Genomic DNA, 144,179 nt, shown 5'->3' with positions numbered 1-144,179 from the left:
GAACAAGTTATGGAATTCTTTAAAACATTAACACCAAATTTTGTAACTCCATAAAAACTTTGAATCAAATTTTTTTAAAAAAAAAAACTTTCATATCCATAACTTATGGAAGTTTCAAAAACCCTTAAGATCACAACTTTAAAAAAACTTTTGAGCTCCAAAATTTTATGACAAAATATGTAACTCCTTAAAACATTTAGATCAAACTTTTAAAACTAATAAAATAATCATATCATTTTATCTTTTACTAAATTTGACCTAATTCAACTCATATAACAAATGATTCAAATTTTACAAATAATTCGTTTTTCACAAAACAAGTAATTATCTTAAAATTTGACAAACGTCATGTTTTTTTTTCCTTTTTTTTCAACTTGAAAATAAAACATTTGCATCAATATAACAGAAAACAACCCATGGCTCTGATACCACTGTTGGGTTTTGAGCATTCTAACACTCCTATGGTGTACATGCAACCCTATAAAGCTTGGATCTGTCTTTTCTCTATTATACATGCAAATATTAACTATTCCAAGGTTTCATCCTAACTAGCATATTATGAAGCACCTATACTACAAAGTTCTAGTTAGATGCCATACCTTTTGATGTAGCTTGATGTCTTCAAGCTTTAAGAGCTTAGCCCCAATAGTGTGGAAGCCTCAAATGGAATCACAAATCACCAAAACACCTTGGAAGAACTTGAGAGAATATGTATGCACACTAAAATCGGCCCACTCTTATTTTCACACACTTGTGCCAATTTTGTGAGCCAAGGACCCCTTTATATATTATGGAGGATTAGGGTTACATCCATGTAAACTCTAATACCCATGACCTTTCATTTACATAGGATCCATGGGTTAAAAGCTCCATGGACCATCCATGAAAGCTTAGCCCAACCTACATGAACTTGGCCCATTCCATATATATAAGAGTCCATATTTAATTAGTTCTTTTTGATCACTTAATTAATTCTAAATTAATTCTTGATCAATACTAATTAAATAATATGATTCCATATTAATATATTAGAACTTATAATATATTAATATAAATCATAAATATAGTATTCTCAAAAGACTATCCATATAAATTGTGCCGGTGAAGTGCAACCCAAATAGACCATGCCGGGTCGGGTCAAGTACATACCAAATATATTTATGGACTTAGACATTAATCCAACAATATCTTCCACTGGTAGAGTTTTCGTACAATAACAGTTATCATGCCAGTATCGAGCGAACCCCATTCGAAATGTTATATATTCGAAGGTGCAGAACCCCGGTTTGTTGGGATGAGGTTAGACACCGGGTCATGGGGAGCACGGAGGTAGTGCTCAAGACGACCGGAGTGATTCAGCAAGTGCGCGACCGTCTGCAAATTGCGCAGAGTCGTCAGAAAAGTTACACTGACCATCGGCGTTTAGACCTGGAATTTCAGGTGGGGGATTTTGTACTATTGAAAGTGTCACCCTGGAAGGGGATCATCAGGTTTTGGAAGAGGGGAAAGCTAGGGCCCCGATATATTGGACTGTTCCAGATTGTTGACCGGGTAGGTAAGGTAGCCTACCGCTTGGAGTTGCCGGCAGAGCTTAGTTAGATTCACAACACATTCCATGTGTCGCAGCTTTGGAAGTGTGTCACCGATGAGGCTGCGATTGTCTCGTTGGATGACATTCAGGTGGATGAGAGCTTGAATTACATAGAGAATCCTATTGCAATTCTGGATAGGAAGACCAAGGTTCTTCGGAAAAAGGAAGTAAGGTTAGTAAACGTGCAATGGCAGCATCGAAAGGGATCCGAATGGACTTGGGAGCCAGAGGAGGAAATGAGAGGGTACTATCCGGAATTGTTCGTTTCAGTAGACTTCGAGGACGAAGTCTAGTTCAAGTGGGGGAGACTTGTAACATCTATTTCGAGGATTAGCTGGAGTTTACCATTTAAGGGGAATTTTATGCATGGACTCGGCGAATTGGGAGTCCAAATTGTCGAGTAGGGTCATGACATCTTGGACGCAGGTCAGAACTGACTCGGCGAGTCGGAAGGCCCGACTCGGCGAGTCAGAGCTGTTTAGAGAAAACCCTAATTTCGGGGTTTGCACCCTAAATAAACGTCATTATCCGCCCCAGTAGCCTCCCATAGCACCATAGAAGAACATTCACAGCCGCAAACCCTCTAGTGTGTGAAGTAAGAACAATTGGGAGCCTATCTTTGAGATTTTGGGGAGGATTCCAAGTTTAAAGAGGAAGTATCAAGGCAGAAGTGTTAGATCAAGCATCTATTTCGTGTTGGGCATCTGTCTGAGGTATTAATCTGCTACCTTAAGCTTTAATTTCTTTTTGGAGGTTACGGCCAACCTTGAGGAGATGGAAGCAAACTTAGATCTGGACCTATCACAATGATATGATTCCAGATCTGGACATCCTTAGGTCCCAAATATCATAAAGTTGCACCTTTTATTAAGCTTATTCCCTCTCCATGCATGAAAACCTTGTTTGAAGGTTAGTCTTGGTGTTATGGCCATGTGAGGCCTTGCATGCACGTAAAGTTTGCAACTTTACGTGTTATCTACACTAGTAGAGGATAGATCTGAAGTTTGGGACCTTGAGTCCCACTGGAAAAGGCTGTAAACATAATAGACTAAGAGGACTCGGCGAGTCGTGCAAGAGACTCGGCGAGTAGAGAGGGTTTCCTCGTTCACGACCAAGGGTGTCCGGTTGGGAGTTTACGATCGTAAACATCAAGGAAATCGACGAGTCGCTCGGGTAACTCGGTCAGTCGATGAGTTAAGTAGGAAACCCGACGAGTGACTGATTGTACTCGACAAGTCAAGGTCAATATGGACTGTTGACCTTTACTATAGACCTTGACTTTGACCAGGGTTGACCCTGGGGGTATTTATGGGTTTAGGCTGAGTTATTTACTCAGTGATTATAGACAGTTTGAGAGGAGCAGCGTGGGATATATCTGACTTCAGATTGCCAGTTCAGCCTTTGAGAGGTGAGTCTTCTCACCATACCCATGGGTCTAAGGCACCAAGGCTGGCCCATTATGTGATTATGATATATGTGTTAGTATTTATGTGTTTTGGTATGTCATGTGAATGTGTGTTTTGCGTGGAAGACCTCGGGGGGAGCCCGTGGCATTGGATGTAAGACCATGCGGGGTAGCCCATGGATGTCCTAGGTAAAGACCATGTGGGGTAGCCCATGACATTGGATGTAAGACCATGTAGGGTAGCCCATGTCCGTCCTAGGTAAAAGACCATGTGGGGTAGCCCATGGCATTCTTATAGGTTTTATGTATGCATGTATTAAGTGATATGTGTGTAGCTTGTTGGTGATTTTATCACCAAATATATTTTAGTGTAATGGACTTAACAAGTGTTTCAAGAATAATGTTTTAGTTATAATACAAGTTAGGAGGTGCGGGAGTGCACACTTGTATTTACTAAACATTGTTAGTACTGAACTCTAATCTACTGTGACAAGGTCTAATTTGTCATTATTGAAAGATGAAAAATGTTTTGATTTATCCGTTGTTGGATAAATCAGGGATAACGGCGCTCATATGAAACACACAGAAAACGCAAAACGCTTTTTCTTCATCTTCTTCAAAATTGATTCTGATTTTATGCCTAAAATCTGAATTGCTACATCAGGAATTATCCCAGTTTGGATTTCGTTATACCCAAGGCATATAGGGTCAAAATATCAAACAAGGAATGTGTTTACACGATTCCTGTTTGTTATCCAGATTTCCAGAACCCTAATTCGATTTCCCCAACATAGCTTTCATTAGCTAATAGGATATGTGTATGTGTAATGTGTGTGGTATGCTCTGGGGAACTCACTAAGCATTTCGCTTACAGGTTGTTGATTTGTTTCGGGTACATCTGAGCCCAAGGGCAAGGGAAAGGCTTGATGGCGTGGCGTGCACTCTCTCTCAGGCGATTTTATGGGACACTATGATATTTGAAAATAAAGTTGTAATGAATATGGATTGAACAATTGTTTTGGAATTTCTTGATTTATGGAAATGTGTTTTGTTAATTAAAAATGAAAAAAATCTTTGAAAAATTGGGTCGTTACAACCATCTAGGTTTATTGACACAAGGTCTCAACCCAACCATCCGGGTTTGTTGGTCCACCGCACGGAGCAGTGCCTCAACCCAGCCATCCGGGTTTTTTGGCATCCAACCTCAACCCTACCAACTGAATATGTCGACATATGCAAATAACAATTAATCATATATGGGTCCTACATCAAGTACATAACACAACAAATGGGCTGGCCTTGGTGCCTTCGACCCATAGGCATTGTGAGGAAACTCACCTCACTGTCTGAAAGATAGTTGAACTGATCGTTGCTCCAGATATTGACTCTACTGGTCACCTATCCAATAAAACAGTGACCAAACCTCAATCTACTACTCAAATTACACTATTTGACCTAAATTCAAACTTGGTCAATGGTCAAAGTCAACAGTCAATGGTCAAAGGTCAAAATCTTTTTCAAAAATCCCACAGCCTATCGTCACATCGTGACCTAATGACACAAAATAGTAGAGATGCTCCAATCTCATGTCGTGAGCCATGAATGCTCACATTGTGAGAACCGCTCTAAACAACTAGATGCATTAAGCTCTTAATCTATTTTGGACAAACGCCCAAAACTTCCAGAATGTCTTATCTACTCCAAAACATCATAAAAATCGTGGCTTTTTGGACATTGGAGAAATGGCATCAAAACTCATGCAAGATTCTTAAAACTCAACCACACTTCAGATCTAGCACTTATTTTATCAAAGGGACGTTGGAGATCCATAACGTTGGAAACTTTATGGATTCCAAGCACCATAACACTAAATACATGAAACAAAATGTATAAAAAGACTAGATCTAAGCTCATAAACCCATAAAGTTATGATTTTGAAAACTCACAATGGTGCAGAAGGTGTGGAAAAGAATGATGGAGAGGCATGAGTACTGAGATGATGGTTACATGGTGTTCATCTTCTTCTCCTTTTTCTTCTTCGTCTTTGCTAGAAATAACCATAAAGAGCTCAAAACCCAACTATGGAGTGCTAAGGTTTCAAAGGGGAGTGTTAAGAGGTGATGAAGGTTGAGGCTAGGAAAACCCTACCCCTTACTTCCTTTAACTACGTAACAAAACCCCCAAAATTAATTTTTACCTCTCAGATAGGCCTCACATCGTGATCCATATGTTCTTACGTTGTGAGCACCCAAGATGATACGCGTTTTGAACGTTCACCTCACAACGTGACAAACATCCATCACGTCGTGAGTCAGGTGAAACTCCAAAATTTAACTTAATGAAATGATTATCTGGATTGGGTATTACAATTCTCCCCCACTTGGATCATACTTCGTCCTCGAAGTCCATTGCTGCGAATGACTCTGGATAATGATCACGCATCTCCGCCTTAGGTTCCCAAGTCCACTCGAAACCCTTCCGATGCTGCCACTGGACCTTGATCAAAGGTACCGCCTTATTGTGCAAGGCCTTCATCTTCCTGTCCAAAATAACAACATGCCTCTCCACATAATTCAGACGCTTATCGACCTGAATTTCGTCCGAAGGAACCACTGTTGAATCATCAGCTACACACTTCCGTAGATGAGAAACATGGAAGGTGTTGTGAATTTGACTAAGCTCCACAGGCAGATCTAGTCGATCGGCTTCCCGGCCTACCCTAGCCACTACTTGAAACGACCCAATAAATCGGGGCCCTAGCTTACCCCACTTGTCGAAGCGTATTACACCCTTCTAGGGTGATACCTTTAGTAATACTGTATCGCCGACCTAGGATTCTAACTCAGATCGATGCATGTTGGCATAACTCTTCTTCCGACTCTAAGCTGTCTGTAACCTTTGCCGGATTTGCTGAATAAGCTCTGTCTGAAGGACTAACTCGGTCTTCCCCATAACCCTATAACCGGCCCCCACCCCCCCCCCCCCCAACATATTGGTGTACGATACTTCCTCCCGTAAAGAAGCTCAAAAGGCGACGCACCAATGCTAGAGTGATATTTGTTATTGTACGAAAACTCAGCCATGGGAAGGTAGGAGTCCCAACTCCCATCGATATTTATAACACATGAACTCAACTTATCCTCAAGCGTCTGGATGGTCCGCTCGCTCTGGCCATCAATCTACGAATGTTACATGGTGCTAAAGTGCAATCTCATACCCAATTCCTCATGGAACCTCTGCCAAAATCTCGAATTAAACCAAACATCCCAGTCAGATATGATGGAGTCTGGAACACCATGCGGAGCGACAATCTCGTGCATATATACATCGGCTAATTTCTCGGCCGAGGAACTCTCTCGAATATCCAAGAAGTAGGCACTCTTGGTCAGACGATCCACAATGACCCATATCACATCAAATCCCTTAGTTATTCTGGGTAACTTGGTGATAAAATCCATGATGATATGTTCCCTTTTCCACATGGGAACCTCTAAAGGCCGTAACTTGTCATGTGGCCTCTGCTGCTGGGCCTTGACCATCTGACAGGTCAAGCACCTTTCAACATACTACGCTATCTCTCTCTTCATATACGACCACCAATAACTAAGTCTCAAATTCCGATACATTTTTATGGCTCCGGGGTGTATCAAAAATTTGAACTTATGTGCCTCCTCCATCATGGTCTACCTGATTCCATCAAAATCTGGAACCCCAAACCGACCACATCGGGTCAGAAGTTCGTGACTGTCAGTATATAACCTGTCAATCTCACCTATGATCTTATCCTGCTTCTAATTTTCCCGCTTAACTCCCTTGTCCTGAGCCTCCCTGATCAAATCTAGAAGCGACGAATCGATAGAAATCCTCATACATAAGCCCCCAACAGAAGTACCAGCCAACTTGCAGCTCAAAGCATCAGTGACCACATTCGCTTTCCCCGGGTGATAAAGAATCTCTCAGTCAAAATCCTTGACCACGGCAAGCCATCTACATTGCCTCATATACATATTTGGTTGATGCATGAGATATTTCAAACTCTTGTGGTCCATATAGATGGTACATCAGACCCCATATAGATGATTGATAATGTCTATTATTTTATACTATGTTTTTATGTTATTTAGAACTAAAATATACTTAATATGGTTTGAAATGATCAACTATAGTTAAAATGGGAGCTGGAATGCAAAAAGTGGAGAGAGGAGCTAAAAAGAGGCAAAAAGGATGTTGTTGGACAACTTGACCCCTTGTCAGTCTTTTGGTGATATCTATTGACTCGTAACTCCGGTTGATGATGTAACATCCATAAAATTCGAATCAATTTAAAACTTTTTAAATCATATAAAGCCATTCAGTTATTACAATTTGTTTTCAAAATAGCTCAATATCAGAGTTTCCTAGAAACAAAAGTCATAAAAGGTGAGGAGCTGTACGATCCAGCCTTCGCCTTGCCGCGATCCCTTGATGTACCTGAAATTATAAACTGAAACTGTAAGCCCGAAAGCTTAGTGAGTTACCCCCAAAATACCGATACACATACAATCCAATAACACAGGAACAGGTAACAGCATGTAACGGGTCCACAACTTTACAGACTGGAATACCCCTGGGCCCACAGTATGAGTCTGGATTGCCTACTGGGCCCACAGCTCACATCTGGATTGCCACCGAGCCCACAGTACGAGTCTGGATTGCCTACCGGGCCCACAACTCGTATCTGGAATGCTACCGAGCCCACAGTACGAGTCTGGATTGCCTACCGGGCCCACAGCTAGTATCTGGAATGCTCCTAGGGTTTGTTGGTCACCGCACGAAGCAGTACATCCTCAACCCATCCCACATAACGTATCAACATATAACATAACTACTGAGCATGCAGATAATCGTATAACAACACAAGTAGTCCTACCGATCTACCTAACTGGCATAATCACTAGCATGCAACACTAACCCATACTCAACATCTAACACTGCTAGGATAACAAATCCAATGGGCCGGCCTTGGTGCCTTAGACCCCTTAGTATAGTGAGGATAACTCACCTCGCAAGTAGCTCGGAAGATAGAGTCAAACTCCTCCAAAAGTAACTCCTACTCTCACACCTATATTCACCAATGTCCTTTGCTATAAATATCCAATTTACCAAAATACCCTCAGAAGTCAACTGGTCAACCCTTAGACAAAGTCAAAGTCAACTGCCAAGGTCAACAGTCCATGTTGACCTCAACTCATCGAGTACCCTCAGCTACTCGCCGAGTTCCTTGCATAACTTGCCAACTCGCCGTGTCACTAGACTAACACGCCGAGCCCAAGGCAATCTTCATCGGACTCGCCGAGTTGTTCATCCAACCCGTCGAGTTCACGACCATCTTCATATGACTCGCCGAGTCTACCATGCGACTCGTCGAGTCCCTTCAGTCCTTCATCCATACAGATGCTTTTTAAGCCATGCTAAGGCTCCACACTGCAGATCCAACTTCCCAAGGCATGCTTATCACGTAAAGTTTCAAACTTTACGTGCATTCAAGGCTCTAATGACTCAAAATGCCAAAACCAAGCTTGAAATGGGGTTTTACAGTTAAGGAGGGGTTCATACTTTCCAATCCTGATAGCTTTATGGACTTACAAATCAAAGAGAGTTCAGATCTGAAGTTACAACTTCATATCTGAGCTCATACCCAAGAATAGCTTCATAACCAAGCCAAGAAGCCCTAAACTTCATCCAAATAGATCTAGAAAGGAATGAGGCCAAGATTATGAATTGATACCTCAAATGAACCTAGCTGAGATATACTTCAGACCCACAAAATTTCTTGCGTCCAACTTCTTGATCTTCAAGCTTCTTGCATCAAGGTCTTCTTTCCAAGCTTGAAATTTACACTAATATGGAGCACACACACGAATTAGGATTTCTGGACTCTCAAGAGGCTGTAAAGTAACTAAGGGAGGCCAATGATCCCTTAAATAGGGTTCTAAACCCCGAAAATTAGGGTTTCACTCTCCAGCTCCAACTCGTCGAGTCACTCTTCCGACTCGGCAAGTTGGTCACTTAAACACGTGGCCCAAACCCGCTGCTACTCGACGATTCAGGCAACCAACTCGTCGAGTAGATCTTGAATTCATGAGAATTTATAACCATAAATTGGTATTCGAGAATCGAGGTGTTACAATTCTCCCCCACTTAAACTAGACTTCGTCCTCGAAGTCGGTTGCGGTGAACATCCTCGGATAGTGCTCCCACAACTCTGCCTCCGGCTCCCACGCCCACTCGGACCCTCTTTGGTGCTCCCACTGTACCCTTACCAAAGGTACCTCCTTGTCCTGCAGAACCTTCACCCCTCTCTCCAGAATGGCCACAGGCCTCTCCATATAATCCAGGCGCTCACCGACCTGGATGACATCCAACAATACTACCGCCTCCTGATCCATGATGCACTTTCGCAAGTGCGAATCGTGAAAGGTGATGTGAATCCCAATCGAACCTTTTCATAAGGTCTATCCTTCATGCCACCTTGCCAACTTGACAAAATCCTGATGATCCAAAGTATCAGAAACCCAACTTTCCCTTTTTCCTGGAGCGAACCCTTTTTGCTGACATGATAATGCATCCTTCAGCTCTCAGAATATCATACATAATCAGTCCACTAATGAATACGAACACTCATTCCTGGCTCAATCAGCCTCGGGCTAGAATACCAGGCGAGCCTACAACGGCTCCAAACATCCCTAGGATGGAATACCCTCGTATCCCTCACGTGTTTGGCCCAATCAACCCTCGGGTTGGAATACCAAACATATCAAATCCAGTCCATCATAGGGTCCGGCCATCCTCAGGATGGAATACCCTAGATTGGAATACCTCCATTAACATAACTCGGGTCTACTAATAACCGGAGATCCAAGGATCTATCCTTGCGTCTCATCCACCATCCTCAGATTCGTCACAACCGAGTGCAACTCCCCCGAATCTTCATCAATACATCCAATCCGAACGCGCTCCTACAACAGACATAACCAACACAATATCTATGCCCACAGCCTATGAATGGAATACCCTTACGTGGTCCTCAGCATAGGTATGGATTTCCTCTGAGCCCACAGCATGAGTCTGGTATGCCGTCCCTGGCCCTCAGCTCATGACTGGAATGCTCCCGATGACCGATCGACACTACTGTCGTCACTTCAGTTGCCCAACACTCCGACCCTGCAGATATCCACTTTCCTCCGCCACTTGAAGGGCCTAATTGACACTCCTCTAATCAATGAACAACATAACGATACAAAAACTACTACCATACATGAATCCCAAGACACATCACAATAACTCAAACCATCATTAATACACCTACCACTATCGGCCAACCAGTACGACACTCATATCTAACCCATATCACCCCCTTCGGGTTAGAATACCAACATGTCTAATCAATTCAACTATCGAGTCGAAATTCTCAGGGTTTGTTGGCCTACGACTTACAGTCGGCCCGCACCGGGTATCTTGGCCTACTGCATAGAGCAGGACCGCGTCAATCCTATCCAATTGCCATAGACGATCATGAGAAGGATCTAACCCGGTTCCTAGAACCTGAACGACAGGATATTCTAATCCCAAACCTTCCCAAAACTGACGAATAACCATTCGGATCCACTCTCAGTCCCTAACTGGAGTATTACCCGATCCAAGAAGTTGAAACCTCGGAGACACTCCGAACTGATAAGATTACCAAGATCCTTTGAACTCCGTCCGACCACTAATAACAACTTCCGATCACCCAAAATACACCGGAGTCCTCAGCCCACCCTAGCAGCATGTTCAATACTTGGAACAGACCTATTGATTGCTCTAGCATAGCAGTCTACTCAATATCCGAACATAGATCTACAAACATATACATAGTCTTCAGCATGACTGGACCGCCCTACCAGGCCTTCAATATATCTGGACCACTCTCAGAACCTTTAGCATGTCTGGACCGCCTCTCTGGGCCTTCAGCCTGTCTGGACTGTTCTCCGAGCCTTCGGTCTGACTGGTACGCCGCACGGCCTTCAGTCTATCCGGACCGCTCTAACTGTTGAGCATCTCCCTGGACCACCCCTCTTGATCCTCTCTCCTATGCATCCTGTTCTCACCCACTTGGGGCTTCGAACTCCTGATCTACTCTGTGGACTATATCCCAGCCTAACCCTAGGCCTCATGTCAATCGTCCACCCTCTCAGAAATCTGTGGTCTGTTCCCTGACCCGCGTGTCTACCACATATGCTAAATAACCCGCACTCCCGTGCTGAATGTATTTCCGAGCCCTGGCAGCTAACAAAACCCCCAATCTATCAATCCAAAAACCCTCAGAGTCGAGCGCACCCTCGACCGGACTAGAATTCCAACATGTTTCCCCCAATTATGCTATCAAGCACGAAGAAGACGTGTTCCTTATGTTGGGGAGTTTTGCCGAACCCCTATTCAACACAACTCTCAAACCAAGCAGCCATTATGGCCTCCATCCTCATTGTCGGGTTGTGAAACTTATCCCTGTTTCAAAACCTCTCCCACTTCCGTATCTCGGGGTAACACTCCCCCACTTAGATTTGACTAAGCCTTCATAATACATGAAAATTGGAGGATTCCCAATCCTTCTCACTTCCAAACGATCGATCCGATGACAACCAACTCTTTCCCACTAGTGCTCCATTACTAGTTAGTCCCAATTGATCGCACACTTCTAAGAACCAGATGAACACTTCCTGAATCCCCGTGAAACCGACAACCACTAATGCTTGAATGACCCCACACTCACGTCCTGAAGGCCACAAGATAGATTATCTAACTAATACCTCGGCAATGAGCCACTTCCCTTGGCGCTTTAGTATGTCAATCACTAGCGGTTGCTAACCACTGAATCCTGACAATGCTGAATAGCCCTTCTGTGGGACCCTATCCGCATGCCTCCCACATAATACCCCTTTTCCAAAGGTGTTCCAAACAAGCTTCCCGCTCTCGGGCTCTAGAAATCATTCTCCTCAGGGTTCGCACCCTGACTCACTTACCAGCTCAAACGCCCACAGCTGAACGGCAGGAACTGAAACAACCTCTGCCCTAAACCGGGCTACACACTACTCCCAAGACATAGTATACAATCCCAAAAGTGCAATAGATCGCAAAATCAATCCTTTCCGTCCAATACAAGAGATCCAAGGCAAACCGGACCTCACAAATACTTATGCCATGTCGACCGTTATGCGCTCACCGACGTTGAAATAATGTTGCATATTCCGGCAACCAACTGACCCCGAGCTGGAATACAACCTGATCATGGGGTCACAAGTCTACTCACTCCTTCGAGCTTGAAAAACTGAGAGGGCACAATCCTTTTTCTACAAAACGACAATCCAATCCCTCAATAAACCATTCCCCTTCCAGCTGCAAAACTCCAGCTGAACATAATCATCATTCCCTTCTGGAGTTCCCGCGACTCATATTCCGGCCTCGAGCAAACCCCCGAGCCTCAAATATAGAAACCCACGTGCTAGCATCTCCCGCTCAACCCATGGGAATATAACGGGTACAGATCATCATCCTGATCCCAAATAACTGTACCCCTCTGCTCATCAGAATATGTACCGGTGACAAGTCCCGGTACCGGAAATCTTGGCCAGCTCTTCTCCCTACCGTCGATATAGCTGCTAAAGCTGCCACGACAACCGTCTCTGCAATGGGTGTGTAATGCTTGACGAAATAATCAACCATGGCGGTCTTGAAAGACCCAATCATCTCCAGAATTTATCCCCGAACGATCTCGATCACCTCCTCCCGGATGATCTCCTTGACACGATCCTCTGACAATATTGGCCTATCCTGGCTTCCAGTTCTCGATCCTGATCCGAATCCGGTCTCAAAACGTCTCGAATAATCCATACCAAAACTGGGAACCAACTTCCAACTAAACCTCAGGGGTTGTGACTTCCTTGCTATGCGTATAGGTCCTGTGCTTTCAGTAGTACGGGCCCATACTACCTTCCACACCTACCCATATTTGTCTCAAGTATCACCACAACACCCTAACAATATACATAGACATAGCGAGCGCTTAATCGTCACTCCTAGAGGAAATCGAAATATCTCATAACTGGCCTCCCGGCCTCTCACTACCCACCCATCCACCAACTGCCACACGACCCTCCATTGGTGCCATTTAACTATTGCATGAATACAATCACATACCGCATGGCTTAAACAATCTTAGACTAAATGATTTAATCCCACAACGGTTGGACTCAGACAAGAGCTGTGCAGCATGACCAAATCCCTTACCCTTAATACCATTTAACCCATGTAGCATGTGACTTGGAGTATTCACCCAATAGTTAGTTCGCTTGCGAAAGAGTCATACAACAATCAATGAGGTACTCTACATAAGATAAGGCATCAAAGATCAGGAAATTCTATCATATGGTTCCTGAGGATCCCTATCTTATCACTAGCATGCTGTTCTAACATATCACAATATCAAATAACCGTATGGTATTTTGGGGTCTACTTACTGGCTCCGGCTGATCGTACACTTCGCATCCTCTTTTACTTATTCTGAAAGCCATTTAAAATCATTTTGAAAATCTTTCCTTGATTTGAGACTGGATTCGCACGAGTGTTCCTCCAATTCACTCAAACCAAGGCTCTGATACCAACTTGTAACATCCATAAAATTCAAATCAATTTAAAACTTTTTAAATCATATAAAGCCATTCAGTTATTACAATTTGTTTTCAAAATAGCTCAATATCAGAGTTTCCCAAAAACAAAGTCATAAAAAGTGAGGAGCTGTACGATCACGCCTTCGCCTTGCCGCGATCCCCTCATGTACCTGAAACAATAAACTGAAACTGTGAGCCCGAAAGCTTAGTGAGTTACCCCCAAAATACCGATACACATACAATCCAATAACACATGAACAAGTAACATCATGTAACGGGTCCACAACTTTACAGACTGGAATACCCTTGGGCCCACAGTGTGAGTCTGGATTGCCTACCGGGCCTACAACTCACATCTGGATTGCCACCGAGCCTACAATACGAGTCTGGATTGCCTACTGGGCCCACAACTCGTATCTGGAATGCTCCCGAGCCCACAGTATGAGTCTGGATTGCCTACCGGGCCCACAGCTCGTATCTGGAATGCTCCTAGGGTTTGTTGGTCACCACACAAAGCAGTACATCCTCAACCCATCCCACATAACATATCAACATACAACATAACTACTGATCATGCAGATAATCGTATAACAACACAGGTAGTCCTACTGATCTACCTAACTGGCATAATCACTAGCATGCAACACTAACCCATACTCAACATCTAACACTGCTAGGATAACAAATCCAATGGGCCGGCCTTGGTGCCTTAGACCCCTTAGTATAGTGAGGATAACTCACCTCGCAAGTAGCTCGAAAGATAGAGTCAAACTCCTCCAAAAGTAACTCCAACTCTCACACCTATATTCACCAATGTCCTTTGCTATAAATATCCAATTTACCAAAATATCCTCAGAAGTCAACTGGTCAACCCTTAGACAAAGTCAAAGTCAACTGCCAAGGTCAACAGTCCATGTTGACCTCAACTCATCGAGTACCCTCAGCTACTCGCCGAGTTCCTTGCATAACTTGCCAACTCGCCGTGTCACTAGACTGACACGCCAAGCCCAAGGCAATCTTCATCGGACTCGCCGAGTTGTTCATCCAACCCGTCGAGTTCATGACCATTTTCATTTGACTCGTCGAGTCTACCATGCGACTCGCCGAGTCCCTTCAGTCCTTCATCCATACAAATGCTTTTTAAGCCATGCTAAGGCTCCACACTGCAGATCCAACTTCCCAAGGCATTCTTATCACGTAAAGTTGCAAACTTTACGTGCATGCAAGGCTCTAATGACTCAAAATGACAAAACCATGCTTGAAATGCTGTTTTATAGTTAAGGAGGGGTTCATACTTGCCAATGCTGATAGCTTTATGGACTTACAAATCAAAGAGAGTTCAGATATGAAGTTACAACTTCAGATCTGAGCTCATACCCAAGAATAGCTTCATAACCAAGCCAAGAATCCCCAAACTTCATCTAAATAGATCTAGAAAGGAATGAGGCCAAGATCATGAATTTATACCTCAAATGAAGCTAGCTGAGATAGACTTCAGACCCACAAACGTTCTTGCGTCCAACTTCTTGATCTTCAAGCTTCTTGCATCAAGGTCTTCTTTCCAAGCTTGAAATTTACACTAATATGGAGCACACACACGAATTAGGATTTCTGGACTCTCAAGAGGCTGCAAAGGAACTAAGGGAGGCCAATGATCCCTTAAATAGGGTGCCAAACCCCGAAAATTAGGGTTTCATACTCCAGCTCCAACTCGTCGAGTCACTCTTCCGACTCGGCGAGTTGGTCACTTAAACACATGGCCCAAACCCGTTGCTACTCGACGAGTCACGCAACCAACTCGTCGAGTAGATCTTGAATTCATGAGAATTTATAACCATAAATTGGTATTCGAGAATAGGGGCGTTACAGATGAGATTTAAAATGATCTGAAACTAAAAAAAATTTCGGACGAATTTTGTTTTCTGAGAAAATGTTGATTCCCAATTACCACGATGTGGTCACACCACCACGATGAGGTCAATCAAAACTTCGCAATCGTTGAGACTGACTTGGAGAATACAGGATATACATAAGGACCACGGCATGGTGTCATTACCATGTCATGGTGATCAGATTTTTGGGATATATTTCGAGCATCTGGACAATTTATAATGGGCATTTACGACTTTTATTGATCCTTGGTTGAAAAGAAACCTCAGAGAAGCTGTTTTGAGGGTCTAGAAGGTGGTCAGAAGGCCGTTAAGCTCACAGGAGCAAAGATCTGAAGGATTAGGGAGCGGATTCATAATATAGTGTGACATCCCCATTTTCACGGCCAGAAAAGACCGATTTTGTTTATGCTTTATAAAAATCATAGTACTTCATTTAATAAAAATGTTGCGGAATTTGTTCCCAGTAAAACATGATAAATATGTTATCAAAGCATTTCCGAAGAAATGTATTTTTATTCATTTTTAAAACATTTGGGATGTCATCGTCAATACAGAAACATAAGCATAAACAGAACTTACATTTATTTACACTAGTGATCTACATCACTTTTAAATCTCTCAGTGTAATGTAACTTCATATCGACACCTGTGATAGAAATAAGCTGGAGTGGGTCAGGTTGGGAAACCTGGTGAGTACATAGGGTTTTCAACCCACAATAATATAATTATTATGTTTAAACATCAAACAATCAACCCAATTACCCATCCCCATTATCTTCTTTACTGTTAAGGATCTACCCTAAGAATAAACTATTCCTCGTTCATTCATTCCTAAGGATCATCCTAAGGAATCGGCATGAAGTCCATCGTCACCGGGGTTTAGGCACTAAGTCTGCATAGTCGCCAGGATTTATACAACAGACACTAAGTCTGCATAGTCGCCAGGGTTTAGGCACTAAGTCTGCATGATCGCCAGGGTTTAGAGTACACCGGGTGAACACATCGTTCACAACACCTATAGGTTGCGAGCCTGCTAGTGTTCCACTGGACTGTCTAGAATAGTCCGTGGTTGTCATCCATACTCTGCTAGATGACGGGGACATCATTTGGGAAAAAGGCTTCTCACATTGTCCACCTCTCACCCTTACCTCATGGTCTATATCACCTCTCAACTCATCATCCAACTCATATTACATTTACCCATGTTTTAACCAACATATTATGTAGATATAAATACATATACAGTTTAAATCATATCAAACTTGTATAAAATCGTTCCTCCAGCATAGATAGCAAGTATACAGATAATATGCACACATAGCACATAATTTATATAAAATACTTCATATCTATGTGTAAGATGAAAGAAACTATGTACTCACTTGTTAAGGTGGTGATTCTGAACTCAGACAACGCTTCGTTATCTCAAAACAATTTTCCCTTGACAAAACCTAGTATCAATACCACTAGGGTTTAGTCTAACGTTAACCGCGACTAATTAATAGCCTAGCTATTATTACTATTATATAAGCGTTAAACAACACTCTTATATAACTCATAATAATAGCCCAAATAATTATTTTAAGGTCCTAATAATGTTACTATAATTATTTAAAAGCTATATTAAAAATTGCATAGGCGTAGCTCACTTACAGCGGGTTTTATAGAAAACCAGGCTTCGCTTGGAGCAGCGTTTCCGAACCATAAGACCCTTTTTTCTCGGGACTGCGGGAGCCTCGGGGCTTCCTTTGGGTGCTAGGGGGTTTACCTAGGGTTTAGGGGGGGGGGGGGGTTAGAACCCTTAGAGAGAGAAAGAAATTCGAGAGAGAAAAGATTTTTGGTGTGAGAAGTCGGAGCACCTCGCAGCCTATTTATAGGCGCATGATCTCGGACTTACGCTGGGCGTTTGGACTCAGCTACGCTGGGCGTAGCTCGGATAAGGTTGTCAGCTTCGCACCATCTGGCTCGCACATTGGATGGATAAGAACCGAAGTACGTTGGGCGTACTCGGCCTTGGACGCTGGGCGTAATTGCGAGGCTACGTGGCGTGATCCGAAGCAAGGTCTGATCAGCGATGGATGGTCCAGATGTTGCCACGTCATCACAGTTTCGCAAATTCAAGCGCAATCTTTAAAAAATTCGCAACTCTCGCATACGAGCTCCATTGTTGACGTTGTTTATATCCACGCGTAGGCGGGAACGTACTCTACAATTTTCGTTTAGACTCCGTCGGCTAATTTTGACTTTATTTTAAAAGTTATATTATTAACAGGCCGGGACAGGATTGGTCCGCTAAAATCTCATAACTTCTTCATCCGACGTCCGTTTTCGTCTGTCTTTTTATCGTTACGCTGCTATTAACGAGATCTTCGATTCTCGTTTAGGTTGTGTCGGTTAAAAACCGCTCGATCTAATATTCAAACTTCGGGTTGTACACCGCTAAGCCGAAACTTCGAAAAATCATAACTTCCTCATACGAAGTCAGATTTGGGCGTTATTTTTATGGATGCTCTCGGTTTAACATATTCTACGGCTTTCGTTTAGATCGCCAAGGCTAAAAGTCATTCTATCGTAAATTCACTATTTACGCTTCCCGGCGCCGTGTCGGTTTTGCCGTAAAACTTCGACGGGCCATCACTTCTTCGTTATAACTCGGATTTTGGCGCTCTTTATATGTACAGAACCCTTGTAACATATACTAGCACTTGGTTAAGATTTTCCCTTCTAAATAATCTTCCATCAAAAACTCATTTTTGATGCTCATTGTCTCTAAATTGACTAGCCTGGATCTACGGGCGTTACAATTATCTCCCCCTTAGGATGATTATGTCCCGGAATCATCAACGAAACAGGGTTGTATAATGACTCCTTACGTTATATCTTCATCCTAGGTAATAACCGTAACTTCTATGTTGCTTTGAACGAGTATTTAACTATTGGACTCCTTGACTACATGCAGTGCTCGATCTTGCACCTGCTCTGCTAGACTCCAAATTATGGCCTTCAAGTCACAATCTTGATCCTTACTGGAGACTCCTTCTTCTTCTTAAGATAAGTTCGTTTATTACTACAATGGATTGATGTGTCATATTCTAATGACCTATCATCATAGGTTGCAACGCTTAGACTCAGGTCTCTTAGAGTTAAATTCCAGAACAGACTATACCTTCCTTCATGTTCTAATGTGATATAATCACATCTTAAAAGGTAGCATTCCTAGCTACAAGCAACTATCGCAATACCTCTACTGATCGCTTTGATTGTCTTTCACTTCAAGTTTCTAGCTTAATTCAGATGCTACATCGGACTTGGTTTTTTGAACCATTTAACATACTCGTCTTAGTCGGACTCAATTTGATATGATCGCTAGGGTCGGAATAACAACAATCTTCTTAGTAATTACCGAAACAATGGTAACGACATACTTGAATAAAATGGTATCAATTACTAGCTTCTTGGTAACCTTGTGACTTTCCCTGATCCAAGCGTGAGTCATGTGCTTCCGGTAGTATAGGCCTATACTACCATTCACACCTACTCATACTCGTCCCAAGTATTCTCTCGTAGTTTTCCAAGTTACCATACAAGAAGATCACATAACAATTTAACACACCGGATAACAAAACGAAGGTTTTATATTATTCCTTGAAATGATTACATAGGTGTTCAAGTTTACCCTAAACTATGCCTCTAGTAGGCTACATCATACGATACTATGGCTACTGCATAACTCGATCTTCGGATACGAACTCCTCATCCTCGATTTCTCGCGTCGTTTTCTGCCTCGTCGAGGATCATGTGGAATGCCCTTGGCCTTGGTGGCGTTTCTGGCCTTGCTGCCTCGTTTTTCTTCGGGCAGTCTTTAGAAACATGCCCTTCTTTGTTACATTTGTAGCACACCCTCTTGTTGGATGTACACTTGCTAGCGTAATGCCCTATCTTTCCACATTTGTACCAAGTCACCTCCTCGCTACATTTCCCGAAGTGTTTCTTTTTACACTTCTCGCACCACTTAGCTTCACCTCCTCCTCCTCCTTCAGTATTTGAGAATTTCCTTTCTTTGTTGGATTTTGAAGATCCTTCGTACTTCCTTTTCTTGCCAACTTCAACTCTCTCCAGACCTTTTTCCCTAATCTGGGTCTCAATATTCTTGGCTGCTCTAACGATTGTTTTCAAGGTAGTTGCCATTTTGACTGTTGGGCCAAAGTCTGTGGGCAATCCGTTAGCAAACCTATCGATCTTGGAGAGTTCAGTAGGCACCAAGTAGGGGAATAGCTTCATCCTCTCGGTGAATGCGGTGGCATACTCATCCACACTCATCTTTCCTTTCTTCAGGCTCCGAAATTCGTTGTTTAGGTCTATCAGATCTATCTCTGAGCAGTATTGCATTTTCAACTGCTCCACGAATGCTTCCCAAGACATTCGCATGGCTTCTCCTCGTGGCATTGTATCTGCCAACAACTTCCACCAACTTAACACTCCAGTATTTAGTTGTCTGACTGCAAAGACGGTCTTTTGCTTGTCGCTACAGTCACAGCTCTCAAACACCATCTCCATTTCGGAGATCCAGTCCATAATCTCAACCGGCTTCGGGCTTCCAGAAAGACTTGGTGGCTTGGCACACAAGAAATTCTTATACGTCCGCCCATCCTTGTCGTTTCCCCTCTCCGGGTAATTCCTTTGTTCTCCTTGAGTCCCAACTTGACTCACATGGCGTCTATAGTTCCCTTCCTCCGATTGCTCGGGACTTAGCTCGGGTTGCTCAACGGGCATGGTAGGTTCGTCCCAATTCAACATCTGCCTCATTTCTTCCCTTTGTTCCGCTAACATAGCCCGAATCATGGCTTGTACTCCAGCCATGGTGATTGGCTCGGGTGCAACTTCTACTACAACAGGTATTTGTTGAATCACTGGGGGTTGATTCCTATTCTCATTCGCATTCCCAGCTCCACTACGGGTTCTTGCCATCTTGATCTATACACTGAATAAGGTGAATTTAGATCCTTATTTAGGATAGACGTTTAAATCATCCTTATCTCTGAAATGTTTACATGCTAGTTCTAATATCATAGTCGTATGTTTAGAATCCTAAACACATAAGGTTTCCAGATCCGGTCGGCAACAGACCATAGATCCGAACAAATAACAGCATATACGGCATAAATAATTTAGAACATAAAGCATGTTAGGCATTTTCCTAAATAAGCTAGTGCTTGTGTCTATTCAGGTGTATTACCTAAATTTATTAGACACACTCCTCACGATCATCACTTAGCATTCTAAGTTTAAGTCTAGAAATAAATCCATATTCCTAGTTCGCTTAAACTAATGCTCTGATACCAACTGTGACATCCCCATTTTCACGGCCAGAAAAGACCGATTTTGTTTATGCTTTATAAAAACCAGAGTACTTCTTTTAATAAAAATGTTGCAGAATTTGTTCCCAGTAAAACATGATAAATACGTTATCAAAGTATTTCCGAAGAAATGTATTTTTATTCATTTTTAAAACATTTGGGATATCATCGTCAATACAGAAACATAAGCATAAATATAACTTACATTCATTTACACTAGTGATCTACATCTCTTTTAAATCTCTCAGTGTAATGTAACTTCATATCGACACCTGTGATAGAAATAAGCTGGAGTGGGTCAGGTTGGGAAACCTGGTGAGTACATAGGGTTTTCAACCCACAATAATATAATTATTATGTTTAAACATCAAACAATCAACCCAATTACCCATCCCCATTATCTTCTTTACTCTTAAGGATCTACCCTAAGAATCAACTATTCCTCGTTCATTCATTCCTAAGGATCATCCTAAGGAATCGGCACGAAGTCCATCGTCACCGGGGTTTAGGCACTAAGTCTACGTAGTCGCCAAGATTTATACAACATGCACTAAGTCTGCATAGTCGCCAGGGTTTAGGCACTAAGTCTGCATGATCGCCAGGGTTTAGGCACTAAGTCTGCATGATCGCCAGGGTTTAGAGTACACCGGGTGAACACATCGTTCACAACACCTACAGGTTGCGAGCCAGCTAGTGTTCCACTGGACTGTCTAGAATAGTTCGTGGTTGTCATCCATACTCTGCTAGATGACGGGGACATCATTTGGGAAAAAGGCTTCTTACATCGTCCACCTCTCACCCTTACCTCATGGTCTATATCACCTCTCAACTCATCATCCAACTCATATTTCATCTACCCATGTTTTACCCAACATATTATGTAGATATAAATACATATACAGTTTAAATCATATCAAACTTGTATAAAATCGTTCCTCCAGAATAGATAGCAAGTATACAGATAATATGCACACATAGCACGTAATTTATATAAAATACTTCATATCTATGTGTAACATGAAAGAAACAATGCACTCACTTGTTAAGGTGGTGATTCTGAACTCAGACAACGCTTCGTTATCTCAAAACCATTTTCCCTTGACAAAACCTAGTATCAATACCACTAGGGTTTAGTCTAACGTTAACCGCGACTAATTAATAGCCTAGCTATTATTACTATTATATAAGCGTTAAACAACACTCTTATATAACTCATAATAATAGCCCAAATAATTATTTTAAGGTCCTAATAATGTTACTATAATTATTTAAAAGCTATATTAAAAATTGCATAGACGTAGCTCACTTACAACGGGTTTTATAGAAAACCAGGCTTCGCTTGGAGCAGCGTTTCCGAACCAAAAGACCCTTTTTTCTCGGGACTCCGGGAGCCTCGGGGCTTCCTTTGGGTGCTAGGGGGTTTACCTAGGGTTTAGGGGGGGGGGGGGGTTAGAACCCTTAGAGAGAGAAAGAAATTAGAGGGAGAAAAGATTTTTGGTGTGAGAAGTCGGAGCACCTCGCAGCCTATTTATAGGCGCCTGATCTCGGACTTACGCTGGGCGTTTGGACTCAGCTACGCTGGGCGTAGCTCGGATAAGGTTGCCAGCTTCGCACCATCTGGCTCGCACATCGGATGGATAAGAACCGAAGTACGTTGGGCGTACTCGGCCTTGGACGTTGGGCGTAATTGCAAGGCTACGTGGCGTGATCCGAAGCGAGGCCTGATCAGCGATGGATGGTCCAGATGTTGCCACGTCATCACAGTTTCGCAAATTCAAGCGCAATCTTTAAAAAATTTGCAACTCTCGCATACAAACTCCATTTTTGACGTTCTTTATATCCACGCGTAGGCGGGAACGTACTCTACAATTTTTGTTTAGACTCCGTTGGCTAATTTTGAATTTATTTTAAAATTTATATTATTAACAGGCCGGGACAGGATTGGTCCGCTAAAATCTCATAACTTCTTCACCCGACGTCCGTTTTCGTCTGTCTTTTTATCGTTACGCTGCTATTAACGAGATGTTCGATTCTCGTTTAGGTTGTGTCGGTTAAAAACCACTCGATCTAATATTCAAACTTCGGGTTGTACACCGCTAAGCCGAAACTTCGAAAAATCATAACTTCCTCATACGCAGTCAGATTTGGGCGTTCTTTTTATGGACGTTCTCGGTTTAACATATTCTACGGCTTTCGTTTAGATCGCTAAGGCTAAAAGTCGTTCTATCGTAAATTCACTATTTACGCTTCCCGGCGCCGTGCCGGTTTTGTTGTAAAACTTCGACGGGCCATCACTTCTTCGTTATAACTCGGATTTCGGCGTTCTTTATATGTACGGAACCCTTGTAACATATAATACCACTTGGTTAAGATTATTCCTTCTAAATAATCTTCTATCAAAAAATCATTTTTGATGCTCATTGTCTCTAAATTGACTAGCCCGGATCTACGGGCGTTACACATAGATCATGTAGTTTGTTGTCGTGACCATGATTAGCTTTCCATTGTGATTCCATTATGTGTTTACTTTCTGATTTGGGTGTTAAAACCTTTTACTTTGTGTTTATGATTGAATGAATCTTTGAGTTTATGGTTTAATTTCTATTTGGATTGTTTATTCTTATTTAATTTATTTTGTCAAGTTTGATTGAAAGATCCATATGTGTTAAACATTGTTACTTTGTTCCCTATTTCTGGATTAATAGAGTTTGGATGACCATATGACTGTGTTAATTTGATTCGTAGTTGTCTAGTGACCATTGGTGATTATGACTAGAGTTGGACCAAAACCTTGGGTTAGGAAAGAAAGTGGTGAACTTTAATGTGTGTGCATGAGTAGATGACCATTCTATCCATGATTTAACTCCTATGATCATTAGGGTTAAATAAGATCAAATCTTTCCTAATACGAACTAAATACTAATTTGCATGATTGTTTGTTCACTTGATCAATGAATTAATAGTTGTGTTGAAATCAAATGATTAGTAGCATGACCATGATGCTAGTCATATTAGGAATCAGTGAATAATGAATAAATATCGATTGTATCAGTAGTTAGCCATTATTTTGAGATGTAATTTATCTAGACCAAAGTACCTAAAGAAATATTTCTTCTAGTCAGTTTATCGATATTTGATGTTAAGTGTTATTTGAGTTTTAATAAAACCCTTCTTATTGCTTTTGTGTGTTTTGTGTAAACCTATAATCAAACATTCTAAAATTAATTCACCAGTATTCCCCTTGTATTCGACACCTGGTCTTACCACAACTATACTATTTCACGACTAGGTATATTGCCTAGTGTGTTTAATAGTCTGGTAGAGATAGAATCAATTTTATAAATTTAAAACTTGAGAAATTAAATTTTACACATAAAAACACGCATCAAGTTTTTGGCGCCGTTGCCGGGGATCGAACCCAGGTCACCCGTGTGACAAGCGGGAATACTTACCAATATACTTTCCCACGTCGTGGATGAGGATCAACACACTTTTTGAAAATGGTTCTTTGGTTTATTTTGATTTGACACATTTCCATTCATGCAAGAAGAGCCCAGAAGTATTGTTTCCAACCATTATACGAGATGTCCAAGTGTTCCAGCACATTCAGAAGCGACATTCTAGTTTCTAGTCTTCCAACAATTTTTGGAGCAACTTTTAGCAGCCCCATTCGATCTTGTCACTCCTACCCCAAGGGATTATGTTCCAATTCTCTCTTTTTAATTTTATGTTCTTTAATTGTTTTAGCATGCAATGGGGACATTGCATCAAATAAGTGTGGGGTAGGGGTCGAATATAGGAATACAAGCTTACTGATAAAATTTTGAAAAATGACTAGGATTTAAAAATTATTAGAAATATTTGAAACAATAATCTAAAATTGAATCTAGTGAAAAAATTGTTGTGTTGAGATCTAGGTTGCTAGCGTTGTGTGGGACAATCTGATGCGGATTTCAATGTTTATTTGAGCCAATATATGTTATAGTGTATTTGTGGCTTCCCTATCCTAGTGAAATAATGAAACAAAAACACGACCTTTCTTAGTTTCGGGGTCGCAATATGTTTAGCATCGTGTACCAGAAATGTATCCAAGAGATCTTATGTAGTCATTGCACATTAGACTAATATCTCTAACCAATAAAGGGTTGAAGTTAAGTTCCCTTGCTTAAGCATATGTTTTTTTTAAGATTTATAGTTTTTTAGTGAAAAAAAGTGAGAAAAGAAGAAAAATAGTAAAAAAACAACAGTTGAAAAGAAGAAAAAAGTTGTAAAAGGTTGAGAGAATAGGAGTCTACAAAGCTATGAAGATCAAGAAATATCATGAAGAAAAGCTCCAAATTATTAAAGACTCAAGAATAAGGAAAATTTTGTCAAGTTATTTATAGTATTTTTATTTTCTAGGTTATTTTTCCATATGTACGCTTGGGGGTTTAACCAAAAATATCTTGAGGTTAAGAAACTTTTATTGTGATGGATTCGGAGGGATGCATAAAATGAGTGTTGTTCAAAAGAAGTGGGCAACTGTTTATGAAGATTCTGAATATTTAGGATTGGAGAGGTTCTTAGGAAAAAATAAACACAAATACATGCATTACGGTCTTGGAGTAATGGAGAGCCTCAAAATGGATTTTCTTGTGCGATGTTGGTAGCTAAAATCTTGATATGATAATAATAAAATCAGTTTTGCTTGGGGCAAGCAAAAGGCTAGTGTGGGGTAGTTTGATAACGTCTATTTTATGCATATATTTATGACGTTTTCTTATTATTTTATACTATGTTTTTATGTTACTTAGAACTAAAAGATACTTAATATTCTTTGAAATGTTCAACTATTGTTAAAATGGGAGCTGGAATGCAAAAGGAGGAGAAAGGAGCTAAAAAGACGCAAAAAGGATGTTCTTGGACAGCTTGACCCCTTGTCAGTGTTTTGATCATATCTCATTACTCGTAACTCTATTTGACGAGATTCAAAATGAGATGAAAGCTAGACAAAATTTTGGATGAATTCCATGTTCTGAAAATGTTGATTCCCAATTACCACGACGTGGTAAATCAAAACTTCGAGATCATTGAGACTGACTTGGAGAATACGGGATATACATGAGGACCAGGACGTAGTGTCATTACCAAGTCGTGTTTATCAGATTTTCCAGAATCTATATATTTCGAGCATCTAGACAATTTTTAGTGGGGATTTATGACTTTTATTGATCCTTGGTCGACAAGAAACCTTAAAGAAGCTGTTTTGAGGGTCTAGAAGGCGGTCGGAAGGCTGTTAAGCTGACAGGAGCGAAGATGTAAAGGATTAGGGAGCGGATTCATATCGGAGATCATCTGGTTTGTTGTTGTGACCATGATTATCATTCCACTGTTATTCCATTATGTTTTTACTTTCTGATTTGGGTGTTAAAACCTTTTACTTTGTGTTTATGATTGAATAAATCATTGAGTTTATGGTTTAATTACTATTTGGATTGTTTATTCTTATTTAATTTATTTTGTCAAGTTTTATTGAAAGATCCATATGTGTTAAAGATTGTTACTTTGTTCCCTATTACTAAATTAATAGAGTTTAGATGACCATCTGACTGTGTTAATTTGAATCATAGTATTCCTGTGACCATTGGATATTATGACTAGAGTTGGACCAAAACCTAGAGTTAGGAAAGAAAGTGGTGAACTTTAATGTGTGTGCATGAGTAGACCATTCTATGCATGATTCAATTCCTATGATCATTAGGGTTAAATAAGATCAAATCTTGCTTAATACGAACTCAATACTGATTTGCATGATTGTTTGTTCACTTGATCAATGTATTAATAGTTGTGTTGAAATCAAAAGATTAGTAGCATGACCATGATACTAGTCATGTTAGGAATCGGTGAATAATGAACAAATATCCATTATATTAGTAGTTAGCCATTATTTTGAGATGTGATTTATCTAGAACAAAGTACCTTAAGAAATTTGTTTTCCAGTCAGTTTATCGACATTTGATGTTAAGTGTTATTTGAGTTTTAATAAAACCCTTATTATTGCTTTTGTGTGTTTTGTGTAAACCTATAATCAAATATTCTAAAATTAATTCACCACCGTTCCCCTTGTGTTCGACACCTGGTCTTACCACAACTATATTATTACACGACAAGGTACACTACATAGTTTGTTTAATAGTCCGGTTGAGATAAAATCAGTTTTATAAATTTAAAACTTGAGCAATTAAAGTATACACATCAAAACACACATCAATGATGTCGCCAAATCTTGAGGGCAAACACCACTGTCCCCAACTCCAGATCATGCGTTGTGTATCGAACCTCATGTGTCTTTAGCTTCCTAGAAGCATACACAATAACCTTCCCTCTGTACATGAGTACTACCCCTAAACTGGTGATAGAAGAGTTACAATATACAACAAAATCCTCTACTCCTTCCGAAAGGGTTAACACCAGGGCCTTACATAATTTCTGTCTCAGCGTCTCGAACGCAGCCTGCTGCTCAGGCCCCCAACGAAAAGCCACACCTTTCCTCGTCAAATGAGTGAAGGGTATAGCAACCTTGGAGAAATCATGAATAAAGCTCTGATAGTAACCTTCTAAAACCAGAAAACTCTTGATCTTCGAAGGAGACTTCGGGACCCCAAATATGGTTTTCAGCTACAAAGACTTACCACAACCATCAACTATGGTATTACGACGACAAATTCCACCATTATTCACTATTCCCATGCTATCTGTATCTTTCACATAATCCAACGAGAACATATATTCAACAATAGAAACATATGTTCAATATGAAAAAAGTATTTAACTACTAATATCAAGGATGGAAACATGGTTAAATAACTTAGGATTTTACATGAAGACGAGTTTCCAATTCGTTTAGGTGTCGCCAAAACTTTTAAACATAACATATCATGGTTGAGTATCAAAAACTCAGAAACGCAACTAGCTTTCCAACATATATTTAACATTACAACACTCCCCTATTATGTTTATTACCAGCTGAATGTTTTTGACATGTACTCATGTGCGAGCTAAGTAGAGACTTTGGCTTTAAGGATTCAGGATATTTTGATAGCCACTATTATGTTGTGGTAGCTTATATTATGTATTGATATTTAAATTGATGACCTTTCTCTGAAACCTCTTTTATAACTATAACGTCCCAAAATTTCATACCAAAAATTTCCTTTAAAAAACATAAGTAAAACAAACATTTTCCATAAAGGTGAAATACCAAATTATTTTAACCAAAAAATACCATAATCATGTGAAAAACCAAGTATCTGAGTATCAAACGTAGCAAAAGTCCAAAATCATAAACATAGGAGATGTGCATGCGTTCACAGTCAAGCTGGAGCCTTCCCACCGCCAAAAGAACAACCTAAAAAACATTTAATCCATAACTGTAAGCATAAACCTTATAGAGTTCCCGAAAATATTACAAAACGCCATAGTAATAACTATACATAACAATATTGGGCTGATTTGACTTACGATCTCCCCAGTCTTATCATCATCCCACCCGAACCGATTTGACTCACAGCCTCTCTGGTCTTGTTATCATCCCAATAGGGTCTATTTAACTCACAAACTTTCCGATCTTGTCTTTAACCTAACATAGTACATAAACATTCAAGAAACAAACAAGACCCTACTAGTCTAGCTGAGCTTACAATCATGCCATAGTATTATACAGGCATCTAACACATGGAGGATCTAATCATGACATAAGTAATGCAATAAGATAACTCACCTGAATGAAAGAGCTAAAATCCCAAAAAATCAGAGTCATACAATATCACCTAAACACACTACCTAAACCAAAAAGATGCAAACCTCAATCTATAGCCTAAGGCTATCAAGTTTGACTAAAAGTCAAGCTGGTCAAAAAGTCAGTGGTCAACAGTCAACTGGTCAAAGTTAACAGTCAATTTTATAGGTTTTATAGATTATATTAAAACATGTGGTGGAAAAACTTAACCATTAAGTTCACATGCAACCTATTTTGATCTAAGTTTTCTTTATTGATAGAAACAATCTATGAACATCAAGAACCCTAAGGAAACCCTATTATAATCGACACACTACTAGAAAACAGGCCTTTAAGGACACGCGATTTATGACACGCACTGATTTATGATATGCAAAAGCGGGTATTGTAAAAAAACGTCATCTCTAATAAAATTTCAAGGATTTACGTCACGCATTTTTGCGTGACCTAGAATTAGGTGTCGTTTTATAATTTTTTCAGGTAAACGCACGCCTCCTTTAGTAGCTACGAGCGGGAGATGGAAATCCTAAAAATAGAAATTCCCGCCTTCCTTTTTCCCCTATTTTTGTTTCCCTCTTTTCCCTAAGCCCTAAGAATGATTCTCTACCCCCCCCCCCCTCAAACATCATCGGTGAATCCACCAACATCACCCCTCACTTCAGTTTCTAAACCCATGATCGGTTGATTATCTTCCGACTTCCATCTCCTCCGCATTCACGGTTATCTCTACAACTGAATCACCATAAAACCCTTAAATTCTATATTAATGGAAGATGAAGTAGTCATCAATTCTTCATCGATCGAAGCATACTTCAGTTGCTTGGATCTTCGTTTTGGCGTAAAATATCTCAGAATCGGTTGTTGGGATCTTTCTCATCCTCTGGTTTCGTTCTCTTTTGTTCATGGAATATAACTTTTTATACTCCCTCTTCCCACAATCTCCTAAATCTCTCGCACACTATCTCAAGATATCCATTAGTTCTTTTGCATTGTGCTTTTAAAAACCCTTCTCCTGGACTCCATCTTACGCACCATGCCCTAAAAACTTATGACATGCTTCATGAAGAAATCTGTCGGTATCACTCTGAGAACCATGGTCATCACTCCCTACCATGACCATTTACGCGGATGGTCTGGCGAGTCCAGGCACGGAGTCATCAGAGCAGGCAACTAAGTATGATGCCTTCAAATGTTCTTGAACAGGATAGGTCCGTACCAATCACGAGCATTAGTCTGATAATAAAAAAGCCGAAGGTTCTATGACAAATAATCAACTTGATAATATGAGTGTTTTCTGTGTTGGTTTTTTGTTATCAAGCAAACGGTTCTATGACAAATAATCTGTTTTTTTCGCTTCTTCTGATTTGTTTATGGTAATGTTTGATGGTGGTTGCAGGGTTAGTAATAGTGAACTAGAAACATGTAATGAATTAATATATATGATTATGCTAGAGTTCACATAAGGTTGAATAGAGATGCCAACTTAGTTTATTAAAGGTAAAAGCTTTCATGCACACTAACTATTTGATAAAATTCCCTACTGACTATCAAGCATGCTAAACACATTTTTATTGTTCTTTTCATTAACAACAAAACATCTCACCATGATTAGACTAAGAACAAAACTAAATGACTACACACTACTTACAATTTTTAATTTTCAACTTATGGGATAACACATAAAGATTGCATTTGTATCTACCTGCCCCCATCCAAATTCAAAATTAAGTCATATGTTGGGCAAGTTCAACTCTCTTTTTGATTTGTAATCGATGGTTCAACATGAGGAACTTTTCTTGTAGTGGTTGTTCTACTTGTTAGAGAGTTTGTGCTTCACCAACCAGTAAAGAAAACAGTTGCAGGTCTTGAACATCTGATTCACGTGTTTTCATGTCCGGAATAATATAATCTGATTCCTTGTTGTGTTTTCTTTCACCATTAGCTTTATCCTTTTTGTTGGTTTATAGTTATAATCTGCCTTTTCCCAAGAAGGAAATATACATTCATGTAATACCGAGTTCATTTAATCCAAGGTCATAGTCACTTCCTAATTTATTAGATGCATCAATTCGGAAGATATTGAAGGTAAAGTTCCTAACCAGTGAAATTTGTATCTCTATTAGATTATATATTTGTCATTACTTAACCAGTGAAATTTGTATCTCTATTATATTAAAGAGTCATACCTTGGAAGTTAGAAGTAAATCATCTTAATTACTTTAGGTGGTAAATTTTTAATTCTTTATGCTTTGCTTTGGTTATTTAATCTTAAAAACACGATGTCACAAAATAAATGTAGCAACTGGTAGGTTCCATTTAAAAATGGTGAAATTTGTTGGTCATAGTCAGATAAAAAGATTATATGTTATAGTACATGAGTTTTTTGATGCGTGTTCTTTTATTCTTTCAGGTCCACTTACTAACAAGGAACAAAAACCCAATTTTATGTTGTTCTTTCAAGATCCACACAGGTAAAGATCCCATACATTGTTTAGATCCATCTCAGAAGTGGGTTACCTCGATCTATGTTTTTTTTTCATTTTTTTTATTTTTCTGTTTTGTTTATAAGGTTATTTCATAGCATAGTAGTAGACGATATAGGTTAGTTGAATAGAAGATGGTATGGGTTGGACGAAAAAGCAGTAAGTGGTATGGGTCAAAAGGACATGCTCTCTTAATAAGGTCTTTTCATTTTTTATTTTCTTTTTTTGTGTTTTGAAGATTAAATGAATGTTTGATGGCCGGGAGATGTTAAGCTTGTTTTTGTTTGTTCTTAATATAAAATAAATCTCACTAATTCTTCTTTATTGACAAACTGCCTTTATGGGCTGCATAGTAGATAGAAAATGGGAGACGGTTGATATTGATTTTGGATATGTCGGTGGTCTTGCTGAAGTATTGATCTTTATGCTGGAAAGGTAAAAAACTCTTTTTTTAATCGATTAATGAAGAAAAGATGAATACACAAATACATAATTGGTTTTTTTGTAGGATTCATGTTAGCTTTTACTTTTATGTTACCGGAAGTAGAAGTAGTTTCGGTGAGTGGTTATTCTTTCCTTTTCTCCATTTATTTTGATTTATCCTTTACTCGACTATAGGTGATTGTTCTTGATTTTTGAATGGATTTAAAGGGTAAGGTGGGGGTTTTTTAGTCAAAGTTTGTAACATCCCCCTCTGGCACGTATCACAATATTGTCCGATTTGGGTTCCCGACGCGAAAACTTCCCAGGGGGTCACCCATCCCTGAATTGCTCTCACCCGGTCATGCTTAACTGCAGAGTTCTTATGGGATCTGCTGCCCTCATGGATTTAAAACGCGTTGTGACAAGGAAGGTATCCACACCCCTTTTAGGAAATGTTTCGTTCTCCTTCCCAGCCGATGTGGGATCAGGTGCAGCTAACCAACCCGCCTTCACCCCCCATTATAGGTTTCGACGTCCCCGTTGAACGCATCGACCCACACCCCTGCTCTGATACCATTTGTAACTTCACCCTCTGGCGCTACGACATCCCCATTTTCTCAGCCAGAAAAGACCAATTTCGTTTATGCTTTTTAAAATAAAATCAAAGTAATCTTTCAAAAGGTGTTGCGGAATTTGTCCCCAAAACAAAATATGATAAAAATTTATCAAAGCATTTCTTAAAGAAATGTATTTTTCATTTCATTACAAAACTTGGGATATCCACATCGATACAGACCAAAAGCATAAACAATACAATATAGGCCTTACAACAGTTATTTACATCTACTGGCCTATAATCCAAAATCCCTCGTCATCGTCCAACTATGCTCATGTTACACTACATGTAATATAGAAAACTGAGTGGGTCAGGCTTGGGAGCCTGATGAGCATATAGGGTTTTCAACCCACAATAAATAAATTTATTAGTTTTCATCAACCAACAATAAATTTATTAATATCATCAACCAACAATAAATTTATTAATTTCATCAATCAACACTAACCTTGATTACCCGTTCCCGTTATCCTCACGTTATGTCCTTAAACATCTAATAAAAGGGACTTAGCTTAAGGATCATCATCAGCGTAACATCACTACTTAAGGGATAATTCTGCAGTTTCTTAAGGTTCCACCCTAAGAATCATCTATCATTCACTCATTCATTCCAAAGGATTATCCTAAGGAATAGGCAAAAAGTCCACCGTTTCCAATAGCACAGCTGCCAATGTTCTCTATTAGGCACAGCTGCCAATATTATCCTTTAGGCGCAACTGCCAGGATTATGTTGTATCTATTAGGCGCAATTGCCGATATTATCCTTTAGGCACAACTGCCAGGATTATATTGTATCTATTAGGCACAACCGCCAATATTATCCATTAGGCACAACTGCCAGGACATTTAGATTACAACTGGTGAACACTTAAATCAAAATACCTGGTGAACACTTCGTTTAAAAATACCTGATGAACACATAGTTCAAAAACACCTAATGAATACATAGTTCAAAATCACCTAATGAACACATAGTTCAAAAACACCTACAGGTTACGAGCCTGTTAATGTTCCCCTGGACTGTCTAGAAAAGTCTGTGGTCAACATATACATTCTACGAGATGACTGGAACATCGTCAACATTGAGACCTCTCATCATTTTATTTCATCATACATCAACTATTTCATCTACCCATGTTATACCCAACATATTTGTAGATAATTTTTTTACATATATACAGTTTAAATCATTCTAAACATGTATAAAACATTCATCCAACATCCATCTCAAATAAACAAACAACATATATACACATAACACGTATTTTATATAAAATACTTCATATCTATGTGTAAGATGAAAGTGACTATACACTCACATGATAAGATGGTGATTGGACAACACTTCGTCCCTTAAAACAATCTTTTTCGATGAAACCGAGATGTTTTCTTAAAAACTGGGCTTTACGCGGGCAGAGTTTCGACTCGAATAATTTATTTTCTCGGGGTCTTCTGGGCGCTCCGGGCTTGCTTCGGGTGTTAGGGTGATTCTCTATGCTTCGGGGGGTGTTAGGATAGTTTGAGAGAGAGTAAAGGGTGTAAAAGTGTGAAATTTGTAAACAAAATCTGGAGAGTCTCGCTTTCTATTTATAGTGACGGAAGCCTCGCCTTACGCTAGGCGTAACTCTTCGATACACTGGGCGTACTGCCTTGCGAGACTCTACGTTGGGCGTAGACCGAGTACGTTGGGCGTAGGAAGGAATCACTTCGGATGCGTCAAGGCTACGAACATGTGTGCACCATGCGAAGGAGTAGACGACGTGGACAATCCGAGGCCTAGCTTCCGAGTACGTGGGGCGTCGTCCGAGTACGCTGGGCGTACGCCTTCGGACCAACCTCGAAGTTTGTGATTGAAACTTTAAAAATTCATATCTTTCGCATACAGACTCCGTTTTTGACGTTCTTTATATCCACGCATATGTGAGATTATACTCTACAACTTTCGTTTAGACTTCGTCGGCTAATTTTGATTTATTTTTAAATTTATATTTTTAACAGGCCGGGACAGGAAAAGTCCGTTAAAAATTCATAACTTCTTCATCCGACGTCCGTTTTCGTCTGTCTTTTTACTGTTAACCTACTATCGACAAGATATTTGATTATCGTTTAGGTTGTGTCGGCTAAAAATCACTCGATCTATAATTCGACTTCTAGGCTGCATACTGCAATGCCAAAGCTTAAAAAATTCATAACTTCCTCATACGAAGTCATATTTGGACATTCTTTTTATGCACGCTCTCAGTTTAATGTGTATCACGACTTTCATTTAGATCGCTAAGGCTAAAAAGCAATTTATCGTAAACTCACTTTTTACGTCACACAGCGTCGTGCCGGTTCTGTCGCGAAACTTCGACAGGTCATAACTTCCTCGTTATAACTCGGATTTCGATATTTTTTATATCTCCATAATCCTTGTTACGACCACTAAAACTTTTTTCATAGATATCGGGATTATCTAACATTTATTTTCGACGCTTATTTTTATCCTTAACTTATTAAATCATAATAATTAAGCATAAAGCACATAATAGTCAAATAATACATTTTTATTACTACAAAACAAGTTAGAAAGGTTGACTAGAGTATTACATCATCATTAATGCTTAGCCCAGAAACACGGGCGTTACAATTCTTTCCCCCTTAGAATGATTTCATCCCCGGAATCATACATCAGCAAACAAATGCAAATAGCGACTCATCATGTCACTCTCCGTTTTCCCAGGTGAGATTTGGCCCATTCGTATGTTTCCATCGCACAAGCACTGAATCTATCATTTTGCGTCGTAACTTCTTAGTCTTACAGTAAACGTTTGCCTCTGGTTCTTCAATTAGCCTCTTGCTTTTATCCAGACTTAACTCAGAAATTGGAATTATGTCGGGAACTTCTCCCGTGAACTTTCTCAAATAACACACGTGGAAAGTGTTATGAATACCATCTAGTTCTTTTGGTAGTTCTAGCTTGTAAGCTTGGTTCCTAATCCTCTGAAGAACTTTAAACGGTCCAATAAACCTTGGACTCAACTTTCCCCGAACCACGTAACATACTCATCTTAGTCGGACTCGATTCGATATGACCTCTAGGGTCGGAATATCAATCATCTTCTTAGTCATTACCGAAACGATGGTAACGACACACTTGAATAAAACCGAAATCAATTACTAGCTTCTTGGTAACCGTGTGCCTTTTCTATGATCCAGGTGTGAGTCATGTGCTTCCAGTAGTATAGGCCTCTACTACTATTCACACCTACTCATACTCGTCCCAAGTATTGTCTCGTAGTTTTCCACGTCACCATTCAAAAATTTCACATAATCATTTGACACAACAGGTAACAAAACGAAGGTTTATATTATTTCTTGAAACGATTACAAAGATGTTCTAGTTTAACCTATACTATGCCTCGTATAGGCTACACTACCAGATTCTATCTGCATGGCTGCGTTATATCTTGATTTTGGAACATATAGTCCTTACTCCTGATCCCTTGCATCCTCTCCTGCTTCATTAAGGATCATCGGGAATGCTTTTTCCTTTGGTTTCGGAGGTACGTTTAGCTTTCTAGCTCCTTTCCTCTTTGGGCAATCTTGCTTGTAGTTCCCTTCTTCATTACATCCATAACACACCCTTTTATTGAATGTACATTCATTGGCGTAATGCCCATACTTTCCACATTTGAAACAAGTCACTTTCGCGCCACATTTTCCTACGTGTTTCTTCTTGCACTTATCGCACCATCTTGCTTCACCTCCACCCTCAAATTTCCTCGAAACAAACTTCGAGAACTTGCTCTTCTTGTTGGAACCTGAAGTTCCTTCAAACTTTCTCTTTTCGCCAACTTCAACCTTGCTGGCTCTTCCTTTAATCATATCTTCAACAGACTTGGCAGCCCTGATAGCTGCCTCTAGAGTAAGTGTCTGACGCACTGGCACCGCATACTCTCATGGAAGTCCCTTTGTGTACCTGTCGATTTTTGTCAGATCGTCTAGGACAATACACAAAGCAAACTCCATTTTATCTGTGAAGTTATTAGTGTATTCATTGATGGACATGCTTCCCTTCTTTAATGTCAGAAATTGGTTCTCTAGCTCAAGCAGATTTTGGGCCGAGCAGTACTTGCGCTTGAAATGCACCAAGAACTCTGCCCAAGTCAGTTGCAGTGGCTCATTAGGGCTTAGGGTCTTCCCCAGAGTGTTCCACCAGCGAACAGCGCCACCTATGAACTGAAGCACTGCAAATGTGGTTTGTAACTTGCCTTGGCAACCACATGTCATGAAGGCTAATTCCATTTCTGAGATCCAATCCATTACTCCGACGGGATCTTCCTTTCTAATGAAAGTTGACGGCTTGCAAGTTATAAAGTCTTTGTACTTGCATCCATTACTCTCGACTCCGTCCTCTTGGTTATTCCTCCTAACCACAGGCGGTTCAGCTTGACCAACAGATCTACTATAATTTCCTTCTTCTGACTGGCCGTCATTTAGTTCAGGTCGTTCAACAGGCATTGAAGGTTCACTCCTGTTGTTCAGCAATAGTTGTCTCATTTCTTCCCTTTGTTCAACCATCATAGCCTGAATCATGGCTTGTACTTCAGCCATTGTGATTAGTTCTGGTGCGGCTTCTACTATAGGCACCTGCTCAATCACTTGGGGTTGAGGTTGCTGATTCCTATTCACATTTCCAACTCCACTTCGGGTTCTTGCCATTATGATCTATACACCAAATTAGGCGAATTTAGATCATTATTCACGATAGATATTTAAATTCTCCTTATCACTCCGAAATGTTATATGCTAGTTCTAATATCGTAGTCATACGCTTAGAATCCTGAACACATAAGTTTTCCAGATCCGGTCGGCAACAGACCATAGATCCGAACAAATAATATCATATATGGCAAACATATAGCATTTAGCACATAAAATCATTTTAGGCATCATTCCTAAAATATACTAGTGCTCGTGTCTAAAAATATGGTAGACACTCATCTCACGATCATCACATAGCATTCTAAGTTTAAGTCTAGAAATCCTACAAATTCCTAGTTCGCTTAAATTAATGCTCTGATACCAACTGTGACATCCCTATTTTTTCAGCCAGAAAAGACCGATTTTATTTATGCTTTTTAAAATAAAATCGGAGTAATCTTTCAAAAGGTGTTGCGGAATTTGTCCCAAAAACAAAATATGATAAAAATTTATCAAAGCATTTCTTAAAGAAATGTATTTTTTATTTCATTACAAAACTCGGGATGTCCACGTCGATACAGACCAAAAGCATAAACAATACAATATAGGCCTTACAACAGTTATTTACATCTACTGGCCTATAATCCAAATCCATCGTCATCGTCCAACTATGCTCATGTTCCACTACCTGTAATATAGAAAACTGAGTGGGTCAGGCTTGGAGCCTGGTGAGCATATAGGGTTTTCAACCCACAATAAATAAATTTATTAGTTTTCATCAACCAACAATAAATTTATTAATTTCATCAACCAACAATAAATTTATTAATTTCATCAATCAACACTAACCCTGATTACGCATTCCCGTTATCCTCACTTTATGTCCCTAAACATCTAATAAAAGGGACATAGTTTAAGGATCATCATCAGGGTAACATCACTACTTAAGGGATACTTCTGCAGTTTCTTAAGGTTCCACCCTAAGAATCCTCTATCATTCACTTATTTATTCTAAAGGATTATCCTAAGGAATAGGCAAAAAGTCCATCGTTGTCCATAGCACAGCTGCCAATGTTCTCTATTAGGCACAGCTGCCAATATTATCCTTTAGGCGCAGCTGCCAGGATTATGTTGTATATATTAGGCGCAATTGCCGATATTATCCTTTAGGCACAGCTGCCAGGATTATGTTGTATCTATTAGGCACAACTCTTCGGTACACTGGGCTACTGCCTTCGGTACATCGGGCGTACTGCCTTGCGAAACTCTACGTTGGGCGTAGACCGAGTACGCTAGGCGTAGGAAGGGATCACTTCGGACGCGTTAAGGGTACGGACACGTGTGCACCATGCGAAGGAGTAGGCGACGTGGACAATCCGAAGTCTAGCTTCCGAGTACACGGGGCGTCGTCCGAGTACGTTGAGCGTACGCCTTCGGACCAGCCTCGGAGTTTGTGTCTGAAACTTCAAAAATTAATATCTTTCGCATACGGAATCTGTTTATGACGTTCTTTATATCCACGCGTAGGTGAGATTATACTCTACAACTTTTGTTTAGACTTTGTCGGCTAATTTTGACTTTATTTTTAAAGTTATATTTTTAATAGGCCGGGACAGGAAAAATTCGTTAAAAATTCATAACTTCTTCATCCGACGTCCGGTTTCATCTGTCTTTTTCCGTTAAAATACTATCAACAAGATCTTCGATTCTTGTTTAGGTTGTGTCGGAAAAAAATCGCTCGATCTAAAATTCGAGTTCCGGGCTACATACTGCAATGCCAAATCTTAGAAAATTCATAACTTCCTCATACGAAGTCAGATTTGGACATTCTTTTTATGTATGCTCTCGGTTTAACGTGTACTACGACTTTATTTAGATCGCTAAGGCTAAAAAGCACTTTATTGTAAACTCACTTTTTACGTCACATAGCGTCACGCCGGTTTTGTCGCGAAACTTCGATATGTCATAACTTCCTCGTTATAACTCGGATTTCGATATTCTTTATATCTCTGGAATCCTTGTTACGACCACTACAACTTTCTTTATAGATATCAGGTTTATCTAATATTTATTTTTGATGCTTACTTTTATCCTTAACTTATTAAATCATAATAATTAAGCATGAAGCACATAATACTCAAATAATACATTTTTATTACTTCAAAACAAGTTACAAAGGTTGACCTAGACTATTACATCATCATTAATGCTTAGCCCGGAAACACGGGCGTTGCAGGCACGTATCTCAATATAGTCCGCTTTGGGTTCCCGGCGCGAAAACTTCCTAGGGGGTAAAGGCATGCAGGTTAGCTGCACCTGATCCCACATCGGATGGGAAGGAGAACGAAACATTTCCTAAAAGGGGTGTGGATACCTTCCTTGTCACAACACGTTTTAAAGCCGTGAGGGCAGCAGATCCTATCAGAACTCTGCAGTTAAGCGTGCCCGGGCGAAAGCAATTCAGGGATGGGTGACCCCCTAGGAAGTTTTTGCGCTGGGAACCCAAAGCGGACAATATCTTGATACGTGCCGGAGGGGGATGTTACAAATGATATCAGAGTTGGGGCATGGGTCGATGTTTTCGACGGGGACGTCGAACCCTATAGTGGGGCATGAAGGTGGGTTGCACCTGATCCCAGATCGGCTTGGAAGGAAAACGAAACATTTCCTTATAAGGGGTGTGGAGAAACATTTCCTTATGAGGGGTATGTGTACCTTCCTTGTCACAACGCATTTTAAAGCCGTGAGGGTAGCAAATCCCATAAGAACTCTACAGTTAAACGTGCCCAGGTGATAGCAATCCAGGGATGGGTGACCCCCTGGGAAGTTTTCGTGTTATGATCCCAAAGCGGACAATATTGTGATGCGTGCCAGAGGGGGATGTTACAAAGTTGGTTGGTTTTTTCTTCTTTCTAACAATTTACAAATGAGTGGGAAATTTGGTGAAATGGAAATGTAAGTTATGGTGTAAAATTTAACAGGGAGGATTTCTTATTTACAACCATTAACATATGTTTTAATTTTCTATGGAGATTAATCCATGATGCCTGAGGGTATGATGTGGCTTGATCTTATACTATAAAAGTCATGGTGATAATTATATCCGTTCTTGGAGTTCATTCAAGTTCTTTTTCATGTGGTTATCATTTGTAAGTGTTTTATACATCATGTAGTTTTCATTCGTAAGGATTTAAACTGTAGTTATTTGTGAAATAAGTATTTTAGGTTAAATGATGGATTTTAGTAATTTGTTTCTGTTTGGTTTGATAAACATATTAATGTAGAAATTTTGGAAAAATATTGATGAACCCTTCACAAAAAAGAAATAAATTTATCATTTGTAAGGATTTTAACAGTTTTTATGTTTATTCATTGGGAGATTGGGTAAAGCTCTATAAATTATGGAAATCTTTTGTATACTTTGCAATTTTTGAAAAAAATTCAAGTTAATGGTTGCATGATTCAAATTTACAGGTCTTGTTGATGTGCATAGTGTCAAGCAAAGTAACTTGGATGCTGTGAAGATGGTCAACAAGTTCTTGTAGTTCAACTATTATTTGTTGATGACTTTCATCTCTTTGACATTTGATGTATTACATTTGTCTACAATGTGACAACCCGATATTTCGAGTCAATGTAATGTTCAAAAAGTCAAATTTTATAAGCTATTTTTGATGTAATAAAATAGCGTAAAAAATAAAGTGTTCTAAAGTCTCAATTGGGATACATAAAGTGTTAGATATTGTGTCAAGGTTTTCAGAAATATAAAGAACACTCAAATCCGAGTTATAACAAAGAAGTTATGACCAATCGAAAATCCGCGACACAACCGGTAAAACACTGTTAAGCGTAAAAAGTGAAATTTCAATAAAATACTTTTAAGCCTTAGGTATCTAAACGAAAGTCGTAGATTATGTTAAGCCATGAGCATACATAAAAAGAACGCCTAAATCTGACTTCGTATGAGGAAGTTGTGATTTTTCTAAGTTTCGGAACGGCAGTAGACAGCTAAAAACTCGAAATAAAGATCGAGCGATTTTTAGCCGACACAACCTAAACGAGAATTGAAGGTCTCGACAATAGTAGTACAATGGTAAAAAGACAGACGAAAACGGACATCGGATGAAGAAGTTATGGATTTTTAACGGAATTATCCTGTCCCGACCTATTAAATAATATATTATTAAAAATAAAGTCAAAATTAGCCGATGAAGTCTAAACGAGAGTTGTAGAGTATATTCTCAACTTCGCGTTCATATAAGAAACATAAAAAACGGAGCTCGTACGCGAAAGTTACGGATTTTACAAGTTTGGGGCACAACTTCCCAGACTGGTCCGAAGGGAACGCCCTGCTCCCTAAGGGAACGCCCCGCGTTCACACTCGCAGACCTGTCCCTTCGCCATCCCATCCGAGGTTCGTAAGCGATGACGTATTTCAGCTTCGGAACGCGCTGCATTCAGGGGAACGCCTTGCGTACCCAGTAGGAACGCCCCGCGTTCGCACCAGGTCCAGCCCCTATATAAAGGGTGCGAGGGTTACGGATCTTAGGGGCAAGTTTACTACATTCTCTCCCAAATTTCGCACTTATAACCTCTCGAGGCTATCCCGACATACCAGTTTCATATCCAAGCCCTGAAGGAAGTTCTACGCTCCCGAGAGTCTCGAAAATTCCCGAGAATCCCGAGAGATCAGCTTTTCTAGTCGAAGTTCTACTCGATTTTTAGTCTCAACTTCTTCAAACCACCACTTCAACCAGGTGAGTTCATACCCCTACATTTTCACGTCTTTTTCATGTTTTAGGGGGGAATACAAGTGAAACACGAGAAAAACATATGTTCAAATACGCATCGTTTCGAATAAGTTTAGTTACATTCTGTTTATAAATGTTAAACAACATTAATACCCACGTTACACTTTACATGCAAAGTTGGTATTACGTCAAGTATTTATCACCAAATGGAACACATTTTTTAAAAACTATAATAGGTATAGTTTACGAAATATTCATGACAACTTTACATAAACACGATAAAAAGAAAATACTTTTATTTACAAGTAATGTGGACTTTTCATTCCGTAAATCTTTTGATACTAAGTTTTGTGAGACATCCGGCTTCACCGTACTCTCAAGTACGCATTTCAAGTCCTGTATTATAAACCATAATCTCTTGTCGGGAGAGCGTGATACTTGTGTATAGATCTATACAGGATTGACAATCCCGCACCTAAACTGTTAGCTACAGCTAGACCAGCAGGTATGGGGTGACAACCGTCATAACACTGCAACGCCTGAAGAACGTTGTTACAGGCAGTCTGGGTCAATAGCATGGTTATAAATCTCACATGGAATATCGAAACGTTTTGATTTACGAGACTCTTAAATGCATTCAGTGTTACATTATATATGTATAAATCCACTTTCACCATTTTAGCATAAAAGATACTATTACATTCCAGCCTTTGGTACTTTTTCAAACTATCACACATACATAGAAAATATTGGATTTTCTGGAAAACACGTTCAATCATTTTACCGAAAGACATACAAATTTTAGTACAAAAATGCTTATAAACTCACCAACTTAATTGTTGACACTTTTTTAAAACTACTTGTATTTCTCAGGGAATCAGTAATACAGGTAACAATCAGCTTTTGGAGAAGGAACGCTAAGGCGTCTGTAATCAAAACATTTTAAATCATCATATTTGTAATATTCTTTTGAAACATGTATTACATGCAACGATGTAACTTTTATTATATTTATGATAGTTGGGCTACTTACTTTACAAATATTCAACTGTTATGATACTACGTGAAGTCATCCACCCTCGAATGTTTCCTCCATTCTGGTTTGGGGGTGTGACATACAATTGGAACAATTATTTGTATGACATTAAATTTTGTGCAATGGATTGTATTTTCTGTATATGATATTTTATTTTCTATTATGAGACATTAAATGCAAATTTAATTTGAAAATTAGTAAATCTATAAATAATATATTTTTAAACATTTAAAATTACGATATGCAAAAACGTGTCATCATTATTTATGAAATGACCTTCCTTGATAGGGGCTTTAATGATACACATTGCGTGTCATAAATGCGTGTCGTAAATGTGCATCGTAAGCTTACGACACGCAAATGTGTGTCGTCTTCCTTTATGACATGGCTTTCCTTGACACTTGTTTGCATGTCATCTGTACCCTTTTATGACACGCAATGCGTGTCATTAAAGGGTGTTTTTCTAGTAGTGAAAATTACAAGGGATTAGGGTTTACATACCTTTTAATTATTATTGAAAATAATCAACAAAATCCATCTTCAAAAAGATTTTAAAAAACAAGCACCAAAAATCTAATGTCTCTGATAGTTTATACCCAAAACCTAGCAAATAAGAAGACTTGTGGAGAGAGGAAAGATAATATGATTTTCGGCTATGCCTTTGGTATGTTTGGTGGCTAAAAATAAGGAGCCAAGGAGCTCTATTTATAGCAGATACAAGGCGCCTTGGAAACCCTAATCTGAATATAATACTATTATTTCAAATTTGGTAATAATCCAAGTACTTAATTAACATTAAGTATTAATGTAAAATCCTTAAAAGACTCCTAAAACCCGCCCATAACCCATGGAAGGTTCTGGAACCTCTCTTGTTTAACTATTGAATAATTACAGCTTAAGTCATGCACTTTTAATTAATCCAATTAATCCCAAAATTAATTCTAATTAATATCTGATTAATTAAATAATAATCTTTCTAACTAATATATTAATTTCATAATATATTAATAAATTATTTCTTGTTATTTATTAATCATATAATAAACGAATAAATAAACCTCTCTCTCCGATAGTCATTCTAGATTATTACTAGTTTTGAGGCAACCCAAAAGGTTTTTTCTTTTAATTCAAGTATATACCAATTTATTTCTTGGCTTAGACACCTAATCCAACAGTCTCCCACTTCGACAAGTCTATAACTACAATTGCAAGCATAACTTCTAAATCTACTAGCAAAGTGTGCTTTCCAAAGCAACTGCCAGACTCTGATCTGATTAGACATCGGCCCTAAGATAAGTGATCAAATATTCCTCCATTCTTCAAGATATCGTATGGACAAGATACATGGATTATAATCAATTTTTTTTGCCAAAATTCTGTGTTCTCGATTTCCTGATTTGTGATGACCTCATTAGACTACTAATCGTACACATCAGTTTAGTCCTGGATGGGCCTAGCACTATAATGTCAACACCAAATCACCGAGGGGCCCAAATATATCTCTTTCCCCGTTACGGAAAAAGGAACGAATGAACTTTGACTTATATGCTTGTATCTTTTACTCACCAAATCATGCTTGACGCTATGTTTTATAACATCATGTTACTGATGTGTTTATGTAACACCAATGCACAACCGACTTGTAAATTACAACTCATAAATCTCCGTTTTAAGAATAAAATATATTATCATCTCATAATTACTCGTGATATAATCCTTGAAGTAATTCTCTGAGTGTGGGTTTATCCAATACTCAAACTCTCATTTTCTAAGTACTCATGAACATTGTAGCAAATCTTATTGCAATGTCTAACTCCTATAGACAATCTACAATTCAATTCATGATAGTTTTGATCTATTACTTACTTCCAAAAGTATGAGCGACTGTGGAGTTTTGAATAATCAAATCATTCAGGAAGTAAAACATGTAATGCGAAACACAAGAATAAACAATTGAAAAAGGTATTAACCATACTTATAAATAGTCTCTACTATTTAATCACCAAAATCAATTACATTTACTTTGTTACAACTTTCTAACTACCAACTAATTACTAAAACTAATATCATCTCTTAAGCCTATGCTCCTAGCAGGCTGGTTACGCTTAACCCTACTCAGAGCCTTTGTGAAAGGGTCTGCAGGATTATCTTTTGAGGATACTCTTTTCACCAGGAGATGACCTTCTTAAACCCTATTTTTGATGTAATGGTACTTTCTGTCGATATGCTTGGATGTACCATGATCCTTTGGTTCTTTGGTTAAAGCAATCGCGACTTTATTATCACAAAAAAGTTCCAATGGCTCTTGAATGATCGGGACTACTCCGAGATCACCGATGAAGTTCTTCAACCAAACCGCTTCCTTTGATGCCTAAAACGATGTGATGTACTTTGATTCACAAGTAGAATCATCCACCATTTCCTGTTTGGAGCTCTTCCATGTAACTGCTCCACCGTTTAACATAAGACCCAACCCGACTATGAAAAAAAGTGGTCTTGATCTGTCTGAAAGTTGACGTCACTATATCCAGTCACTCTCAATGTATCATTGCCACTAAGGACTAGAAACATTTCATTTGTCCTTCGCAAATACTTAAGAATGTTTTTTACTGCAGTCCAATGAGCTCTGCTAGGATTTCCCTGAAAGCGACTGACTATGCTCAAAGCATAAGACACATCCGGGCGAGTACATGTCATAGCATACGTGATCAAACCTACGTCCGAAGCATATCAGGCTCGAATCATGTCAACTATCTCTTCATACTAGGGCTTTGAGTCTTACTCAACTTGGCATTACATTGAATAGGCAGTTCCCCTTTCTTGGAATTTTTTATACTAAAATGTTTTAGTACCTTTTCCAATTATGTAATCTGACTAAGACCAATAAGTCTTTTCCTTCTATCCCTTAGAGTCCTTATCCAAAAAATATTGGATGCTTCCCCTAGATCCTTAATGGCAAAAGACTTTTCAAGCCAATATTTCACTTGTTGCAAGGTCGGAATGGAGTTTCCCATAAGGAGTATGTCATCAACATACAATATTAGGAAAGTTAATATACTCCCACTAGCTTTGACATACATACAGGACTCATCCTCGCTCCTAGAGAAACCAAATTCTTTGACTTTCTCATGGAAGCAAAGATTCCAACTGCGAGATGCTTGTTTCAATCCATAAATGGATTTCTCAAGCTTACACACCCTATTAGGAAACTTTGCATGTACACAACCCTCTGGCTGGCTCATGTAAACATCCTGAGCCAACTTCCCATTGAGGAAAGCAGTTTTGACATCCATCTGCCATAGTTCATATCATGAAAGGTAGATATGGCAAGCATTATCATGATAGACTTTATCTTGGCCACTGGTGACAAGGTCTCATCATAGTCAACACCGAAGATTTAAGTAAAGCCCTTTGTAACCAGTCGTGCTTTTAATGTGTGTACCTTCCCATCCATGTGAGTCATCTTCTTGAAGATCCATTTTCAACCTACTGTCTTTCAACCAAGTTCATGATCAACCAAATTCCAAACTTAGTTGTCATAGATGGATGGAATCTCGCTGTCTATTGCCTCTTTCCATTTGACAGCCTCAGGGCTTGCCAGCACTTCCTTGTAGTTAGCTGACTCTTCCAAATTTACCACTGTACCATCACTGATAAACGTGTCACCATCTGACGTTATATGGAAACCTTAGAACGTAGGTGGCATGCTAACCCTACTGGATCAGCGAAGAGGTAATGAATTATCAGTGGGCTCAATAGGAGTCTCATTCTCTATTTGAGAGCTAGTATCTTCTATGGTTCCTTCATTGGTTGACTCCTGAATTTCTTCAAGATCAATTCCACTCCCATTATCCTCTTTGAATATGAGCTCTCTCACGAAAAACTCCTCTTCGAGCTACAAATTCCATGTTCTCACTAGATCTATAGAACAAGTATCCAAAAGACTTATGTGGGTAACCAATGAAAATACACCTCTCACTTCTAGGTTCTAGATGGTCATGAGTCTCTCGTCTACCGAAAGCTTCACATCCCCAAACCTTGATGTGAGATAGCGAGGGAACTTTCCATATCCACATCTCGTGATGTGTTTTTGTTGGGTTTTAGTTCAAAAATAGTTTCATAAACTTGAAAAATATGGCAACGGAAGACTTTAATTTTTTGAAATAACATAAACATTTTATACCCACCAAGGATCTTCTTGCAAGTTATAGAAATATTAAAACACCAACCAAAGAAAAGGTGGAGAAATAACAACCTTTGTATTTCTTTGGGTCCTCTCGGGAGGCTTGGAAGTTGATGAAGAATGTGGAACCTTTGAGACACCAACAATGACTCAACTTGATGTAGATGCTAGTCCAAAACTCTTAAACCCTTAAGCTTTAAGTTCATAACCAATATGAACTTAAAGAGGGCTTGAAGATGCAAGTGTACTTCAAGTTTTCTAACCAAAACTAGAGAGAAAGGGAGAGGGAAGAAAGGATTCGGATTTTGCATCAAGGAATGAATGAGAAAATAATCCAAGTGCAAGCTCTCTTATTTATATGCATAAAGTGAAGTTATTAACCATTACTCCTTAGCACTTTAAGCAAACTTGTCCCCATTGTCATAAGCATGTCTGCCATGCCTATAAAGCATGATTAGACAAGTCATACTTCTTCTTTTTATGCATATCTCGAAAATTGCAAAAAGAAGAAGAAAGAAAGTCAAACTTTTATGAACTCTTTGATAAAATATAAACCTTGTATTTTAGGAAAAAGACAAAAGGATTCAACTAGTCCAAAAGTTTGTATATGACTTATAAATCATACCATATGAAGTATATTAAGTTACTTGCTAATGGAATTTATTATTTCCATGAAATAAATAATTTCCAATTTAATTATAAGAGTTTTAAATATTTATTAAAATCAATTTCTAATAAATAATCAATTGTATCAAGTTGTTGTTAGTGTGACCCATTAGTATCATATATTATTTAGTAATATCACTTTAATATGACTCTTAAGCATACTAGGCCTTTCAATCTCCCACTTGCGCAAGACTCATATTAGACTGATATAGACAGTGGTGAACATCTAGCAACATTTCACTACCCTTAAGACCATACGACTGTATTTGCCATTCTATCAACGCAAAATTCCCAAAAAGCTCAAAGCTACAATTGGTGTATAAGGTAACTTTATCAGTTATCCCTTTGCTACAGACATCAAGTTGAACATGAGATTCGGATCACGATCAATCTCATTAGTTGTTCAACTTTTGGTAAGGCGCCTTAGATGTTTAACTCTCAACACATAAGAGGAACAAATCCCATCTTGACTACATAAGCCTCTTGCATAGTTTGCACCATACCTAAAAATGGCTTCTTATAACTGCCCAGTTAAGGAACAACATTTGACCATTAACAAAGAATAGTACTCCCTACACTTAAGTCCCACTATGTATCTCAGGTGCTAAGGATACAAAGATAGTACCTTTTAATCAAGTATTATTCATGATAGCGATCCATGAGATGATCTTGATGCGGGTAAGTTCAACACTAGTTCTTTGAAAAGTACCTATGAAACTTAGTTACAACCACTTTCCTACTTTCATCTAGTGAGAGTCAACCAATCCAATTCATATTAGTCTTAATTTATAATTGCTCCCACAATTATAACCGACTATGAACTTTTAGAATAATAACATTATTCATGGATTAAACATGTTAATATAGAACACAACAAGTATTAATGTGATGACTATATCCTAATATATCATAACATTATCTAATAGTTGTTGTTATAATGTTCCAATATCCAAATATTAAATCCAAATCAAAAACCCATTTCTAGAATAATAAAGTCTTATAGCTGAAGTGTGACCATTCATACTTAGCTCAAAAGAATGACCTTATTAATGGACCTGTCAAAAATTAATTTGTGTGAATTCTGTGAATACTATCATCTCCATACTTAACTTTAATCTAGGTATAGTTAAATATCTTGTAGAATATGATTGGTGTTCTTTCGTGACATAGAGTCTCTTAGCTTGATTAAGTATACTCTCAAAGTCACAAAGATTTCTATGTGATCCTCGAATGGCAGAAATCAACATAGTTTTTCAATTATCTCATTCATCCAATCATATTTGAATTTAACTTCTAAATTAGTGTATTCTTATTTTGTATTAGATTGTGTCATTATGTTTTGCTTAGACCTCATTCCAACAAAACTTACTCTTCATTCCATAATGAAGTCAAATTCCAATTATAATTCATAATTATTTATATATGTTTAGAAATTAACATCATATGTAGCTCTTTCATAAAGATCATTTCTAAACCGATTGTCTCATATATATTATCTTAGTTCTTCTAAAGTACTCTTATAATGTTTTCGTAGTCATCCAGTGACTAAACCATGTATTCAATTAGTATCCTATGACATGCTTACAACATGATCAAATACCATGGCCTATGCATAATATGGCGTAAATGATGAATTCATTTTCCAAACAAATAGAATATAAATCATTTCATTTAGTTCAAACCTATGAGCTATGTACTTTTGAGGCTAGCTCAAAATGGTGCCATATGAAAATGCCAAGTATTCTCCAAAAGAATCTTGTGTCTTGATCCCTTTCAAGATATTGCCAATATATGTATAAGGACATGAAACTTTTAACATTCATTTTATCTATCACTTATAGATTTTACATTCCAAGAATGTATCTTCTCCTTCCTAAGTCTTTCATTTTAGAAACACTTTCCGAGTCAAGGTGAAAACGACCCTGCTCAGTCAGAATGTGATTTCAAATGATTAAGTATGTCCCATTCATACAAGATTAGGAATTTCACTATGCTCCCACTAGTTCTTAGTAAACACACATGTTCTATTCATTTTGATATAAAAACATACCTTGTGGTTTTACATAAAATGATGATTGTAACATTGAGATGTTTGCTTTATATCCCCAAGTGGATCTTAAGCTCTACACATTTTGTTAGGATAACTTGGATTAAGAAAACCCCTAGGCTAATCTATATAGATATCTTCTAGTAGATATCCCCCAAGTGGATCTTAAGCTCTACACATTTTGTTAGGATAACTTGGATTAAGAAAACCCCTAGGCTAATCTATATAGATATCTTCTAGTAGATATCTATTAAGAAAAGCGGTCTTTCTTGAAATCTATTTACTATATCTCATATTAAGAATATGAATTTATAGCAAATAATATCCTTGTTGATCTAATCATAGCTACATGTGAAAAAGGTTTGATCACAGTCAATGTCATGAGTATGATGAGGACCATAGTCAATGACATGAGTACGAGAAAATCCTTTTACTACAAGTCTTGCTTTAAATGTGTATGGTTATCCATGTAATTTATTCTTTCTAGAGGAATTATTTACTCCTTCTAGCCTTGCTATAGGGATAAATTTAATCAAGCCCATACATGATTCTCATACATGGGTTATATCTCATATTCATGACTCTAAGTCATTTATCAGATTCGAGATCTGACATAGCATCTTGGTATTTGATGGATTTTCCAGAAATCATCAATAAAAGCTCATCAATGAGAGATTACACATTTCTCAAGTCATAGATGATTTCTACCATTAATGCGAACAATTTGTGTTTTTGGATAGCTATTATTCAGGTTGAACAATCCTTGTTAAAACTAGTACCAACTATTACTACATAAGGTTATGGCTCTTGAGTCGCTTCAAGTTCCATGTACCTCCCATTTGCTTTGTGATTAAAAGTTTGCTTTCTATTAACTTAGCTTTCACAAGAATATGATGACTTATTCTTGGCGGGTTTGCATATAATATTCTAAGCCGCATTTAGAGTATTATACAAATATGTGTTTAGTATATTTTGGGTTTAGAAGCTTTAGTCCAACATCGACTTCAAATCCACAAAACATTAAGTAAGATGAGGATGAAGCCTTTCCACATTAAATCTTATAAATTGTTTAATGTACTTGTTAGTTGGTATTTGTATTCAAGATACAATTAATAGTGATTGAAGTATTATCCCAAAAATATTAAAGGAGGGTGTTTCTACCGATTAGAAAGTAAATCATACCAAGTAAGATTTAATTCATCCTTTATTATCATTAAAGCCTTAGATGGTTCTTACTGGTTTGTATCTCAACCTTTTGAAACCCTTCAACAAAGATTTTACAATTATTTTTTACTACGTAAAATATAATTAAAACTACTATAGTTGTTAATAAAGTTGATTTGGTATCTTATGCTTAAGCTCAGACATTCATTAGAAAGGAAGTCATACACTAAAGTATATAGTTCCTTAATTATTTTCTCTAAACTTTAGTGAAAATATCATTAGGAATCCTTTACATATAAATAAGGTTCACATATGTCAAATAAACTACATTATTTGCCTTCAAAGATCCCATTCTTGAAGTTGGAATATGTGAATGACATTTATATAATAAGGATAACAATGTCAAAGATGAGTTTGACTTAAAACAAGTTTAAGTCAAAATTACTTGCATATAGAACTTAATTTTATTTATGAAATGTTGATATTTACTTCACAACTCTATTAAGAGATCTAGTCTCATAAATAGAAGTTAATCATTTCAGAATATAAATATTATCGTTATGAAAAATGATTAAGTAAATGATCAAATCTTTGAATAAAATAACTGAGACATAAATTTAGACATGATAAATTAAAACACACTTTGTTCCAAAACAAATATTGTATTACATTACAATTAATTTATGTTCTAAGCATAAATAATAAACTAAACTCCGAGAGTGTAGTTCCAGCTTGATTGTGCTCAGCTTGGTTACTCTTCAATAAATATTTGCGAACTATTTATAAATATTAGATTAACATTTAAGTACCAAGTACCTAAGTGTTATATGAAAAGTATGAGTTCTATCTAGTAGATACAAGAAGTACTAGTCTCTTCCAGACTTTCTTTCCAAATAAGAGGAGTAAATCCTCTTCCAGTGTCCAGTTTCTTCACAAAAGAAATAAGATCCATCTATGTGGGCTTTAGTAGATTTCTTGGGCTTAAAGGTGTTCAGTCCATAAAACATGGGCCTCTTAGATCACACTACGTGACTCTTTAGCCTTGTATTATTATTCCAATGTTTAAACTAGCTTTAAATAAAATATCACTGTATTTATTGGAATATTGCTCGACCAGTTATATCATCAGATACATGTTTAAATTATCCAATACTTCCAAGAAGTCATGAATAACTATTCCTTGCTTGATGTTAGAAGCATCTTAAGCATCACGGTGATGCCTTTACTAGGTATCATGTTCAGGCTCATTTCTCAAAGCAAATAGTTTAGGACTAGGACCTTTAAGTGTATACAGTTTCATATCTCTCACGGGATTGTATTTTAAGACATGAACCCATTCATTAAAGTTGTATCTATTGAATGTTATTGTTTTATTTAGTCATTAAAGAAAATGACAATTCATGATAATGAGAATGGATTATTTAACAACAAAAATTTCAAAAAAAAATTCATTTAGTATTTTTAATATTTAATCTTTAATAATTAATACCCTTTTAGTTTCCAAAAACATTAATTATCAAAGTCTAGGATCCAAGTTGCAAAACAAATAAATGGTTAGGTATCCTTTATCCCATCCATTTGAATTCAACCTGTTAGATATCGATTATCAATTATATCTTGCTATATAATTCCAAGATTTATGGGATCTCTAATAACAAATTTAATTAGACATGTTTGATCCCATCTATGCCTCCGAACTCTCCTGCTTAGGTATCCTTTATCACAAAAGATTTGTGATCAAATCGTCCAATTTGAAAAACTTGTGTAATCGGCCTATAACTTGGTTATAGAAATCGTGAATACACCTCGGCTATCAAAAGATGACACGAAGCGGTTTGGTATCCTTTATCCCACTAGTGCACACAAGAGACGTGCGAGTGTTCTCTAAAAGGATTGCATAGATTTGAGGTTTGTAAAAAGGGTCTTTATATGTTTTATAATTCTAGTTTAAAAACATATGATATCAAGGTTATTACATGCATATAATAAACCATGGTATCAATTTTCAAAAGAAAATCACTTTTAAAGGTTCTATATAAAAAGCTAGTTTTTATATAATTTGACGCAATTCAATTTTAATAACCGGTATTAAATTTGAATGCATATGAACCTTTTATTTCTTTAATAAAAATTCATTTTATTACTTACATATTTTGAGTTTGTATAAGTTATAAAAATCACCATTTTAAAACATATAATGGAGTATTTCAAAATTTGCTGTTATTAACGATTTTTTAAAACCGGGTTTTATAATAACTTGTTACATCTTATGTCCAATTTTGAAAACCCAAATTCCATGTGATGTTTATTTTGTCCAAAATTATTTTAACATGTGAAAAACTAATTTTATCAACCACACAAAACAATTGCATAAAATAAACAACACAAACATGCATAGAAAGATATGTGCATAAACATAACCAACTAATGACATTTTGTGAGCCAACACGAAAGATGTCAAGTCCATTCCTAAAGGGACATTTAAGGGGACCAAAAATCTTCCTGCAATGTTGTTGAAGAAACTCCCACTTGAGTAAACACCCATTGCTTGCAAAAGATTTGAAAGGCTTCTTTAAAGGAAAAAACTGCAGCTTTCATGACACTTGTCAGAAAGTGTCATCTTTCTGTTCAGCACCTTTTCAGCACATGTGTAGCATTCATGACACTTTTCAGAAAGTGTCATGCTCTTCCCAACACATGTTGAACTCGAAAATTTTCCTTTTGTCTTCAAAAATAGTTTAAACTTCATTTCTTGTTTCCAAAAACTAATCTATTACTTTACAAAAATAAACAAGAAAACTGATATATTTAATTTATTACATGTCATATGAATAAATAAATTATTGAAACAATTTTATAACAAAAATAACCAACACAACAACATAACAACACAATGGTCTTTGGCTAATTTATGCACATCATATACATCAATATACACATCAAACAACCTTTGTTTTTCTAAGACAACTTTAAATGACAAAAGATGCATGAAACTTTTGCCACATAAAATAACAAAAAAAGTTGTCATAGAAAATATGTATGAACTTATTTTTTATACAAAAACAAGTTATCCATATTTTCTAAAAACTAAGATTTCCAAAAATCAAAAATCTAACTAAACTTGCAAGATGGCTCCAATACCAATTGTTGGATTTTAGTTCAAAAATAGTTTCATAAACTTTAAAACTATGGCAACGGAAGACTTTAATTTTTGAAATAACATAAACATTTTATACCCACCAAGGATCTTCTTGCAAGTTATAGAAAGATTAAAACACAACCAAAGAAGAGGTGGAGAAATAATAACCTTTGTAGTTCTTTGGGTCCTCTCGGGAGACTTGGAAGTTGATGAAGAATATAGAACCTTTGAGACACCAACAATGACTCAACTTGATGTAAATGCTAGTCCAAAACTCTTAAACCCTTAAGCTTTAAGTTCATAACCAATATGAACTTAAAGAGGGCTTGAAGATGCAAGTGTACTTCAAGTTTTCCAACCAAAACTAGAGAGAAAGGGAGAGGGAAAAGAGGATTCGGATTTTGCATCAAAGAATGAAAGAGCAAATAATCCAAGTGCAGGCTCTCTTATTTATATGTATAAAGTGAAGTTATTAACCATTAGTCCTTAGCACTTTAAGCAAACTTGTCCCCATTCATAAGCATGTCTTCCATTCCTATAAAGCATGATTAGACAAGTCATACACTTCTTCTTTTTATGCATATCTCGAAAATTGCATAAAGAAGAAGAAAGAAAGCCAAACTTTTATAAACTTTTTTATAAAATATAAATCTTGTCTTTTAGGAAAAAGACAAAAGTATTCAACTAGTCCAAAAGTTTGTACATGACTTATAAAGCATACCATATGATGTATATTAAGTTACTTGCTAATGGAATTTATTATTTCCATGAAAAAAATAATTTCCAATTTAATTATAACAGTTTTATTGAATATTTATTAAAATCAATTTCTAATAAATAATAAATTGTATAAAGTTGTTGTTAGTATGACCCATTAGTATCATATGTTATTTAGTAATTTCACTTTAATATGAATCTTGAGCATACTAGGCCTTTCAGTTTTGACAACTTTCTTAGTAGGGACAAGATTAAGGATATGGGCGTTTTTCGCTAAGGTATAACCCCAGAAAGAAATAAGAAGGGAAGCTCGACTCATGATGGAATGAACCATGTCTAACAAGGTTCAATTATGCCACTCAACCACACTATTAAGTTGTGGTGTTCTAGGAGGAGTCAATTGTGAAACTATTCCACATTCCTTTAGATAGTCGTGGAACTCGATACTAAGATACTCTTCAACTTTATCTAATCAGAACATCTTTATCTTCGTTCCTAATTGATTCTCAGCCTCGTGTTTAAACTCTTTGACCTTTTCAAATGTTTCTGATTTATGTTTGATTAAGTAGATATACCCATATCTGCTATAATCATCCGTAAACGTCACGTAGAATCAATTAGCATCCCTTGTGGTAGATCTGAAGGGTCCACACACATCTGTGTGTATGAGATCCAACAAACCTTCATCTCTTTCACAAGACCTAGTGAAAGGTGATTTTGTCATCTTACCCAAAAGACAAGACTCACATTCATCATCTGACATTAAGTCAAATGATTTCAACAATCCATATTTTTGGAGTTGGGCGATTCACTTCTTGTTAATGTGTCGAAGATGACAATGCCACAAGCACGCTTTGTCTACATCATTAGACGAATCAATATGAAATACACTATTGCCTAAGCTATCAACACAAATCACAGTTTCATGTACACCATTACAAGGAAAAGCTTTTAACATAAAAACGCCATTTTTATAAAATAAAATCATACCGTTCACATCATCAAATGAATATCGGAAACCTTGTCTGAACAACGCATGAAAAGAAATAATGTTTAGCGTCATTTATGAAGAATATCAACAATTAATCAAATCTATTCTAACATCATCACCGAGCACAAGACCATAAGTTCCAATATTGGTAACAGGTGAAGATCGCCTATTCCCCATGATCAAAATAATTCTTACATGCTCCACCTCCTCACTTTCTCTCAGCCCCTGTAAATAAGAACAAATATGAAAACCACATCATGTATAAAGGACCCAAGAACGAGTAAGTTGTGAGTTATTGACTTGAATAGTTTATATACCTTCAGATGATGGCTTGACCTTGCCATCCTTGATGTCTTGTAAGTATTTATGGCAGCTTCTTTTCAAATGGCCCTTTTCTATAACATATCATAAAAAACAGCTATATGTTATCAACAACCCTGGGGACTATCAGCAGTCCTTGTGGGAAACAGCACGCCCTATGGGTTATCAGCAACCCTGGAGAGTATCCACAATCTCAGTCACACTTAAAAAAACATTACACCAAAATAATAGTTAGACTCAGTTGGTAAATATAAATACAACTATTCTACCACACATGTAAGAATGAGTGAGGAGACTCACCTGATACTGATGACAAATAAATCTCACACCCAAACTACCGGAGCTAGACTCCGCCTAATAACACAATAATTAACCCTAATTAATAATTAAGGTCCATTAATCAATTCGCGAATCCAAAACCCACAGCTAAACCTCTTAAGGGAAAAAAGACCATTTTGCCCCTCCCATGGTCCAAAACCCTAAATCTTGACCAAAGGTCAAAAGTCAGCAAAAGCCAGCTGCCCAACGCATATGATGGGCGTACTCTATTTCTACGCGGGGCGTACTCGAAAGACTAGGCGGAATCAGGGTCGGACCTGGCTACACTGGGCGTAGCTAGTGGTACGTGGGGAGTACACCGTCTGACTCCAAAACCCACACCAAAAATGCTCTTAATTGTTAACACAAGCATCCAAACCCAAATCTCACCTTCTTAGAACGTCTTAATCCATAAAGTCTAAAACTTTAAGCCTTTGCATGGCTGAAAAGGGCTTAAACATTAAAACTCTAACTTAATCCACACTCAACACCACCAAACTCTTGCATGGCTAGAAAGGGACCATCAAGTAATCATTTTTATGAATCTACAAGACCTAACATGCATGAGAGGACAACAAATATGCTCTGGAGTGCCCCATACTCATAAAGGTCCAGAATTTGGGACAAAAAGCTCATAAAACTCATCTATGGAGATGAAAAAGGGAACACATCAAGGTATAGACTTTATACCTTCAAAAGATGCACAAGCAGGAGTAGTTTTTGGATCTATAAGCTTGCAAGTAACACCTCCTTCTTTAATATCCTTCTTCTTCAACAAATAAGCACCAAAAATCAATAATAAGCTCAAAACTCTCACAAACAAGGCTTATAATAAACATTAGGGTTTTTGAGGGAAGGTGGCTGGCAAGGAATGTCCAAGGGAGGCATAAGGTGATGAGAAGTATGTCATCCACATACAACATCAGAAAGCTAACTATACCCCCACTAGCTTTGACATATACACATGAGTCATCCTCACTTCTCAAAAATCCAAACTCTTTGAAGTTCTCATCGAAACAAAGATTCCATCTGTGAGATGCTTGTTTCAATCCATAAATGGATTTCTCAAGCTTAAACACTCTATTAGGGTACTTTGCATTGACAAAACCCTCTGGCTGACTCATGTAAACATCTTCAGCCAACTTCCCATTAAGGAAAGCGGTTTTGACATTCATTTTCCATATTTCATAATCATGAAATGCATCTATGGCTAGCATAACCCTTATAGATTTAATCTTCACTACTGGTGAGAAGGTCTCATCATAGTCAGCACCATGAGTTTGAGTAAAGCCCTTCGCAACTAGTCGCGCCTTATATGTGTGTACTTTCCCATCCATGTCGGTCTTCTTCTTGAAGATCCATTTGCATCCGACCGTCTTATGACCTGGTACATTGCCAACCAAGCTCCAAACTTGATTGTAATACATGGACTAAATCTCGCTGTCCATCGCCTCTTTCCATTTTTTAGACTCGGGGCCTGCCATGGCTTCCTTGTAGTTATTAGGCTCATCCAAATTTACCAGTGTACTATCACCGATAAACGTATCACCAACTGTAGTAATATGGAAACCATAAAACTCAGGTGCCATTCTAACTCTACTGGAACGTCTCAGAGGTAAGGACTTGTCAATTGGTTCAACAGGAGTTTCCTCCTCGGGTTGAGTGCTAGTGTCTGAGGTTCCTTCATCACTTAACTCTTGAAGCTCTTCAAGGTTAATTTGCCTCCCACTGTCCTCTTGGCATATGAGTTCTCTTTCATAGAAAATCCATCTGCTCGCAACGAAGACAACATTGTCACTCGGTCTATAGAAGAGATATACAAATGACTTATGTGGGTAGCCGATGAAAATACAACGCTCACTGTGAGGTTCGAGCTTGTCGTGAGTCTCTCGTCTTACGAAAGCATCGCAACCCCAAACCTTGAGATGTGCTAATGACGGAACCTTCCTTGTCCACATCTCATGAGGTGTTTTGGCAACCTTCTTAGTAGGGACTAGATTAAGGATATGGGCGGCAGTCTCTAAGGCATACCCCCAGAATGAGATAGGTAATGAAGCTCGAATCATCATGGAACGATCCATGTCCAACAAGGTCGTTTGCGCCTCTTAGCCACACCATTAAGCTGTGGTGTCCTAGGTGGCGTCAATTGTGAAATAATTCCACATTCCTTAAGATAGTCGTTGAACTCGATACTAAGATAGTCACCACCTCGATCGGATTGGAGCATCTTTATCTTCCTGCCCAGCTGATTCTCCACTTCTTGTTTAAACTCTTTGAACTTTTCAAAGGTTTCTGACTTATGCTTGATTAAGTAGATATAGCCATATCTGCTGTAATCATCAGTAAAAGTCACATAGAAGCGGTTAGCATCCCTTGTGGCGGATCTGAAGGGTCCACACACATCGGTGTGTATGAGATCCAACAGACCCTCACCCCTTTCACAAATACCAGTGAAGGGTGACTTGGTCATCTTTCCAAGAAAACAAGATTTGCAAGTGTCATCCGAATTTAAGTCGAATGACTCCAAGACTCCATCCTTTTGGAGTTGGGCTATGCGCTTCTTGTTGACATGTCCAAGACGAAAATGCCACAAGGATGCCTTGTCCAAACCATTGGACGAATCGATGTGTAATACATTATTTCCTAAGTTGTCTACAACCATCACAGTTTCATATATACCATTACAAGTCAATGCTTTAAAATAAAATATATACCATTATAAAAAGCATTAATAGAACCAATTTCATTATCAAATGAAAATCTAAAACCTTGTTTATACAAACCATGAAAGCAAATAATGTTTTTTGCCATATCGGACGAGTAGCAACAATTATTCAAATCTAATTCTAACCCACTACTAAGCAATAAAGATTAAACTCCAATCTTGGTGACAGGCGACACTTTCCTATTCCCCATGATTAAGTTCATCTTCCCGTTCTCCACATCCCTAGTTCTTTTTAGTCCCTGCAAATCAGAACAAATGTGAAAACCACAACCTGTATCAAGGACCCAAGAATCAGCATGTGATGCGTTATTAGACAGAATAGTGTAAATACCTACACGGGTGGGCTTTATCTTCCCATCCTCGATGTCTTGCAAGTATTTGGGGCACCTTTGCTTCCAGTGCCCTTTGTCATGACAGTAGAAGCACTCTGCTTCCTTTTGGTTGGAAGAGGGAGTAGCAGAACCACATTTGGTCCCACTAGAAGAGGATCCATCATGGGACTTTCCCTTGTGGATCTTAGAAGGAGCCTTCCTCTTCTTCCCTTTCCCATGTCCAATTGCCAGGACTGGGGTAGCAGCTATAGAGTAGGAACAACAGATTTGCCTATCAAACTACTTTCATCAGTTTTCAATAGGCCTTGAAGCTTGCTTAGAGTAACCTCATCCTTGTTCATATGATAAGTCATACGAAACTGATCATAACAAGGAGGGAAAGAGTGTAGGATAATATCAATGGCCAACTCTTCATCAAAATTGACATTCAACTTCAGCAAGCAGTCCACAAACCTTTGCATCTTTTGCAAGTTGGCCGCGATGGACTCTCCATCCTTCATTTTTGTTGTAATCATGGAGGCAATGATTTCATACCTTTCTTGTCGAGCACTTTGATGGTACCTTTCCATCAAGTCTTGGTGCATCTCGAAAGCGTAGTAATCCTCATAGGACTTCTGAAGTTCAGTTGTCATAGTGGCTAACATGATACATGACACCTTGGTGGCGTCTTTCTCATGAGTCCTATATTCAACAACTTCTTCAGGAGTAGCAGTTTCTTCATCAATCTCCTTAAGCTCTTTATCGAGGACATATTCCTTGTCCTCGTAACGAGTGACCATCCTAATGTTCCGAATCCAATCATTGAAATTCGAACCATCAAAGATGACCCTCCCACACAAGTTCATGAAGGAGAAAGAGCCAGAAGGGTTTGAGCCAGAAGCGGTGTTGGAAGACATCTGAAAAAGAAAGACAAAGTTTAGATTAGATATGAATCCTTAATATAACACCCAAATGAAATATTAAGGCTAGGACCCAACACAATATTTTACAATTCGGAAGAGGGATGTCGTAATCCAATTGAAAAATATTTGAAGGTAGGTAAATGACGATTTACAAATTTCCACCATGAAAAACGAAATTAATTATTAAGTTTTAAATGAATTGAAATTCCTAGATTCCTTTGAGATTAATTTAACTTTTCAATGGCATGTTTAAATCTCGATTATGCCCTTCAAGTTTGTGACTGGGATACCGACGATTAGAAACAATGTGTGAATAACCATGCAAATGTGCTTGGTACACTCAATGTGATTTATCACCTAATCAATGTGCCGGTTAACTATACACGCTCCATTGATCCATGACAAACATTAAGCTACCCTTTGACACCCTTACTAGTCCATGTTAATGTGCCGGTTAACCACACACGCTCCACTAACGACTTGGCAAGGTGCAAAGTGCAATTTCATGGAATAACATCATTTTCACATTTTTCCTAAAGTAACTAAGATTGGGAATTTTATAAAAAAACATTTAGTTACTTTATAATTATCATTATACTTTTTAATGAGAATTAATGTCCTATCCTACCCGTTCGGCTAACGACCCTCTACCAGTCAAGGAAGTGGTGGGTGAGAGTGGACACCCATTCAATCGCCATTTTATAGGCAATTTCCTTATACCCCCTTATAGACCGACTTTGTGAATGAGGCCTACTAACGGTAAGACTGACTTGTCTTATATATATATGTATATATATATATATATATATATATATATATATATATATATAAGTATAAACTTTTAATATTATAATAGTATAAGGGTTGAATTTTAAACTTTTAAAATTCTAAGGTTTGGAATTAAATGTTTCATAAGTGAGATTTTACAAATTCAAAAACTTGAGGGCAAGTTTTGTAACTCTTCAAAACTTTTGGTTTCCATAACTTATGAGTTTAATGTTTAATGAATGAGACTATTCATGTTCCATAACTTGAGGGCGAGTTATGAAACTCTTCAAAAACATTTAGATCAAGTTTAACTAATAAAATTATCATATAATTTACCATTGACCTAATTAACTCATAAGGCAAGATAATATCAAATCAAAAATTTACAAACAATTATCCTATCATATAAACTAACAATAATCTTGAAATTTTGACAATTATCTTTTTAATTGGATGAGGATAATGACTACCATATCAGAAAAAAATAGCTTTTATGATACAAAACAGTTTGTGGTAATGATCCTAATCCAATTTATGCCAAAAAAAACCAGAAAATCTGCCACCAGACAGTGCAACTCGTCGAGTCAGCTAATAAACTCGTCGAGTTCCTTCTTGGACTCGTCGAGTTCATTCTGGCAGAAACAGTTTTTCATTTTGCTTCAACTTTGAACAATCAACCATGCATCAATATAACAGAAAACTACCCTGGGCTTTGATACCACTGATGGGTTTTGAGCACTATAACATCCCTATGGTGCACATACAACCCTAATGCTTTGGATCTAAGTTTTCTCTAGTTATACATGCAAATTTTATTTTTCCAAAGCATAAAGCCTATCTAGCATACAACTTGATATATGAATCATAAAAACTAGTTAAATGATTACCTCTTTATGTAGCTTGTGTTACTTGGCCTTTAATAGCTTAGCACCTCAAGTGTGATGTCTCAAATGCTTCATAAAATACCACCAACAATTGGAGAACTTGAGAGAGAGGTTAGGAACACCCTAAAATCGGCTATACTCTTGCTATATCACTTGTGCATCTGATTTTGGGTCTAAGGGGTTACATATATAGTGTTAGAATTCCAAGAGTCACATGTAACCCTAATTCTTACACTTAGGCTTATGATCCATAACTCATATGGACTAACTCTTCATGGACTCTCACATAAACTTAGCCCATCATGGATCAATAGCCCAAACCATATGTATAACTAATTTACATAATCAGTTCCCGTTAATTTAATTAGTCTCTTTTGATCACTAAATTAATTCCAAATTAATTCTTGATCAATACTAATTAAATAATATGATTTCTCAATTAATATATTATACTTATAATATATTAGTAAGTCATAAATAACCTCTTTCTCAAATATCCATCTTATCAGATTGTTCTGGTGAATGCAACCCAAATGGACCATGCTACTCTCGAGTCAAGTACATACCAATTATAGTTATGGGCTTAGACACCAAATCCAACACATACATGCATATCAATATGTAACGCCCGTAGATCTGGGCTAGTCACTTGTGCATCCAATTTCTGACAAAATATTATTTAGAATAAATAATCTTAACCAAGTTGTAGAATACGTCTCAAGGGTTCCGTACATATAAAGAACGTTGAAATCCGAGTTATAACGAAGAAGTTATGGTCCGTCGAAGTTTTACGGCAAAATCGGCACGACACCGGGAGATGTAAATAGTGAATTTACGATGGAGGACTTTTTAGCTTTAGAAATCTAAACAAAAGTTATAGTATACGTTAAATCGAGAACATACAAAAAACGAACGCCCAAATCTGACTTCGTATGAGGAAGTTATGAATTTTCTAAGATTTGGCTTAGCAGTGCACAGCCCGAAACTCGAATTTTAGATCGAGCGCTTTTTGGCCTACGCTACCTAAATGATAATTGAAGATCTCATTAATAGGAACTCAACGGTAAAAAGACAGACGAAAATAGAGTCCGTATGTAGAAGTTATGAATTTTACGCAGACATTTAACAGTATAATCTCATCGTACTGTTAAATTTAAGATTGGTCGAGAATTAGCCGACGGAGTCAAAATGAAACTTGTAGATCTTATTTTTACCTACGCGTGGATATAAAGAACGTCAAAAACGGAGGTCGTATGTGAAAGTCGGAAGTGTGATGTGCGAAAATGGGTGATGTGGCACAATCTTAGCCATTGCTTTCTCCCCAAGTCTTGCCACTAGATGGTGACATGTGGCACCAAGTCAGCCATTTTCACCCTATAAATAGAACCTCTCCCACCCTCATTTTCTTTACACCTTTCCCATTCATTCTTCTCTTTACTCTCTCTCTAGAACCTCTCTCTAGCCCCGAAACCCTCCGAAAAGCCTAGGGAACCTCCCTAGCACGAGGCAGAAGCCCCGGAGTGCTCGACGGCTTCGAGAAGAAGAGCTTTTCGGCTCGGGAACGCTGCTCGAAGGAAAGCCCGGTTTTTTTATAAAACCCGCTGGTAGTGAGCTACACCTACGCTATTTTTAATATAGCTTTTATTTAATTATAGTAACGTTATTAGGAACTCATAATAAGTACTTGGGCTATTATTATGGGTTATATAAGTATTTTTTAACGCTTATATAATAGTAATAATAGCTAGACTATTAATTAGTCTTGTTGAATAATATACTAAACTCTAGTGGTAATAATACTAGGTTGCGTCGAAGGAAATTATTTTTAAGAAGCGAAGCGCTGTCTGAGTTCGGAATCACCACCTTTTCAAGTGAGTGCATGGTCCCTTTCATCTTACACATAGATATGAAGTATTTAATATAAATTACATGCTATGTGTGCATATTGTCTGAATACTTGCTGTCTATGCTGGGTGAAATATTTTTATACACGTTTTAAATGATTTAAATTGTATATGTATTTTATATCTACAAAACGTGTTGGGTAAAACATGGGTAGATGTAATAGTTGCTGTGTGACCAAATAAAATAATGAGGGGTCTCGATATAGATGTTATTGATCATCCAGTCATCTAGCGGAGTATAGATGACGACCACGGACTATTCTAGACAGTCCAGTGGAACGCTAGCAGGCTCGCAACCTGTAGGTGTTTATTTGAACTGTGTGCTCACCAGCAGTACTCCATCCCCCACATGGTTGCCTTATTTGACATGAATTGTTGAGGAACCCCCGAAGCATGTGTTGTCACCCCGATGAAAGTCCCTTAGACTAGGTCCCTTGTGTTAGATGTTTTAGGGACGTAAAGTGAGGATAACTGGAACGGGTAATTGGGGTTGTTTGGTTTGATAAATTTAATAAACTTATTTATTGTGGGTTGAAAACCCTATGTACTCACCAGGTTTCCCAATCTGACCCACTCAGTTTATTTATATCACAGGTGTTGATATGAAGTCACATTACACTGAGAGATTAAGGAGATATAAATCACCAGTGATAATGAATGTAAGTTCTGTTTATGCTTATGTTTCTGTATTGACGATGACATCCCAAATGTTTTAAAATGAATAAAAATACTTTTCTTCGGAAATTCTTTGATAACGTATTTATCATGTTTTACTGGGAACAAATTCCGCAACATTTTTATTAAAAGAGGTACTCTGATTTTTATAAAGCATAAACAAAATCGGTCTTTTCTAGTCGTGAAAATGGGGATGTCACACAATAAGTGTCACAAAGGTCACTACCATTCTAGAACATAATCCAATGGGCCGACATTGTTGCTTTCGACCCACAAATACAGTGAGAAAACTCACCACAATCAAAAGATGCACAAATCACACTCTCTGGCTGCTGTTACCACAGTTCCTCACACTAAACGTGGTCAAACCAACGCTAATCACTATTTAGGGTAATAAATGAAAGCCCAAAACATAAATCCTATCGTAAAGGGTAAAAGACCCTTTTACCCTTCCTACTCTAGGCCCAACAAGCCATGGCCTAATGCCCATTAATGGCCTAAAAGACCTAAGGCCCAAGAATGGCCCAAAAGACCTAAGGCCCAATAATAGCCCAAAAGACCTAGGGCCCAAAAGGCATTCTAGTGAGTACGCCCAATGTACCTCCTTGTAACGCCTATCATAGAGGTTCTCAAAGCAAAGGGAACAGGATTGCAACGCGTTAAGCTGAGCGTACGCCTATGCGCCCCTGATTGCCATAAATCCATTAAGCACTTAATGCCTTAAGTCCAAACTTCCAAATCATCGATTCAGTTCTTAGGAAACGTCTTAAATGATAAAGTCATCAACTTGATGCCTTTGCATGGATCAAAGAGGCCCAACATGCATTTCTAACACTCTGACTTCATATTAAGACCATGAACTTGTGCATGGTTGAGCTTAACCCATCAAGATGTCATTTTTATGATTCTACAACTACATAAATACCAAGAAATGACCAACATAAGTTCTGGATTAACTTCTACTCACACGAACCAAACCAAGGGTCCAAATGTATACCAAACATAATCCAAAATATAGATCTAATCTAAGGATTCATTAAGTTTGAAGCTTTATACCTCTGGAAGCTTGCAAAGGTGAAGAGAGTTCTGGATCTTCAAGCTCCAAGCAAACTAATCCTCCTCCAATGAGCTCTTCTTCTTCAAGAGGCACCCAACACACACCACAACACACACAATGCTCAATATCCACTAAATATCGGGTAGGTTTTCGTGGAAAGTGCTTTGGGACAAAGGAGGCTCATAATAGAAGAGATCTTGGGGCTATAATGGTGTTTTGGGTCCAAGCCCTAAAATTTAGGTTTTGTCTCAAGCTCGAGTACGCCCAACATACCAAGAGGGTTAACCCCGTGTCCAAGGGTCACAAGGTACGCCCAATGTACCCTATATATGCTCAACGTAATTACACAATGCATAAAAACAAACATTTATCTTTTTATGTGACACCCAAATTTTTTTTGCAAAAATTTTAAACTTTTAAAACGCATCTTAAATTAAATTAAAACAACTGAAATAGTAATAACATAATCCATCAACTTAATAATCATATAAAATAAGTGCGGAAGTAATAATAATAATAATAAGGTCCCAACAAAAATAACTAGTAGCGATGTCCCGGTGCTCCATGTCAAGCCTTAGCCTCTTTAATCTTAACACCTGAAAAGTTATAAGGGAAACCGTAAGCACAAAGCTTAGTGAATTCAAACACAGAAATTGTACTAACATTCATATTTACTAACCCTAATCCATTTTCCATTTATAATTATATGATAAGGGCAAAGAACGAATCAATGCCTATAATACAAGAAGGACTTGTAGGTTTGAACCGCACCGGGAAGATCCCGTATCATTTGGCCCTAATCACCGCACCTCATGATGAGTATTACGTTGGTGATATTACCTACCCACCGCACCGGTAAATCCGTATCCTTTGGTGGTGTCCCCATATCCATAATTAGTTACATACAGTGCACATGTACGAATTAAAACAATGGTTATATAGCATGCCTTATAATAAATTCAAATAATCACACACGAGCTAACTAGCAAACGCAAACATCAATACAACGGTGTGAGAGAACTCACCTTGAGTGAGTAGTAAGGATAGATAACAATCAAATAATGCTACCAAGCTTGAGAAAACTTCAAAACGTCACCTAAGAAGGACTAAAGGTTAGAAAGGAGAAGTAATGAAGCTATGAGTTGAGAAAAGAGTAATCACAGCAAGGTCTCTAAAACAGACCTGCTGTTCAAAACGGATTTACTCCAAAATATAAAACAGAAATATAGCTTTAACAAAATTTTATAGGAAATTATGATTGTTCAGGATTCCAGAACTATAAAGAACTCCTTCTAACTCCAAAAGATGAATTAAATATGAATTTTACAAAATGGTGTATCACTTCTGTCTCCAACAATACAGTCAAGTGATGTTGGCCAATTCTACTCAACTTGTGTGTAGAATTCGTCCAAACAAAAATTCAGAGAAGTAAAGGACATACAAATGAAAGTCTCAGAGTTGGAATTTAATGAAAAGCATCTCCCAAACTCCAGATATAAAATTCACATTTTGGACAATCACAGCACTAGCAAAAGCTGGTGACTGCCCACTGATCTGGAGTGTGGATCCATTCTAACCAATTTATAATTGGAAATAACACCCCATCTGCTCCAGATCTTAAATTCATAATATAAGGAACATATAGAAACTTGGAATCACTCTGGATCCTTTTCCAAGCCTTAGAAATGATGAAAACAAAATGACATATCAGAACAGACCCGGATCAGACCTAACAGCAAAGATTCCATTCTTTCCCATAGATAAAGTCCTTATCAGTGAGGTTGGCCTGCTTATGAAAGTTAGCCAACTTAATTTTTGAACTTTTGGAACTGGTTTGGAGTCCGTTTGAGTTCTAGAGCTCAAGATATGAATTTTACAAAATGACTACAGATCTGATGGAAAACAGAATCGTAGCCACCCATGATTCCTTTTTGGCTTATCCATCCTTCTCCCTTTGAAACACATTTTAAGATGTGTTCATCATCCCAATTTAGTCCCCATGATCATGGTGGTACTAAAAAGGGTTAGGTATCATTAGGATTTCATTTTGCCACAAGATGGTAATAATAATCAACATGAAAATGAACATAAAGCACATAAAATCACCATTCTCCCTTTTAGGGTTTCCATGATCTTTTGCCACATGTAATCCCCTAGATCCATCATCCACCATATATGGGGTGAAGATAGGATCTTGAGATGATGTATAACATACAATTACAAATCAAATAGGAAGGAGAAGAAGTGAAGATGAAATCAAAAAACTAGAACAAGGTTATGAATCAAGTTGTAAGAAATGATAAGGAGGTTCATACCAATACGAATCAAGGGTGGAAATGAACAAGAATTAAGCTCCAAACAACAGCCCCTTGGCTGCTCTTGATCCCAAAGAGAGAGAGAAGGATGGCGTGAGGGCAGTGGCGGAGCCAGGATCAAAGTAAAGGGGTATCCCAATTTTATTTTTAAGGTAACCCAAAAACTTTTTCCGGGGTACTTGGGCTTCCCCGATTCAATTTCGGTTTTCTAAACCCAAACCTTAATCGAATCTTTAGATAACCTCAAGTCTTGTTATATAAACATGAAGTTGAAGTATATTTTGATACTTGAATCGATGTGGGATTCAAAGTAGATATCAAATGAAGTATGAGGATAACAAGCTTATATAATAGACAAAAATGGTTGAGTTTACATATGTTTGGCGATGTGGGATAGAATAGGCCCATAGCCCATGGACTTCAATAAAAGGAGTTTACAAGATGATCAAAAGAGTCCAATAACATAAGAAAATCAGACATTGGTTAAATAAATTAACCCAAGGTTACAAGAATAATTGAATTAAAATAACTAAACGTATCGAGAAAAATCGGGGCGTTACATTTTATGGAATTTTCCTGGGAACCAAGCGTTACAATTCTCCCCCACTTGAATCAGACTTCGTCGTAGAAGTCCACCTCCGCAAACAACTCTGGGTAGTGCTCTCTAATCTCCTCCTAAGGCTCCCAACGGAAAGCAGTAGAGTTTTTCGTCAACTTAGTCAATGGAACTGCGATCCTAGAGAAATTTTCGATAAACCTCCAATAATACCCAACTAACACAAAGAAACTCCAAATCTTGGATGGAGACCTCGGAACCGCCCACTGCATCATGACCTCTATCTTGGCCGGATCAACCATGATACACTTCTGATTGACAAGGTGCTCTAGAAACTGCACCTCATGCAACCAAAACTCGCACTTGAAGAACTTGGCATACAGCCTCTCCCTCCACAAAGTCTCCAAAACCTCCCGCAGATGATCCTCAGGTTGCTCCTTGGTATTAGAATAGACCAAGATATCATCAATAAACAAGCTGAATAACCGATCTAGCATTGGTCTGCAAACCCAATTCATGAGATCCATGAATGCTGCTGGTGCATTGGCGAGCACAAAAGGCATCACCATAAACTCGTAATGACCATAACGAGTCTTGAAGGCCGTCTTATATACATCCTCATCTCGAACCCTCATCTGATGATATCTTGAACGCAAATCAATCTTGGAGAACCAAGACACACCTTGAATCTGGTTGAACAAATCATCAATCCTCGGAATCGGATAACGGTTCTTTACCGTCAACTTGTTCAACTCCTGATAATCAATGCACATCCTGTGGGAGCCATCCTTCTTCTTCACAAATAATATCGGTGCTCCCCAGGGTGAACTACTCGGTATGATAAATCCCTTGTCTAATAGCTCCTACAGTTGTGCAGACAACTCAATATCTCCGATAGTGCTAATCGATCAGGTGGCTTGGCTATCAGAGCCGCACCTGGGATCAGGTCTATACGGAACTCCAGCTGCCTCTCCGGAGGCACTCCAGGCAAGTCCTCTGGAAACACATCTGCATAATTATGAACAACTGGCACATCATCGACCGTCCTCTTCTTTTCCCTTCTGGTATCCAATACATAAGCCACAAAACCGAAACGACCATGCTATAAATATGTCCATGCCCTCACAGCTGAACAAAGAGCTGGTTCGCACTGGGCACCCTTGAAATGGTTAACTATTTCTACCCCACATGGGTTCGAACTCGAACTAATTGGTGCCCATAGTCAATCATCTCCTCATTAGGGCTCAACCAATTCATCCTCAAAATCACCTTGCTCTCACGCAAGGGAATAGGAAAGTAATCAATCAAATACCTCTCTCTAAATAGCTCCAAAACACAACTTCGATGTACCCTCGATACCCGTACTGAACGATCATTGGAAATCTCTACCTCAAATGGATAATCAAGCTCCCCTAGAGCATCGTTGAACCTCTTACTAAGTGCAAGAGACACAATCAATTAGGTGGCCCCCGAATCAAACAAAACTAAAGCTGTAACACCGTTCACCAGGAATGTCCCTATATAATAACAATTATATAACAAGCATAAACATCAAAACAAATAATGAAATAGGTAGGAAATACGTACTCATAACCACATCTGGCATTCCACGAGCCTCCTCGGTTGACAGCTGGAAAGCTCGACTCCTCAGAACTGGCACATCCGCCTTACCCTGGCGTCCGTCAATGATCCTCAATGTCGCTGGAGCAGGTGCTGCAACTACACCTCCCTCCAGACGCAGGAAATTGGCCTTCTTGTGGCCCCTCTTATTGCAATGGAAACAGATCAAATCAGATACCTGGATGGTGGGGTAGTCTCTGCTAAAATGACCAGTCTTGCTGCACTTGTAGGAGCCAAACCCACCCATGCTACAAACCCTGTCGTGAACCTTGCCACACTTGCCACATCGGCTACCGCCCCGATGTCCTCTCAATCGCAAATCAACAACCTTGGGCTTCTTTCCTGAGCCCTCTGATACATGTGCATGAATCGACTTCCTCTTCTTCATAGACTCCAAAACAATCTCCTGCTTGCGAGCCCGAGCTATCATGTCCTCCAATGTCTTACAACTAGAAATGCTCACAAACTCTCGTTTCTCATCTTTCAACATATGATGATATCGGGCCTTCTTTACCTCCTCGTTCACCACATACTACAGAACTAGTAAGGCCCTCTCCCTAAACATGGCAGTAGTCTCTGCCACTGACTTAGTAGTCCGAGGAAGGTCTTGAAACTCCCTCGCCAACTGTTGGAAATCGATCACTGGTTCAAACTCCACCTTGTACCTCGAAACAAATTCATCCTAAGTCATCGCCTCTATGACCTCACCTCCCAAAGCTTGGCCTACCTCCTCCCACCAGTTACATGCGCTGTCTTTCAAAAGACAAGATACAAGTCGGTTCTTCGCCTCCTCATGACATAGGCTATATTGGAAGGCATTCCTGATGTCCACCAACCACCGTATGCTAGTAATGGGTTCCTTCTTCCCAAAGAACTCAGGAGCCTCACATGCACGAAACTCTCAGAAAGTCTAAGAGCGTGCACCCACCATAGCCACCATCTCAGTACGGAGTGCGCTCAGATGCTCATCAATCAACTCAATGATTCCGTCCTTGATCAAACCAAAGACGATAGAAGTATGCTCCAAAATGTTGCGGGTAATCTCGGACGAAATGAACTCCTGCATCCTATCATCCAAGCGTCCATCTCCAGTGCTTGAACCCGATCCCTCACCAGAACCTGAACCACCTTGAGTAACCACCACACTGAAAATAAACAAAGAAAATCATCACAAAACACTCGAATTATCTCATACCCAACGGGTCCCTTAGTATCCTCGTGACTCCCTTGACTCGAGTACAGTTCATGTGCTTCCAGTAGTACGAGCCCAATACTACCTTCCACACATATCCGTACTTTCTTCAAGTGTCATCCCAAATTCCCGTATGTGACCCCAACATTCCATAACTCCACTAACCCACACATCTACTAATGCTAATATCCTTCCTAGGTTCTCCTAGGATTCCCTTCCCACCACTCTCCACCAGCAGCTGCGGAAGAAACCCCCACTAACACCCGCTAACCACCTTACAAATATAGTTACATGCCATAGACACTAGATAATTCTTTGACTGCAAGGTCTCACACTACAACGGTTGGACTCAAACAAGAGTTTCACAATAGAGTTAAACCTAGCCTTCTAAAATTATCTAATTTCTTCAACATGTAACCTAGCATATTCGCTTGGTAGTTAGCTAGCACTAACAGTGGTTCCTAAAAGCACAAAGGAAGAAACATTTGAGCGTTGAGTTCTAACCAAAGAACTGCCTAACATTTTATCCTAACATATCAGCAGTAGTCCATACTAGCATGCAGTTCTAGGGGCTCATACAGTAACCATACAAGGCATCTCACCTCCTGTACAAATCCTGATCAGATCCTTAGCCCTAATCTAGCATGTTATTCACATAATGAATCGATAAACATGTATGGGTATTTTGGGAACACTTACTTTAGCTCGGCCGATTGCATGTATCAAATCCTTCTTTCTAGTAGTAACCCTTTTTGAAAATCACTTCTTTATGAAAAACTTATCAAATCCTCAGTTTGAGTTCAGACACTCCTAAATATGTATCTAAATCCCTAAAACCAAGACTCTGATACCAACTTGTAACATCCCAAAAATCATAAGTAAAATGTTTTTTTTTAATTCAACCAAAATTCATCAAATATCTCAAACAACCATTAAAGTATGCAAGTGTAAAAATAGTTATTAGAGTACAAATTCCAAAATCATAAAAATGCGGAAACATGGGTGGATGCGCTACGATCAGGCGGGCCCTTCCCTTTCGAACCAAAAGTACCTCAAACATAAACTTAAATTGTAAGCATAAAGCTTAGTGAGATCCCCAAATACCACATACCATATATCATCCATCATACATACATATATGCATACATACATAGCATACACCGGGTCTATTTCACCCATGATCCCCTTTCGACTCTCTAAGTCCCTTCCGACTCCCTAAGTCCCTTCCTATTCAATGAGACCCTTCTGACTCCTTTGGTATCTTTCAACCAACATGGGTCTATTTCACCCCCTACAGCTAAACATACATTCATACTAGCAAGAGTCACAAAGACAACAAGCATATATAGGCATATCAATAAGTGTCATGGAGGCCATTACAATTCTACAAAATAATCCAATTGGCTGACATTGGTGCCTTCGAACCATAAATACATTGAGGAAACTCACCTCAATCAAAAATGCACAAATCACACTCTCTGGATGCTGCTACCACGACTCCTCACACTGAACACGGTCAAACCAACCCTTATCACTATTTAGGGTAATAAATGAAAGCCCAAAACATAATTCCTATCACAAAGGGTAAAAGACCCTTTTACCCTTCCTACTCTAGGCCCAACAAGCCATGGCACAAGACCCACTAATGACCCAAAAGACCTAAGGCCCAAGAATGGCCAAAAAGTCCTAAGGCCCAAAAGACCTAAGGCCCAAAAGTCCATTTAGTGAGTACGCCCAATGTACCACCTTGCTACGCCCAACGTAGAGGTTCTCAAAGCAAAGGACATGAGACTGCAACATGTAACGTTGAGCGTACGCCTATGTACGTCCATCGTACTCCCCTGATTGCCAAAACACCATTAAGCACTTAATGCCTTAAGTCCAAACATCTAAATCATAGATCTAGTTCTTGGGAAACATATTAAATGATAAAGTCATCAACTTGATGCCTTTTCATGCCTCAAAGAGGCCCAACATGCATTTCTAACACTCTAACTTCATATTAAGACCATCAACTCATGAACTGTAGAGATTAACCCATCAAGATGTTATTTTTATGATTCTACAAGGCTAGAAATACCAAGAAATGACCAACACGAGCTTTGGAGTAACTTCTATTCACAAGAACCAAACCAAGGGTCCAAAAGTATACCAAACATAATCCCAAATCTAGATCTAAGCTATGGAGTCATAAAGTTTGAAGCTTTATACCTCCAGAAGCTTGCAAAGGTGAAGAGAGTTTTGCATCTTCATGCTGCAAGCAAAATAATCCCCCTCCAATCAGATCTTCTTCTTCAAGAGGCACCCAACACACACCAAAACACATACAAGGCTCAATATCCTCTAAAAAAAGGGGGTAGGGTATCGTGGAAGCTGCTTTGGGACGAAGGAGGATGGTCATAGAAGAGGTCTTGGGAATATAATGGTGTTTAACTAGGGTCCAAGCCCTAAATGTAGGGTTTGTCTCAGGCTCAAGTACACCCAACGTACCAGGAGGGTTAACCCCATGTCGAAGGTTCATAAGGTATGGCCAACATACCCTATTTATGCTCATCGTAATTACACAATGCACAAAAAAAATATTTATGTTTTAAAGTAATTTACATGGTAATTGAGCATTACATAACCCCTGAGTATGATGGTCGTAGTGGGATTTTGCCCTGTAACCCTTATAAGATCTCGCGGTATGGAGGACTTAAAGAGGAGTACACATGGCGTACTCCCAGAAACCCATTTGGGATATTTTTAGGCCTTGGGTCATAGCGGATTTTGGGCCTTGTATAGTTGGGTCATGTATACGAAGGGCAAAATGCACTTTTTCCCTTTGTAAGATAAAAGATGACTTGGACCATTATTCACAGGTTAAAACCCCAATTATTATTTAGGGTTGGTTTTGGGTTATGAGTGGTGTGAGGAGCCGTGATAGAAGCAACTCGAGTGTGTGATTCAGTTATCTTTAGTTAGAGGTGAGTCTTTTCATTGTGCTTTTGGGTCAAAGGCACCAATGTCGACCCACTAAATTATGTATGTAGGATGCTAGCTGTTTGTGGTGACTCTTGAATATTTGTATGATTGGGTTGAAATAAACACAGGTTTGGGCCCATTATTATATTATTGAGTTGAAATAAACCCCATGTTTGGGCCCATGATTATGTGATGGGTTGAAAGAGAACCTAGGGTTGGGCTCCAAGGCTAGGCGCATATGTGTATATTGGGTTGTATTATACCACAAAGCTAGGCCCAATTATATGTTTGGTATGTGGTACTTTGGGGAAGTCACTAAACTTTATGCTTAGAGTTTATGTTTTTGGTTTCAGGTACTTCTGGTGTGAAAGGGAAGGGCCCATCATGATGGCACATCATCCCCCTAATGACAAGTGAGTGTCTTTGTCGGAATGAGTTGTGACCAGGCGATCCTGTGACACAAAACATGCTAATGACTAGTGAGTGTCTTTGTCGGAATGAGTTGTGAATCAATTCTAAAACTCCTACGATGTTCCAAGAAGACTTGGTTTACAAACTTATTTTCTTTATCAAAACGAAAGGTTAATGATGATATCATTAAGTCGTATTTCAATCTTCACTATGAAAAATTTGATATAATCAAAAGGTTTTATCAATGACGAATTAAAGTCGTCAGTGAAATTGATTAAGTATCTATAACCAAATCTATTCATGGATTGAAAATATTACATACATCACTTATGTATAATTCTTTGTCAAACCTTTTGTTCTTTAACTACTAATAGATAAAGACAATTGTGAATCATCTTCCCATATAAATATGATTCACATATATCAAATGAATCAAGCTCATTTGCATTCAAAAATTCCATCCTTTTGAAGTTAGTATATGTATTTCTTATTTACATTGTCATGATGATTATGACATAGATAAGTTCCACTCAAATATCATTTGATTATATAGGTGTTATGATTAGAACTATTAATTTAATGAAATATTATAGATTTACTTCATAAATAACATTATGAGAAAATATTCTTTAACACAGAATACATCGTTTCAGAACATGAATGTGAACATCCATTAAACGAGAAGTAAATCAAGATTTATTCATAAATTACAACTGTTACATGTCCCTATACGGATAGGTACAAAACATCTATTGTTTAAATAAAAGACTATAACAACACTTGTTATATCTTCAACACGAAATACCATTCGTTTGTAAGTAGTTTATTATTTATTACAATCATCGTAATATCAGTTATGAGTGTCACATGAAGTATTACATACTCAAGTGAATGATGGAAAAATAAATAGTTCTATCATACAGATATCTGAAGTCTTGTCCAAGTCAGACTTCTTTAGCTCGATGAGATGAGAGGAACAATTCCTCCTTTAGTGTCCAGTTTCTTCCACATTAGAAACAACACTAATCAGTTGATCATTTCTTGATTTCTAGGTTTTTGTTGTATTTCCCTCAACTGAATTATAAGTCTATATGAGTGCACAATCTCTTAGACTTCCTTTTATTCAATGCTTTAACATACTTGAAGCTATTTCTAGTGTTCTGATTGAATATCTGCTTTATTTGATGAGACATCTGATATGTTTCATAATTATCCAAGACTTTCTACAAGTCATGGTTAATTTTTTTCAGTATGATGTGAGATACATCATCATCATCACAATAATACTTCCATCAAAGTATCATGATCAGACTAACTGGTTGCAGAGGTTATTCAGGTATGGGATCTTTCAATATATATAATTTCTATTTATCTTAATGGTAGAACCTCAAGATATTATTCCAGTTATAGAAATTATAACCATCAAATGTTAATGTCTCTTGAGACTCAACTAGAGAGATATTTTGCAGGGCGTAAAATTATTAACAGTTATCAACAGAATTTAACAAAGTTTCATTTAGTATTTTCAATATTTAGTCTTTAAAAATTAATACCTTATATTGTTTCTTAGAACATCAATTTATTAAAGTCTAGGATCCAAGTAACGAAACAAGTAAATGGTTAGGCGACCTTTATCCCATAAACTTAATCAAACTCGGTAGGTAGCGATTACCAATTGCATACGATATGTAACTTCTAGATTATGGGATCCTAAACAACTAGTGTTTAGTTTGGCAAGTTTATCCCATCTATGCCTCAAAACTCTTATGCTTAGGCGATCTTTATCACATAAGAAATTGATCAAATCATCCATTTTAAAAAACATGTGAGTTCTATTTCACAAATGGTTAGGTGACCTTTATCCCATAAGCAAATACAAAAACACATTGACTATTTTTGCCAACTCAAGTGAATAAGGTGACCCTAAAATCCATATGAACTGCACAAAAATTCCAAGTGAATTTTAAATGGATTATATAGATTTGAAGTTTTGTAAATAAGGGTTTATATATGTTTTACAATTATAGTTTATAAAAGCATGGTCTCATGAATATTGCATGCATCCAACAATTCATGTACCCTTTTGTAAAATTCATATCACTTGTTATGAGGTTCTTTTGGTGCCTTATTTGCCATTAACTGCGATCAATTATAAACAAAAATCCGATATTTTAAAGTTTAGTCGTAGATTGGTTTTAAGAACTGGTAACAGTCTTAATAAAACCTTATTTTATGCTTAAGACTTGGAGTTTTGGATGAGTTATAAAATCACTATTTTAAATCTCCTTTTAACAATAAAAAACTTATGACTTTATGAATTTATAGAATAAACTCATTTTATTTTATAAACTCAAATTTATGCATCTTATGATTAAAGTTATATTCTGATAAACCAAAACTTGGGTGATGATACTTATGTATTAAATCTCATTTAGCATGCATAAAACATAATATCAACATGTTGCGTTATGTTTAAAACACCAATATCATATATTAAGTTTCGACGCAAAAAAAAATCACTAGTTTTATTATTTGCCGTTATAACGCTATAAATCAATTTCAATCTTTTTAACAATAACTCCTTATTTATTATAAAGACGTGGAGTTTATATAACGTTTAAACATCTTTTAAACAATTTCAAATATTTTAAAGTTGAGTTTTTATAAGTTTTACAATAAAACTATTTTCAACAAAAATTGAGTTTTAACCGGTAAAGCGGTAACCGGTAAAACGTTTTTATAAATATTTATTTATAAACATCTTATGTTATCTTTTAAATATTTTTTACTCGAACTCCAAGTGATATTATCTTATGAAAAAATGTTATTTGACAATAAAAAACCATTTTTATACATAAAACATAACATATATTTAACATAAAATAAACATCACAAGCATGCATTATAATGTGTATAAACCAAGCCATGTCTAGTAATAATTTTTGTGAGCGATCACAAGAATTATTAAGTCTTTCCTAAAGGACTTAAGGGACACTTCAAAAAGGTCTTCAAGCTCCCACTTGCCAAGTCAACTCTTGCTTGCAAAAGAACTTCAAGTCTTCATGTTGTGAAAGTTGCAACATTTAAACCATTAAGACTATATTAAGCTAAAAACCAAGAGTAGTAGCTAATAATTGGGATTATGGTATTAAGTAGTTAAGTAATCTTCAAAGTGGTAATTTCTTCATCTTGTTACATTTAAAAAATACAACTAGTCTAACTAATTTTTTACAACAAATCAACAAATGAAAAATACCTATTTATCTATTACATCTTATGAATAAATAAATGTCAACAAACACAACACAAAGGTCCAAATGACTTGTTTATACACAACAACATATCAAATATTAAAACAAAAAACTCTTTGTTTTTTCTAAGGCAACTTTTATATAACCAAAATGCATGAAAAATGGTTATATATAAAAATAAACAATTTTAACCAAGAAGTTGTCAAAGAAAACAAATATAGATTTTTCTTAACCAAAAGAAATTCATGCTCGTTTTCCAAAAACCAAAGATTATCAAACATAAAAAATCATTCTAACATATAAAAATGGCTCTGGTACCATTGTTGGGTTTTGATACGAAATAAAAGTTTGTTTTTCATAAAAAATCGACAACGGAAGACTTTAAAAATAACAAGTTTATTTTTAGTTAATAACAAAACCAAACCATCATGGATCCATTTATAGAGGTTAGAATGAAATAAAACCAACCATAGGATGTTTCAGAGATAACCTTTGAAGCCTTTGAATCCACTTGGTTTTGGGGTGTTGATGAAGATAACAAAAGATCAAAATTGTATGATCTTCTCTACAAGTATCCACCTTCAAGAGTAAGGCACTTGGAATGCTAGTTCCTTCTTGTATTCTTGAGTGTCTTAAGCATTTAAGTGCTTAACTCAGTTAAGCACTAAAGGGAACAACTCAAGAGGTCTTCTAAACCACCAAACTAACTTCAAAAAGAGAGAGGAAGAAAAGAAGAGAGAGTTTCGGCCATGAGCTTCAAGAGAAGAAAGAAGACCAAAAACTTTCACCTTTCTCATCCATAAGACACTCTTATATATTCCATAAGAGGTAAGGTCTAACCATTAAAATAATCTAAAGTAATGGTAGCCTTTAGAAGCATGGGAGACAAATGGTGGAAGGTTGAAAAGCAACCTCCCACACCATCATTATGTTTCAGCCATGCCTCTTTAAAAAGAAAGATTCTTTATTTTTTATAAACTCCAAGTTTATAAAAGATAAACTTTGTCTTTAGGTAAAATACAAAAGAATCCAACTTGACCAAAATGTTGTGCATGACTTATTAATTCATACCATATGAAATAATAATTAGTAATACTCTCTTATAATTATTATTTTCACAAAAACAATAATTATTCCGTAATTAAAATACAAGAATTGATATTATTTATTAATAATCACATTAATAATAAATATACAAAATGTGCCAACTTGATAAAGGTGTGACCCTATAGGATCATATATTATTAGCAATATCACTCCATAATGATTCTTGAGCATATAGATCAACAGTTGGTAGGAGTTCCTTCTACAGGTAATGACGGAGAGTGGTGTGGTGATTGCCCTAGGAAAGCCTAGGAAGAAATTTAATGCTAGGATCCTTGTCTTGTGGAGGGTTATTTGTGTGGATAAGGAGTGAGTTGAAGGATTTAAAGCGATCCTTGAGGAAAGTACAAATAGATGTGGAAGGTAGTATGAGCCCGTACTACTGAAAGCAGAGGATCCGTACTCGATTCAAGGAGAACTGCGATGAAACTAGGAAACTTGTAGAGTATGAGACTCCTCGATATATATATATATATATATATATATATATATATATATATATATATATATATATATATATATATATATATATATATATATATATATATATATATATATATATATATATATATATATATATATATATATATATATGCGTATTCTGATGGATTGTATGGTCTATTTTCAGTATGGTGACTCTTCGATGCAAAACAGTTGGTGGTTCTGGTGCTAGTGAGGGTTTAGGCTCAGCATCTGGAGCCGGGTAGTTGGATGATCAGACAAGGGAGTTCATTCCGTCTGAGATGGTGGCAATGATGAGAGCTCGCATGCTGACTTTCATGGAGTTACGAGCATATGGGGCTCCAGATTACCTTGGGGAGAAGGACCCGATCGCGAGCAGGCGTTGGTTAGCGAATGTCGCTAACGTCTTCTACACTGGCAGTTTCCCCAATGGGGAAAAGTTTAGACTTGCTTCCCGTCTTCTGAAAAACAAAGCTCGAGACTGGTTGGAGGAGGTTGGGTGCTCCATTTCGATGACATGTGATGATTTTGTGGCCAGATTCCGAGCTGAGTTCGCACCGGTGATTGAGGTTCAACATCTAGCGAGGAAGTTCTAGGAACTTCGCCAGACTACTGAGACGTTGGATGAGATCACCGCGATGTTCCGTGAGAGGGCGTTATTGGTTCCACGGTATGTGGTGGACGAGGAGATGAAGAAGACGAGGTACCATGAGATGTTGAAGAGTAATATTCGACAGTTTGTGAGCCGATCCAGTTGCAAGACATTGGAGGATATCATTACGAGAGCCAGAGAGAGGGAGTTTGATCTTGAGATGTAGAGGAAGAGGAAGCCCAATTAGCTTAGATTTCAAGGGGATCGGGAAAGAGGCCCAAGGTATTTGATTCGATATCGAGAGGCCAGCAGGGTCAGAGCTGCTGTGGCAGGTGCAGCAAGACGCATGATGGGGCCTGAATGGTGGGTGGTTCTGGGTGCTTCAAGTGTGGCCAGACTGGTCATATTAGCAGGGATTGTACTGCTACTACCACCACCACCCCAATATCTGATCTGATTTTCTTCCATTGCAATCATAGGGGCCACAAGAAGGCCCATTGTCCGAGTTTGACAGCAGCGGGACCAGTGGTAGCACCCACTCCAATGACGTTGAGGATCATTGATGGCTGCAAGGGCAAGGCGGATGCACCTGTGGTATAGAGCAGGGATTTTTAGCTAACATCCGAGGAGGCTCGCACAACACCTGATGTGGTGACGGGTATGTATCTTCTTCTTATCTCTTTATTTATATTGAATTCACCGCTTATATTTATGTGTTTTATTTTAGGATCGTTCCTCATGAACTATATTTCTGCCTTGGTATTGTTTGATTTTGGGGCTACCCAATCCTTTGTACTGCTTGTTCTTAGAAAGAGCTTTGCTAGAGCTCCGGGGGTTGCTGGATTGTCCTTTAGACGTTGAGATTGCAGATGATCGATTTGTCCGGGTATCGAGGGTTCATCAAGGTTGTGTTGTTCAGATGTTCAACGAGCAACATCCGATTGGTTTGGTTCTCATTCCTTTCCGCGGGAGTAAGGTTATCGTAGGGATGGACTGGTTGAGCCCTAATGGGGCGGTGATCGATTGTAAGCATCAATTGGTGCATATCCGAACCCGAAGTGGGGGAGAGTTGGTGGTTTAGGGAGCGAGAGCTCAGCATGGGATGATTATATGTTGAACGGCTAGGGGCAGACGTTATCTTCATCAGGGTTGTTCCAAATTTGTCGCCTATTTTATGGATACCCGAGATAAGGGTAAGGCGACCATGGATGATGTGCCGATTATACGGGAGTACCCGGATGTATTTTTGAAGGATTTTCCTGGAGTGCTTCCGGAGATGCAGGTGGAGTTTAGGATTGACCTTGTTCCAGGTGCAGCTCCGATAGCCAAGGCACCATATTAGTTAGATCGTCCATAGATGCAGGAGTTGTCTACATAGCTGCAGGAGCTGTTAGACAAGGGGTTCATTTGACTGACCAATTCGCCATGGGAGCACCTAACTTGTTTGTGAAGAAGAAGGATGGGTCTAATCGGATGTGTATTGATTATCGGGAGTTGAATAAGCTAACAGTTAAGAACTGGTATCCACTCCCGAGGATTGATGATTTGTTTCACCAGATTTAGGGTGTATCTTGGTTTTCCAAAATTGATCTGCATTCGGGTTACCATCATATAGGGGTCGGAGAGGAGGATGTTCAGAAGATGGCCTTCCAGATTAGTTATGGTCATTACGAGTTCGTGGTGATACCCTTCGGGCTCACCAATGCTCCATCCGCATTCATGGACCTCATGAACCACATATGCAGGCCGATGTTGGATCGGTATATGATTGTTTTCATTGATGATATCCTGGTCTATTCCAACACTCAGGAGCTGCATAAGGAGCACTTGAGGGAGGTTTTGGAGACCATGAGGAGGGAGAGGCTTTTTGTGAAGTTCTCCACCAGTGAGTTATGGTTGCACGTGGTGTAGTTTCTGGGGCACCTTGTTTAACCAGAATGGTATTCTGGTCGATCCAGCCAAGGTCGAGGCCATGATGAGGTGGGAGGTTCCAAGGTGTCCATCTGATATTCGGAGTTTCCTTGGTTTGGAAGGTAACTATCGGAGCTTCATTCAAGATTTCTCCAAGATAGCGGTTCATATGAATCGGCTGACGGCGAAGACCGTTACTTTCGTTGGGGGCCTAAGCAGCAGACAACTTTTGAGACTGTGAGGCAGAGGTTTTGTGAGGCGCTGATTTTGACCCTGACGGAGGGTATTGAGGACTTCGTGGTTTATTATGATGTATTGATCATGGGTTTGGGTGCAGTTTTGTTGCAGAGGGTTCGTGTGATCACTTATGCTTCGAGGCAGCTGAGGCCTCATGAGGCGAATTATCCGACGCATGATTTGGAGCTTGGGCCTATGGTTTTTACCTTTAAGATTTGGCGACATTACCTCTATAGGGTCCGTTGTACCATTTGCACGGATCATAAGAGTCTGAGGTATCTGATGGATTAGTCGTATCTGAATATGAGGCAGCGCCAGTGGTTGGATGTGGTGAATGATTATGATTGTGAGATCCTTTATCATCTGGGGAAGGCCAATGTAGTGGCCGATGCTCTTAGCGGCAAGGCGGTCGCGGCTCCGATCAGGGATATTTGTTTGAGGATGATCATGATTATCCTGCTTTTGGAGCGGATTCGTGAGGCTCAAATCGAGGCTATGAAGGAAGAATACCAAAAGAGTGAGCACATAGTGGGTCAGGTGTCTTCCTTTGATTATGATAGACGAGGGTTATTAACTCTTCATTGGAGAGTATGGGTTCCATATTGGAGTGGTGTGCGTCAGGTTCTTAAGGAGGAGGTACACAAAGCGAGGTTCTCCATTCATCCCGGGGAGACGAAGATGTATAGAGATCTTCATCCTGATTATTGGTGGTCCTGCATGAAGCGGGATGTAGCTTTGTATGTGGAGAAGTGCTTAACTTGCTGGAAAGTCAAGGCCGAGCATCAGCGATCTCGTGGCAAGATGCAGCCGGTGGATATTCCTGTTTGGAAATGGGAGGAAATCACCATCGACTCTATTACGAATTTACCTCGGACTTTACGTGGAGTGGATTCGATTTGGGTTATCGTGGATCGATTGACCAAAAGCGCGAATTTTATCTCGATTCAAGAGAGTATCTCTAAAGAGAAGTTGGATGTGGTATACATCAGGGAGGTCGTAACACGACATGGGGTGCCGGTTTTGGTGGTTTCAGACAGGCACGTCCGGTTCACTTCCAAATTTTGGAAGAGATTCCACGACGAGTAGGGTACTCGTCTCCATTTCAGTACGACTTTCCATCTGCAAACTGACAGTCAGAGCGAGCGGACTATTCAGACCGTAGAGGATATGCTTTGGGCATATGTTCTACATTTCGATGGTTGTTGCAATATGTATCTTCCATTATCGGAATTTTCGTATAACAGTAACTATCACTCCAACATTGGTCGACCTCCTTTTGAGATGCTTTACGGGAGGAAATATAGGACCCCGATTTGTTGGGGTGAGGTCGGTCAGCGAGTTATGGGGAGTACTGAGGTGGTATTCAAGACTACTGAGTTGATACATTAGGTTTAGAGTAGACTCCAGACAGATTAGAGTCGACAGAAGAGCTATGCTGACAAGTGCAAATCAGATCTAGAGCTTCAGGTTGGGGACATGGTTCTCCTGAAGGTGTTATCTTGGAAATGTGTCATCCGATTCAGGAAGAAGGGCAAATTGGGCGCCAGGTACATCGGTCCTTTCAGGGTTTTGGCCCGGGTAGGCAGGGTTGCTTATCACTTAGATCTTCCCGAGGAGCTTAGTCAGATCAATAACACATTCCACGTCTCCCAGCAGTAGAAGTGTTTAGTGGATGATTCTACGATGGTTCCATTGGAGGATATTCAGGTGGATGATCGCCTGAACTATATCGAGCGACCGGTGGCAATTCTTGATCGAAAGACAAAAACCTTGAGGAATAAGGTTGTTGAGTTAGTGAAGGTCCAGTGGCAGCAACACAAGGGTTTAGATTGGACGTGGGAGCTGGAGGATGGGATGAGGGAGCACTACCCAGAGTTATTTGAGGCAGTCGACTTCGAGGACGATGGCTGATTCAAGTGGGGGAGAATTATAACATTCAAGTTTTTGGTAAGTTTGCTTTTAGCCCTTTAATGCAAATTCTTTTCATTTTGGTCCTTGGCTAGTACGCGAGGCGTACTCTATGAGTACGCTTAGCGTACTAGCTATTTGTTGGTCGCGTGTATCATCCACATACGGTGGGAGTACGTGGGAGTACGCTAGGTGTACGCACGATTTGGGCAAACCCTAATTTTTAGAGTTTTCACCTTATTTAAACCTCATTATAGCACCTCTTGGACATTTTTAATTAGCCTCCAACTGCTTTTTCCCTGAAAACGAAACCCTAAGTGCATTTGGTTAGTTTTGAGCTTGAAAGTGTGTTTGTTGGTGTTTTGTGGTGAAGAAGAATAAGAGGAACACTTGGAGGAGTAGCTTGAGCTTGTAGATCCAGATTTACCTTCACATTTGCAAGTATTTTGAGGTAAAAAAAACTCTCACCTTGATGGTCATTTGTGCTAGATCTAGTTTATGGTGTTATTATTGCATTTTTTTAGTCTTTTGAGTTAAGGTTGAACTTTTGATATACTCCAGAAGCAATGGATGTTAGATCTTAGCTCCATGGAGGTCCATTGCTCTAAAAATGCAATACTTATGGAGAATATTGGTCCATGCCTGTATTAAGATCTTTATTAAGCTTCTTTTTGAATATCGGGTCCCATTAAGCTATGCATGGGTATAAAGTTGCCAACTTTACGTATTAAGTCACCCTTAGGGACTGGATCTGAGAGTATAGCAAAATGTCTTAATTGATGAAGTTCCTAATGAAGAGAGCTAGTAGTCAGAGGAGTACGCTGGGCGTACGAGCTGAGAACGCCTCGCATACTCAATAGTTGGGCGATTGGGCTTGGCCTTCTCGGTTTTGGGCCATGCTTTGCGCTTTTAAGGTTGGGCTTTGTTGGTCCATTAGAATTCTGATTTTAGGCTTTTGCAAGTACTTTGGGCTCCCATGGATTTAGGCCCATGATGGGTTTTGGGCCTAACTTGGAAGATTGAGCCATAATTGGGCTTTATGTTGCCATTTAGGATTTGGACCTTTTAAGTAGTTGGGTTGAGCCTTGGATTTTGGGCCAAGTAAGAAAAAGGGTAAAATGGTCTTCTACCCTGGTAATGGGTTAAGTAGCCTAGATTCTTGGTTATGGGTCGAGATCCGATTAATAACTGGATATTATTTTGATGATGATAACGCAAAAAAAATTCGGACCAGCAGACAGAGATTCATTTAAGTGTTTCAGCAGCTAGAGGTGAGTTTCCTCACTGTGTTTAGCGGGTCGAAGGCACCAATGTCGACTCATGGTTTGTTATGTTAGGATGCTAGATGTCTACGTGACTCTTGCATGTGTTATGTGATTGTATGCTTAATTGCTTACTGGGCGGGGCCCGATGCCAGGTGGGGCCCGATGACCATTTTGTATCCTATTTATCTTTGTGATTATTGCATGTTCTATGTGTTTTTTTGTTTATATGTTTATATGTATATCGAGCAGGGCCCGATGACTGACAGATTAGTATACCGAGCGGGGCTCGATGCCGGGTGGGGGCCATTATATGTTTATTATGAGGTCGTCAAGGCGTTGATAGCATGCAAGTTGACGGAAGGAGACTCAGTGTGTACCCATGTGTAGAGAATGCAAAGATATATGGAGCATTTGGAAAAGCTCAATGTGTCCTTTGACAAAGATTTGGCCATAGACATGGTCCTAAACTCCTTGCCTCTTAGTTATGATCAGTTTATCTTAACTTATCATTTGAACAACACGTATACCACATTGACCAACTCCACAACTTGTTGCAAAAAGTTGAATCAGGGATGAAGAAAAATCAGGTCCCTTCTACTATAAGTGCTCATGTCCTTGCCATTGGACAAAATAGAGGAAAGAAGAGGAATGCTAATCCTCAATCGAACTGGATGGGCAAGGCCCATACTGGATCGTCAAGCAATGGGTCGAAGGCAAAGCCAAATTCAGATGTTCCTACCGTTAGTAACCCCAAAGAGGCTACTTGCTACTATTGCAATGAAAATGTAACATCCGATTATCAGGTATTTCTATCTTATGTTCTGCCTTTTATCACTGCTTTACCCTCACCATTTCCGAGCATTTAGGGGAGATTGTTGGAGCATGAAAATGCTCTACAATGTTGAGTGTTTATTAGCTTAGAATATTCCCTTGTATGAAAAGCATATTCCCTCCAATAGTATATAAAGTGGAGGTGATGGTCATTTTTATTAAGAGTGTTCACTATGTAGACTTTGTAGTTTAGAGAGAGTGTGGTGGGATCTCTCCCACCAAGGGAGAGTTATCCCTCCCAACCCATGAGTGTTCTTGTAATATTTTATATCTCTCTATTTATCTACTACAGTTTTACTCACATATTATGTTCTTCATGTTCATACACGATTATCTTCTTGGAAATATCTTCCGCACCGATCCAATCGACAAAATGGGAACCTACATAGTGTATACATTAGGGTCATATATAATTGAGATTTTAAAGGCTTAGAGTGCGTGATTCCGCCTTATTTCATGTTCCTTGTCTGGTAGTGGATTTAGGGTAGAGTCACTCAGTCGACGGTCTTATCAATCTTAATTATACATGACTTGTATACACCAAGCGATTATAGAGGGACCTGGTGGGGATCATATTATGAAATTTCATCACTAATAATCGGGGTACTCGTACTGCTAGTACTCGCTAAACGCGGTACAAAATGTTCGCAGTAGTAACAACAAGGATAAAACCGAAAGCACTGAAAACATACACATAGAATGCATTATAGCTCTAACAAACACTTTTTCCTAATCGGCTTAACACCTATTACTACAAGAAGTTCCAACGTCGTCATTCGACATGGATTGGCTTGATCCTCACCATACCAATTTCATGTGCTACGAAAAGACCCTTCGCCTTAATCGACCGACTAGCGAAACCCTTTTCAATCGATACCGATAAATCCGAAACGAACCTCCAAATCATTTCTCGCTTCAAAACTCAGAAGTACCCATGCGAGGGGTACGATACCTTCCGAAACCTTCCCGGTGTACTTCCAGCAGACCTTTCGGGAATGACACTCGTACAACAAGGTCAAGTTCAAGCATCGAGGCTAGAGACACTACCAATAGGGCATCAAGTACTCAATCATCATTCGACCATTCAAGATCCTCGCCGGGATCGGTCTAGTAGCCTACAGATTTCGGTTACCACAAGAAAATCAGCGACATACATCCCACATTCCACTTGCCCAACCTTAAGAAGTGACGGACCGTTGAAACTCTTATAGACTCACTTGACGAAATTCAAGTAAACGAGAAGCCACACCCCAAAGAGGAACATGTGGTGGTCATAGACAGGGAAGCCCAAAAGGACAAAGTCAATTACCAATAGCGAAGGTCCGCTGGAACACCAATCAAAGACCTAAAACTCTCCTAGGAAAAGAGAGACTAGATGAAACAGAGACACCCGCAACCTTTATCCTAGTTGCAAGAGCCGTCCAAGATGCTAATTTCGTGACAAAATTCCCTCTAACGGGGGGATAATGTGACAACCCGAAAAAATTTGGATCAAGCAAGGTCTAGACCTTAACCCTATACGAGTGAATTCACAACATAACCTAATGCCCTAAAACATTGAAAGCCATGAAGGGCATGTTTTATATAAGTTATTATATACTTATACATTGAAAACCATATAGTAAATAACCTCTCGAAAGTAAACAAACTTTAACAAAGCAAGACTAGTCAAATAGTGGGAATAGAAATCATGAAGTTTGAACATTGTTGTATAATATCTAGTCTAGTACCCCCACCACCCTAAAACACCTTAAGACCGAAATCACACTTCTAGATCACTTTAATAACCGAAATCACGTCCCTAGAACACTTTAGGACCAAAAACACAACCTAGAACACACCCTAGGCTGAAAACACCATCTTAGTACCCCACTAAGGCCGAAAACACAAGTTAGGATGGAATCAAAACCGAAAACTAAAAGTAAGGACCATCCTAGGACCGAAATCACATGTGATTTCAGTTATACTAGGATATTCTATGGTGTTTGTGGTCTAGAGAAAGAAAAAGACAAGATCAGTTGACCCTAGGACTTGATATCTCACCTATTTCCAATGTAATCCCAGTAAACCACGTATTATCCACCAAATACCGATACAATCACCTCCAGACTTCTAAGCAATATCTTTCCTTAAACCAAATCACGTTTCCATCCATTTATTCACAACAGGAAGTCTCTTTCTCATTTACCATCTCCTTTCATTTCCTTTAGCTCTTTTCATTTTCATTCTCCACAAGAAATTCTCTCAAGAAACCAGCTAGGTTTTCTTCAACAATCATCATCATCTAAGTGGTCCTAGAGTACTTGGTAAGCATTCTTGTGTATCTTAAGTGTTTCGTGCATTCTTAAGTTAAAATCACCATGTTTATACACATTTTTTTGTGTTAGTTTTCCTAGAACACCAACCCTTCCAAGAAGTTCTTCAAGTTCTTACCAAGAAGCTAGGCTCGAAAAATCACCATCTTCTTCCTTCAAATCATCCACCAAACCAAAACAAGGTGAGTTCATACCCCCCCACATTTTTCCAAGATTTTATATGTTTTAGGGGGGGAATACAAGTAAAACACAAGAAATCTTGTGTTTAAAAACATAAATCGTGTATTATGTTTTCACGCACTTTATATATATATTTTACTCAAAAATGCTAAAATCATTATTGGCAAACTTATAAACTCTTACGCACAAACTTGTTAAAAATACAAAAGTTTTACCATTTCATCAAAACATACATTTTTAAACTATAATAGGTATAGTTTGGGGAAACATTCACATTATTTTACTCTTATGGTTCAAAGTAATGATTATATAAAAATATAATTATTTTTATACATTGTTAACACTATAAAATGATAATATATACGATAACAAGAAAAAGAAAACTTCAACACACTTTATGTAAACTAGTTAATACAGGATTGTGAGCCACTCCTTCGTTGTACCAAACATGGTACCCATTAAAATCCTGAATTATAACCAGAGTCTCCTGGAGGGAGAGTGTGAGTTTGTGTATAGATCTATACGGGACTGACAATCCCGCACCTTAACTGTTAGCTACAGTTCGGCCTGCAGGACTGGGGTGACAAATGTCATAACATTCTGACACTTGAAGAACGTCGTGCAGGCCATTAGTCATATTAGTATGGTTGTAATGAACACTCACAATAAGCATTAACTAATATTTACATAATGATATATTTTCAAACAGTCTTAAAGGGTTATTAACTCTATGATTTCTTAGTTTATACATCAGGGTTATATATAAATAATATCCGATAGGCAGTGGAATGTGTAATTTCCGCCTTACTTCCTATTCCTTGTTTGGTTGTGGGCTTAGGGTAGAATCACCCATTCGACTGTTTGTTCGATCTTAATTTTATATAAATCGTATGTACCAAATGATCATAGGAGGGTATTAACATCACATCTAGTTTACAGTGCAAACACGTCTTCAACTATTTTTACTTATGAATAAAACTACGTATCATTAAATTAAGTATCGCAATTATACTTGTACTTTTCGGTCTTGGAACGTTTAAGACTACAATTCGGTTTTATGGAAAATATAGGATTTTCCAGGATAAACATCATTATTTTACAAGCAAACAATTTACAATTAAACTTTCTAGAAACAAATACGATAACTTACTCTTCGGTTAGGACCATTATTTTTGATACTATGATTTCTTAGTTTATACATCAAGGTTAAATATAAATAATATCCGATAGTCAGTGGAATGTGTGATTTCCGCCTTACTTCATGTTCCTTGTTTGGTTGTGGGCTTAGGGCAGAATCACATAATCAACTGTCCGCTCGATATTTGTTTATATATAACTAGTATACACTAAGGAACCATAGTAGGAACCAATATGGGTCACATTACTTATACAAATTCAAAGCATCATATTTTATTCTTTAAGAATAAGAAACATATATATTTTGGTCTTAAGGCCTGAAACTACATTCCATTTTAATATGAAAATATAGGATTTTCCGAAGGAACACACAAACATTTTCAAGGAACAAAGAACTTATTTTCTAAAACAAAATGCTTATGAACTCACCAACTTAAATGTTGATACACTTTCAAAATCACTTATATTCTCAGGAAACTAGTAGACAGGTACACACACAGGTTTCGAGAAGACGGAGCATAGTAGCTTCAAGTCTTTGTTTTGCTATTTACTTTTAGAGTCAATCATATGTGAATCGAATACAATGTGAACTTTATATTATTAATATAATGGTTGTTGTTGCTTTGATTACTATTTTACAATTATTGTGATACTGTACATGACGTCCTCTGCCCCCGAACGTTTCCGTCGTTCCAGTTTGGGGGTGTGACATTACGCCTTGCATACTATGAGTACTCAGAAGGGTTATGGGGCAAAAGCCCACTATGCCCAGCGTACTCAGGGGTTACGCCCGACGTAACCACCTGAAGTCCAAACTCTTAACCAATGCTCGTAATGCATAAAGTCCTAATGTCCAAACATCAGATCTCGCCCTAATGAACCTCTAAAATCATAAATTTGCAACCTTTATGCTTTTGCGTGGTTGCAAGGAGACCAAAATCTAACCCTAAGCCTTATTGATGACCCAAAAGCTTAATAGATCTAGCATGCATGAATGGGAACGACCAAGATCCCATTTTTATGAATCTTAAAGCTCTGAAATGACAAAAAAAACACTCTTCAATAGGTATGGAGTTGCTCAAACTCCCAGGATCCAAGACTATAGGACCCAAATTAACAAACTTTAATGACTAGAAAGATCTAAGGAAACATGCATCAAGTCCAAAACTTTATACATTCTGGAGGTTGCTAGAGTGGTGCAGATCATAGATTTACAAATATTTGAAGCTTTCAAGTGCACTCCAAAGATCTCATTCCTTCAAGAATGGACACACGGCACTCAAAAAGCTCAAAATCTCACCATGGAAAGTTAAGGTTTCCAAGGAGCCGTTTAGGAGATGGAGGTTGAAGGTAAGGGAGGGTTTAAGGTCATAATGTCCTTTAAATAAGGTCCAAACCCCTAAAATTTAGGGTTTCGGATATGTGTGAGTACGCCCTGCATACTCATATGTACGCCCGACGTACTCAAAATAATTTGTGTCTTCCTTTAATGAACTATGCACGGCGTACCCTTAAGGTACGCCCCACATAAGGACTGAGTTTGCAACAAATATTTTTAAGCCAAAATTATCTGACACACGGATGTTACATTTATCATCTTTAATTAATGTGTCGGTTAACCACACGCACTTCATTAACACTGATAATTTTCGAGATGCACATCATTTCTCTTTAAAGTCCCTATTAGTGTGCTGGTTAACCACACATGCGCCACTAACGACATATAAAGTATGATGTGCATTTTCATGGATTAGCATACTTTTCACATTTTTCCCAAAGTAACTAGAGTGAGATTTTTAAAGAAGGTTTATTTACATTTATATCATTATCCTTTTAATGAGATTATGTCCTATCAAACTCGTTTGGCTAACAACCCTCCACCACACAGGAGGGCAGTGGGAGAGAATAGACACCCATTCAACAACCATTTTATAAGTTGCTTCCTTATACCACCTTTATAGCATGGTTTCGTGAATGACGCATACTATTGATTTGACTGACTTTTCTAAGACATATAGTAATTAAAATTTTAATAATATATAAGGTGTATTTTAAAACTTTTCAAAATATAAGGTTTAAATAATAATTATCTAAATTAAACCTTTTAATTAATTAATATTAAACCAATTATAATTTATCTTTATCTTTTAATTAAATAATTAATTAAATCATCTATGGATTAAATAATTAATCAAATAATTTAAATTTAATCCTAATCCAAACCCTTTTAATTTTTGAAAATTATGGTTGGGTTTACCATGTTTTAATTATTAAAAATTTAAGACTTTAAATTAATAATTAAGAAAATAAGATAAACACTAAAGGAACCCCCCATTTTTGAAAATAGGGTTAAGGAGGCTAGGGTTTCAAGAAACCCTAGCAAAATCGAAAATCCATGGTCATTAGGGTTTAATTTCTATAAACCCTGATTTTGATCTATTCAGTATTATGCACAATCAAATACAAAACTATGGCTCTGATGCCACTGAAATGTTTTATAGGTTATAATTAAAACATATGGAGGAAAAACATAACCCTTAAGTTCACATGCACCCTATTTGGATCTAATTTTTCTCTATTGATAGCAGTAATCTGTAAACATCAAGAAACCTAAGGAAACCCTAATATAATCGAAAATTAGAAGGGATTAGGGTTTACATACCTTTTAATTATTATTGCAAATAATCAACCAAATCTTTCTTCAAAAAGCTCTTAGAAAGCAAACACCAAAAATCTAATACCTCTGATGGTTTGCACCCAAACCCTAGCAAATAAGAAGACTTGATGAGAGAGGAGAGGGAATATGATTTTCGGCTATTCCTTTGGTATGTGTTGTAACACCCCATTTCTGGTATGTGTTTTAAATAAAGCAATTTTCATTTCTTAAGGGGTACTCGACGAGTCAGTAGCCCGACTCGTCGAGTAGAGACGGGATTTGCACGCGGTTTAAGTTGGCGACTCGACGAGTCCATATTCTCGGACTCGGCGAGTCTGCCAGTCTGGATGAAACCCTAATTTCAAGGGTTTGCACCCTATTTAAACAACTTTATGCGCCCTAACCAACCTCCATCACCCACATAACGTCCCTTGCTAAACCCTAGCCTTCCCTTGAGCATTTTTGGGGTGTTTCTCACCTTGTGAAGGATTTTGGTGCATATTGGAGTTAGAAGAAGAAGAGAGGGGAGGAGCTTTCAAGAGGAGCAAAGAAGATCTGAGTTTCTGGTGTCATTGCAGTTCCTATTGAGGTATAAAGCTCGAATCTTTGCTTATTATCATTTAGATCTCCTTATAAGCTTGCTATTGTTGTTGTTGAGCCATTTCTAGACATTGAGGTCGATTTAAGGGTAGTTAAGATGAATGGGCTTCAGATCTAAGTATTTCAGAGCTCCTTAAGCTCAAGGTTGCCACCTTTGTTGAGCTAAACTCCCATTCCAAACCTAGATCTCCTCGTTTAGCTTGTTTTGGGTATATAAGCTTCATAATGTCATGCATGCACGTAAAGTTGGAAACTTTACGTGTAAAACCAACCCTAGGAACCCATATCTGTCTTTTGGATGCATTGGAATCGAGCAAAATCGTCTATATAGTAATGGCATGCATAGGACTCGGCGAGTTGTTCTTCAGACTCGGCGAGTCGAGTCGCGAGTCCCCGATTTTCCCCGTTGAGAGTTTAGGAGTGGAATCAGTGAGTGGGTTTTGGACTCGGTGAGTTGAGTCACAGATCTAGTAACGGAGGGACTCGGCGAGTCAACTCCCTGGCTCGGCGAGTCCAAGGCAATCTTCTTACCCGCAAGAACAGACTCGACGAGTTGTTCATACAACTCGGCGAGTCGTAGACTGGACGTGTTCATATGATGAAGGAGGACTCGACGAGTTGTTCATACAACTCGGCGAGTCAGATGAAGGTTGACTCGATGTTTTATAAAAGGAAAACTCGTCGAGTCTTTGCCAAACTCGACGAGTAGGGTCGGGTTGGGGAATAGAAGAAAGGAAAGGGACTCGGCGAGGTGACGGCCCAACTGGACGAGTCAGGTCAACTGGCAGTTGACTTTGACCAGGAAGTTGACTTTGACCAGGGGTAAAATAGTCATTTTACCCTGAGATTAGTTATCAATATCTGATTTAGTGTTTATGGGATTTGTAGCCAGGGAGTTCCGGAGCAGCAGTCAGATAGTTTCAGATTTAGCACTTCAGCAGCCAACGTTACGAGGTGAGTTTCCTTCCAGTAGGAACGGGTCTACAGCCACAATGTCGGCCCGTTTAGTCATCAGTAGTTTCCGGACTTCGGTCCGATGCAGTAGTTCAGTGTGCTTGATGTCTTTGTGATTCACGCATGTTTTGTGTTATGTGTTCCGGACTTCGGTCCGATGCAGTATGCAATATATGTGTTTATGCTAGTAGTTATGATTATGTTATGCTATGTTCAGTCAGTTTCCGGACTTCGGTCCGATGCAGAGGGCAAGGCCCTGGTTAGTTCCGGACTTCGGTCCGATGCAGAGGGCAAGGCCCTGGTTAGTTCCGGACTTCGGTCCGATGCAGTTTTCGAACTTCGGTCCGATGTAGTTTCCGGACTTCGGTCTGATGCAGTGGGCAAGGCCCAGTAGTTGCTTTATATGCTATTGTATGGTATGTGGTAGGTTGGGGGAGCTAACTAAGCTTTGTGCTTACAGTTTCAGTTGTTGGTTTCAGGTACTTCCGCTAGTAAGGGGAAGAGCTCGGGATGATGGCATGGCACACACCACAGTTTCAGTTTATCCTGGGAGTTTTATTCAGATATTTTCCACATGTTCATGATATCAGTTTTGATTTGATACATTGTTATGACTTTTTGAGATACACGACACATGGCTTGATTACATGATATTCGAAATTATGGTTTTAGTTAATGTTAAAACAAAAAAATTTTGGGTTGTATTTTTGGGATGTTTCAAGTTGGTATCAGAGCCTTGGTTTGAGGGATTCAGCCACACTTTCGAGTATGACTGGACTCAAACTAAGGAAATGGTGAAAGATTTTCAAAAGAAAAATGTTTTCGAAAGGACTTTTGAAAAAGAAACTTAAAAAGAAAAGAGTTTTGAGAAAAGGAAAAGGGTGTGGTGCATGCGATCAGCCGACCTCAAGTAAGTACTCCCAAATTACCCATACAAGTTTATGTTATGATTATTAGTTTCAATTTCAGTAAGAACAGCATGCTAGAATAGGACTAAGGATCTAGGAGGATGCCTTATGTGCCTGCTATATGTGTTTCAGCTTCATGAGAATTGCATGCTAGTATTGAGTAGACAGTAGTAGGATAGCCTGTTTAGGTTATGCCTGATAGTATGAGCTTAGCATTGTATGCTAGTACAGTTTCTCGTTATAAGAATAGATTTGCTTGAGTAGCTTCCTGTGTCCGAATGTTGCTTGCTTTGTGCTCTGTAGGATTCTGAGTGATGGGAGTTAGCCATTAGGTGAATACGTCACGTCACATGTGATCAGGTTCGAATAATCTCAGAGTGCTGGATTTGGCCCTATTGCGCAGCTCTTGTTTGAGTCTAACCGTTGTAGGGACGAGTCTTTTACTCGAAGGATTATCTGAGCCTCGTCACATGTGATGGTGTTCAGGTGATGGCTAATTGGCATTACAAGGAGGCCTTCAGCAACTGAGGACTGGATTGGGTGGAGTCAGCGATTTCCCTAGGGCAAGCCTAGGACGAGAGTAGCAGAGATCAGTGGTAGTAGAAGTGACTTGGTGGAGTCGAGGCAATACTTGAGGAAAGTACGGATAGATGTGGAAGGTAGTATGGACCCGTACTACTGAAAGCAGAGGATCCGTACTTGAATCGAGTAAAGCTGAGATGAGACCAGGAGACTTGTAGTAATAGAGATCCCTCGAGATATATTAGTGTTTCTGACGTTTGTCATGATGTGTTTTTAGAATGGTGGTTTTGCGCCCTAGACCAGCAGTCGGCAGTTCAGGTGTCGGGGAGGGATCAGGATCAGGCTCGGGGGTCGGGCAGTTGGAAGAGCAGACTAGGGAGTTTCTCTCTTCAGAGGTTACTCACATCATACTGGAGCAGACTCCTGTGATCTTCGGTACGATCAAGGAAGGTATTTTAGAGCTGATAGACGAGAGGTTGAGCACCTTCCGTGTCGAGGTGGCGTCTATGATGGGGTCGCGCACACTCACCTTCAGGGAGTTTCGGGCTTGTGGAGCTCCAGATTACCATGGAGCGCAGGATCCCATTGCGAGTACCAGGTGGTTGGCGGATGTCGCCAATGCGTTCCGCACCAACAGATGTCCCGAGGGGGAAAAGGTCAGACTAGCATCCTGTCTTCTGAAGGACAGGGCACGAGATTGGTGGGAGGAGATCGGACATGTCATCGGGGATGACGCAGCGCTTGATGCTATGACTTGGGTTGATTTTACTACCAGGTTCAGAGCCGAGTTTGCACCGGTTATTGAGGTGCAACAGTTAGCCAGGGAGTTTCAGGATCTCACCCAGACTACAGAGACAGTGGCGGAGATTACCGCCAAGTTCAGGGAGAGGGCTCTTCTTGTTCCTCAGTACGCAGCTGATGAGGAAATGAAGAAGGCCCGTTATCATGAGATGTTGCGGAGTGATATCCGCCAGTTTGTGAGACGGTCCAGCTGTAAAATGCTGGATGATATGATTGCGAGGGCTCGAGAGAGGGAGATAGATCTGGAGATGGAGAGGAAGTGGAAGCCAGAGGTGGCTTCTGGTACAGGGAGTTCGGGCAAAAAGCCCAAGGTATCAGATCACAGATCTAGAGGACAACAGAGCCACAGTCGGTGTGGCAAGTGTGGGAGATTGCACGATGGGGCGTGCAAGGCAGGTAGTGTCGGTTCCTATAAGTGCGGCCGGACCGGGCATATGAGTAGATATTGTACAGCTACTACCACCGCCACCGCAGCAGCTGATCTGATTTGCTTCCATTGCAATCAGAGGGGACATAAAAAGTCCCAGTGCTCGAGTTTAGCAGCAGCAGGGAAGGTGGCAGCACCTGCCCCTGCTACTTTGAGGATTACAGACGGCCATCAGGGCCGGGGTGAGATGCCAGTGGCGAAGAGTAGAGCTTTTCAGATGACAGCAGAGGAGGCGCGAGCGACTCCTGATGTGGTGACAGGTATATATTTCTCCTTTTATCTCCTTATTGATATTGTTTGTTTCTCATGGTTATATGTTTTCGTATAGGGTCGTTCTTAGTGAACGGCATTTCAGCTACAGTATTGTTTGACTCGGGGGCTACCCGATCATTTGTGTCTCTTGCGCTTAGCAAGAGGTTTAGCAGAGCTTCGGGGGAGCTGGATTGCCCACTAGAGGTTGAGATAGCTGATGACAGGACTGTCAGGGTCGCGAGAGTTCATTGGGCATGTTCGCTGCAGTTATTTGATGAGCAGTTTTCAGTGGACTTGGTTCCCATTCCCCTGCAAGAGAATAAGGTTATAGTGGGTATGGATTGGCTGAGCCCCAATGGGGCAGTTATTGATTGTGAATTGCAGTTAGTGAGGGTTTGCACTCACAGTGGGGGAGAGTTAGTGATTCAGGGCGAGAGGCCACAGCGCGGACCATTACTTTGTTCAGCAGCGAGAGCAAGGCGCTACGTTCAACAGGGTTGCGCAGGGTACATCGCCTATGTTATAGATGCCCGGGAGAAGGGTAAGGCGACAGTGGATGATGTACCAGTAGTGCGAGAGTACCCGGACGTATTCCCAGAGGATTTGCCTGGAATACCTCCGGAAAGACAGGTTGAGTTTCGGATTGACCTGGTTCCGCGTGCGGCTCTAATAGCCAAGGCACCATATCGGCTGGCTCGTCCAGAGATGCAGGAGTTGTCTACACAGCTGCAGGAGCTGCTAGACAAGGGTTTCATCAGGCCGAGTAGTTCACCATGGGGAGCCCCGATCCTATTCGTGAGGAAGAAGGATGGGTCGCACCGTATGTGGGAGCTGAACAAGGTAACGGTGAAGAACCGTTACCCGCTCCCGAAGATAGATGATTTGTTTGACCAGCTTCAGGGAGCATCTTGGTTCTCCAAGATTGATCTACGGTCAGGATATCACCAGATGCGGGTCAGGGATGAGGATGTGCAAAAGACCGCTTTTAGGACCCGCTATGGTCATTATGAGTTTGTGGTGATGCCGTTCGGGCTCACCAACGCTCCAGCCGCGTTCATGGATCTCATGAATCGCGTATGCAGACCGATGCTGGATCGGTCAGTGATAGTTTTCATTGATGATATCTTGGTTTATTCCAAGACTCGGGATCAGCATGAGGAGCACCTGAGGGAGGTGCTAGAGACCTTGAGGAGGGAGAGACTTTCCGCGAAGTTCTCCAAGTGCGAGTTCTGGTTGCGCGAGGTGCAGTTCCTTGGTCACCTCGTCAACCAGAAGGGTATTCTAGTGGATCCGGCCAAGATAGACGCCGTGATGCAGTGGGAGGTCCCGAGGTCTCCAACTGAGATTCAGAGCTTCCTAGGACTGGCAGGGTACTATCGGAGATTCATCCAGGATTTCTCCAAGATAGCAGTTCCGCTCACCCGACTGACCAAGAAGTCGGTGGTGTTCCGCTGGGGGCCTGAGCAGCAGGCAGCATTTGAGACCCTCAGACAGAGATTGTGCCAGGCTAACTATCCGACACATGACTTGGAGTTGGGGGCAGTAGTGTTTGCCCTCAAGATTTGGCGACATTACCTCTACGGGGTCTGCTGTACCATTTATACGGATCACAAGAGTTTGAGGTACCTCATGGATCAGCCGAATCTGAACATGAGGCAGCGCCGATGGTTGGACGTGGTAAAGGATTATGATTGTGAGATCCTTTATCATCCGGGCAAGGCCAACGTAGTGGCCGACGCCTTGAGCCGCAAGGCGGTAGCTGCTCCGATCAGGGATATTTGTCTGAGGATGACAGTGATTACTCCATTGTTGGAGCAGATCAGAGAGGCACAGGTTGAGGGCCTGAAGGAGAAGAGGTAGAAGTGTGAAAAGATTATTGGCCGAGTAGCTTCCTTTGACTATGACAGTCGAGGACTGTTGACCCTTCATGGGAGAGTTTGGGTACCGTACTGGGGAGGAGTACGGCAAGTACTGATGGATAAGGCCCACAAGTCTCGATTCTCCATCCATCCAGGGGCGACGAAGATGTATAGAGATCTTCGGCCCGATTATTGGTGGCCCTGCATAAAGCGGGACGTAGCTTGGTACGTGGAGAGATGCCTGACCTGCAGGAAGGTCAAGGAGGAGCATCAGAGACCCCATGGCAAGATACAGCCGTTAGACATTCCCGTGTGGAAATGGGAGGATATCACCATGGATTTCATCACTAAGCTTCCCAGGACCGCACGCGGAGTTGATTCGATTTGGGTCATAGTGGATCGGCTGACTAAAAGCGCACATTTCATACCGATACAGGAGAGCATATCGGCCGAGAAGCTAGCCGATGTTTATGTGCACGAGGTAGTGGCACGACATGGAGTGCCTGTATCAGTAGTATCAGATCGAGACGTCCGGTTCACTTCCAGGTTTTGGATGCGGTTTCATGACGAGATGGGGACTCGCCTTCACTTCAGCACCGCTTTCCACCCTCATACGGACGGGCAGAGCGAGAGGATGATTCAGACTCTTGAGGACATGCTGCGGGCATGTGTTCTAGATTTTGGTGGCAGTTGGGATACGTATCTTCCATTAGCGGAATTTTCGTATAACAACAGTTACCACGCCAGTATTGACCGCCCTCTTTTCGAGATGCTTTACGGGAGGAAGTGTAGGACCCCGATTTGTTGGGGCGAGGTCGGTCAGAGGGTCATCGGGAGCACTGAGGTGGTGCTCAAGACCACAGAGTTGATCCAGCAGGTCCGTAGTAGACTGCAGACTGCGCAGAGTCGGTAGAAGACTTACGCCGACAGGAGGCGTTCGGATTTGGAGTTTCAGGTGGGCGATATGGTCCTCCTGAAGGTATCACCCTAGAACGGTGTTATCAGGTTCCGGAAGAGGGTCACGCTGGGCCCCAGGTTCATTGGTCCTTTTAGGGTTTTGGCCCGGGTGGGTCGGGTTGCTTATCGGTTGGATCTTCCAGCAGAACTTAGCCAGATCCACAACACTTTCCACGTTTCTCAGTTGCGAAAGTGTTTGGTGGATGAGTCAGCAGTGGTACCATTGGAGGATATTCAGGTTGATAGCAGCCTGAATTATATTGAGAGACCAGTTGCGATCCTAGATAGGAAGACGAAGACCTTGAGGAACAAGGTGGTTCAGTTGGTGAAGGTGCAGTGGCAGCACCGGAAGGGTTCCGAGTGGACGTGGGAGGCCGAGGAGGAAATGAGGGAGCATTATCCAGAGTTATTTATAGATTCAGCAGCAGCAGACTTCGAGGACGAAGTCTAAGATAAGTGGGGGAGAGTTGTAACGCCCCATTTCTGGTATGTGTTTTAAATAAAGCAATTTTCATTTCTTAAGGGGTACTCGACGAGTCAGTAGCCCGACTCGTCGAGTAGAGACGGGATTTGCACGTAGTTTAAGTTGGCGACTCGACGAGTCCATATTCTCGGACTCGGCGAGTCTGCCACTCTGGATGAAACCATAATTTCAAGGGTTTGCACCCTATTTAAACAACTTTAGGCGCCCTAACCAGCCTCCATCACCCACAGAACGTCCCTTGCTAAACCCTAGCCTTCCCTTGAGCATTTTTGGAGTGTTTCTCACCTTGTGAAGGATTTTGGTGCATATTGTAGTTAGAAGAAGAAGAGAGGGGAGGAGCTTTCAAGAGGAGCAAAGAAGATCTAAGTTTCTGGTGTCATTGCAGTTCCCATTGAGGTATAAAGCTCGAATCTTTGCTTATTATCATTTAGATCTCCTTATAAGCTTGCTATTGTTGTTGTTGAGCCATTTCTAGACATTGAGGTCGATTTAAGGGTAGTTAAGATGAATGGGCTTCAGATCTAAGCATTTCAGAGCTCCTTAAGCTCAAGGTTGCCACCTTTGTTGAGCTAAAATCCCATTCCAAATCTAGATCTCCTCTTTTAGCTCATTTTGGGTATTTAACCTTCATAATGTCATGCATGCACGTAAAGTTGGAAACTTTACGTGTAAAACCAACCCTAGGAACCCAGATCTATCTTTTGGATGCATTGGAATCGAGCAAAATCGTCTGTATAGTAATGGCATGCATAGGACTCAGTGAGTTGTTCTTCAGACTCGGCGAGTCGAGTCGCGAGTCCCGATTTTCCCCGTTGAGAGTTTAGGAGTGGAATCAGTGAGTGGGTTTTGGACTCGGTGAGTTGAGTCACAGATCTCGTAATGGAGGGACTCGGCGAGTCAACTCCCTGGCTCGGCGAGTCCAAGGCAATCTTCTTACCTGCAAGAACAGACTCAACGAGTTGTTCATACAACTCGGCGAGTCGTAGACTGGACGTGTTCATATGATGAAGGAGGACTCGACGAGTTGTTCATACAACTCGGCGAGTCAGATGAAGGTTGACTCGATGTTTTATAAAAGGAAAACTCGTCGAGTCTTTGCCAAACTCGACGAGTAGAGTCGGGTTGGGGAATAGAAGAAAGGATAGGGACTCGGCGAGTTGACGGCCCAACTCGACGAGTCAGGTCAACTTGCAGTTGACTTTGACCAGGAAGTTGACTATGACCAGGGGTAAAATAGTCATTTTACCCTGAGATTAGTTATCAGTATCTGATTTAGTGTTTATGGGATTTGTAGCCGGGGAGTTCCGGAGCAGCAGTCAGATAGTTTCAGATTTAGCACTTCAGCAGCCAACGTTACGAGGTGAGTTTCCTTCCAGTAGGAACGGGTCTACGGCCACAATGTCCGCCCGTTTAGTCAGCAGTAGTTTCCGGACTTCGGTCCGATGCAGTAGTTCAGTGTGCTTGATGTCTTTGTGATTCAAGCATGTTTTGTGTTATGTGTTCCGGACTTCGGTCCGATGCAGTATGCAATATATGTGTTTATGCTGGTAGTTATGATGATGTTATGCTATGTTCAGTCAGTTTTCGGACTTCGGTCCGATGCAGAGGGCAAGGCCCTGGTTAGTTCCGGACTTCGGTCCGATGCAGTTTCCGGACTTCGGTCCGATGCAGAGGGCAAGGCCCTGGTTAGTTCCGGACTTCGGTCCGATGCAGTTTCCGGACTTCGGTCCGATGTAGTTTCCGGACTTCGGTCTGATGCAGTGGGCAAGGCCCAGTAGTTGCTTTATATGCTATTGTATGGTATGTGGTAGGTTAGGGGAGCTCACTAAGCTTTGTGCTTACAGTTTTAGTTTTTGGTTTCAGGTACTTCCGCTAGTAAGGGGAAGAGCTCGGGATGATAGCATGGCACACACCACAGTTTCAGTTTATCCTGGGAGTTTTATTCAGATATTTTCCACATGTTCATGATATCAGTTTTGATTTGATACATTGTTATGACTTTTTGAGATGCACGACACATGGCTTGATTACATGATATTCGAAATTATGGTTTTAGTTAATGTTAAAACAAAAAAATTTTGGGTTGTATTTTTGGGATGTTTCATGTGTGGTGGCCGAAAATGAGGAGCCAAGGGGCTCTATTTATAGCTGATACAAGGAGCATTGTAAACCCTAATTTTAATATAATACTATTATTTCAAATTTGAAAATTATCCAACTCCTTAATTATCTTTAAGGATTAATCTAAAATCCTTAAAAGACTCCTAAAAACCATCCATAACCCTTGGAAGGTTCTGGAATCTCTTTTGTTCAACTATTGAACAATTACAGCTTAAGTCTCTGCACTTTTAATTAATCTAATTAATCCCAAAATTAATTCCAATTAATTTTTTTATTAATTATTAATTAAATAATACTATTTCTAGTTAATATATTAATCTCATAATATATTAACAAATTATTTATTGCTATTTATTAGTCATATAATAAACCAATAACTCAACCTCTCTCTCTCCAAAAATCATTTTAGTCAATTACTCGTTTTGAGAGCAACCCAAAAGGACTTTGCTTTTAACTCAAGTATATACCAATTTAGTTATTGGCTTAGACACCTAATCGAACACAATGGCCCCGTGCCGCGACTACTACCTTGGTCGTGTTGTGACCACTAAGTGACAAAACATTTGTGATCGCACATCGCGAATATCGGTAAACAATCAACTTTTTCCTAAGGTCTTAATCCACTGAGACCAACGCTCTAAACTTGTAACACTCCATTTAAAATAAACAAATAAACGAATAAATAAACCCTAGAACCCCGATATGTATTTCATATTTTTATTTTATTTTAACACTAAATCCGTAATAATTTATCAGTGTTAGCCATAAGGAGTTAAACGTTATAATTTTTGGAATTTGGGGTCTATTTTGTAACAATTGGAAATGTGAAGAACTTCGTGGAGCAAGGGCTGATTTGAAAATGAATGAAGAAAGAGGGGCCGAAAGTGTCAAAAATGCAATGAAGTTTGAAGGTGGAGACAGGACTAAAACCCATCACCTCCCCTTCCCTCGCCTCTCATTCAAACCCAAAACGCTAACCCTAGAAATCACTACAGGCACCACACTTATCCCCCAACCTTCAGCCGCAGCCACCATCTTCCTTTGCGACTACCTTGAACCACCAAGTGACCACTGCTACAACTTATGTCGATGACATTAATGGCCGATGTTGTGGCTGCTATTGTTGTTGTTCTCGGTCGCACATCCTTCTTTACTCCGATTCGATTTCTGACATGCCTCCGGTATCGCCGATTGGTTGCGTTGTCGCTGCTAGCACCGACTGTTAGCGTCGCCGCTGTTGTTGCTTCGTGTCACTGCCCTTTCGTCATCCCTCCGGTGGCCTTCCTCCTCTAAGGGTGAGATTGCAGCTACGTTATGGGTGTTTTCTTGTATGTGTGTGTACGTGTATCAACCTATGTCTATGTATGTGTGTGTGTGTGTGTTTGTTGGCTGGAAATAAAAGAGGCACCCACTATGGCAGCCGACCATGGTGGTTGTCGTCGTTCTACCACCACCAGCCGCCACCTCGGGTGGTTGTGTGCGTGTTGGATTAACGTTTCCTGTTAACCAAGATGATTTGGATGGTGTTTGGACTTAAAAATTTATAACTCCCACTATTAAAAATAGTGGATGTAGCCTTCTGCCGCCATAGACCGCCGCCGACCACCACTGCTCCAGGTGGCAGTGGGTGGTGCCCGACTTATTAAACATTAAATTACCTAAACATCTAACTTTAGTCTGAGTGACACAAGTTTGGGGTTGGAAACCCTAATTAGGGTTTAGAAAACCCTAATGTAAAGAAAACCCTTGTTTTCGAGTTTTGTCGGGACCCATGATAAAACGGTTAATTGAACTTTAAATAATACTTAATAATGCCCTACAATTAACCTTAATGCAATATTGGACTTAATGAATTAAGTCCTTAAGGGGTTAAGCGTGGAACACTAACCCTAGTTATCATTTTATGTGGAAACCCTAGAATCTAGAAGCCCTATTTTGGACAATGATCGGGCGCGTATTTGGGCTATTGCTTGGATTATTATTATACCCGAGAATGACTAAGTCAAACCTTAATCGGTCCTACCCTTAGGTGATTAAGTCCTTAATAGGTTAAGTGTCCTCACTTAACCCTAATCGTCATTTCATGTAAGGTAGTCACTGTTGCAAGTGACTATGACCTATGATCGAGTATTGACTCAAGTATCGTCGTGTAGGTGATTGGAAGTGAGTCGAAGCTGGTAGAGTTCTCCGTTGCTACGGTGGTTATCTACGCGTATATCAAGGTGAGTTCGCCTCACTATACCCGTGGGTCGAAGGTACCAATGCCAGCCCACTAGTTTTGGTTATCTGTTAGTAGAGGGATGCCTTAGGGACTGTATATAGTCGTGTAGGATAGACTGAGGACTCTTGATCTAAGCTCTCTTACATGTTCCTTGTTTGGTTGTGGTTCTTCAGTAGGATCACTTGTCCGAGTGACTATCCCACCTCTGAGTATATACGGCTATGCATTCCTTGTATTGTTGATATTTAGTATGTTGCGATGTTGTAGTGATCTGTTAGATCTGTGTTCTGGTATTGAGTATGTTGTTATGTTGTAGTGATATGTTAGATCTGTCTCATAGTATTAAGTATGCTGCTTTCCTGTAATAATCTGTAGAATTGTATGTTATCTGTGCTTGCTGCTTGTCATTTATGGAGTGCCCTTAGGGACTGTCTGTGGTCATGTAGGATAGCTTGGGCGCTCTTGGTCTAGGCTCTATTTCCTGTTCCTTGTTTGGTTGTGGATATAGATTAGGATCATCTATTCGGGTGGCTATCTCACCTCTAGTTACTTATGGTTATGCATTATATGGAGGTTATCAGTAGGGATGAGAATTTGGCCAGAAAACCCGAACCGAAAACCGAACCGAATCGAACCGAATTAGACCTGAATAAGCAATTCGATTCGGTTTTCGGGTATCTATATAAGGCTTATTCGGTTTTCGGGTTATTCGGTCCGGATTACCCGAATAAGGGCTTATTTGGTCCAAAAGGACCGAACCGAATATGAAAAGTCACATTTTTTTCCCAACATGATTGCTTATTCGGTCTTCTTTTCTATCGATCGTTACCCAACAAAACCCACGGAATACACCAAAAAAATCAATGAAATCAAATTCGATCATCCGTATTACACCAAATCAACAGTAGCGTATTACACCAAATCGACGAGTCGACGACATTACTCTTTGATCGATTGAGGTTTTTCTCATCCTTGCGACATTACTCTTTTAGTGTTTAATTTGTTTCTTTAAAAGATTTGTTATGAAATCATAAACTACAAAAGTCATATGAAATACAATATTTATAATGTTATTTGTAAATTTTATTTGGGTTATTCGGGTTATTCAGGTTATTCGGCTCCTTAATCATCTTGTACATGTTATTTGGGTTATTCGGGCCGGAACCGAACCGAACCGAATAATACCCGAACCGAACCGAACCCGTATTGTTTATTTGGTTCGGTTTTCGGTTCATACAAATACCCTTATTCGGTTTTCGGTTTATTCGGGTTCGGGTCGGTTCGGTTCGGTTCAGACCCGAATAACATCCCTAGTTATCAGGTAGCAGGATTGTATGATGTGAGAGGACTAGTAGGCGGTAGTGAGTTGTATGATTGATGTTGCCTATATTATGTGTCTACTTGATCCTGAATGTTCATATGTCGACATGTTGTGTTTGGTTTGGGTTGAGGCGGTCCTACTTTGTGTTGTGGTCCAAGATACACGTGTTGGATAAGGTGTCTAAGTCCATAACTATTTCTGGTATGTACTTGACCTGACCCGGCATGGTCCATTTGGGTTGCATGGCATCATGCATTTGGATAGACTAAATGAGAAAAATAACACTTGTGGTTTATTAATATATTACAAGTTCTAATATATTAATAGTATTATTTAATTAGTATTGATCAAGAATTAATCTAGGATTAATTAAGTGATCAAAAGATGACTAATTAAACATATGGGTTGATTATGTAAATCATCCATAACTTGTATAGTGGGCTAAAAGGATCAATGGATTATCAAGTTGGGTTAAACCCATTGGATGCTCCATGGGAGTTACAAACCCATGGGTCATGGAAATGAAGAGTTATGCCACATTAGGGTTTACATGGTGTAACCCTAGATGTGACACACTATATAAGCAACATGTTCTCCACCAAAATCGGCTACACATAGTTACAAGAGGGCTTGGCCGATTTTTGCAAGTGTTACACTTCTCTCAAGTTTACTCCAAAAGAATTTGGTGTTGTGTGAAGCATTTGAGGCATCACACTTGGGGTGCTAGGCTCTCAAGGTTTCAAGGAATCATAACAACTACAAGGTATGTATTTCTAGCTATCTTTTATATTATAAAGTTCCTCATGTATGCTAGATAGGTTTATGAACCTTGGAAAAAGTATTTTGCATGTATTTTAGACAAAAATAGATCCAAGGTTTTCTAGGGTTGCATGTACACTTAGGAGTGTTAGAATTGCTCAAAACCCATCAGTGGTATCAGAGCCTAGGCTTGTTTGTTGATACTTGATGCAAAATAGTGAAAAAAGTCGATTTTCTTGTTGTCTGCATGATGAACTCGCCGGTCCATGGGGGGACTGGCCGAGTTCATGAACAAATTCATCCTACTCGTCGAGTAGGTTCGTGCACTCGACGAGTAGGAGCCTCAGAATGCAGTTTTTCGACTTTTCCTGCCGGAAATGGACTAGAAACATTACCCTAAACTGTTTTGGTGTTATTAAACTTGTTTTAGATGGTGTAATGGTTGTTCTAATCCATTTACAATGGCTAATATCAAAATTCCATGATTTTATGTGTTCTTGAAATTTTGATATTCATATTCATGTCTTATGAGTTTAGATGATCATAAGAATTATGTGTAACTTCTTGCTAGTTTTAATTCTTGATCATTATGTGTTTTAATGGAATCCATGATTTCTCCTCAAGTTATGGATTACCAAAAGTTTATCTTTTAATGTCCATTAAAGAAACACATAGGTTACATAAAATGAAGAGTCACTCATTTTAATGAACCAATTAATCTCATAAGTTATGAATTGAAGAGTTTTGTAAAGTTACAAAACTCGCCCTCAAGTTTTGGAACTTGTAAAGTCATCTAGTTAACTTTAGTTCCAACCCCTAGAATTTTAAAAGTTAAAATTCAACCCTTATACTTTATAAATATTATAAGTTTAATAATATATATATATATATATATATATATATATATATATATATATATATATATATATATATATATATATATATATATATATATATATATATATATATATATATATATATATATGTATAAGATCAAGTCGTTTTACCGTTAGTAGGCCTCATTCACGAAGCCGGTCTATAAGGGGGGTATAAGGTTGTTGCCTATAAAATGGCAGCTTAATGGGTGTCCACTCTCACCCACCGCTTCCTTGACTGGTGGAGGGTCGTTAGCCGAACGGGTAGGACAGTGACTTAAAATTCTCATTAAAAAGTATAAAGATTATTATAAAGTAACTAAATGTTTTTATAAAATTCCCAATCTTAGTTACTTTAGAAAAATGTGAATAAGGTGCTAACCCATGAAATTACACTTTGCACTTTGGTTAAGTCGTTGGTGGAGCGTGTGTGGTTAACCGGCACACTAACTTGGACTTAACAAGGTAGGCAAAGGGTGACTTAAGGTTTTTCATAGGTCGGTGGAGCGCGTGTGGTTAACCGACACATTGATTGAGTGAAAAACATTAAGGGCACCAAGTGATTTGCATGGTTACTTCACACCTTGTTTTGTGATCCTCGGTATCCCAGTCACAAAACATGAAGGGCACACTCGAGATTGAAACATGCCATTGAAAAGTTCAATGAATCTCAAAAGAATCTAGGAATTTCTAAAAACCAAATAAAACCTAATAATTTATATTTCGTTTTCATGGTGGAAATTGGTGAATCGTCATTCACCTACCTTTCAAATATGTTATAGCTTGGATTACGGCATCCCTCTTCTAAGTTATAATATATTGTGATTGGATCCTAGCCTTAATATTACATTTGGGTGTTTTATTAAGGACTATCTCAATATCTAAACTAAACTTGTTTCCTTCTTTTCAGATGTCTTCCAACAATGCTGCTTCTGGCTCAAACCCTACTGGCTCCTTCTCTCTCATGAACCTTTGTGGGAGAGTCATCTTTGATGGATCCAACTTTACTGACTGGATCAGAAACATCAGGATGGTCACTCGATACGAGAACAAGGAATATGTTCTCGACAAGGAGCTTAAGGTACGTGAGCCAACTGCTACTCCTGAGGAGTTTGCTGAATATGAGGCACATGAAAGAGATGCTACAAAAGTGGCATGCATCATGATGGCCACTATGACAGCCGAGCTCCAAAAGTCCTATGAGGACTACTATCCTTTTGAGATGCACCATGACTTGATGGACCGCTACCATCAGAGTGCTCGTCAAGAGCGATATGAAATCATCTCCTCTACGATCACAACCCGAATGAAAGATGGTGAACCCATCACGGGCCACATGCAGAAAATGCAAAGGTTTGTGGACTGATTGATGAAGTTGAATGTGAATTTCCCAGAGGAGTTAGCAATAGATATTATTTTGCACTCCTTACCTTCGTGTTATGATCAATTCCGCATGACATACCACATGAACAAGGAGGAAGTTACACTTAGCAAACTTCAAGGACTCCTAAAGACCGCAGAATCAGGTCTCAAAGGTAAGTCGGTTGTGACCACTCCTACTACTACTCCAAACTCATCACCTGTCCTGGCAATCGGGAAAGGTAGAGGGAAGAAGAGGAAGAACCCAACGAAGGGTACCAAGGGTAAGACCCTTGATGGCTCCTCCTCTAGCGGAACCAAGAAAGGTTTCGTTACACCTTCTTCTGATCCCAAAGAGGTTGAATGCTTCTATTGCCACGAAAAGGCGCACTGGAAGCGGAACTGCCCAAAGTACCAGCAAGATTTGAAGGATGGGAAAGTGAAACCCAACCATGCAGGTATTTACACTATCTTATCTAATAACTCACCCTATTCTAACTCTTGGGTCCTTGATACCGGTTGCGGTATTCATATTTGTTCTGATTTGCAGGGACTAAGAAGAAATGAGAATGTGGAGCATGGAAAGATAAACTTGATCATGGGAAGTAGGAAAGTTTCACCTGTCAGCAAGATCGGAGTTTATACTTTGTTGCTAAGTAGTGGGTTTACTTTAGATTTGAATAAATGTTGTTATTCGCCAGAAATGGCAAGAAATGTTATTTCCTTTCATGCTTTGTACAAACAAGGTTTTACCTTTTCCTTTGATAATGAAATTGGTGGAATAAATGCTTTCTTTAATAATGTGTTTTATTTTAAAGCATTACCTTGTGATGGTGTGTATGAAGCTGTGTCTGTTGTAGATGATTTAGGAAATAATGTGTTGTGTATTGATTCTACTAATGATAATAACTTGGATAAGGCATCATTATGGCATTGTCGTCTTGGACATGTAAGCAAGAAACGCATAGGCCAACTCCAAAAGGATGGAGTTTTGGAATCATTTGACCTAAAGTCAGATGATAGTTGTGAATCATGCTTACTTGGAAAAATGACAAAGTCACCCTTCACAGGTTCTTGTGCTAGGGGTGAAGGTTTGTTGGATCTAGTGCACACGGATGTGTGTGGACCCTTCAAAACTGCCACAAGGGATGCTAATCGTTATTATGTGACTTTTACAGATGATTATAGTAGATATGGATATGTCTACTTAATCAAGCATAAGTCAGAGACTTTCGAAAGGTTTAAAGAGTTTAAACAGGAAGTCGAGAATCAATTAGGCAGGAACATTAAGATGCTTCGATCCGATCGCGGTGGTGAGTATCTTAGTACTGAGTTCCTCGACTATCTGAGGGAATGTGGGGTTGTCTCACAATTGACACCTCCCAGGATACCACAGTTGAATGGTGTAGCTGAGAGGCGTAATCGAATCTTGTTGGACATGGTTCGTTCCATGATGAGTCGAGCTACGCTACCAATCTCATTTTGGGGGTATGCCTTAGAGACTGCCGCCCATATCCTTAATCTGGTCCCTATAAAGAAGGTTGCCAAAACACCTCACGAGATGTGGACTGGAAAAGTTCCTAGTCTAGCCCACATCAAGGTTTGGGGTTGCGAGGCTTTCGTAAGACGCGAGACTCACGACAAGCTCGAACCACGAAGTGAGAGGTGTATTTTCATCGGCTACCCACAGAAATCCTTTGGTTACCTCTTCTACAGACCTAGTGAGAATGTGGTCTTTGTAGCAAGGAGGGGTGTCTTTCGAGAAAGAGAGTTCATAAGCCAAGGAAACAGTGGGAGGCAAATTGACCTTGAAGAAATTCAAGAGTCAAGTGGTGAAGGAACCTCAAACCCTAGCAGTCAACTTGAGGAGGAAACTCCTGTTGATCCAATTGACGAATCCGAACCTCTGAGGCGTTCCACAGGGGTTAGGAATGCACCTGAGCACTATTATGGTTTCCATATTACTACGGAAGGTGAGACACTTATCAGTGATGAGACATTGGTAAGTCTGGATGAACCTAACAGCTACGCGGAAGCCATGGCAGGCCCTGAGTCTGCTAAATGGAAAGAGGCAATGGACAGCGAGATACAGTCCATGTATGACAATCAGGTCTGGGACTTGGCTGACAATGTACCAGGTCGTAAGACAGTAGGGTGCAAATGGATCTTCAAGAAGAAGACCGACATGGATGGTAATGTACACACTTATAAGGCAAGACTGGTGGCAAAAGGTTTTTTCTCAAACTCCAGGAGTTGATTATGATGAGACCTTTTCACCAGTGGCCAAGATTAAGTCTATTAGAGTATTGTTAGCCATAGCTGCATTTCATGACTATGAAATATGGCAAATGGATGTCAAAACCGCTTTCCTCAATGGAAAGTTGGATGAGGATGTTTACATGAACCAGCCAGAGGGTTTTGTAAGTACAGAATACCCTAATAGAGTGTGTAAGCTTGAGAAATCCATTTATGGATTAAAGCAAGCACCTCGCAGATGAATCTTGTGTATATGTCAAGGCTAGTGGGAGTATAGTTAGCTTTTTGGTACTGTATGTGGATGACATACTACTCATCGGAAATGACATCCCGACCTTGCAGGAGGTGAAGTCCTGGCTCGGGAAGTGTTTCACTATGAAAGACCTAGGAGAAGCTGCCTATATTCTAGGGATAAGGATTCTGAGAGATCGGAGTAAAAGACTAATTCGGCTTAGTCAGAGTACATACTTGGATAAGGTGCTAAAGAGGTTCAGCATGCAAGATTCCAAGAAAGGAGAGTTACCCATCCAGAGTAACGCTAGACTGAGTAAGACTCAGAGCCCGAGTACCGAGGTTGAGATAGCAGAAATGAGTCGAGTACCTTATGCTTCTGCAGTAGGCTCGATCATGTATGCTATGACCTGCACTCGTTCTGATGTAGCCTTTGCTTTAAGCATGGTTAGCAGGTATCAGGGAAACCCTAGTAAGGCTCACTGGACAGCGGTAAAGAATATTCTCAAGTACCTGCGGAGGACTAAGGACTGGGTCCTTACCCTTGGTGGGAGTGATGACTTGAGAGTTGTAGGGTATAGTGATGCTAGCTTCCAGACTGATAGGGATAATTTCCGCTCTCAGTCGAGCTGGGTCTTTACCTTAAATGGAGGAGCTATCTCTTGGAAAAGTTCCAAGCAGGAGACAGTGGCTGATTCAACTTGCGAATCAGAGTATATAGCGGCAAGCGAGGCAGCAAAGGAGGCGATATGGCTAAAGAACTTCATTGGAGATCTTGGAGTTGTACCAGCTATTAAGGAGCCTATGGAAATCTTCTGTGATAGTGAAAGTACTGTTGCCTTAGCAAAGGAACCACGGGATCACGGGAGATCCAGACACATTGACAGAAAATACCATTTCATTAGACATCGTATAGAAGAAGGACTCCTCGTGGCAAAGAGGGTATCATCGGATGAGAACCCGACAGATCCCCTCACGAAGGGACTCGGTAGGGTTAAGCATCTCCAGCATGCAAGGAGCATAGGGCTGAAGGATGATATTAGTTTTAGTAGTTAGATAATTTTGAAATATGTAAAGTGTAATTGACATTTGATGATGAATAAAACTTGTGTTTATTTATGAGTAAAGTGTTGCTATCTTTTGTCAATCGTTTACTATTATTTCTTTTGCATGTTTTGACTTCCAGAATATTTATGTTGTGTTTACATATTATTCAAATTATCCACAGTCAATCATATGTTGGAAGTAGATATGAAGTAAGACTGTCATGGGTTGGTTGTAGAGGTCTAAGATGTTGGACATGGCCTCAACACTCATGAGTGCTCATAAGTTCTGAGTATTGGATTCAACCCACGCTCGCTGGTATCACTTCATGGAATTTATCTCGAGTGATCGTGAGACGGTAATATCATATAAGTCTTCAAACCTAGAAATATGACTTGTTGACTATGAGTTAGTTATGCATTGATCGTGCGAAAACGCATTGGTAACTCGATGTTATAAAACGTGCGTTTGTGTGTCATTTAACAAGTAGTAGAACAAGCATATGAGTCGAAGTTTATCTGTTCCTTCTTGGATTAGAAGCGATATCTGGGCCCCTCGATGATTTTGTTTTGACCCATGTATCGGGCCCGGTCAGAACTAAGTTGATGTGTTCAATTAAGTTCTATGTCAAACAAATCGGAAATCGGGAAACAAACTGTTGGACAAAAAGTAAGACACTGTTCCATGTATTTGTCCGGCTGATATCTAGAACAAAGGATTATATGATCACTTATCTGAAATGGCATACCATCATCTTCTCAGTTCCGAGAAACCTTGAAAAGAGCTACGATTGCTGATCGGTTCCTGAAGTCATACTTGCAGTTATAGTTATTAGACTTATCCAAGTGGGAGACTGTTGGATAAGGTGTCTAAGTCCATAACTATTTCTGGTATGTACTTGACCCGACCCGGCATGGTCCATTTGGGTTGCATGGCATCATGCATTTGGATAGACTAAATGAGAAAAATAACACTTGTGGTTTATTAATATATTACAAGTTGTAATATATTAATAGTATTATTTAATTAGTATTGATCAAGAATTAATCTAGGATTAATTAAGTGATCAAAAGATGACTAATTAAATATATGGGTTGATTATGTAAATCATCCATAACTTGTATAGTGGGCTAAAAGGATCAATGGATTATCAAGTTGGGTTAAACCCATTGGATGCTCCATGGGAGTTACAAACCCATGGGTCATGGAAATGAAGAGTTATGCCACATTAGGGTTTACATGGTGTAACCCTAGATGTGACACACTATATAAGCAACATGTTCTCCACCAAAATCGGCTACACATAGTTACAAGAGGGCTTGGCCGATTTTTGCAAGTGTTACACTTCTCTCAAGTTTACTCCAAAAGCATTTGGTGTTGTGTGAAGCATTTGAGGCATCACACTTGGGGTGCTAGGCTCTCAAGGTTTCAAGGAATCATAACAACTACAAGGTATGTATTTCTAGCTATCTTTTATATTATAAAGTTCCCCATGTATGCTAGATAGGTTTATGAACCTTGGAAAAAGTATTTTGCATGTATTTTAGACAAACATAGATCCAAGGTTTTCTAGGGTTACATGTACACTTAGGAGTGTTAGAATTGCTCAAAACCCATCAACACGGTGTGGGACGACTGTAAGCCGTAGGCAGAGAGGCTCAGGAGGAGCGCTTAGGTTGAGGCAGTAGGCCAACAAACCCTGGTATTCTGGCCTGGATAGACTGAAGACCTGCGAGACGGTCTAGTCAGGCCAAAGGCCCGAAGAGTGGCCGTTATGCACGCTTGTATGATTATTCGTATGGAGTATTTTAGGGGAAACTCACTAAGGTTTATGCTTACCCAGTTGTTTATTGTTTCAGGTATCATCGGTAGCTATGGGAGGACGAAGGCGCGACTGTACATACTCATCAGCACCATTGACGATTTCGTGTTTTCTATAATACTCTAATTTTTAATAAATGTAATTTGGAATAAACGGTTTTTCTTAATAATGGATTTATAAATTGGGAATTTTTATCTTAATAAGATTGAAAAATTTTGTTTCTGAAAATGGGATGTTACAAGTTCGTATCAGAGCCCTGGTTTGAGTGAATTGGAGGAACACCTGTGTGAATCCAATCTTAACTAGGATCTGAGAGTTTTTGCAAAATGTTTTCGAAGAAAATAATTTATAATAAAAGGGTTGTACTAAGGACATGGGCTCGGTCTCTTGTCATGTTCTTGTTTTATTGTTGACTTGGGATCGGGAACGTGGGCCTTGACTTAAATTTAGGTTTTTCAGGAAGATGCGGTGTGTACAGTCAACCAGAGCCCTAACAGGAGAGTGGTTCCCAAAATACCCATATTGTTATGTTTGTTGAGTTTTGATTCTCGTTGGTGTATGGATTGTTAGAAAAGCATGCTAGTGGATAAGGTTCTTTAGAAACTATTGTATAGAAATTCCTGATTTCTGTGATGCCTTCTAATTTAGGGAGTTGCATACCTAATATATGTTTTTAATTGTGTGATTGTTGCGTGTATGTTAATTATTTCTATATGGTCAGGATTGAATAGCCTTAGAATGATCGACTTGGCCTTACTTCTTGTTCCTTCTTTGGTTATGTACTTAAGGTAGAGCAATCGGTGGTGCGAGAGCGAAGGTAATCCTAGGAAGAGTACCTAGGAAGTTAGTTGTAGCTCGTAGGAGAAGTGGGTGTTAGCACACCTAGGAGTGGCTTAGTTCATTGACTTAGGACCTTGTAATGAATTCTGAATCAACTACAGATAGGTATGGAAGGTAGTATGGGCCCGTACTACTAAAAGCACAAGATTCGTATGAGATTCAGGAGGAATTTTGAGGCTGATAAGGGACTAATAGGAGTAGGACCTGGTGTGTTGAGCAGTTTATTATGATGTCTGACCTTTCCTTGATATATTTTCAGTATGGAGGCTATTGGAGGTTCAGGGTCAGGAACCGGAGCTGGTGGCCAGGATGGGCCAGGATTGACAGAGGACCGGTGTGACATCCCCTAATTTCTCGGCCAGAAAAGACCGATTTAATTTATGCTTTTTAAAATAAAATCAGAGAAATCTTTTCAAAAGATGTTGCGGAATAGGTCCCCAATATAAAACATGATAATGTTTATCAAAACCCTTCTTTAAGAAGGTATATATTTTCCATATATATCAAAACCTCGGGATGTCATGTTCCGATACAGATCAAAAGCATAAACAAGACATTATAAGCCTTTCAACAGTTATTTACAACTACTGGCCTATAATCAAAAATCTCTCATCGTCCTCCAACTATTCTCGGGGTCCACTACCTATAATCATAAAAAAACTGAGTGGGTCAGGCTTGGGAGCCTGGTGAGCATATAGGGTTTTCAACCCACAATAATAATAACATATTAAGTTCACCAATCAACAATAACTCTGATTACCCATTCCCGTTGTCCTCACTTTACGTCCCTAAACACCTAACACAAGGGACTTAACCTAAGGAATATCATTGGGTTGGACACTACTGCTAAGGGGACTCCTCAGCCATACATGTCCTAAAGGCAACCATGAGGGGGATTGGAGTACACCAATGAACATTTAGTTCATCAACACCTACAAGTTGCGAACTTGCTAGTGTACCACTGGACTGTATAGAAAGGTCTGTGATCGTCATCTATACTCCGCTAGACGACTACAACGATAACACCAATAACAACACCGACACCGAGGCCTCTCATCATTTTTAACACCCACCGACTATTTTGTCTACCCATGTTCTACCCAACATATTTGTAGATAAAATACATATACAGTTTAAAACTTGTATAAAACATCAATTCAATAGTAACCTCAAATAAACAATTAACATATTTACACATAACACGTATTTTAAGGTAAATACTTCATATCTATGTGTAGATTAAAAGTAACTACACACTCACTTGTTTTGATGAAAATCGGGCAGCAATTCGTTTCCTAAAACGATCGTTTCTAATAAAACCGGGAGTTTTATTGAGAAACCGGGCTCTGCAAAAGTCGGGCTTCGAAACCGAAAAGATAAATTTTCCGGGCTTCACGGGAACTTCGTGGCGTATTCTGGGGCTTATAATTGATACCGGGGCTTCGGGAGATGATAATATGAAAGAAATATGGAGAAAGGGGCTAAAAATGACAAGTTTTCAAAATACCCCCGGGAGGTCTCGCACCCCCCTATTTATAGGGGCCGAAGCTCCTGATCCAACTGCTGAGAAGAGGCACGCGTCGCAGATCCGAAGTTCGCAAGGGAAGGCTCGCACGAGGCTCACACATGGCTCGCACCTGCGAAGGCTTGCTGGCAGCCTCCTACTGGACCGAGGTCTACTGGTCCGAAGTAGAGGCATCGTGGCATGCAGGCGAGGGTTCGGACACGCACCAAGGGCACGCGTTCGATTCTTAGTGGACCGCGGGTACTATTCATGCGAGGATGACTCAGCAGCTCGGACACGTGGCACGTTCTAAGCGAGGGCGACGTGGCAAATCGTGACTATGCGAATTTTCTCGGTTTTTGTGCAAAAACTTCTAAAATCCATAACTTTCGCATACGAGCTCCGTTTTTGACGATCTTTATATGCACACGTAGGCAAAATTACGCTCTACAAATTCCGTTTAGACTTCATCGGCTAATTTTGACTTTAATTTTTATATTATTATTTTTAACAGCCGGGACAGGAAATCCGTTAAAAATTCATAACTTCTTCATCCGACGTCCGTTTTCGTCAGACTTTTTACCGTTGTGCTACTAATGACGAGACCTTCGATTCTCGTTTAGGTTGTGTCGGCTAAAAATCACTCGATCTAAAATTCGAGTTTTTAGCTGTCTACTGCTAAGCTGAAACTTCGAAAAATCATAACTTCCTCATACGAAGTCAGATTTGGGCGTTCTTTTTATACCTACTCTCGGTTTAACGAACACTACGAGTTTCCTTTAGATCACTAAGGCTAAAAAGTAGTTTATCGAAAACTCACTTTTTACGACATTCAGCACCGAGCCAGTTTTGTCGTGAAACTTTGACAGGTCATAACTTCTTCGTTATAACTCGGATTTCGGCATTCTTTATATATCCGTAATCCTTGTCACGACCACTACAACTTTCTTAATAGATATCGGCTTTATCAAAAAATTAATTTTGACGCTCATTTTTATTCTTAATTAATTAACTCCTAGTAATTAAGCATAAAACACATAAAACACATAGAATTCACATAATTCCTTTTTCATTTCTTCAAAATGAGTTACAAAGGTTAACCTAGACTATCACCTTAATATTAATGCCTAGGCCAGAAACACGAGTGTTACAACCGGGTTAGGGAGATCATTCATGAGGAGGTTGTTTCTTTTATCAGGGAGGTGACTCCGGAGTTGCTCAGGATGGTCAAGACCGCTATGATGCAGTTCTTTGATGACCGATACGCTGCAATTTCTGAGACTACAGCTGTTGCAGCTACCGCGGTTGTTGCTGCCGTTAGGGCTCGAGGAGAGAGAGCATTCCAATATTGAGACTTCGATAATATGAAGCCCCTGGATTTTGATCGGGTCTCGGACCCGATTGTGGAGATGAGATGGTTGTATGATGTGGGGGTTGTTTCTTCACGTGTTCTTGTCTGGATGACCAGAAGGTCAAGTGCGCCCTCAACCTTCTCAGGTTGGGGGAAAAGGATTGGTGGAGACTAGTGACTAGTTTTTATACCCCTGAGTAGAGGGAAACGATGACTTGTGAGCAGTTCTTGGAGATGTTCTGTGCAGGGTATGTTCCCCTGGTAGAGAATGACAGACTGGCCCAAGAGTACCTGGATCTCAGATGGACGACCGAGTTGATGACAGAGATCACGAAGATGTTCACTGAGAGGGCTTTGTTCAGTCTTGAGTTCGTTGCTTCAGAGCATGCTCAGATGACTCGGTATTTGAGTGTAACACCGAAAGTTTCCAAACAAAATTTTCATTTTAAATTCATATAAATCTCATAACGCATTTCACAAAATCTCATTTATTTAGTTTGCAAAACGCATCTGCATAATTGTTTGTTTAATAGTCCAGGATCCTTAAAACATAACTCTTTCTCTGGTGTGTACAAACGAGTCGGTGCCTTCCCGCGATTCTGAGAAAAACCTGAAACACATAACACATAACACGGTAAGCACGAAGCTTAGTGAGTTCCCCAAAATAATACACATATCTCAGTAGCCTCTCATGGCTATGCTCAGGTAAGACCCTCCGGTCAATGTGTCTCAGTGGGACCCTCCGATCCCAGAACTCAGGCGGACCCTCCGGTCCTAACCCAATAAGCTCATAATAACAATACTCGGCATAAATCACAGAGACATAATACAGAATATCACAATACACAAATAAGCACATAAGACATCTTAGTCACACAAGGATACCACTCATGATACGTATAGTGAGAAGACTCACCTCGAATGATGAACAACCCCTTAAAACGTTGTTGCCACGCACCGGCCTCTAACTCTGATCCAAATCCACAATTAACCCAATTAGGAACTAAGTCCAGACTCTCACTCATTAGGTCTACAGGAGGTCCACTAACCAGACCATCAACAATCTAAAACCCATTGGGCCCACCAAGGCCCAATAATAAATGGGCTCTCTCGAGGCCCAATTCTCAAGTAAAAAAGGCAAGCCCAACCCAAGGGCCCAAAGCACCTATACATATTCCTCTGGTCCGAAACTCTATTTCAACAAGCCCAAACTCCAGGCCCAACACCCAAGGCCGAAAATGAGACTTAGCCCATAAGTCCACAGTGAAGTTACGCGGGGCATACCTCTCTTGGTACGCTCAGCGTACTCACGAATCCAGATTGGCCATCAGGGACACTGGGGCAGTACGCGGGGCGTACAGGAATTACGCTCAGCGTACTCCCCAGATTCACTCTTCCTACTCACTTGGTCTTAATCAGTTAAGACATTACCTCACACCCCAGATCTGGACTTACTAATGGCCCTTACTCCATAAAGTCAGTGACTTTAAGCCTTTGCATGGTTGATTAGGTCACAAACACTCAAAACACTCATCCTCTTTCCTCATAAAGATCATAACTCAAGCATGGCTTGCTTCTAACGTCCAAGATTGGATTTTTATGACTTTACTCCCCAAAATACACTAAAAGGGGTTGATCAATGTCTCTGGAGCTCATTATCTCATAAAGTCTCCATCTTTTGGGACAAAACCCTAAAATACTCCATATAAATGCACAAATCTAAAGAGTGAGAAAGCTTGAAGCTTTATACCTCTATGTGAAGCTTTCCACACAGCTAAGCTCAGATCCAAAAGCCTGGACTCACACTCCTTCTTCACCAAGGATTCTTCTCCACTGCAAGAACACAAGATTACACTCACAAGCTCTCAAATGCACTCACAATCTATAAGAACGATGATTTAGGGTTAGGAGGGTTTGGTGTCTGGGAATGGTGGCCAGGAATGAGGCCGTCATATCCTTTATATACCTAGTACGCCCATTGTACCCTCTGGTACGCCCAGCGTACTAGGTGACTCCTCTTGAAAATCACGCACACGAGTACGCTAAGCGTACACATATGTACGCCCAGTGTACTCAGCTGCCACCTTTCTCAAATAAGGGACTTATCTTGCCACAAATTCAAACTTCCATTACTTCCTTGATATAACCTTGATTCCCATGAACCTCATACCCACGGAAAGGTGACGAGATGCCCTAAGCTTCTAGCAACTCGTCGCAACGCCGAGACTTCCTCATATCCGGGTTGCAGCCCACGAACCCTAACGACTGACGACCCGAAACAGGATGTTACAATTCTCCCCCACCTGAATTAGATTTCGCCCTCAAAATTGCTCCTTATCATCAAAAAGATCGAACCCAAAACCCGCGAAGCACCACCGAAAGGGCCTCAAATCACCCAACAATCTCCTCCAAAGACACCTGGACCCAACGGGAACTCCCGAACCCGAAGAAAGACAGAACCAACTGCCGCTGCGATACTCGATCTGACTCCCCAGAACTTGAAACTCAAGTGGTCTATCTCCCTGCCAGACCACTCTCGCAAAACAACATCCTGCTAATCGCCCATCGACTAGCAGACTCTAAGAACACTCTTCCAGCTCTGATTCTCTAATCGATCCCGATCGCAACTCAAAAGAAACGGAAAGGTCATAATCCCCTAAGGACCCACCGCCTGAACAACTATCAGAACTCTTCTAAAGGAATGATCCTCAAAACTCTGCCCTCAGGCGCAATAAAACGGTCAAGACAGCTCGAAACGATCCTCTGATACTCTTAAACATAAGCCCCAGCTTCTTTTAATTGTCCCTTCCAACACTGAGCACCAGGTCGACTCCGACCCAACAAGTTGAACCTCCAAAGGTTACCCATTGCACGCCCAAAAATGACTTACCGGCTTCCACGTCTCAATAACTATCTCGGCTCATAGTAACACACAGGTCACGAAGTTCGCTTTAACCCAAGAGAATGCTACAACTCATCTGATATCGCCTCACCTCCAACCTTTGTCGTCTACCACCCACTGGTTCCATGTATCTCGCGGTACTTCTCATACCAACGAAACTGATCCACTCCGGCCTAAGATATCAGATGGAGGTCAATACTCCCCCTCCAAAATGAAAGCCATCCACGAATCCAAAACCGCATCTGGCCTATTCAAATACACGAATGGTTCCAGACTCGAGCTCGAGAGTCTGATTCAACAGTAGAATTGGAATCACTCATTTCCAATCTGGTACATAACTCATGACCCAAAAATTCGCGGATTATGCACACACCATCTTTCCAATTCCTTCCGATTACGATAATCCCTACTCAACCTGAGATATAATAATTCCCGACTAACACGGAGACCCCCTTCTCGCCCCTAGTTCGGCAACCAGGCTCTAGAAGAATCAAGCGGTAAGGCTACCCAAGCCTAAGAACTCCTCTGCGCCATACTATGAGTAGTGAATGTTGGATAAGGTGTCTAAGTCCATAACTATATTTGAGATGTACTTGACCCGACCCGGCATGGTCCATTTGGGTTGCACTTCACCCGAACTATTTATGGATAATCTTTTGAGAATAATATGTTTATGATTTATTAATATATTATAAATTCTAATATATTTTGACGAAATCATATTATTTAATTAGTATTGATCTAGAATTAATTTAGAATTAATTTGGTGATCAAAAAGGTAACTAATTAAATATGGGCTCTTGTATTTATATAGTGTGGGCTATTGCTTATTAAGAATGGGCTAGGCTTGCATGGAAAGTCCATGGATAGTTCATGGAGCTTTAACCCATGGATCTCATGGAAATGAAAGGTCATGGGTATTAGGGTTTACATGGATGTAACCCTAATCCACCACACTATATAAAGGAGTCCTTGGCACTTGAAATGGCACTAGTGTGTGTGTGTGTAAGTAAAGGTGGCCGATTTCTGCAAGTGTTCATACTCTCTCTAAAGGTTTCCAAAGTTCGTGGTGATTTGTGACTTCCATTTGAGGCATCCACATTATTGGTGCAAGGCTCTCAAACTCCAACCAATCAACCACTACTAAAAGGTATGTAATTATACTAGTGTTTTATGATTCATGTACCCCATAACATGCTAGTTAGGATGTAAACCTTGGAAAGTTATTATTTGCATGTATCTTAGAGAAAACATAGATCCAAGGTTTCTAGGGTTGCATGTATACCATAGGATTGTTAGAATGCTCAAAACCCTTCAGTGGTATCAGAGCCTAGGCTTGTTTTCTTGATACTTGATGCAAATTGTTGAAAAAAGTCGAAAATTATGCATTCTGCTGAATGAAATCGCCGAGTCCATGGGGGGACTCGACGATTCCATGTGTAAAATCATCCTACTCGTCGAGTAGGTTCATGCACTCGATGAGTAGAATGCCCAGAGTGCAGTTTTTCGAGTTTTGTTGCTGGAAATGGACTAGAAACATTACCCTAAACTGTTTTGGTCTTATAAAACTTATTTTAGATGGTGTAATGGTTATGCTAATCCATTTTCAATGGCTATTATCAAAATTTCAAGTTTTGTATGGTTTATTTATGATTCTTGAAATTGTTGATATGAATATTCATACACTTATGAGTTTAGAAGATCATAGGAATTATTTGCAAATAGTTTTTTAGTTTAATTCTTGATCTTGATGTGTTTTAATGGAATCCATAATTTGTCCTCAAGTTATGGATTACCAAAAGTCACCCTTTTAAATTCCATTAAAGAAACACATAGGTTACATAAAATGAAAAGTCTCTCATTTTAATAAACCATTAACTCATAAGTTATGAAAGATGAAAAGTTTTGAAAGTTACAAAACTTGCCCTCAAGTTTTGGAACATGTAAAGTCACTTTAAAAACTTTAGTTCCAACCCCTAGAATTTTAAAAGTTAAAATTCAACCCTTATACTTTATAACATTATAAGTTCATAATATATATATATATATATATATATATAATATATGTATAAGAACAATTTGTTTTACCGTTAGTAGGCCACATTCACGAAGCCGGTCTATAAGGAGGGTATAAGGTTGTTGCCTATAAAATGGCAGCTTAATAGGTGTCCACTCTTACCCATCGCTTCCTTGACTGGTGGAGGGTCGTTAGCCGAACGGGTAGGACAATGACTTTAATCCTCATTAAAAGTATGATGAATGTAAAGTAACTAAATGTTGTTTTATAAATTCCCAATCTTAGTTACTTTAGGAAAATGTGAATAAGGTGCTAACCCATGAAATTACACTTTTCACTTTGCTTAAGTCGTTAGTGGAGCGTGTGTGGTTAACCGGCACACTAACCTGGACTTAACAAGGTAGGCAAAGGGTGGCTTAAGGTTTATCATAGATCGGTGGAGCGCGTGTGGTTAACCGGCACATCGGTTGAGTGATAAACGTTAAGAGTACCAAGTAATTTGCATGGTTACTTCACACCTTGTTTTGTGATCCTCGGCATCCTAGTCACAAAACTTGAAGGGCACACTCGAGATTGAAACATGCCATTGAAAAGTTCAATGAATCTCAAAGAATCTAGGAGTTTCAAAACTAATTAAAACTAATAATTTATTTTTTTTCATGGTGGAAATTGGTGAATCGTCATTCACCTACCTTTAAATATCTTATAGATTGGATTACGACATCCCTCTTCTAAGTTATAAAATATTGTGTTGGGTCCTAGCCTTAATATTATATTTGGGTGTCTTATTAAGGACTATCTTTATATCTAATCTAAACGTGTCTTTCTTCTTTTCAGATGTCTTCCAACAATGTTGCTTCTGGCTCAAACCCTACCGGCTCCTTCTTTCTCATGAACCTTTGTGGGAGAGTCATCTTCGATGGTTCCAACTTTATGGATTGGATCCGGAACATCAGGAAGGTCACTCATTATGAGGACAAGGAATATGTCCTTGACAAGGAGCTTAAGGAACTTGATGAGTCGTCTGCTACTCCTGAGGAGATCGCTGAATACCGTACTCATGAAATAGATGCCACCAAAGTGGCATGTATCATGTTGGCCACAATGACAGCCGAGCTCCAAAAGTCCTATGAGGACTATTACCCTTTTGAGATGCACCAGGACTTGATGAACCGCTACCATCAGATTGCTCGTCAAGAGCGTTATGAAATCATCTCCTCTATGATAACAACCCGGATGAAGGATGGTGAACCTATCACGGGCTACATGCAGAAAATGCAAAGGTATGTGGACCGTTTGCTGAAACTAAATGTGAACTTCCCCGAGGAGTTGGCAATTGATATCATTTTGCACTCCTTACCTTCGTGTTATGATCAATTCCAAATGACATACCACATGAACAAGGAGGAAGTTACACTCAGCAAACTTCAAGGACTCTTGAAGACCGCCGAAAGTGGTCTTAAGGGTAAATCTGTTGTTACCACTCCTACTCCTACCTCGGCCCCTTTCTTGGCAATCGGGCAAGGCAAATGAAAGAAGAGGAAGAGCCCTTCGAAGGGTACCAAGGGAAAGTCCCTTGATGGTTCCTCTTCAAGTGGAACCAAGAAAGGTTATGTCACTCCTTCTGCTAACCCTAAAGAGGCTGAATGCTTCTATTGCCATGAAAAGTCGCACTGGAAGCGAAACTGCCCGAAGTACCTGCAAGATGTTAAGGATGGGAAAGTAAAACCCAACCATGCAGGTATATACATTATATTGTCTAATAACTCACCCTATTCTAATTCTTGGGTCCTTGACATAGGTTGTGGTATTCACATATGTTCTGATTTGCAAGGACTAAGAAGAAGTGAGAATGTGGAGCATGGGAAGATAAACTTAATCATGGGGAATAGGAAAGCTTCACCTGTCACCAAAATTGGAGTTTACTCTTTGTTGCTAAGTAGTGGGTTTACATTAGATTTGAATAAATGTTGTTACTCGTCTGAAATGGCGATGAATATTATTTCCTTTCATGGTTTGTACAAACAAGGGTTTACCTTTTCGTTTGATAATGAATGTGGTGGTATTAATGCTTTTTTTAATAATGCTCTTTATTTTAAAGCATTACCTTGTGATGGTGTGTATGAAACTGTGTCGGTTGTAGATAACCTAGGAAATAATGTGTTGTGTATTGATTCTTCCACTAGCTTGGATAAAGCATCATTATGGCATTGTCGTCTTGGACATGTAAGCAAGAAACGCATAGGCCAACTCCAAAAGGATGGAGTCTTGGAGTCATTTGACCTAAATTCGGATGATAGTTGTGAATCTTGTTTGCTTGGGAAAATGACAAAGTCACCCTTCACTGGTTCTTGTGCTAGGGGTGAGGGTTTGTTGGATCTCATACATACTGATGTGTGTGGACCCTTTAGAACCACCACAAGGGATGCTAACCGCTTCTATGTGACTTTTACTGATGATTATAGTAAATATGGATATGTCTACTTAATCAAGCATAAGTCAGGAACCTTTGAAAAGTTCAAGGAGTTTAAACAGGAAGTGGAGAATCCGTTGGGCAGGAACATTAAGATGCTTCGATCCGATCAAGGGGTTGAGTATCTTAGTACACATTTCCTTAACTATCTTAAAGAATGTGGGATTGTCTCACAAATGACACCTCCCAGGACACCGCAATTGAATGGTGTTGCTGAGAGGCGTAATCGTACCTTGTTGGACATGGTTCGTTCCATGATGAGTCGAGTTTTGCTACCAATCTCATTTTGGGGTATGCCTTAGAGACTGCCGCCCATATCCTTAATCTAGTCCCTACCAAAAAGGTTGCCAAAACACCTCATGAGATGTGGACTGGAAAAGTTCCCAATCTAGACCACATCAATATTTGGGGTTGCGAGGCTTTCATGAGGCGCGAGACTCACGATAAGCTCGAACCTCGAAGTGAGAGGTGTATTTTCATCGACTACCCACAGAAATTCTTTGGTTACCTCTTCTACAGACCCCGTGATGATGTGGTCTTTGTAGCAAGAAGAGGAGTCTTTCGAGAGAGAGAGAGAGAGAGAGAGAGAGAGAGAGAGAGAGAGAGAGAGAGAGTTCATAAGCGAAGGAAACAGTGAGAGGCAAATTGACCTTAAAGAAATTCAAGAGTCAAGTGGTGAAGGAACCTCAAACCCTAGCAATCAACCTGAGGAGGAAACTCCTGTTGATCCGATAGACGAGTCTGTACCTCTAAGGCGTTCCACGAGAGTTAGGAATGCACCTGAGCATTACTATGGTTTCCATATTACTGCGGAAGGTGATACACTTATCAGTGATAGCACACTAGTAAGTCTGGATGAGCCTAACAGCTACTCGGAAGCCATGGCAGGCCCTGAGGCTTCTAAATGGAAAGAGGCTATGGACAGCGAGATACAGTCCATGTATGACAATCAAGTTTGGAACTTGGTTGACAATGTACCAGGTCGCAAGACCGTCGGGTGCAAATGGATCTTCAAGAAGAAGACCGAAATGGATGGTAATGTACACACTTATAAGGCGCGACTGGTTGCAAAGGGCTTTTCTCAAACTCCGGGAGTTGATTATGATGAGACCTTTTCACCAGTAGCGAAGATTAAGTCTATTAGGGTTATGCTAGCCATTGCCGCATTTCATGACTATGAAATATGGAAAATAGATGTCAAAACCACTTTCCTTAATGGGAAGTTGGCTGAGGATGTTTACATGAGTCAGCCAGAGGGTTTTGTCAGCGCAGAGTACCCTAATAGAGTGTGTAAGCTTGAGAAATCCATTTATGGATTGAAACAAGCACCTCGCAGATGGAATCTTTGTTTTGATGAAAAAGTCAAAGAGTTTGGCTTTTCGAGGAGCGAAGATGAGTCATGTGTATATTTCAAGGCTAGTGGGAGTATAGTTAGCTTTTTGGTATTGTATGTGGATGACATACTACTCATAGGAAATGACATCCCAACTCTGTAGGAAGTGAAGTCCTGGCTTGGGAAGTGTTTCGCTATGAAGGACCTTGGAGAAGCTGCTTATATCCTAGGGATAAGGATTTTGAGAGACAGGAGTAAAAGACTAATTGGACTTAGTCAAAGCACCTATGTGGACAAAGTGTTGAAAAGGTTCAACATGCAGAATTCCAAGAAAGGTGACTTACCGATCCAGCATAATGCCAAACTGAGCAAGGCTTAGAGCCCGAGTGTAGAGGATGAGATAGCTGAGATAAGTCGATTACCATATGCTTCCGATGTTGGCTCGATCATGTATGCTATGACTTATACTCGCCCTGATGTGGCTTTTTCTTTGAGCATGGTCAGCAAATATCAAGGGAAACCTGGCAAGGCTCACTGGACTGCGGTGAAGAACATTCTCAAGTTCCTCCGAAGGACTAAGGTTGGATTCTTACCCTTGGTGGGAGTGATGACTTGAGAGTTGTGGGGTATAGTGACGCTAGCTTTCAGACTGATAGGGATAATTTCTGCTCTCAGTAGGGTTGGGTCTTTACCATGAATGGAGGAGCGATTGCTTGGAAAATTTCCAAGCAGGAGACGGTAGCTGATTCGACTTGTGAATCAGAGTATATAGCAGTGAGTGATGCGGCGAAGGAGGCGATATGGCTGAGGAACTTCATCGGAGACCTTGGAGTTGTACCAGCGATAAAGGAGCCTATGGAGATTTTCTGTGACAGCAATAGTGCGGTTGCCTTAGCCAAGGAACCGAGACATCATGGCAGATCCAGACACATTAACAGAAAATATCACTTCATAAGACATAAGATAGAAGAATGACTCCTCGTAGCAAAGAGGATATCGTCAGAGGAGAACCCAGCAGATCCCCTCATGAAGGGACTGACTAGGGTTAGGCATTTGCAGCATGCGAGGCGCATCGGGCTAAAGGACGGTATTAGTTTCACAGATTAGATAGTTTTTGAAATTTGTAAAGTGTAGTTGACATTTGATGATGAATAAAATTTGTTGTTTATTTATGAGTAAAGTGTTGGTATCTTTTGTCAATCGTTTACTATCATTTCATTTTGCATGTTTTGACTTCCAGAATAATTATGTTATGGTATTTCATATTATTCAAATTCTCCACATTCGGTCATATGTTGGAAGTAGATATGAATCAAGACTATCATGAAGCTGGCTTGTAGATGTCTAAAGTGTTGGACATAGCAAAAGTTGCTACAACATTCATGAGTGCTCATAAGTTCTGAGTATTGGATTCAACCCACGCTCACTTGTATCACTTCATGGAATTTATCTCGAGTGATCGTGAGACGGTAATATCATATAAGTCTTCAAACCTAGAGATATGAGTTGTTGCCTATGAGTTGGTTATGCATTGATTGTATGAAAATGCATCAGTAACTTGATGTCATAAAACGTACCTTTGTGTATAATTCAACAAGTAGTAGAACAAGCATATGAGTCGAAGTTTATCTGTTCCTTCTTGGATTAGAAGCGATATCTGGGCCCCTCGATAATTTTGTTTTGACCTATGTACTGGGCCCGGTCAGAACTAAATTGATGTGTTCAATTAAGTTCTATGTCAAACAAATCGGAAATCGGGAAACAAACTGCTGGACAATAAGTACGACATTGTTCCATGTATTTGTCCGGCTGATATCTAGAACAGAGGATTATATGATCCCTTATCTAAAATGGCACTTCATAGTTCAACAGAGTTTTAAGAGCTACGATTTTCGGTCGGTTCCTGAAGTCATGCTTGCAACTATAGTTATTAGACTTATCCAAGTGGGAGATTGTTGGATAAGGTGTCTAAGTCCATAAATATATTTGAGATGTACTTGACCCGACCCGGCATGGTCCATTTGGGTTGCACTTCACCCAAACTATTTATGGATAATCTTTTGAGAATAGTATGTTTATCATTTATTAATATATTATAAGTTCTAATATATTAATATGAAATCATATTATTTAATTAGTATTGATCTAGAATTAATTTAGAATTAATTTGGTGATCAAAAAGGTGACTAATTAAATATGGGCTATTGCTTATTAAGAATGGGCTAGGCTTGCATGGATAGTCCAAGGAGCTTTAACCTATGGATCTCATGGAAATGAAAGGTCATGGGTACTAGGGTTTACATGGATGTAACCCTAATCCACCATACTATATAAAGGAGTCCTTGGCACTTGAAATGGCACTAGTGTGTGTGAGAGCAAAGGTGGCCAATTTCTGCAAGTGTTCATACTCTCTCTAAAGGCTTCCAAAGTTTATGGTGATTTGTAACTTCCATTTGAGGTATCCACATTATTGGTGCTAGGCTCTCAAACTCCAAGCAATCAACCACTACTAAAAGGTATGTAATTCTTCTAGTGTTTTATGATTCATGTACCCCATAACATCCTAGTTAGGATGTAAACCTTGGAAAGTTATTATTTGCATGTATCTTAGAGAAAACATAGATCCAAGGTTTCTAGGGTTGCATGTATACCATAGGATTGTTAGAATGCTCAAAACCCTTCAGTGAATACTACAACTCTCCGCTGAATAGTATTCACCCTTGTCGACTACTGAGCGCTACGGTCTCCCCCGTAGACTTGCGACACTCTCTCACTGACTCGTGAATGCTACGGTGCCCCGTAGTATCACAACACACACTCTCTCTCTCTAACCATTGAATACTACGGCTCCCCACAGTATCACGACACTCTCCCTCTAACCAGTGAATACTACGGCTCCCCGCAGTATCACGACACTCTCTCTTTAACCAGTGAATACTACGGCTCCCCGCAGTATCACAACACTCTCTAGCTGACTAGTGAATACCACGACTCCCTAAAGTATCACAACACTCTCCCACTATCCAGTGAACACTACGGCTCCCCGTAGTATCACGACACTCTCTCCCACTGACTCACCATGGGCTCACTCCACAGTTTATCCTGATAATCCCAATCGAATACCCCTACTCAGATCACTTGCTCTCTTATCCCCCATATTCTCATCATCAAATCATCACCACACTGAGTTCACCAACTCATGCTTCGTAGCTCAACATAGATAGGTGCTTACACCCACCCAGCTTATGCACCACCACTTCTGATGTAAGTTCTTGCTGGCAAGGCACTAGTCTCGGCACAGATACACCCTTAGACAGTCTCACTCTGGCGACAATTAACTGATGGGTTCCCACGGGAACAAAATCACTTGGTACTCCACTCGCGATCTCACAACTCGAGTCCTAACACGACCAAAAATTAGGACATCATACTCGGGTACTTCGGTACACCATCACAGCGTCTCACGCGGTCTTGCCTTTACCACTGATATTTCACTTACATAAATCGAAACCTCGAAATACTCCTATCTCCCAAATTGAAACACAGAGGAATCGTCAACGATTGAACACGTGTTGACGAAAATCCAAAACTCCACCCTCTACTGATCACCGTCCATAGGAACTACTTATACCGACTCTAAAATTGGTCGACAAACCAAAGGCTGCCCTCTTTAGGGGTATAGATTACAATCTATACCTATACCCGCGAATCTCAACTATTGCACCCTGAACTCGGCGACCTAACCGCCTCGAACTCAACATTTGCAAACCTGAAAAATCTCTAGCCATAATAAATCCTCTGACCAACGGCCACCTGCCGTGGATTCACTCATCCTTCCTTAAGCACATACTCATACATCATCCCGCTTCGCACCTCGCCACATCCACCAATATCCCAGGTTTCATGTGTCCGCACTGCAGACCTCCATAATCAGCTCTCTAGCCGTACTTGAACGAACTGCTGATCTTCTCAATTGAATACCCAGTTCTCCCCCACTCAGGGTTCGAACCATTACCAGACGGCATACCAACAGTTTACTCTGTGGACTGTTTCACCAGGTACATTACTCTTGACTCTGGGATCATACCACGAAAACACTCAATGATCTTCCCGAAGGAAACCAAGCAACTCCAAAAATCCCATAACTCGGACCAAATCTCAAAATCCTCTTAGCGCGACTGCCTCTAGTCATCTCGAAATCTCTGACCGATATACCGCCGGACACCTCAATTGTTCCGAAAATCATGTCCCTCAGTCCGGAAATAATGCGCTATCACACTCCTCGTCTCTGACTCCTCGACCAGCCTCCCAACACGGGAATCCTCATCTAAGCACAAGACCTCACTTTCACAACCGATACACAACATAACAACGAGGGCCACCGCCCCGATATATTCCTCTTGACCACCTGAAACTGCTGCTAAAAGCATGCCACACTCAAAAAGGCATATTCCTGGGTCTCTTCCATCTCACTACAAATAAAATGACATATAGTGGCACACATTTTTAATAGCATATGTTTGATGTGCCATTAAATCGCGTTTTTAATGGCACTTTTTATATGTCACTAAAAAACTTCATGTATTTAGTGACACTTAATATTTTATGTTACTAATATTCATACTGTAACTACCTTATCTTCGTCGACACCAGATCATAACTCCGTCTTCGCTCCACGTCTTCGTCGGCGTACATCGTTGCTTCCTTCATTGCACTTGTTGCATCTTCAAATTGATTGCATTCAAATATATCTTCAAAATTCTAATGTCGATTTGGAGGATGGAAGTAAGACCCAAAGGAATTGGCAGAGTGTGAGTTCTTTCATTCTTTTTGTTTCGTTTTTATTCTAGTGTTGTTAATTTGTTTTACTGATTTGTGTATATGTAAACTCATTGGTTCCTAATATGAGGTTCCATCTCTTTCTCTCTCAAATTGGTCGCATTCGTGGATATCTTCTTCAAATCGGCTTCATAAAATGATTTCTTTTCATAAACTAGGTGCTTTGGATGGAATTAGAGAGGTTCCTAAAGAAGGACTTGATCGGAATGATGCTGGAAATTGGGTTGTAGAGGTTTACAACATGCTTAAAAAAAGTGCACATAAAGTGTTTGTAGAAATGCCAAAGAGAGAAAAAAGAGGTGGTGAAACTGTTAAAGCCCCAGTGACACTATTGAAGTTGAGAGGTTCTTCACCAAGTTCCTTCAAAATGAGGTATTCCATGAAATTAGTATCAATCCAAATGTATCTGTTTTTTTTTGCACATTTTTCTATCTCATAAGGAGTTCAATTTGTTCATTGGCTTCAAGATTTCCTCATATTTGTACAGGTGGAAGCAAGCATTCAGTATACTTGTAGGCATGAAGGTCCAGGGCAATTATGGTATTTCACACAGTTTGGGATGAATCTCAAAGCTTCTCGACAATGTCAAATCTAACAAATTTCTTAATAATCCCACACAATTTATTGTATTTTCACTTCACGATTCAATTTCTACCATTAGCCAACATTAAATCTTTGACCACCCTCCTCTTGGCACAATATATTATTGGTGAGTTTGTACTATTTTCTTTAACGTGGTACATGTTATATAAATATCATATATTCATGATTTCCATAAATGTAACACGATAAGTCCATGCAACATATTAACTTTTTTGTTTATCTATATAGAAACCGATCGTTCCCGCTGACCTTTATAGAGGATTTTCAGATTCACAGCTTTTAGGAATGTCATGTTACACAAAAGAGGTACTCATCTTCACAATATTTGTCAATTTTATCCCCAAAGAAACATGGTAATTAAAGATTCCAATGTGATCTTCATTGACTATTGTTTGGTTTCTTGTTAAAGGAGCGACCTATTTTTGTTGTTGGTGTCGGGCTCAACACATATGATAATGCCACTGTAAGACTTATCATTAATGTTTTCCTACGTATTAATATGAGACTCTTGCAAATGTGTTTGCTTTTGGAAAAAGGGTATATTTGTCTTTTGTTTGGTATAGGCCATATGTAAACATCATGTTCCAATTTGTAATGCAACTAGTATTCTCTCCAAGGAGTTAATAAGTTGTTTTATATGAGGGTATTGATTATAGTATATATTTATATATTTATTTACCACTAAAACACATTTCCTTTTTAGATTCATTACTATGTTCAATCGCACATCCTGATAAATGAATACAGAGACCGAATATTATTGGCAAGTATTTAATTACAATTAGATGTGTACGAAAGTAAATAATATTATTTTTTAGTTAATCCAATTTTTTCTTTTTTATTTTATTTTATATTATATATAAAAATTTATGTGGATATGAGTATCCTAAATTATAAAGCTCATGAGTATTTCCCATCCCAAAATGTGCCACAAAACATTTTTATGTATTGTAAACAATCAAAAAGTATCGCTAAAATCTTGAATGTGTAACTAAAAGTAGCATCAATGCTTGAATCAAATTAGCCTTTAGTGGCACAAAATATGTGCCACAAATAACTTTTTTCTATTGTGGCAAATGAAAAAAATGCTACTAAAAACTACATCGGCAAAAACAAAAAGTGCCACTAAAGGTTTTTAGTGGGAGCATTTCTAGTGGCACTTATTATGTGTGCCGCAGAATCTCTGAAAAGCCTTTAGTGGCATTTTTTTAGAGTTTTAGTGGCACTTTTTGTGTGCCACTAAATGACATATATTTTGTAGTGACTCAGCCTCCACTAATGACTCCATGGTACAAGAAATACCTCACAGCAGACAAACTGCCCAAATTCTCTGATGAAAAGGTCACCACCAATGCTACCCCACGGGATTTACTTCCAAACTCTGAAACCAGAAACACGATATCTCCTTCGCTTCTCCCAGGAAACGAGAACAACGCAACCCTTGCCACATAAGGTGACGTCTCATCCATCAGCTGATGGCTCGACTCAAACCTCGTTCCTCCAATAAGCATCATCTATACTCATCCCTGAGCCTTGCGGCTCCAACTGGCATCTCACCAATAAAATCTCTTGGAAACGAACTCAATCTCCCTGTCAAGGTATACTCCATTAAAACTTGCTCAACATGGCCCTCTGGCCCCACACTCTATCACCTGATCTCATACTAATCAACCACCATGGGACAACTGGTAAAACCAGAAGCACTAATCACCACGAATCATGGTACTCGAACCATGTGATCACCCCTCAATCTGCTATGAATCATGGTACCCAAACCATGTTTTCTCCTCTCAATCTGCTACTTAGAACCTTTGGTATTCTCCCTGTTTTGAGTATGGGTCCTCTGCTTTCAGTAGTACGGGCCCATACTACCTGCCACATCTACCCATACTTTCCATACGGATCGTCCCAGAATTCCTAAGTAGCTCCTCAACCTTCTCGATCACCAATCCCGCTAAACCTGGCCGCTTCCCAGCGAATACTCTCCTCTATCAGCGTACTCATCTGACTAAGGCCACTCCCTAGGCTCTTCCTAGGTTCCCTCACTTCTCTGCCATCAGCTGCTGAAGAACTCCTTATGATGCCAGTCATCTACCTCCTGAATATCATCATATTCACTTAGTAGCTGATTCCCATCATGAAGAGTTCCACAAAGCACGAAGCAAACAACATTCGGGCATCGAATAATCTCAACAAACACATAAAACCACTCTAGGTTACTACTCCACTTACACTCAAAAGGTATCACCGAACTCAAGCAAATCTACCCCCTCGCGGATATCTAACTACTCTCTCAGTAGGCTCCTCAACTTCTCATCTAGGTATCTCTCCTAGATTACTCCTCTACTCAAGTTCTCTCTAAAAGATCTCTGCTGGATACTCTTACTCCGCACATACTCAAAGCACATCACAGATAGAAAAATTCCTAGGCTAAGGCATCACAAATCAGGCAACTCTAGCTCTAGAATATGAAATAACCAGCCTATCATTTAACATGCATAACTAATATCTCAATAATAACTCATAACACAAATAAGTAAGGGTATTTTGGGAAATCACCGTTCGGGCTCTGGCTGATTGTACACACTGCTCCTTCTCGTTTTTCTCTTAGAAACTCTTGCTCGTTTTAGAAAAATCATTTCTTTTGAAATTTTTTCTCAAATCCTCAGTTTGAGTCCAGATATACCCGAAGGTGCATCCGAATCCCTCAAACCTAGGCTCTGATGCCAACTTGTAACACCGAAAGTTTCCAAACAAATTTTTCATTTTAAATTCATATAAATCTCATAACACATTTCACAAAATCTCATTTATTTTAGTTTGCAAAATGCATCTCCATAATTGTTTGTTTAATAGTCCAGGATCCTCAAAACATAACTCTTTCTCTGGTGTGTACAATGGAGTCGGTGCCTTCCCACGATCCTGAGAAAAACCTGAAACACATAACACATAACACGGTAAGCCCGAAGCTTAGTGAGTTCCCCAAAATACTACACACATCTCAGTAGCCTCTCATGGCTATACTCAGGTAAGACCCTCCGGTCAATGTGTCTCAATGGGACCCTCCGGGCCCAGAACTCAGGCGGACCCTCCGGTCCTAACCCTATAAGCTCATAATAACAATACTCGACATAAATCACAGAGACATAATGCAAAATATCACAATACACAAATAAGCACATAAGACATCTCAGTCACACAAGGATACCACTCATGATACGTATAGTGAGAAGACTCACCTCGAATGATGAACAACCCCTAAAAACGCTGTTACCACGCACCGGCCTCTAACTCTGATCCAAATCCACAATTAACCCAATTAGGAACTAAGTCCAGACACTCACTCATTAGGTCTACAGGAGGTCCACTAACCAGACCATCAACAATCTAAAACCCATTGGGCCCACCAAGGCCCAATAATAAATGGGCTCTCCCGATGCCCAATTCTCAAGTCAAAAAGGCAAGCCCAACCCAAGGGCCCAAAGCACCTATACATATTCCTCTGGTCCGAAACTCTATTTCAACAAGCCCAAACTCCAGGCCCAACACCCACGGCCCAAAATGAGACTTAGCCCATAAGTCCACAGTGAAGTTACGCAGGGCGTACCTCTCTTGGTACGCTCAGCGTACTCACGAATCCAGATTGGCCATCGGGGACACTGGGGCAGTACGCGGGTCGTACAGGAATTACGCTCAGCGTATTCCCCAGATTCACTCTTCCTACTCACTTGGTCTTAATCAATTAAGATATTACCTCACACCCCATATCTGGACTCACTAATGGCCCTTACTTCATAAATTCAGTTACTTTAAGCCTTTGCATGGCTGATTAGGTCACAAACACTCAAAACACTAATCCTCTTTCCTCATAAAGCTCATAGCTCATGCATGGATTGCTTCTAACGTCCAAGATTGGATTTTTATGACTTTACTCCCCAAAATACACTAAAAGGGGGTTGATCAATGTCTCTGGAGCTCATTATCTCATAAAGTCTCCATCTTTTGGGACAAAACCCTAAAATACTCCATATAAATGCACAAATCAAAAGACTGAGAAAGCTTGAAGCTTTATACCTCTTTGTGAAGCTTTCCACACAGCTAAGCTCAGATCCAAAATCCTGGACTCACACTCCTTCTTCTCCCCTTCAAGAACACAAGATTACACTCACAAGCTCTCAAATGCACTCACAAGCTATAAGAACGATGATTTAGGGTTAGGAGGGTTTGGTGTCTGGGAATGGTAGTCAGGAATGAGGCCATCATATCCTTTATACAGGGGACTCACCAACAATTAGGGTTTCCACTTTGTGCCTAGTACGCCCAGCATACCCTCTGGTACGCCCAGCATACTAGGTGACTCCGCTTGAAAATCACGCACACGACTACGCTAAGCGTACACATATGTACGCCCAACGTACTCAGCTGCCACCTTTCTCAAATAAGGGACTTATCTTGCCACAACTTCAAACTTCCATTACGTCCTCGATATAACCTTGATTCCCATGAACCTCATACCCACGGAAAGGTAACGAGATGCCCTAAGCTTCTAGCAACTCGTCGCAACCCCGAGACTTCCTCGTGTCCGGGTTGCAGCCCACGAACCCTAACCACTGACGACACGAAACAGGATGTTACACTGAGTATGCTCAAGATGGATATTCAGCAGTTTGTGTCCACCCAACGCTATGGTTCTTTCGCTGAGCTTCAGGATGCCGTAAGGAGGAGAGAGATTGAGATAGAGACCCAGTCAAGGGAGCAATTTCATGCTCTGGATCAGTCCCAGCCTGTAGTGAAGAGGTTCAAGTCTGCCGGCCAGATTTTAGGATCTGTTGGAGGGAGGCACATATCTTTTGTATGTCACAGGTGTGGCGAGGAGGGCCATTTTGGTAGAGATTGCAGGCAGAGTGTGGGATTTTGTTTCTATTGTGATCAGGAAGGCCACATAAGAGCTCATTTTCTTTTTCTCAGTGAGGTTCTGGATCATACGCCCTTAGCTTGGCAGTTACCCGACGGTCGTCATGGGACCGTCGTGGTCCCGATGACAGAGATTTAAGTTGGCATTTCTTCTATTTAGCAATCGTGGTAGTAGTTGTATTCGTCTGTAACTTCCGTCTGTGTTTCAAGTTCAATTGTAATATTGTATGATCAGTTAAATGGAACTATCTTATTTAGCTTTGTTTAAATTGATCTCTTGCTATGTATGGATTAATTATCTCTGTCCTTAATTGTATGCGAGTTGGAATATTTGAATGTGATGTAGGTTCAGATTCTCATGTGTATGTGGATATCGGTAGTTGGTATCAAGTGGTAGAGTTTAAGTTGGTATAGGTATCTAAGGATTTAGAAGTTGTCAGACTCAAGCGTATATCAAGTGGGGGAGAGTGGAACCACACCATATGAAGATTTTGTGTTAAGGTTCGGTTTTCAGTCGGATTTCTCTAAGTTCCAGACTTCTGCGCGTCTGCTAAATCTTCTGGTTTCGCGACAAGATCATCGTCAGCTATTGGATTTTCCCTTCGATTCGTATTAGTCTTAGTTATGATAGCATATGTAGGGTGTGCTTGAGCTTAGACCCTAGGGTGTTAGGAGCTCAGGTTGACGGTTTGCTTGTCTCTTGTCGTCTGATCAGGGGTGAGCCCGAGTGTTGATAGTGGATAGCTTAGCTGGGTTGTCAGAGCCAAGTAAGAGTGTGGTCTAGTTCAGTATGTGATAAATTAGTTTTCATTGCGGGGTGCCCTTTTTTGCGGGGTTGTGTGTCGGCGTTTGGCCGAGAAGCTCTAGGACCAATTGATTCCACATATTTTCGTTCCTCTTGGTTGTTTTGGGGGATTGCATCATGTAATGAGAGCTCATTTCGAGGACGAAATCTAATTTAAGTGGGGGAGAATTGTAACATTCCGTTTAAAATAAATAAAATTAAATAAATAAATATATACCCTAGAACCCCGAGATTTATTTTATATTTTTATTTTATTTTAGCCTTAAATCCGTAATAATTTATCAGTGTTAGCCATAAGGAGTTAAATGTCATAATTTCTGGAATTTGTGGTCTATTTTGTAACAATTGGACTTGAAATGTAAAGAATTTCGTGGAGCAAGGGTTGTTTGTAATTAGTGGTTTTTACTTGAAAAAGAATGGAGAAGGAGGGGCCGAAAGTGTCAAAAATGGAATGAAGTTTGAAGGTGGAGGCGGGACTAAAACCCGTCACCTCCCCTTCCCTTTCCTCTCATTTAAACCTAAAACCCTAACCCTAGAAATCGCTACATTCGCCACCCTTATCCCTCCAACCTTCAGCCGTCGTCGCCAACTTCCTTTGCGACTGCCTTGAACCACCGAGCAACCACCACTACAACTTTTTTCGACAGGATTGAAGGCTGACGTTGTGGTTGTTGTTGTTGTTGTTCTCGGTCGCACATCCTTCTTTCCTCCGATTCGCTGCCTGTCATGCCGCCGGTATCACAAATTGGTTGTGTCGCGGCCGTTGTCGCTGCTTCGTGTCATTGCCCTTTCGTCGTCCCTCCGGTTGTCGTCCTCCTCCAAGGGTGAGGTTTCAGCTGCGTTATTTTTTTTGGTGTGTTTGTACGTTTTTCAGCCTATGTCTACGTATCTGTGTGTGTGTGTTTGTTGGTTGGAAATCAAAGAGGCGCCCACTATGGCAACGGACTATGGTGGCTGCCGTCGTTCTACCACCACCAGCTGCCACCTCGTGTGGTTGTGTGCGTGTGTGGGTGTTGGATTAACGTTTCGTGTGAACCGGGATGCTTTGGATGGTGTTTGGACTTAAAAATTTATAACTCCCACCTTTAAAAATGGTGGCTGCCGCCTCCTGCCGCCATGGACCGCCGCCGACCACCACTGCCCGAGGTGGCAGTGGGTGGCGCCCGACTTATTAAACATTAAATTACCTAAACATCTAACTTTAGTCCGAGTGACACGAGTTTGGGGTTGGAAACCCTAATTAAGGTTTAGAAAACCCTAATGTCAAGAAAACCCTAATTTTGCAGTTTTTTCGGGAGGCGCGTTAAAACTGTTAATTGAACTTTAAATAATACTTAATAATGCACTAATATTAACTTAATGCAATATTGGACTTAATGAATTAAGTGAAGGGTTTTAGTATACTACAACATCCTATGGTGCACATACAACCCTAAATACCTTCGATCTATGTTTTCACCAATTATACATGCAAATGGTTTCCAAGGCATTAAACTTATAACTAGCATGCAATTTGTCATAAACAATACAAGATACTAGTTAGAGTAACATACCTTTTATGTGGCTTGAAGTCTTGATGTATTTGATGTTGCTTGAAACACTTTGGCCTTTAAGAACTTAGTGCCCCAAGTGTTGCACCTCAAATGGAATCACAACTCACCTAGGACAAATGTGACTCTTGAGAGAGAAACTCCATGCACCAAAACCACCATGAACTCCAAGAACTTCATGTAGAACTACAAGTGGCGATTTTGGGCAATGCACTACATATTTATATGTGGGATTTCAAGGGTCATGGGTATAACCCAAATCCATACCCATGGGTTTTGTGATCCATGGTTCATGTGGCCCAACTCTTTATGTATCCATACATAAACTTGGTCCAACATGGATCATAAGCCCAACACATATAAATATAACTAATTACCATAATTAGTCCCCATAGATTTAATTAGTCTCTTTTGATCAATAAATTAATTCCAAATTAATTCTTGATCAATACTAATTAAAACATATGATTTCATATTAATATATTATAACTTATAATATATTAACAAATCATATATATAACCTTCTCTCAAGAGTCCAAACTATCAAATTGTCCTGGTGTTATGCAACCCAAATGGACCATGCTACTCTCGGGTCGAGTACATACCAATAATAGTTATGGGCTTAGACGCCTAATCCAACAGTCTCCCACTTGGATAAGTCTAAAACTATTATTGCGTATGAATCCAAGATCCCGATGAGCAATCGTAGCTCTTAAAAGCCGCTGTCGAACTCTGACCTAGTCAATGACTTGTCCATTAGTTAAGGGTTCATATATTCCTCCATTCTAGATATCATATGGACTGAGACATGGATTATAATCATTCTCTCTGTCCATTTTTTGTTTCCCGATTTCCGATTTATAACAACCGACTAATTGAACAAATCAAATCAGTCCAGGCCCGGCCGAGCACTTACGTTTGTCATCACTAAATCATCGAGGGGCCCACAGATATTGCTTTTATCCCTCCAAGGGAAAAAGGAATGGATAAACTTCGACTCATATGCTTGCTCTATATACGCACCAAATCACACACAAAAATGCGTTTTATAACACCAAGTTACTGGTGCGTTTTCACATAATCAATGTGTAACCGACTTGTAGACTGCAACTCAAATCTCTTGGTTTGAAGAATATAAGATATTATCGTCTCATGATCACTCGTGATAAAATCCATGAAGTGAGTCAAATGAGCGTGGGTTTAATCCAATACTCGAATCTCATTCCAGGAGCACTCATGAATGTTGCAGCAACTTTTGCTATGTCTAAACACTTTAGACATCTACAAACCCAATTCATGACAGTCTTGCCTTAATACCTACTTCCAACGTATTATCGACTGTGGATGGTTTGAATAACTTAGTCATTCCGGAAGAATAACCTAGTTATTCTGGAAGTCAAAACATGCAAAGTGAAACACAAGAATAATCGAATCCAATATGGTCTCAGAACTTATGAATATAAATAAAACACATTTTATTTATCACCATATTGATTACACATTATTCATTGTATAATGTTTCGATTTATCAACCTAATACTTCAATTAAAACAATAGTCATGCCATGCTCCAAGCATGCACACTATGTTTGTCCAAACAATAGCTATGCCATACTCCAAGTATGCACACTATGTTTGTCTATGATCCTTACTTTGTGAAATAGAAAAATTGAAGATAATTTCAATGATGCTCACTTCACAATCCCGAATCCTTCCTGCAAATGTAAGAATACCAAAATCTTTCCATTTACTGTAATCTGTTAGATTCTAAACTTATATGCCATGATCCTCTTGTAATGACTATGCACAAAATAAACAAAGACTTGGAAACAAACATGACAAAGCATTACAATGGAGAGCAACTCCATGGAAACGAAGTCTCAAATTCAAAGTACATTCCTTTGAACATCCTTCTTGCATTAAGTTTTCTAATCTTACACAGATTTAAAGAATAACTTCCACCTATGGAAACATTTCCACATTCCATTTTGACTATCACTTCTGAACAAGAGTTGCCTCGTTTCAGAATATGTCAATATGGTCCTCCCAAAATTAACATTATACTTCCAATTGTCCATGATAAACCAATCTTTGGTAAACCTCAGATTGTCCTAGACAATTGCTTAATCATTTTAGTCATATCCAGTTCTAGTACTTTTTCCCTCTTAATGCCCTAGGCATTTGGAAAATTTTAGAACAAATGAATATTATAGCACATGTAATCGATCCTATATCCGAAGCATATGGGACACGATTCATGATGTCTCACGTTAAGACATGATACTATACCATTATTTTTCTATAATATTTCTATTTCTGTTTGCCATGTTCTCATAATTCAGATTATGAAAATGGATGCCGTAATCATAATCGAATTTTAGAACGCAAATAATGTAATCATAACTAAATTTGATCAAAATCTCACAATCTAATCTTTTAGAATTGAACTGAAGTATAATTTCCTCTCCCTTAATTATAGAAAAACAACCTTTTTAACCCCTGCAACTTCACGAATTGAAACTTTTGTTTTCTATAATTAACATTGCTCACTTGCAATATTTACCATAACTAATTATGCTCCCACTAGCATAATAATTATTATCTTACTAGCATAACACTTATGCTCCCACTAGCTCTGACATGTATCCAGAAATCAGTTGGACTTCTAGAAATCAATACTTTATTGACTTTCTTACCAAAGTTCAGATTTCTGATACGAGATGCTTTGATAAAACTTTATCAAAATCATACACCTTTCCTTAGATAGCTCACATGTGTGTCTAAACAATTTTTAGAACTATGAAAAGGGATGTCGTAAGTATAGTCTCAATTGTTTAGATCTTTGCCATTTCTCACAAGTCCATGTTAATGTGTCGGTTAACCACACACGCTCCACTAACGACTTTGAGAATGCAAATATCACAATTTCCATCTACTTAAAATCTACTTAGTGAAAGCGTTTCCTCACCATCATTTTCATGAATCGGAGAGAAACCTTATGACACTTAGATTTTATGGTGTATGTGTTCCTATCCATGTAAATTTGTCATAACCATAATCACAAGACAAGGTTAGTGTCACACCCCAAAACCGGAACGGCGGAAACTTTCGGGGGTGGAGGACGTCATGTACAGTATCACAACAATGCAAAGTAGTAAACAAGAAACAAAATCATCCATTGCATTAATAATATAATTTAATACAAGTGTGTTCTGTCAAGTTATATAGACACCAAAAATACGAATCAAAATAAAAGATGAGTCTTGAACGAGCTCCATCTTCTCAAAACCTGGCACCGGTACCTGTCTACTGGTGACCTGAGAATACAAGTTATTTTGAAAGAGTTTATCAGCTTTAAATCTGGTGAGATCATAAGTATATTAGTGCCTGTGTTCGTATGAAAGTGTTTGTAAGTATGTAATGTATAAGTTTGAAAATGTTTGTAAGTGTTTGAATTCTCCTAGAAAACCCTATGTTTCCTACTAAAAGTAGCCTTCTACCAAGGCATCTAGTGGTCGTGTGTGTGTCTCTTGTAAGAGTATGTATTTTCCCAAATCTGACTATCATTAACCAAAAATATAGTTTTTGCATTACTGTTTATTGTGTGAAGATCACGAAGTGAATGCAATGGGAAAATGAAATAGTACTGTAGTGTTGTATTAAGTAACTATTGCTGTACTAACTACCTTAAACCAATTGTTATTTAAAGTACCATGTGATCGGTCTGTACCATACTACCGACTATAAACATGACGATGTAAGACGTCGGAAGAAATGACGTTTGGCACCCGTAGACTTGCAAGTCCCATTGTAGCTAGCAGCAAGGTGTAGGATAGTCAATCCAGTATAGATCTATACACAAACTCAACGCTCTCCATTTAAGGAGATTCTGGATACAAAACGGGCCATGACAGGTGATGCCATGCCCCGTTACGTGGCTCACATAACTGTATTAGTGCACTTGTGAATGTATTGTATGTACTAGCTGTATTGTATGTTCTCTCTCTGTCTAGTATGTATGTATGTTCTCTCTGTATGGTATTGTTTGTTTCTCATCATAGTATTCTCTATCTGTATGTTATGTTCTCTCTGTATGGTATTGACTCATGTATGAACTGACTCATTGTATGTTTCACTGTTCTAGTAATAGTATTAGTATCTCCCTAAACTATACCTATTATAGCTTACTAGTAATGTTGTTTGAATGTATGAACATGTGTGTATACCCTTGCTACCCAAAGGTATTGAATAGAAAGAAGTAACCTTTTATATCTATACACATATACATGTTATATGACTAGGATTCAAACGACCTTCAGACAAACAACCGATACCCTAAGTCCACAACCAAACAAGGAACAGGAGGTAAGGTGAGCTATCAATCCTAAGTCCTTTAAATCCTACTTATATAACTATATCTATATAGATACACATTTAGCATAATATAATTTTAGAAGAGTTTAATAAAAGTATTTGACATGTAAAAGAGTTTGTAAAACAGTTTGAAGTAAAACAGTTTGATAATACAGCTTGAAAAGTAAGAAATCCACTTGTTTGGTAGTTATTAATCACATGTGATTGATATAATAACTATAATAGTTCAACTTGTATCCCCCCCCCCCCATAAAAGCATTTAAAATCAATTAAAAGGTTGATTAAGGGGTATGAACTCACCTGTAGTGAGTGGTTTGGATGAATGGATGGTATAGGATGCTAAGTGTTAAGTGAAGACTTGAACACACACAAGGATCCTAGTTAACATATAATAACACATATATATATCCAATTAGTCATTTAACAACTAATTAATCAAGTTAAGACACCCTAGGACATGAAAAACACCTTGATTCAAGTGTAGGACCTTGCATTTGAGT

Source organism: Lactuca virosa, chromosome 6 (genome assembly GCF_052849685.1).
Source record: "Lactuca virosa cultivar CGN04683 chromosome 6, Lactuca_virosa_CGN04683_v6, whole genome shotgun sequence".
In the NCBI taxonomy this organism is placed as follows: domain Eukaryota; kingdom Viridiplantae; phylum Streptophyta; class Magnoliopsida; order Asterales; family Asteraceae; genus Lactuca; species Lactuca virosa.
Note: the sequence above shows the minus strand (reverse complement) of the source record.